This window comes from Canis lupus, chromosome 19 (assembly GCF_011100685.1).
Source record: "Canis lupus familiaris isolate Mischka breed German Shepherd chromosome 19, alternate assembly UU_Cfam_GSD_1.0, whole genome shotgun sequence".
Taxonomy (NCBI): Eukaryota; Metazoa; Chordata; class Mammalia; order Carnivora; family Canidae; genus Canis; species Canis lupus.
In genome coordinates, this window is record NC_049240.1 from 16,879,851 (window position 1) to 17,024,029 (window position 144,179).

A 144,179-nucleotide genomic window follows, 5' to 3' on the forward strand; every position below is an offset into this window, starting at 1 on the left:
ATAGATCATAAAGGAAAGCTGCCTCCCTGTTCCCAGACAATGAATGAGATGACTGCTGGGACTGCAGGCTCTGCAAGGATTTGTAAAGCAGGAGGGAGGGATATCTTTAATACGGCTCGACTCAGACTTCTGCCATCATCTTGGGCTATGAGCTATGAATCTGGGTAATTCTTTTTCCTCTTGCCCTCCCCAGCACTCAATTTCTAAAAAAAAAAAAAAAAAAAAATTGTTTTCATGGATATTTTCATTTGTTCATCCATTTATTCTTTCCTGTACATGTATTGAAAGGCCAATCTATACTAGGTAAAATACTAGCCCAAGGGGACAGAACAATCTGCCCTACAATTCAGGAAAGAAAACAAACATAAAAACACAATAAAAAAAAAAGTAGAGAAAATGCAATTACATTGTACTGACTCCAAACCCGATGTTCCCTAGAAACCCGAACTATACCCCTCAGCCTGTGTTTTACTTCTTTGTCAACAATGATTCAGAGTGAGGTGTTATGGCTCCAGGTTTAGGCAGTTTCTCTGGAACAGCCTATATTTTCCTGACCATTGCTTGAAAACATAGATATTTTGACAAGTTTTTTTCATTTTAATATTGAGAACTTTGTAAAAGAAGGTTGAAATATGTCATAATTATAAATACAAATGAAGAGATGCCTGGATGGCTCAGTGGTTCAGCATCTGACTATCGCTCAGGGCATGATTCTGGGATCCAGGAATTGAGGACCACATCGGGCTTCCCGCAGGAAACCTGCTTCTCCCTCTACCTATGTCTCTGCCTCTCTCTGTGGGTTTCTCATGAACAAATAAATAAAATGTTTATAAATAAATAAATACAAATCAACATACAAGATGATGGAGGACATCATTCCCCTAATTTTAGAGACATTCCTTGCTATAAGAACATCAGAGTCAGAGAAGGATGACATTTCCCATTAGAGAGGATAGGATAGTTATGAGTGAGGAGGAGATGGAAAGTCATGGAGGAGAGTGTGCATGGGAATTGTACATAGAAATTGGGTACAATCTTAGCTTCTAAGAAATTAAACTTTGCAGATGGAAGAAATGTCTCCAGATGAATTTTAAGAAGTCAGGCTGAATTAAGTGCCCTATAAATCCTTTAAACTTCTCCCAAAGAAAAACCCACAGTAAAGATATGTATGATCGTTCAAATTTGTTGTAGTGACATTTCCTTTATGTAAATCAGTACAGATATTAGGCTACAGGTCTGCTTAGCTGTGTAAAGTTACACAGACATTGATGACATTCTACTGCCTGGGAAGAACAATGGTTTGGAAGTTAGGCACCTGAGTCACACACCAAGTTCTGAGCAAGCTATTTCCTCTTTCTGGGTTTCTATTCTCATTAAAAGTAGGACTTTAAAATCTCTAAAGAAAAATTTCAGTTGTCGTAGATAAGAAGAAAGAATGATTGCTGAGGAACTTTGGTCAGGGCTTCTCTGGTGTGTGTGTGTTCTTAAATTTTAATCTTTTGAAATGTTCTCCTTATAAGCAGCTTATCTGCACGGGAAATACCCAAATAGAATCTTTGCCCATGTGCCCTGGAAGCTGGGAATGGCCAGCTGAATAGCTATCTGTCCATTACAAAATTCCAGGAGGAGGCCCTGATGGCAGGTGAGTAGAGGACAGTCTCTCTTCTAGGCATGTGAAAAGAACACATACAAGAGAAAGACTTGAACCTAGCCTGCTTTACTCTGACCTTATATTATTATTATTCCCATCAAATACATTTCCACAATAACAGTCACAACAGTATTCTTCATAGAAACTGTATTAAGCCAGCTTCATGTTGCCATGAAATCTGAAAGATTGAGGTTTTACAAGAGACTCATGTTCATTGAGAGCCCATCTTATGATGGACACCGTTTTAGCCATTTTTTTTCCTGTAAGATGCTTTACTTAACATATCATTTAATCCCGAAGACTACTTACTCCATGGCAAAGGAGACACGTATCCATATTTTGACAGATGAGGACAAAGCCTAAAGTCCCAGTGCTTAAAATGTCAGGAATGGTATATCTCATAACTCTCAAGCCTATGTTTGTTTTTTCCATTCCATTGCTTTTCACATAATAAAGTTGCCTTGTCAGTACCTGTGGTATCATTGAGACTATGAGCTAAATAAAGGAAAAGTTCACTGGGATGCTATAGGGATTAAAATTATTATGTACCTATCAGTCAGATATTATAATTTGTCTGATGAAATGGCACATTTTCTTTCTGGAACAATAAGGATAATCTATTGCTATGCAATCACATATAGGTACAAGGATAATCTATTGCTATGCAATCACATATAGGTACATATGCTTACTAAATAAAAAGTAAGATTTTCATGTTGGCCACAGGTAGTTATTTAAGAATTTATTTTTGAACTTATTCCAATTTATTAACTTAAATGAACCCACAGTTACTGTTTTAAAACCATACAATCCAATAAATAAGTATATAAAGTGGTTTCCTCCATCATCAGGCTTTGAGATGGAAGAGAGATGAATCTCTGTATGATTCATCTCTATGACCCTAAAGCTTAGCTCTGGAATCCTGGTGATAAATATCTTATTTTCTTAAAGGTAGAGTAAGGAGAAGAGTGCATATATTTTTATATCATTTTTTCTTAAATACATTGAGAACAATATGCTTGATGAACAACATCTCACATTAGGCAATCTATGTAACAGTTCTGAAAGTGTAGGCTTTGGTCACGCTGCCTGGGTTTAAAATACAGTTCTGCGATTAACCAGCTGCATGATCTTAGGAAAGTCTCAGTGTTTCTTACCTTTTGATATGGGTTGATAATTGAACCAATTTCTCAGTGTTTTTGTGAGAATAAAATGACTGAAAAAATCTACTCAGTTAAGTGACTAAAAAATAGTAGGTATCAATATTTAATATTCTTATTAAGTGAAAAAACTAGCTTTAGATTCACTAATAAGCAAAGAAATGTCTCATACTACACTATTAATAAAGACATACAGAAGAAATATTTTTAGCCTGATCCAAAAGATCATATTCTGCACTTATTTTCTGAATTGCATTTCTGAAAAAGATTCATGGCAAGAAGAAGAAAAAAGGATTAAAGCATATTTCAGGGAATCATATACTTTCTCATTATTATTCCATTCTCACTGCTTTCTAATTCAGCCTCTAAGTTGAACTGAAACCCCAAGCCTCCTCCAATCTTTTGATCAACTCAAAGTTTAATCCTTTCCATTTTAGCTGGATTTGCACTAAGAAGAGACTGTTGAATTATAGAAGACAACTCAATCTTCACTAGACATTAATGTCTTTGAGTTTTGGTTTTCTTTTTTTTTTTTTAATTTCAGGGGATCCTCATGTCAAAATATCTTTCTGGAATTTATGAAAGATAAAAAGTAATATCCAAAAGAAAGATTATTTTTGAAAAGTGAGGTAGAGGTCAGTAAAAGCTTCATGAACAAAAACAAACTAACCATGCTTTTGTGTTAGACGCAAAATACTGTCATTATCTTTTTTATAAGAACCTCACTTTTGACAATGAAGAAATAAAGTACCCAAGAAAACATTTTCCTGACTAGAGTCTTTTATATAAATAAATATATTGCCCCTTTCCTGTCCTTCTCCACCAGTGTTAAACAATGGCCACTTAGAAAGGAAATGATGTCAACACCCTACTGATAAAAATCAAACTGCACTGGAGAAAACACAGTGAAACACAACAGAAAAAAAAAAAAAAACCCGCAGTTTTCTAACTTCTGTAGTTTGTCAGGGTAACTCCATGAAGAGCAGTCAATTATTAAATTTAGAGGATACTACCACTACCTCCTTACCTGACTTGAGTTTATGGTGGGTGTACAGCTTTAAAATATGCATTTTTCAGCAAAAACAACTAAGAAATCCAAAGGGAAAGGTAAAAGTAAAAGGTCTTTGGCAAATAGAATGTATAGCCTTAAATGTATGCAACTTTTTAAAAATTAAATCTTAAAATTTGACTGGCGTCCCGACCCTTTTCATAGCTATCCATTCTGGAAAAGGCTTTCAGCAGAGTTGACAAAATGATTGTGCAAAATATCTTGAAGACTATTTATCAATTTAATGATACTGAATAAATGCTTGGCGGAACATTCAGACTATGGATAAAAGACAGTATAAAATATGTGAAGAATGATCCCATACCTGTAGCAAATTTGCAGTGTTAGAATTTAATGTGTTGCAAATCAACCTTCTTCTCAAAGAAGCGATTTCTCCCATGGATGTTCTAGTTCTTCCTGAATAAGCATATATCTGGATGACCTGATTTGCCAGCTTGAAGAACCAGGAAGGTCAAATATGTTTTTAGTCTTTTAAATTAATGTCTTGCTTCCTCTCCAAATTAATTGCTCTTGTTCAAACTATTTAGAAGAATAAACTATTATAATAGTAATAGGTTTGAGATATTTTGCCATCAGCATTTCGTAGTTGAATATTAGCCAGATGTGGTGATTATAGGAAGCCCTCAATTGTATCTGCATTTAAATATTTAAATATTTAAAACCTTTTGGGGCTCCTGGGTGGCTCAGTTGGTTAAGTGGATGCTTTTGGCTCAGGTCATGGTCACAGGGTCCTTGGGATTAAGCACCCCATCAGGCTCCATGTTCAGTGGGAAGCCAGCCTGCTCAGTGGGGAGCCTGCTTCTCCTTCTTCTGCCCTGTTCATGCTCTCTTTTTTGTGATATCTCTCTCTCTTGTGATCTCTCTCTCTCCCTTGTGATCTCTCTCTCAAAATAAGCAAAATCTTAAAAAATATTTAAAACCTTTTATGTAAGTGTCATAACAAAGCAAAGCTAATCTTGGTAATCATTGCTGTCTTTCAGACAAGACAATGATATCCTAAACTGTACCCCAGTGCTATAAAGAGAGGAGAAGGATATTGTTTAAAGTGGTTGGTGTGGGATCCCTGGGTGGCGCAGCGGTTTGGCACCTGCCTTTGGCCCAGGGCGCGATCCTGGAGACCTGGGATCGAATCCCACATCGGGCTCCCGGTGCATGGAGCCTGCTTCTCCCTCTGCCTGTGTCTCTGCCTATCTCTCTCTCTCTGTGACTATCATAAATAAATAAAAATTTTAAAAAAATTTAAAGAAATAAAATAAAATGGTTGGTGTCATTGGATCACCAGAAGCAAGATGCCACAACTCACGCCAAATCCAAAATATCCAAAAGAAATGTGAAATGCTTTCAGTGCCAGAACTCTCAGTTCTTCATTTCCCCTGATATCAAAGGTATTATTTTAATTAAAGACCAGGCAAGCATGGAAGACCCAGTCACCACCACAATTTGAGAACTCAAGGAAGCAGTAAGGCCAAAAAGATGACCCTCTAGGGAGCTCCAAGTGTTCCTTTTTTTTTTTTTTTAAAGATTTTATTTATTTTTTTCATGATAGACAGAGAGAGAGAGAGGCAGAGACACAGGCAGAGTGAGAAGCTCCATGCTGGAAGCCCGACGTGAGACTCGATCCCGGGACTCCAGGATCACACCCTGGGCGGAAGGCAGGCGCCAAACCGCCGAGCCACCCAGGGATCCCCCTCCAAGTGTTCCTTTCACAAAATCCTCTTCTTTCCAGTAGTCCCAGGTTGCACAGAGTCTGAAGTCACGAGTTCTCAAGGAGAACGTAGAGTGGAGTATTAGCCCTTGAAATGACCTTGGAGATTCCTCCATTGGCTTAATGCTCTCTATGGATAAAAAGACCAAGGTACAAAATAATAACAGTAACAAAAAAATAACAGTAACAATTACACACAATAATGACTTACTCTGTTGTCATATTCTAAGTAGATTCGGTCTATACAATGAGCAGACTAAGTAAAAAGAGAAAGAAAAAAAAGCTTAATCCACATCTCACTCTGAGACTGAACTCAGTATCTTTTCTAGTATATTGCTTTTTGTTTCTTGAAGAATTTGTTAAATCAACATTGTTTAATTATATATAACCTAATACTTAAAAAGAAAGTTAAAAAAGGTATAAATAATAGGTTTGTGCCTCAGTCATGGCTGTTTCAAATCAGGAAAACAAAATTTGAAGTGTATCTCAATAACAGAAAAATTGGAAGGAATTATGACAAGTTCAAAAGGACTCTGGGACAATTACTCAGGGAAATAAAAAGCTCATCTGCACTGCACCAGTTTTTATCTTCTGAGTATGCTTATTAACTTTATCAATTTTGAGGGTATTCATAAGGAGTTAGCTTGCATGCTACTATTGTGACAAGCCTACAACCTGAAATTCTTAGGACAAATTTATTGCATATGAATTTCCAGGAGACTTTTTAATTTATCTCTAGGGACTTTGAAATTAAGGAGTGGAATATTAAGGATGACTTTCAGTTTTGTTGTTGTTGTTTTTTTTCCAAAAACTATTTTGAAATACTCTTGGATTTTTAAAAAATATATATATTATAATAATCTTATAGCAACCTGAAACATATGTAAATGACATAATTTGATACTAACTGCTGAAGGAAGGAAGAAAGAAAATAATTATGAAGTGATAGAGCCAAATGATGGAGTCATATAATTTCATGATTTGAGATTCTACTTGAAATTGGAGTCTGATAAACCTATGCTGAATTACATCTCAATTACTGGCCAGCCCTACAATCTTAAACCTCATTCTGCATCTATGTCCATGGATTAGGCAAAAATCAATATCTTTGTTGTGAGGATTAATATAACATATTATATATTAATATACATATTATATATTATAGCCTCATATAGTGCTATATTGGCTAGATTATAGTATTCAAAAGATAATTTTATTTCATGTTGTAATGTTATTTTATTGATTTTATTATTTTTCTGCTATAGATATTCTGCAAGAGGACAAATATCATCTAACTACATGTGTGAACATAGACTGTGAAGACAAAGATGTAGAGCATCACTCTGAGAACTTGTTTCGCTGGTAATACTTGAAGGATTTTAGGAATTTACCAGGATTTTAGGAACTTACTGGTAGTTACATGAACTAAGGGAAACTGGCACTTCTTCCAAATCAAGCAAATGTTCTAATTTTGAAACAAAACATCATGGTCAATTCAGAGACAGAAAGAAAAGGGGGTAGGGTCTATGTAATGATACACAATAAACTGGTAAGTTTGCCTCTAGGAAGGAAGAATGGGGAACAAAAGCGGGAGAAGACATAATTTCCACTTTTTTCTCTGTTATAGATAGAATGTTTGTGTCCCTCCAAAATTTATTATATGTTGAAAGCCTATCACCTAATGTGATGACATTAACAGGTGGGACCTTTGTGAGGTAATTAGGATTAGATGAGGTCATGATGAAGCCCTCATGAATGGGGTTAGTGTCCTTTACAAGAGACACAAGAAAACTTGCTTTTCCCCTTTGTTCTCTGTCATGTGAGGATACAAAGAAAAGTCAGCAATCTACAACCCTGAAGAGAGTTCTCACCAGAATTGGACCATGTTGTCACCCTCCCTTGAGATTTTCAGTCTCTAGATATGTGAGGAACAATGTCTGTTGTCTGTAAGTCACTCAGTCTATAGTACTTTGTCATAGAAGCCCGAACGGATGAAGAAATTCCTTTTATATATTTGCATTTTTGGTATTGTGTGTGTACACATTTTTCTTACAATTACTTTGTTATTTTGAAATAAACAGAAATTGAAGACAAATGGCATTTAAATACATCAGCACAATGCATTACCAGCAATCAGCTCTTCTATTTTTTTGGGGGGGAGGGGGCGGGATTTCTACTCTTTATAGGGAATCAAATGAGAGTAGAAAATTTTGCTAAGAATATTCTTCATAAACATACCTTCATATGAGTCAAAATATTCCTTTTGTTGAGTCAAAATATTCCTAATGTATTCAAGTACTCTAATTTTTATTTACATGTAGAAAACTACCATCACAAGCAGCTATCAATGATAATTCAATTAAATAGCAAATATTTTTAAAATTCTATATGCAAACCTCTTTTCTAGGCCTTGGATGAGGTAGTAATGGGGAGAAGTCATAAAATCCTATAGCATGGGTAAGATACAGAGCTCTACGCATCCTAGATGATGATGCAGTAGAAAGGACAGAAACATATTTAAACAACCACATAAGGCATCTTGGAATAGATTTTATAAACACATAATATTTATAAATGCTATGTGATGTGGAAGAAGGAAAGATTTTTTTAAGTGTAGGACTATTTGAGAAGGTGTCTTTGGGGAAGGTGTTAGAAGAACTGATACCTGAAGGGTATCCATGGATTGAAAGGCTTTTCAGACAATAAAATTTCAGCACAAGTCAAGCAGCAGAGTTTGGAGAGATCAGGGTGTATTTAGACTTGGTCAGGTGCTAGGGTACCAAGACAAGGGCAGCACATTAGTAGAGAGACCCAGCAGGAAAGAGCCAAACCAGATTAAGATTGGGACATCACGTTAAGGACTTTGAACCCTTTCCTATGAGAAATTGAGAACATCTAAAGATCTTCCACCCAATGTCACATATTCAGATGGTAACTTTGTGGGGGTATAAAGGCTGGATTGGCATGAGGAGCAAGTCAGGACAATGAGACAGGAGGAGGCTGTTGGGAGGGTACATGAACATTAGCCTCCTTCATGTGAAGCATGGCTCTGACTGCTAGAATAGAAGTAATTAAAAGTGGGCTCGCCTGCAGGAAAAACTCCAAAGCAGACACATCCTCCTTTCACATATTTTGAATCCTGAATCTTTGTTAACAGCCTGAAAAGAAACACATCTGACATTATTCACGATTACTTAGTGTGGAGAGGTAATTCAAAAGCAATTGCCTGGCTCTGTTAACCAGAATTATACCAGAGGTCACGGCTATTTGAATCAGTTAAAAAAAAAAATACCAGTTGAGATGTTGTTCCTTTAAGAACTTCAGGCTAGACCATTTTCACTAATCACACGAAGATATTTTTTCCAATTAACAAGGATTTCCTTTGAAACTGGGTTTGTATACTACAAAATATTGTGCAGTAAGCTTCCAAGGATAATTTCCTAAGTCTAGGTTTCATTTATAGCTTTGGATTCTTCATATAAATAAGAGGTATTTTTCCAACCCAAGAAGCTAAGGGTTACTTCTGGAATTCTTTGGAAAAGTTATACCACCTAAGTACCTGGCTCACAGTCGAAGAAATGCCTTTGTAGCTTAAGGAAGCTTAAACAGAAGCCTTCACTGCTGATTTGCTGATGGTGTCAAACATCAGAGGACTTTTCCAATGGGACTTTAAGAGTTTAGCATTTGCTTTAATTAGGAAGATACCTGGGTATTTAATGGGAACTTTTCAAGCTATTGGAGCAGAACTAGAATAAATGACCTTATTTATTTGGAGAAATAAAGTTAACAGTGTCACAGGTGCTTCATAAAGCAACACATAACTGCAAATGGGAGGTAGGGAAAGTAACAGAGGAGAAATTTGCATCAAAGAAAATTATATCCATACATGTAACTGCCTTTCTCTGACCAAGAACTATCAAAACAGTACATGCTTATCAAGAAAGACAAAAGGAAACCCTATTTTCGTAACAGAATATCCCTAGAAATATTCATTTTATTGTGCTGTGAAGGAGTTGTATTACCAGTAGAATTTAAACACTTTCTAGCAATGTAATTTTTCTACTTATCAAGAAAATCTTGGTATTTGAGTTTTTGTTTAGACTAAGGGCTCTTTAGTTAAGAGAGGAAACTTCCATAAACCCTTCAAAACTCGAGTATGCTGTTCAATCATTTTTTAAAATAAAGGCTCTGATTAAAATCTAAGGTCCCTTTAAGACGTAAGTGCTAGAAGCTTCTGGGAGGAAAGCGTTATAAAAAGAAAAAAACTTGAAGAGCTTATAAAAGAAGGTAGTTTAGTGTGTATTTCGCTTTTATGCCAGTTAGTCAGCTTAAAGGACAGAATTTCTTAGAGATGTAGAGAAATTAGAAGAAACAGGAAGCAAACACCTTACCAGAAGGAAAATCCCTGAGAGGTTTGGGTAAATCTGGGCAGTATTGCCTTCTGAAAAGATTTATCTACCGAGGTGGATATTTCTTTTCTTCCTCAGGCCACGTGGAGCAGAAAGATGCAAAAATCTGGAAACCTTGGCCAAGTGAGCTAAGAACTTCTCAGGAGTCCTCAGGAGGCAATGGGATGCCTTGCCTCCCATCAGCTGGGAGTGGCCCTTAGAAACCTCCCAAGGAAGTTCAGAGTCAGTTTTCTATGAGGGCTATTTCTGTCAAAGTTGTTCCAAGGCACCAAAGTACCAGGAGTCCAGACTGTGTCTCCACAGGACTTTGAATTTAGGAAAATGCCTTGAATGAATCAGAACAGAATTTACATTTGCAATGGTTGGTGAGATTTAAAGCGTATTAAATTATTTTACGCCTTGACATTTGTTCTCAGTTTTGCCATTTTATGAGTAAATGTTTAAAATGTTAACCTCTGTCTTTTGTTCTTTTAACAAAGGTAGGAAAGGAAAGGAGGTAGGAAAGACACAGAAAAAACTAAAAATTTGAGTCTATGGCCAGTGGTGCATAAAAACATATTCAGTACCTCTTTTATCTGCTGGCAGCCACCGTGTTATGCCTGTAGCACTTATACAAAAAGTTGCTTAGCCTAAGAAGTTCTAATTTATGGAGAGAGGACAGAAAATAAGACATTATTCTGGACAAGTATAAGAAATGGTGGTTGTAGCTGTTCCATATCTCTGAAATACAATGTCGGAATTCCAACTTTGGTCATTTCAAGTATTTCATCAAGCTGTAACTTAACCTCAAGGGTTTATCTTTTTGCTTTTAAAGGATTATTCATGAAGCTACGGGACTGCAGCCATTCTGGAATAATCCCATTTGCTCAGGACACCTCACTCTTAGGGGCTACTTTTTTTCCAGGCCCTTTTATTGGTATTATATTACCAACCCTCTGAATTTCCCTGTGAAGCATGTATCACAGGTACCACATTATTTCTGCGATTAAACCACAAAGAGTTGAAGTCTGTCCTAAATTGAGATATATACTATATAGTTGTTATATATTATTTGTGATGAGTATTTGTCTCTTTTTTTTCTCACTTAGCAAAATGTATAACCAAGGAGACTAAAGGAAAGGGAGTAGATCATCTAATTCATTCTGTCACTTTATAGATGGCAAAACTGAGTCATTGCATATTTCTAAACCAATTGCTTGGATTTAGTTTGTCAGGCCACGAAGCAGCAGAACAGAAGTACCATGTAATGAACAACTATCTAAATGTCCTTCACCTTGGTAGAATCTAATGAAAATAAAAAGGAAAAATTTAAACAATCCTTTATTTTTGGTAACTGAATTTGACTTGGAATAAATATGTAAACTTCTTAGAAAAATAAGGTCAATTATTTTAGTTCCCTGTCCTACAGGGTTGAATCCAGGTTTTGTCAATATGGAAGGTTATACAATTGGAGATCCATCAAAAAATCATGGAAAGAATTGCAAAAATTCCAAATTTTTCCAACGTTATAAATACAGTAAGCATCAAAATGCCAGGAAAAGCATAATAGTTTTATTTATTGTCTTGCCTAATTTTTTCTGTGTATTTTTTTATATTATAATTTTGTACTATTTTCTAAAAAGAAAATAGGAAGAGAATTTAGTCTTTTAGTATTGTTAAACACGACTTCTTTCCCCCCAATAGTTTAGAAAGTCTCAGCTCTACATATCATCATTAATAATGTATACCGGGGGCAGCCCCGGTGGCATAGCGGTTTTTCACTGCCTTTAGCCAAGGGTGTGATCCTGGAGACCCGGGATCGAGTCCCACATCAGGCTCCCTGTGTGGAGCTTGCTTCTCCCTCTGCCTGTGTCTCTGCCTCTCTCTCTCTCTCTCTCTGTCTCTAATAAATAAATAAATAAAAATCTTAAAAAATGTATACAGGATTACTAATGTTATACAGCTGTCAAATACAGTAGTTCCCCAGTTTATCTATGGTTTTGCTTTCTGTGGTTTCAGTTATCTGTGGACAACTGGGTTTAGAGGCAGATGATTCTCCTTCTGACATGGCCTAATACTATGTCACAATGCCTACATCATTCACCTCACTTCATCTCATCATGTAGGCATTTTATCATCTTATATCATCCATCACAAGAGGAAGAAGAGTGAGTACAGTATATTAATATATTTTGAGAGAAAGAGACCACATTCACATTATTCTTGTTGGAGTACATTGTTATAATTGTTTTATTTTATTATTAGTTATTGTTATTAATCACTTACCGTGCCTAATTTATAAACTAGACTTTATGATAGGTAGTTATGTATGGGAAAAAACATAGTACTGTTGACTCTTCAACAATGTAGGGGTTAGAGGTATCAAACTTCCACACAGTCGAAAATCTGCATATAACGTTTGATTCCCCCAAAACTTAACTACTAAACAGTCTATTGTTGAGCAGAAATCTTACTGAAAACAGTTGATAACACATATTTTGCATGTTATATGTGCTATAAACTATATTCTTACAATAAAGTGAGCTAGAGAAAACAAATGTTAAGAAAATTATAAGGAAGAGAAAGAAAATACATTTACAGTACTATACTATAAAAAAAATCCATGTATAAGTGGACCTGTGCAGTTAAAACTGTTGTTGCTCAAGAGCCCATTGAATACATGGGGTTCAATTTTACCCAGTTTCAGGTATCTACTGAAGGTCTTTTTTTTTTAAGATTTTATTTTTTTTTTTTTTATCCATGAGAGACACAGAGAGAGAGAGAGAGGGGGGCAGAGAGAGAAGCAGGCTCCACGCAGGGAGCCCGTTGTGGGACTCGATCCTTGGTCTCCAGGCTCACACCCTGGGCCAAAGGTGGCACTAAAGCGCTGAGCCACCCGGGCTGCCCTACTGAAGGTCTTAGAACATATCCCCTGTAAATAAGGGGACAACTATATAGGGGGAAATCTCTACCACATGTCTATCATAGACAATCTTATAATTTCAGGGTATTTTAATTTTTGCTATGCATTGTAGTCGCCATGGTCTTTGGAATGATAACAATCAAATGACCTCTGACTCTGTCCTTTGAGTCAGAGGATTCCTTTCTTCCTTCCTTTTTTTTTTTTTTTTTGGCTATTGCTCATTAAAAGAACAGTAAATAAAATACTTAATTGCTCAATTTCTTAGTGATAATTTCCTTATTTTGGTGTACTCCTCTTAAAATCTCTCTCATTTTATCTCTGCACTACTTCAGACACTACACATCACAATATGAAGAGAATGAATAGCGTGCGGGCCATGCCAGCTTTGGGATCAAATAGAACAGGCCCTGAATTCACCATAATGTGACCAAGGGCAAGTTATCTCACCTTTTCAGTATTCCATTTCCCAGTAACTTCAACTCTACTTAAAAGGGGATAAAGTAAAAATGTACACATCCAACATAATACTTTCTATTTTTTACAGCAAGTGCCAACTGAATGAATGAATGGATTTATGTGACTTGGTTTTGTCTGTATGATAAAAAAAGTCATGCAAGACACATTGATCTACCCAGCTATGTCACTTTTTATAATTAAAATGAAGTTGATTCACTGTAGCTCTGCAGGTATTGTGCAATTTTTATCAAAAGTTCCTCCTACATAAACTCAATGCATTATAGTTTTGAGCAGATCAAAATACTGAAAGAGAACTCCCTCTCCCTATCCCCTCTTTCTGTTCATCTATCTTTCTATCTCTATCTAGGTGTCTATTTCTATTGCTTTTTCTCCTATTTCAAGAGGGAAGAAAGGAAGAAAGTTAATGAAGAAGGGAATGGGGACATAAAAGCTTTTTGGCAATTAAGAAGGCAGTTAGAAGGTTTTAATTTATTTTACTTGCCAAACTCTGAACTTATAATAAGGAAAAGAAGTGCTGCTCTCTTGGAGATTATTTCCCCCATTAGTTGCCAGGGGTAACATAATGTCAGAGACAAACAGGAAATTGGTGGGCCAAGGGCTTGCTGTCGTTGCCTGGCTCTTCTTTCCATGCCACATGTTTACAAACATGCTGTGTTCCCCTTGACAAAAGAAGACACAGACACACAGTGATTTCAAGGCTTTGCATTGTGCATGTGAAATGGTTTCATTTAAGAATTTCTGCTGTCAATTCTCAGATGATGCAGAGTTCGGGGAGCGAGTGTCAGCACCTGACTAAAAGCTAGTTTGGACAGAAGGCTCTACACATCTATATACACACATACACACACATATAAATGCACACACACACACGTATGTGTATGATGAATAGACACTCCAGATTGGAATTTGTTATGGAAAATTTGGCTTACATGGCTGCAACACAAACCAGGAAATACTGAACTTTAATGTTAGTATCTTTGTTTTTTAGAAGCTGCATAGTGGTGTAGGAGGGTGGATCTCATCCCGAGTCAGTATGGAAATAAAGGACTATTTTGTGAGTCCCTGCCAGTCCTGTGACTATTTACTGCTTTTACACAGCAATAGTAAAGGTTTCTCATATAGCACAGGAGGTCAACTGTATCAGATGTTTTAATATTTTCTTCTCTCTGGCTCCTCCAACTCAGAAATCAAGAGCCAGTGGCACAAAAATAAGCATTTAAATCAGATTTATCCCTGCCTTATGTTCTCTCTCTGTATACAATTATTTAAATATTTAGAAGACTTTATATCTGTGCTTCTAGGAGAAACAGAGAGCCGAGCCACTTTTCCTTTATCAATCACATGCACCCCCACAAAAATTTCTTCTGTGCTGCTTTAGGGCCTAATCCTCAGTAGTTGTGAGGCTAGGTGGGGTTGTGGCACTCATCTTCATTCTTTGTCAAAACTCACCTAATACACTGCCTTTCTAATATTCCCAGGAAGGTTTATCAGGTCTGTGTTTAGATTTAGGGTAGAGGTGAAGATTTATACCCTAATATGAGGATGGAGAAGTGAGGCAGGCAGCTGACAAGAAAGGACACTCACTACATGTGTGGCCCTATATAAAATTATACACAGCCTTGAAAGAAGTATTTCAGGGACAACAAAAAGACATTTCCCCTGATGCCCTGAGTTGCTCAATTTGCCAAAAGACTTTATTTTGAACGCATGTATTCATTCAACAAACATTTATTGAGCATGTATTAAATGCTAGTCATTGCCCTACACCCTGAAGATATAGCAGTGAGTAAAACAGACAAGGTCCCTGTTTTAAAGAAGTGTAATTCAAATCTAATGACTGAACAGTAAGGAATTTGGATTTTTCAGTCATATTTTACTAAGAATCTATGTATCAACTTTTTTCCTTACGGGAAGTTTTAGGCGTGGTAAAGGCGAGAAAATAATTAAGTTCTAAAATTATCTCTTGGTATATGAGGGGTGTAAATGTGTGTGTGCGTGCATGCCTGCATGTGTCTGTGTGTGTTTATGGCAAAAGGAGATTTGAAGTCGAGAGATAATCCCTTCCTTACTTGTCATTCTTATCTGACAAAAGCCAAGCACAATAGAAGAGATTGACTTTGGACTTGAGTGAGAATGAATAAAGCAGAACATTGAAGGTGGCAAAACTAAACAGATGTCTAATGTTTGCAGATATTTTCATAAGGAAATGTAAGACTCTTATTGAGAAATACAGCCAGAGACCAATTTGTTTCCCTGCTACCTCTCAAATCAATCTCTTAGTCATTCCTTTGTATGAGAAATCAGGAGACTAAATTACTGGCATGCCAAGGTGTGGTTAGAAAAAATAGATGATTTCCACCTCAGACTTGTCCTCTTGTGAAAAGTGAAAACCCAGCAGAAAGCCTTAATACTATAATATCACAGAATGAAGAAGAGTTCATTAAACCCTGCCTGGGTTTTCCCTTTTCACTCTTGCAAATTACATATACGTATGAAGTAGAGGGGGAAAAGTCCTTTTTGTTTTTCAATAGCTGTATAAAATGCTTTTTGTCTAATTACTTAATACTGAAAATTTTTCTCCAAAGAAGTTTCTAATTAAATATTTACTGAGGAAGCATTTTTGAGTAAAGATAACTAATGAATTATATAGAACATGTTTTACTAATTCTTCTTGAACATTAAAAAATGGAATTAAACCACTGAGGTTTTTTATTAGAACTAAAGAACATCAGTCTTCCTTTTATATTTATTTTCTGTATAGTGCACTTGGCATTTCATCATTGGGGTGTGATATTCATAAGGATATGAATTGTTTTTTTTGTTTGTTTCAAGATGTTTCCCGTGTCTTGATTGTTGAAAAACAAGTATCCGTTATTGTGTTTTTTAAGTTCCTTAAATCGACCTTGACTTCTATTTCCTTTGTAGTCCCCATAACTCTTGGTAGGGGGTAAGCACAAAGTCCACACTTGTTGAATGAATTAAAGTGAGTCAAATGGGATAACTTTGGTGAAACCTATCTTAAGACATGACAATCAACTAGTTCTAAGTTTCTTCTAAAACAAGACTCCCTGAGTCACATTTGTTAATCTCTGACATTTAGGCCAAGTATAATTACCTGAATCACATAAATATAGTCAGATATATCACATGGACCTTAAGAAATCCAATCAGTGTTTTATTAACCAATTCTTTAGAAAGGTAGGTGTATAAACTTTCCAGCAGCTTCCTTTTGGAATTGAAGGTTTAGGTGAGTAGGTGTAAAAGGAAATAAAACATCACTTTAGAACTTTAGACTTTGACAACTAACAAATAATTTATGAGAATAAAAAAAATAGAATACGAACCATCCTATTGTGTTCCAAAGAAAATGCCTTGGAGAGGTTATGAATAAAGAATACCCACTGAAGCAGAAAAATTCAAAAGAACGCAAGCTTCAAAATTTCAATAACAATGAACATGTTTTTATGTTGGCTTGCAACTTCTCTGCAGATGTTACTTTCAAAGTTTGGACTTTTGCTAGATCTTAGCATAAAACATGTATCTTTGGTCTAATCACTGAGCTGTGGTTAGGGAAGACCAGCTGGAAATAGCTTCTGGAGATAGATCTTTATGTTTTCCCAAGGTGAATATACTTTTTGTGTTTTGGTATAGAAAAGACCTTTTGTAAGCCAACCCTCTACAGTAAAATTATGGCATAAATCTTGTTAAGTGTTCTCTAGGGAAGCAGTAGAACAAGCAGAACTCGGTTGACATGCTGTTTCTTGTACCTGACACTTACTGATTTTAGCTTATATCTCATCAAATTGATATTTGGATTTAAGTAAATCTAAAGTCACAGAAAACTGGTCTCTGCACAAAATGAAATGGTTAATGCCTCTGTGTATGTGTATAAGATCGTTTCAGTGGAAGAAATTGTTACCGCAATCATTTCAATCTCTTGTAAGGTAATGGATATTAATTTAGAAAATGTACTAAGAACAAAAAAAAAGACAGGAAACATTTTCAGAGGGGAAAATACAAGTGCATGGTCTTACATTCTTGTGAGGAGTTCTGATCAAAGTACAATTACATTGAAGGTCTTGGTTACATTCACTGTCGTTGCTATTATGAACTTCACATCTAGTACTACCAGTATTATGAATAGAACAAAACAGAAACAACAAAAATAAAAACAGATGAGCAACCAAAGAAAAACAGACAAGGGGTGCCTGGGTGGCTCAGTGGTTGAGCATCTGCCTTTGGCTCAGGGTGTGGTCCCGGAGTCTCAGAATTGAGTCCCTCATGGGGCTTCCTGCATGGAGCCTGTTTCTCCTCCCTCTGCCTGTGTCTCTGCCTCTCTCTCTGTGTCTCTCATGAATAAATAAATAAAAATCTTTAAAAGAAAAAAAGAAAAACAGACAAGATTTCCACTCAAAATCATGGGCTTGAATCTCAGCCTTTTAATTTACTAACCATGTACTAGTGAGCAAGGGTTTTCATATCCATTTTCTCATTCTTAGAGAGAAAGCTGGGGTGCTAATAGTTACTCTTCATGGTGTAAAGGAAATTTTGTTTATGTCACTAACAAGAAATTTGTTTATGTCACTAATTGGTATACTTAATCTTTGAACAAGGAAAGGGTTAAGAGTGCTGATCCCTATGCAGTAAAAAAGACGTGTGTAACTTTTGACTCTCCAACTTAACTACTAATGGCCTACCGTGGACTGGAAGCCTTACTGATAACATAAAGACTCAACACATGTCCCTCATTTATGGTACCCTAAAATGAGTGAGTAATCTGATAAAACTATGATCAATGGAATACTTAGAGAGATGATGATCCTACTATTCATACATATTTTAGTCAATTCAGCACTTTAAAGGGCCAGTCTTGTATAGCAGATGAGTTTAATGCCTGTTTCTTAATAATATAAAAAAAAAATTCTTTCTAAATTCTACATCTAAAACTAATATAACACTGAATGTTAACTCACTGGAATTTAAATAAAAACTTGAAAAAATAAAAAAAAATCTTATAAATATGACAATAACTATCATTTATTGAGCACTACTAAGTATTAGATATTATATCAGGTTTCTAAATAGATGATTAAGTTTTGCTAATTTCCTACAAGATCATTATTATTGTATTATTTATAGTGCCAAGAAAGAACTCTATAAGATAAAAATAAATTTTGTTTTATCTTCATACGTGGGCTTACTATCTTCTATCTACAGGGGGAATAAATTCTAGAAGTAAGCAGAGCCATAGGGCCACTCAACAAATCAATAATCATTGGGCCAGAACTAGAACCAAGACATCTTGACTTCTAATGTAGAATTCTACAAACTGGTAGTTTTAAATTGTTCATCACTTAAAAATTACCTGGAAAGTTTGTTAAAAACATAAAAGACTGGAATCTTTTAGGGTAGGGCTCCAGAAGCTAAAATTTAATTGTTTCCCAGTAAGTTATTAAGAATTCTAAATCATTAAAACTGTAGTCTCATGGAAAACATATTAGTCACTTAGCTGGAACTGATGAAATAACCCTGGAGAAGAAAAATTTTAAAGGATATGAGAGGAAGAAGAAGGAGAAAAGGGAAAAACCTTCATTTGCTGCCTTAGTAACATTGAAGTATGAATTCTAACAATTTTCTAATATATATTTACTCACCGTTCTCAAATTTCCTTTTAAAAATCTGTCAGGGGTGCCTGAGTGGCTCAGTTTGTTAGGCACCTGACCTTTGATTTCAGCTCGCCACATGATTTCAGGGTCATGGGATCGAGCCCCACATCAGGCTCCACACTCACTCCACAGACTTGAGATTCCCTCTCTTCCTCTGCCTCTGCCCCTCTCCCTGCTTGCTTGCACAGGTCCTGCTCTTTCTCTCTTTTAATAAACTCTTTTTTAAAAATTGTGTCAAAACATAAAAATGTAAAAGCAACAAGAAATTACATTGTGTCACATTCATTGTCTAAACAGAGTTGCAGCTCAGGTAAGTATGTGGCTGAACACAATGAGGATTCCATTGTGGGAAACATGCAAGTTAATTTTAAGAACTCTTTCAGTAATGGATTCAAGAGAGTGTGTAAGCTACAGTTCATATTCCTCCTTGCTCTCCAAACTGTGCCGGTTGTGACAGTCTATGAGTTTGTCAAACTGGATCTGAAGCAGCAGATCCACTGCTTCCCACTCAAATTCCGCACTTCCAATACTCAGGCTTCAATTCTTCATCCCCGTGACTTTCCATCAGTTTGAAAACTGGGCACACACACAATATTGATGCTAGAATTCGAGCTGTTTTAGCAGGGTTTGTCATCATCGTCATTGTTATTGTTGTTGTTTTGATTACACAGTGGGAGGATTTTTGTAGATGTTCAGCTCTTAACTCACTTAGCTCCACTTCCTCCTGAAATCTCACCACTAATTCAACTGTGCATTGTTCTATTAACTTAAAATCACTTCAGTTTTCTTTTTTTTTTTTTTTTTTAATTTTTATTTATTTATGATAGTCGCAGAGGGAGAAGCAGGCTCCATGCACCGGGAGCCCGACGTGGGACTCGATCCCGGGTCTCCAGGATCACGCCCTGGGCCAAAGGCAGGCGCCAAACCGCTGCGCCACCCAGGGATCCCTCACTTCAATTTTCTAACAAAGAACATGCTTCAATGATTCTCCTCATCTTATTAACACTTTAGAGCTTTCACTTACTTTCCAAGTACATGTTTATGTAAAATACAGAGTAACGATCCTAGCTTGGTTTAGTTACTAATTAGTCAGGTAAGCAGATGGGTGCTCTTACTCAAACTCTTTCAGATTAATATGCCTTAATTTCTATAGCTGAAAAATAAGGTGCTTACAGTAAAGGGATATTACAGGTTTCTTCTGATGTTAAATATCCATAATAATTCAGATTGGGAACTAACAGTCATATTCTGGAACATTACATTTGACTCTTATAAATCATGTACTTCTGTATTATGTAAATTTAAGAAAGTATCAAAACTTTATAGAAAATAAGACAAGTTGATGGACTCATAAATGTGATAAAGCAAATATAGTAAAATGTTAATAATAGGTGGTAAATGGATGGTATTCACCTTAAGATTATTTCAATTTTTCTCTATTTGAAAAAAGTTGTAATAAATCATTGAAAAGTGGTATCATCAGAATGTATGATATATATATATATATATACACATATGTATAAAATTATATCTCCTAGACACTACAGCTACTCATATTTGGAATTTTCTAAAATAATTATATTCACATACTCTCTAAAATATGTCTTCCCTGATTTTGTCCAGCATGGCAGACTACAATTTTTATTCCTTAGGCTTTACTCTGTATTTCCAAAGGATTTGAAGCATTCCATGGTGATTCCAGAGCATGTCAAATTCACTGCAGCTGCAAAACAGCTGGTGCAGGCAATTCACAGTGGCACTCTGAAATGTAGTCTGAATTGATTAAAAGCTTTTGACCTGACGACAAACTTTATTTTCATGTTTTATGATGTTAAAAATAAATATGGGAAATAATAATATTATTATATTATTTAGTGATTCCCAGCATTAAAAAATTCAACATCCCATTTGATCTTGATTAATTTGTATGTCTCTTCCTTGATTTATTTTTATGACATATGTAAACCTTCTAAATTAAAGTGAACTAAATCAAACATTATTTTGTGATTTGCAGTATTTTGTTCTTTGAATGAGAAGACACACATAGGGGCATTTCTGTTACTCTTATATAGAACATGGTACAATTATCACTTGGAGGTTCTGCAAAAATCTTCTCTTGCCATCTTGCAAACAATATGATAGGTACTGATACCTTCCTTGTTTCAAGGCCTTCTAACAGGAATGGCAATGGCATAGCCTGAGGAGGCTAAACTCTGGATGTTGTGAAAGAGAGGTTATTCTGCGTAATAGAGGTAGAAATGCCAGAAAGAGAGGTTATTCTGCGTAATAGAGGTAGAAATGCCAGACAGGATTACTGGAGATACCAGCACAAGTGGAAGCAAAGCCCAGAAGATATAGTGTGACCCAACAGAAAGTGACCCTGTCTAGAGAGCAGGGAGAAAAATATCTCATGCTGTGGATTAGCTGAAATGAGTTTCAGTGAAACATTCCTGGGGACGTGTTTGAATACCTGGAACTTGTAAGAATGGGATGTCTAGCAATTATATGGGGCTAAGAACCAGTGATATACAGTATGTACATGTGCACACATACACAGGACCCTTACATACCTCTGTTTATATTTCTAACACTTTGAATTCATTTTTATTTTGAAGCTGATGTAATACATGGATCACTTGTGGATAGGTCCCTTTTGGATAAGGCCAAAATCCCTTCTTTCCTCTCCTTGATCTTGTTTCTCTTCCACCTCTTCCATAGTTTTCTATGTATCCTATGAATCCACACTTACACTTGTCTCCAGTGGTCCACAGGAGACTATGATTCCTTGTTTTGTATCTCTTGCAGTTAGTTCAACCCCTTCACATGTTCTCAAAGTTCAGGTGGACAGATACTATGCAAATGTTTTTCTTGCTCTTGCTGTTTGATTTCTATTTGCTATGGCCTAGATGTGCACCCTCCAAGAACTGCAGAAGATATGCTATCCTTGAATATCTTATTGTTCTGCTGTCAAAACCTGTTCATATATTTTTTTAAGATTTTATTTATTTATTCATGAGAGACACAGAAAGAGGCAGAGACACAGGCAGAGGGAGAAAGAGGCTCCCTGCAGGAAGCGTGATGTGGGACTCAATCCCAGGACCCTGGAATCCCAACCTGAGCCAAATGCAGATGCTCAATCACTGAGCCACCCAGACACCCCTTCAAAACCTGTTCATCTTATTAACATTTTCTATTCAGTGGGAAAAGGTTACTAATTGTCTTTGCCTTAAAATGTAAAAATAACTAGAACGCCTGAGTAGCTTAGCTCAGGGCGTGATCCTGGTTCAGCTTGCTTCTCCCTCTAGCAGATGTCTGTCTCTGCCTTTCTCTGTGTGTCTCTCATGAATAAATAAATAAAATCTTTTAAAAAATGTAAAAATAACTTATTTGGAGCTGTTTATTTTCTGATTCTTTCAAAACACCTTACATTCTTCCAAATATAATGACTATAGTTCAAAAGTGTCTACTTGCAACAAAATAGTATCACTATGGCTACCATGCACATATATTACATTGTATATTTTATCTGAGTTGGCCTGGGCAATATTCCTGTAAAGAAGGTAGGTGGGCACAGTAAGCGTTAATCGTTTCCATTTTACCTTTGGAGATCACAGAGCCCTGTGACTTTTCCAAGAGTACCTCAAAACAGTGACTTAGATTAAAAACGCCTTCAAGGGATATGAGTAGTTGGTTCTGATCAACTCCTTCCTGCTGCCAGGGAATGAAGGCTTAGAAGAGAATGACTACCATTTTGGCATTATTCATATAGTGAATGGTGACAGCCTGGACCTAGAGTCAAATATTTGGGATTGCTTTGAGAATTCTCCTATTGGTTGACCCAAGGCTTCTCATTAAAATTCATCAGAATGCTTGTCTTTCTAGGTTATTAATGACAACTCAGGAGGAGGTGGGTAGATATTGATGTGTAACCATCAGTTTTAATGCCAAAACAGATTGATCTTTCCCTGCCACAGTCCTCTCCCGTGTTACCCTCTGGGAATATGGCAACTCCATTCTTTTAATTGCTCAGGTCAGGATTCTTGAAGCTATTCTTGATTCTTCACTTTATGTTGCACTATATACCTAGTCTGTCAGCAAACCCTGAAAACATATTCAGAATCTGACCAATTTTACCACTTCCATAGCACATACTTCATCCAAGCCAATAATTATTGGAATGGCCGCTGCCTGATATCTTTGTCTTTCCTTGATCATCTTTAGTCTGTTCCCCACACTGTGACCAAAAGGATTATGTTAAAACAATGGTCAGATAATGTTTCTCCTCTGCACCAAATCATGCAATGACCTCACGTCTCACATAGAAGTCGAAATCCTCACAATGACTTGCAGTCTATGGATCATCCATCTCCCTCAATTTTCTTCTCCAAACTCATCTCCTGTTGCTCTCTCACTCACTCACTCTATCCAGCTACACTTGCCACCTCTCTTCCTCTTATGTGCAAATATATTTCTTTCTTGGAGCTTCTGTGCTTGCCGTTCCCTCTGCCTGTAACCCTATTGTGCCAGATAACCATGCAATCAGTTATGTGATGTTCTCTGCTCCTATCTGTCTCTGTGTTTCTTGTAGGGACACCAATCATACAGGATTAAGGGCCCTCTCCACTTAAGTCTGGCTACATCTTAATTAATTGCATCTGCATCAACCCTAGTTCAAATAAGGTCATACTCTGGGGACTAGGGTTTATGACTTTAACATATTTTGAGAGGGACACAATTCAACCTGTAATACTCACATTAAGAGCCTATAATATTAAAAGTAACTCTCTAACATATCCTTTATGTTTTTAAGATAAGTACACTTCATTTGTGCCAGAGTCCAAGTGTTCCTCAGTCTGATATGTAAGCACATCTGTGGGCATTTCTTATACCATCTTGGCTTATTCATTTAGTCACAACAGGCCTACAGAAGAATGCCGGCAGAATTTAGTAGAAGGACCATGCTTCCATTCGGTCAAAAGTTAAACTGGTAACTAATTTAGGATTTAGGATATGTGAGGAGGTAGCCTTAATCTATTTTTCTAAGCCATGTCTAGATTTAATAGATCATTCTACCTAATTGGTAATGTAGAAAATTCAAACTCCATGAAGGGCTCTGTATATGAAGTCCACTGCATCTTTGATCGGTAGACTTGAGGATATTCTGTGTACTTCTTAAAACTGTCTGAAGTGTGTGTGTGTTTGTGTGTGTGTGTGCGCGTGTGTGTATATGCATAAATGTACTTTCCTGGGATAGCATTCCTAACTTTCCTAGGAGTTAAGTGATTCATCATGCTTCCAAATAGGAGAACTACCGACCTAGGATAGATAAATCAAAATGGCTCCAGGAAAAATAGTGAATGTTGGCAAGGGCATCTCTCTATGACTCACTTGTCAATTTTCTATCTTTAACTCTTTCTCTTAGGGGTGCCCATATTACTTAAAACTTTTCATTTTAGTGCAAAACTAGAGCCTATTGTTTTTTTTCATCCTAAGCTTTGTAACTTTTCAACCAGTTTTCCTGTTTTACATCATGTCTGTCCCATTACTCATTTCCTCATAGCCACAAGCTCTCCTTTGCAAAAAAAATGGTTAGATTTCTGATAATCAAATCTATAATAAAATTTAATGATTGACACTGAGCCAGTATTATGTTTCATTCATCAAATATTTGGCTGGCCTTATTATGCTCTATTTAGGCATTGTACTAGGAAATAGAGATATAAAAGATAAATTTTTTAAAGATTATTTTTTTTCATTTCAAAGAGATCACAATTCACATAGCATTCTAAAAACTTTAACATACATATGAATCACCTGGGAATCACATTTAATTTGCAGATTCTGCATAGGTGAAGCAGAGGAATCCTGAGATTCTAGATTTCAGATAAGTTATCAGATGATGCTTATGCTGGGGAACTGCAGATGATATATCATATAGCAAGTGTTCTGTGTGGGCTTTTTCAATCAGATCTGGAAGAGAAGTATGTCCTCATGTTTTAATTATCCATTTTATGTGATAAATTATAATTCCACTTCAATATGTATAGAAAACACTAGTTATGTACCTCCCTTGAGAAAATTGAGAATTTCTTTTTTTTAAAGTCTTCCGTGGTCAAGTGGAAACTTGTATCAGTAGGATTAGATTCAGATTTAAGCAACCAAAAATCTGTTTAGGCACTTAGACAAAAAGGGTCATTTATTTCGGACAGAGAGTAGCCAGGGCTTCATAGTCCAGTGCTTCAAGGAACTTTCTCCTTTTTTTCTTCAGTTATTTTCGGCATGTACAGGTAGGTGCTTACAGATGTTGTCTCAAGGTTGTGAGATGGCTGTTGCATTAGCAAGTATACATCCGCTTCCCAGTAGAAGCAGGAAGAAATGGGTAAGGAAAAGCCAAAGGGTAGTTTATAAATGTCCCTTTTTAAGTTTTTCAGCAGGTAAGTAAGCACAGTGACTTCAAACTAATCTTTTTGTGTATTACTGGGTCACATGGTCATTCTTATCTGGCAGTGAGTGTAGGAACATGAATACTTGGAACTCCAACTATGGAGCTTCTATGGTAGTGGAACCTAAGAAAGAGAGATTGCAAATGGCTTTGGAGTAGTCAGGTCATATCATGTGCCACACTCATGGAATTGAAATGTCATTAAGCAAAATAAGAATTAGTCATGCTGACATTTAAAATAATGTAGAGCCAAAATTCTTTAAAAATGTCCAGGCTTTTAAGAACTTCAAAGTTACTACAACAGACACTCTCTGCTCTGATTCCACATAGATTTGGTTGTGCCTGTACCTTCCACTCAATGCAAGAAGTGCACTGGTGTTCTCTAAGTAAATTTCCTCAGTTTTACAAAGTCATTTGTAAATAGAAATAATACCTTGATGCACATATGAGCATATATGTTTCATTTTTTATCTATAAAATACCAAACTCTTACATAAAAACATTAAGTTCTGGGGGCACCCAGGTGGCACAGTTAAACAGCCAACTCTTGGTTTCGGCTCAGGTCATGATCTCAGGGTCCTGAGATCAAGCCCCAGTGGGGCTCCCTTTCTCCCTCTCCCTCTGCCCCCTCCCCCCTGCTCTTTCTCTCTCTAAAATAATTAAGTAAATCTTAAAAAAATACATGAAGTTGTGAACAATCAATATCCTACATTAGTTATAGGGAAACAAGTCATTTTGAATAGATTATTTAAACATAGCTTTCCTCTCCATTTTAAAATCAAATTCTAGTATGTATAGTTAGGTGTCTGATAAAAACACATAAAAAGATACAATGAAGAGTAGAGAATTAATAATAAAATATTGTTTACAATGTCTTAGGTACTTTGCATATTTTAATACCATTAACTCTCTTAGCAACCAATTGAGGTCTCTTTTTCTACTTTCCTAATGGGGAAACTGAAAAGAAGTAACTGCTGAAGATCACACAGCTATAAAATGTCGGAGCTGGATTTGAAGCCAAGTGTCTTTAAACTTTCCACTTCCTCTCTCTCAGAAGGCACGTGTGGAACTTATTATCTTAGTCTACTTATTATCTTAATGACATTTATGAGGTGTATGTAAAAATGGTCAGGGTTTATTATTTGCATATATTCTCCTATTTAGAACTGAATTTTATAATTAAAAATTCATCAAGTGAGAACTATTGGAAGTAAGAAATGCTTACATTTTATTTTAATGTGGTGATATTAATAATAAAAATTAAAGGAAGAAGAAAGAGCAGTGGCATTAGTAAGTGTAGAAAGATGTGGGTGTCCTATAGTCAAGTGTCTCTAATGGTTTATTTCCTTCTCTGATTTCATATTATTTTATTTTTCCCTCCTTTCCCACATGATCCTTTGTTTTGTTTCCTAAATACCGCAAATGAGTAAAATCATATGATAATTCTCTTTCTCTGACTGGCTGACTTCACTTAGCATAACAAACCGACAGTTGCTGGAGGGGAGGTGGGTGATCGACACTAAGGAGGGCCTGGGATATAATGAGCACTGGGTGTTATATGCAACTGTTGAATAAACCTCGGAAACTAAGGATACATTCTATGTTAATTAAGTGAATTTAAATAAAATTTAAAAAAATAAACAATAAAATGCTAGGTTGAAAAGAAAAAAAGAAAGATGTGAAGATGTGGATGAAATGCAAAGAAGAAAATTCAAATAATAAATTAATTGCCACTACTATGATATAATAAATTAATTGGCATTTTACTTACAAAGTAACCAAGATAATAGAACTTAATAAAAATGAGACATTAGCATTTCATGCATTTTAGAAAATAAATGAAATAAAATATTTAAATTTATATTTAAAACTATATTTATGGTATCAGGTATCATGGAGGCAATAATTCATATTACACCGATTTAAATTTTCTATATTTTAAGATTATATCTCTATAACACAAATTCCTCTAAAATTAAGAAAAAGTGTTTTTTTTTTAAAGAATGAGAAAAGTTCAGGCACCCGGGTGGCTCAGTGGTTGAGCATCTGTCTTCAGCTCAGGGGGTGATCCAGGGGTCCTGGGATCCAGTTCGACATCAGGCTCCCCATAGGAAGCCTGCTTCTCCCTCTGTGTATGTTTCTGCCTCTCTCTGTGCATCTCTCATGAATAAATAAATAAAATCTTGTAAAAAAAGAGATTTTTTTCATTTATAACACAATAAATTATCAAGCACCCACTATATTCTAGTCCCTGGGCCAGGCACTAAGCATGTATAACATATATAAGACCTTGGTCCTGCCCGCAGGACCCACTCTAGTGGGATAAGACGTGAGAAAAACAGCAACTCAAGCACAATGTGATATATAGCGGAGCAAACAGAATAAGAGTAATTTTAATCACTTTCAGCCTAATAAATTAGTAACTCATTTTTTAAAAGTCCATTCCAAATGAATAGAATAAAATACAAGGTTTAAATCTATAAGAAGGTAAAACCAAGGCTTTCTGAAAACTTTCCACTCAGAAATGAATCATGTTGGAAGAATACAGATACAAAGGCTAGCGCTAAATGAGTTAAAAGTTGTTACATTAAAAAGAACAACAACAACAAAAAGTAGTTAAGAGAGTTGAGTAATTAAGAGAAAGGATAATGGTTTTATGGTTTCAAAGCTTCTCAATTTTAGAAGAGACAGTATACATATTTACATAGAAAGTGTGTATATATTTATATACACACACACACAGAGAAAAAAATACAGACGTGTGTGTGTGTGTGTGTGTGTGGTACACATACACATAAACAGTTAAATGAGCAGGAAGTAAGGCGTTCAGAGTCAAAGAGGTGAGGAGTGTCCTGATTGCCTCTGGGAGTTGGCAGGAAGCACAGAGGCTGAGGATAGGAATTAGAAGTATTTGATAGCTCAGAGGAAAACATAGCACGGAGGGGGAAATAGTGTAAACAGAAAGGTCACGAAATCAAGGCAGGGCACTGGGTTCCCTGGTGGATGCAGACAGGAACAGAGGCTGTAATCCAATAACCAACAGGGTACAAAGTGCCTCCATCACAGAAGTAGCGACCTTGGCAGGAAGCACAGATCATACCATTATGTCCTCATTTTTCTCTTCTGTTGGGAACAGATTTTATGACTAAACTTCAGACAGAAGACATTGTAGAAAGAAAAATTAGGGGGCACAGGCTTTCAGAAAAGGAAGAAAGATTGCCTTGAGTCTTTCACCTAACAGCCTTTTCCTGTAGATCAAGTTTTTTTTTTTTTTTTAAGATTTTATTTATTTATTCATGAGAGACACAGAGAGAGAGAGAGAGAGAGAGAGAGAGAGGGAGAGAGAGAGGCAGAGACACAGGCAGAGGGAGAAGCAGGCTCCATTCAGGGAGCCTGATGTAGTACTTGATCCTAGGACTCCAGGATCATGCCCTGGGCAGAAAGCAGATGCTAAACCACCCAGGGATCCCCCTTTCAGATCAGGTTTTAAGGTTAATGAGGTGTATTCTATTTTGGGGGGATTGGAATATAAGATGTGAATTTTGATATCAATATCTAAAGAACTAGATTGAAGTTCTGATTTCTATTTTTTCATTCAAAACTGATTATCAGAGTTAGATATACCCTGAAGCTAATATTAACAGCTGAAACTTCAGGTTGACTCACTTTAATTGGTCCTTACAAAACACTGTACCTGATTTGGCATTTGTAATTTTGATTCCTTTTCAAATTGCACGGAGAATATAATTTATAATTTTTATAATAAAGACAGCAGATGACCACTGTGGTCACTTCATTGACAGATTTTGTAGGTGGCTCACTTTTTTGCCAGTTCTATGGAGGCCAAATTTCTACTTTCAATGTGAAGAGGGCATGACATTTCAACTAAATTTCTAAAAAACCGAAAAGGACATTTTAATGCATTTCATAAGGAAAACTGACCAATCAATTCTAAAATGCCACGAACTGAAATTCAAAAGTTTCTGAATATTTACTTCAGTTGCTTGGATTCTTGAGGAAAACCGCAATTGCAATTTGTCAGCCTCTGATTTGACACTACATTACCTGGATAGATTTAACTTAGTGTATGAACAAATACATGCAAAATAGATATTTTTGTAAATTTAAAATCTTTACTTTTGTTCTTATGCTACCTTTTATCTTTATCTAATGAAAATTTAATATTCCATTTGACTAGAAAATCGAATATGACACTTAGGGCTATAGGTTACAGGACACCCAAGTCAAAGTGGCATAAATCCTAAGGAAATTTATGATCTTATATTAACAGAATTCCGGATATGACAGAACGGCTCAGCAATGAAAGCTGATGCCATTATCATTTTTCCATCTCAATTCCGTGCTTGTCAACATCACCCTTTGTCATAATTTCAATCATGCTATAATCAACTATATTGCTGTGATAGTTCCATGAGGCACATGACCTCTCTAGTGAAGGAGGAAGACATGATCCCTTCTACGAGTCTCTGTTTTTGTTGCTAGGAAAAGCTTTTCCCAAAGGCTCTTCCAATCAGGACCCAGTTGGTCAGCATTGGTCACATGTCATACCATAGCTGTAAGTTTTCCTGGTGGTCCATGCCTGGCATTTTCAGCCTCTAAACGGGGAGATGGACTCTGCCAGGAGAGATGAAGAGAGTAAAGGGGATAGATCTACGGTGAGAAGTCAAGTTCTGTCACAATTAGCCTTCATTAGGAAGGAAAATTAGTTACCTATTTGCTAAATTAGTTACCTATTTGCTAAATCTTGGTTTGATGGAGTGAGATCTTTATTTCTTTTCATCTTTTGGGTATATATTTATGGTTACGAGCACATCTGTACTTTTACCATCTGTGTGTCGCATTTTTTTCTCACCCTCTAGCAACTTCACTTGCCACAAATCTTCCTCCAGAGTCTGAAAAACTTCAGACATTTTTATGTTGATGTAAGTTCCTTTGAGCTGAAGACTTTGGCCAAGTTATAACAAATCCACTAAAGTGTGGACATTTTATATCCCACTTAGGCCAAGTGAGTGGGCGTCTGGACTACATAGCACAGAATGCCAACCATTCTGCATCCAATTGCTTGGGCACAGGCCAGAACAATTGGTGGTTCCTGTCTCTAGTCCAAACTTTGAGCTGCTTCCTAGTAGAGGTCACAGGAGGTTAAAGAATGTTCCCTAAGGACTCTGCTGACCCCTAAGAACTTATTGGGAAATAGAAGACTAGCTCAGGCTTCAGATTTGGTATTTAGCTGGTATCTTTAAAGACTCACATTTATTCAAAATGTCTGGACACTGTTCTTGCACTACAGGTGAAGGTCTAGCTCCATTTCTTATTTCTCCAGAAAACTGTCCATCCACACAGCAGCCCTCACTTAGCTAACCTGAGATTATATAACTCTCTGTGTCACTATTACCCATTTGGTACTTAATCCTATACTGTTCTGCAACATATCTTCTTCAGTTATCTTATATCCAAAGACTTTTTGTGCTTTTTCCCAAACTACAAAATAAAATATTTGCAGCTCAAGGACCGTATTTTTCCATTTCTTTTTTTTTTTTTCATTTTCGCATTTCTTACCACACTTTTACTATCCATGTGCCAAAGAAATATATTAAATAAACAACCACACATAAAATGAAAAAAAAATTAAGTGGTTATAAGTGCTGTGATAGAAAAGATCACCAGCCATGTGATGTACAGGGGCACTTAACCTAATCTGCAGCTGAGGAATGTTTTCTCTGAGAAAGTAATATATGACCTGATACCTGCAGTATGAGTAGGAGAAAATCAAAGATAAATACCACGTTCATGTACAAATATAAAGTTGTGGCTGGAGTACAGAGTGCAAAGTGGATAATAGTAGAGAATGAAGCTGGGGAAAAGGTGAGCCAGAGAGTGCTACAATCTGTTCTCCTTTCCAGAATAACAGCATGGAGCTGCCAAACGGAAACTACATTTTTCAGCATCTTTTGCATTAAGTGTGGCCATATGATGCATTTTCCTCCCATGGAATGCAAGTAAAAGTGATGTCCCTGTCTCTCAAACAGGATTTTAAGTCGATGGGTGTCCTTCCTCCACATTTTCACCTCTCATTTTCTGTGCTCCAATGGTAAGGGCAGGATGACTTTGAAAGCTGTGTGACAAAGGTAGTCGCACCACTCTCAGTCCGGGACCCTGAATGAATGCTTGCAGAAGATCTTTTACCAACTGTGAGCCCCTGTCCTGGACTGTTCCATGGAGAAGGACAAACTTCATCTTTAAGTCATTGAAAGTTGGAGGGCTAAGATTTTTGCTAAGATTTTTAACCTGACCAATGCTGGGGAGTTTGGTCCTGATACCATAAGTAATGAGAAGTTATTTAAAGATTTTTAAACTGAGTGATATATGATCAGATCAAATCAGTATTTTGAAAAGGTTTCCATTTGCAAAGTTGGGGATATATTGGGTTGAGTGAGAAAGAATTAGGTGAGAAAAAAATTAAAACAAACAGAAAAGCTATAGCAGAAGTCCTAGTGAGTAAAAGGTTGAGGCTATGGAAACAGAAGTGGGTGGATTCAGGAGATCTAAAGTAATGTTGGTAAGATTTGTTAGGGTAGCAAATGTAAAAAGTTGAGAGAGAAGTATCTACAAAGATAGCTACTTCTCTAGCTTTGGGCACTGGGAATTGCAGGTGGGCTTCCTTCTGAAAAACAAACAAAAAACATAGAGGAAAGTCCTGAGTTCACATTCATTTGCACACATGTACAAGTAGATGTCCTCATCATATACAGAGGGCAATCACCTATTCCACAAAAATGAAAGGAGAGATGTGCTGTCTTAGGAAGGTACCCCTTTAAAGCAGTTGTGCTAATGGCTGAGGTACTGAAGCCTGAAGTCAGACCAGCTCCTTAATTAAATAGCTAGGATGGCTTTTCAGTTTTTATCTGCAAAATGGGGAAATAATAGTGCCTGTGACACAGGTTTATAACATGGAGAAAATGCAAGAATACATATAAAGCATGTAGAAGGATACTTACCTTGGTAAGAACTCATTCACTATGGCTTCTAAGGCAGCACAGTCACATACTCTTATACATTTTCCAGGGTGGGAAGTGTCATCAGCACATCATGTACTCTTTAGGTGGCAAAGTATATTCAGCTAAAGCACTGTTAATTTTAGAGTGCATGCTTTATCCAAATAAGTTAATTTTATGGGCCTGGCTGGGTCACTGAATTCCACAGACAAAGCTTAACACTAATGATCTAATTATTTTCTGCTCTAATTTTGGCAAGTTTGTTTTTAGCCCTGATTTATAGATACACTCAAACTCCTGATCCTTTCTTCCAGGGCTCCACATTTAACCGACATTACAACAGATAATGTTTTTCCATAGTTACCTAAATCTCAACTTACTTCCAGCAATTCTTAACTCAGTACTCCCTCCACAAATACTTTCTTTATCTAATTTCTCCACTCTTTCAACTTGGTTAAGTTTCATAAATCTTTAAGTATTTTTTCTTAAATGAATCCATAGCTGCTCTAATCTTCCTCTTGTGAGCAGCTTTATACTCAATATCAATCTTATTTCCTATCATTCTTGCCAAAATCCTTCCCATTATCTTTCTGTCTGGTGCTCACAGAATTAGTCTTATCTTGTATTTCTTTCAACGTAAGTAAGAAAGGTGTATGTGTGTCTATGTGTGAGAGAGAGAGAGAGCATGCACATGTGCACATGTGCATGTAGTGGGGGGTTGGGAGGAGGACTAAGGTTGAAAAAAAGATAACAGCAAAACACACAATTATAAATGTAGCTCCTTACATTTATATACACATTATACACCTAAATCCAAATATTTCAATGCTTCTTGGGGGAACTCTATAATATTGTTTCAGGACCTATTTATAAGAGACCCTTTGAGACCCCTTTCCTTGGAGAGAAGGAAAACCTTTTAGCCAGGATTCAATATTCTAACACAGATTCTACTTTTTTGATATATGCCACTCAGAATGTTGGCTAATTCTGTGCCAAAACGTCACCTTTCATTTACACTACCTTCTCATACTAAATCCATGTGAAGTTTTAAAGAAAAATATTCTTGGGATCCCTGGGTGACGCAGCGGTTTGGCGCTTGCCTTTGGCCCAGGGCGCAATCCTGGAGACCCGGGATCGAATCCCACGTCGGGCTCCCGGTGCATGGAGCCTGCTTCTCCCTCTGCCTATGTCTCTACCTCTCTCTCTCTCTCTCACTGTGTGCCTATCATGAATAAATAAAATAAAAAAAAGAAAAATATTCTTATAATTTCTATGTATATTCAAGTGAATTATACTAAAATTTCAGGGAGTTCCAAAAGATGACAGACAGGGCAGGACAGGGTCTGTGTAGCTCTGATCATCCAGCCAAATGTGCTCATAATATCAGAATAATATCACACCTTTATAGCACAGCAAAAGGTCCTGCCTCAAAAATAAATATTTGGGGATCCCTGGGTGGCGCAGCGGTTTAGCGCCTGCCTTTGGCCCAGGGCGCGATCCTGGAGACCCGGGATCGAATCCCACGTCAGGCTCCCGGTGCGTGGAGCCTGCTTCTCCCTCTGCCTGTGTCTCTGCCTCTCTCTCTCTCTCTCTCTCATGAATAAATAAATTAAAAATCTTTAAAAAAAAAAAATAAAATAAATAAATAAATAAATAAATAAATAAATAAATAAATAAATATTTGATTTTACTCTACAGAAATACTTCAAGGGCAGCTTTTCTTTTTTGAAGGAGATAATTGGCAGATTTCAAACATTGCCAAATTCACTTACTCCCTCACTCTTTCTATTCATTTATGCATGTATTCATTCTTACAGTAAGAACTTTTTGACAATTTTGTTAGAGGGGGGTTAGAAAGATGTGAGATATTTTCTATTTTGAGGACTTTAAAAATCTGCTAGGTAATTAGTAATTTAATTAAATATATTATAGCCAATTAATACATCAATAATAATATAATTTATATATATTAAGAGCCAACATCATGTTAAACCCTATAAAAAACAAGGCACTAAGACAAGTATTATCCTCCCCATTTCTCTGGTAAAACAAAGTGACACAGAAGTTAAGTAATTTATATACTCACCTAACTACTACTGAAGTAGCAGAGCCAAGATTTAAGTGAAGCCATATCCCCCTGATTCTACAGTAGTGTTCTGAATCACTATACATTGGTTTCTACTAAAAATTGTTTTTATCAAAATAAAAGGAAATGGTCATATTCACACAAGATACAAAAATCTAGAGTTTTTATAAAATTAATAACTTGATTTTTCAATCATGTTTTATCTAATCTTTTCTCAACATAGCTATGTTTATAGGCATATTTTCTAGTAGGTGATTCTAATTCATGTAATGATGTATTTTATAAGGGGACTTAGAATTTTTTTCTTTTGTGCCTTTTAAACTCCTATTCATCCTTCAGATTCTACCTCAAAAGTCATCCCCTCCAAAAAACTTTCCCTGAACCAACCCCCAGGCAGCAGAAATCCTTTCCTCATGACTGAACCTTCCTAGCATGAAGTACACAGGACTAAGAGTCATAGGGCTGCATCACACAAAGTCATATCTGTGTCTTTCTGTGTGCCTGTCTTTCTAGATTGAATATGAGCACAATAGGGCAAGTCATAGTACAGTTCCCTTTTCTCATAACACCTGATACATTGTTTTCCACATAGTTAGTCCTAAATGAATGCTGGACACTGCTGTTATTTAACTAAAGCAGTGTTCCAAACACAACTATACTCAGGTATGTGAATCCTGGCTACACATATAAGCCAAACTAAAATGTTGGATACAGGAAGGATTTTCTTTTTATCTTTCTATACTTACTTTTAAAAAGATTTAAATAAATAAGATAAAAATAAAAATATTTTATTTATTTATTCCTGAGAGACAGAGAGAGAAAGAGGCAGAGACACAGGCAGAGGGAGAAGCAGGCTTTCCACAGGAGCCCGACATCAGACTCGATCCAGGACCCCAGGATCACACCCTGAGCCAAAGGCAGAGGCTCAACTGCTGAGCCACCCAGGCATCCCACTTTCTATACTTTTCTTGATGTTAGAACAAGAGCACCAAGTAAATGTTATCTAATGGCTATATTTACTCCTGTGTATGGGTATTGAGCTAGTGACTAGAAGGATGTGTGTGCCTAAAACAATGCTTTATAAACGATTTAACTTATTAAATCCTCTAATACATGTAAGTATAAATAAAAGACTCTAAATAAACTAGGAAAAGTTGACTATAGGTATGGAAAATTCACTGGTTTATGCAAGGTATTATTAGACACTCGTTACTTAAGGTGAGGCCAATGTCCTTATTTTTAACACCTTAAGGTACTACACTATAACGCTCCATATGATACGCTCTGTAATCAAACTGCCTGAGCTGGAATCATGTTCTTCATCACTTACTGGCTTAGATATTTACTTCAGTTTTCCATATTATACCCACCTGTAAAATTGTTGTGACAAATAAAAACGCACACAAAGCCCTTGCTGGGTTCCTGGCATACAGAGAGTTCTCTGTACAAATTAGTAATTACTATTAGAAATAAAATCCAAAGTTTCAGGTTTTGTTTCAGGTTACTCAGTATGTTTACTGATGGACTACACAGGACCTAACAAAGCCTCATGAAGCTAATGGAAAACCTAAATTATAGAAGATGGTCAAAATGGTAAAAATTTTGGCAAATATTTCCCCTTTATGCTGCTGTGGCTCCATGTTCTTTTTAAGTTTTATTTTAAATTTGCAGCACATGATGTTTAAAACTTTCCACATTGTGCGGGGCCTAGTTATGGTGCCTCTTTAGGTTAGAAAATAAAAGATGAATGTTGAAGGATTGGAAGAAATATAATAGAGAGCCATATTTATGGGGAGTATATCAAACTGCCATCCCTAAGGGATCATTGTTCACTTATTCATTCAAATAAGCATTTTGCAACAAGCAGACTATTAGTGAGGCAAGATAAAGGAGTGATTGTACATGAGAACAATTTCCAAAGTTTCTGAAAGGAAGTAAACACTGAATACATCCATGAAGGATATGTACATTCTAGGCTTAGGTATAAGCCAGGCATCCATCTGTATGCTTGCATGGAGAAATCTTTACCTCAAATTGCAAAATAAAGTTAAGGAAGACCTATTCTGAGACAAAAGATCTATACTCAAGCTTTCTCCTAGACTATCTCTTTTCCATTCAAGAGGTGGTTCTGAAATAAATTCCCTATAATCATAATCAGAACAGCTAGAAACACTGATGAGATTTATAAGTAGACAAGAAAAAAATATATAATGAAGAAGCAAAGGAACACAACAACTGTGAGAGACATGGGAAATAGGAAAAAAAACAAGAGGAAATGCTTCATGAAATAGATTAAATTTTTGACTATACATTCTCTGTGAAATTAGAGAAACCTTTTCCTCTTCGAAATAAAAGCTCAAAGAGAAGTTAAAGATTCAACAACAAGCTGATATACATATAGTAAAAGAAAATAAGTATTGGATGGCAGATCTTGTAAGAAAAAATAATGATGCCCAGCAGAGATGGCAAAAGTAGTAACACTCAGGTGGTGACGACAAGCTCCCCCAGTGAAAAGTGATTTTTACAGAAGAAAAGGAAAGAAATAGTAGAAGCCACATGGCAGCTGACCAGACATGTTGGTGAGCATATATGAACCATTTCTGCCACCTTTCTTTTTTTTTTTTTTAATTTTTTATTTATTTATGATAGGCACACAGTGAGAGAGAGAGAGAGAGGCAGAGACACAGGCAGAGGGAGAAGCAGGCTCCATGCACCGGGAGCCTGACGTGGGATTCGATTCCGGGTCTCCAGGATCGCGCCCTGGGCCAAAGGCAGGCGCCAAACCGCTGCGCCACCCAGGGATCCCTCTGCCACCTTTCAAAATTAACTGTTAAGATTCTGAATTAGGCTGAAGTCCTGTGTTAGTACTGAGTGATAAGTAGTTAGATCACGTTTCCATGAAATAATTCCTGACAAATATAACTGTTTTGTTTGGAAGGGATATTCTAAAACAACAACAACAACCAAAAAACAAAAAACAAAAACCAAAAAACAAAACCTAAAACAAAACATAGAATGTTGTATATTCACATTAATATTTTATCATTTTAGTTTTTGTCTCCAAACACAGTCCCATCATCCCTGGAGCTAAATGTCCAAATGCAAAATACTGTCTGATTCAGGTAGGAAGTACACAGCTATATCAGAATCTTTTTTTTTTTTTTTAATATCAGATTCTTGATGAGATTTTGGTTACCACCTTAATATAGATAAAATGACCCTGGATACATAGTCAGGAAAGGGCTGCTTCCTACATGTCAGAGTGAAGCTTTAATTAGAAGTATTTACTGCTGGCTCCCTGCTTCCATACAGAGGAAATACAGTTATTGTGCAATATTCATATTTCTCGGAGAAAAGTGAAGATTAGAAGTTTCTCTTATTTCAATAGAAAAGATTATAAAGAGCCAAAGACAGTGACTGGCAGAAATTCAAATGAGTGGGAACGTTATGTTAAGAGATATGGTAAGAGGATGTTAAATTATGGAGAAGTGTTTGTTGTGTTTATTTTTTAACAACTGAGATAGTGTTTTAAGAGAATGAAACATTTCCAGTTATTTAAATGTCTTTGCTCCTCAGCCTCCTTCACCATAGGGGTTATAAACTCTAGCTTCTTTCAAGTTCAAATACGTTTGATCTCTTGGCTTCACTTTTTATTTAGTTGTGTCTTTGAGAAAAGATGAGAGAGTTTTGAAATTTCACAGGGATATCTAGGTGACATGGGTAAGTATCTACTCAGGTAGCAAGTTGGTTGCTGAAATTCAGGAAACCAGGCGCCAAGCATCTGGTATTTGCTATTGAATAGTTTCATACTGAAAGACTTAATGCCATACTGAAAGTTTCATACTGAAACCTTAAGTGGTGAGATTCAAACAAATGCATCCCAAAATCTGAATTTCAAAGTTCTGACCTTGGGTTAATAAGCTTGAATGTAGGCGAGGATGGTATTTTAAAAATGCATGCAGTTTTACAGGCCCAAGCAGTCTTCAACTTTTTGAGTAGCCCAGGGTTGCAGAATGCATCCCATATGAAAAGAGGGCCATGACTTTGAATTCCATGTCTCCAAGCCAAATTTTACAAAGGTCCCTCATTAGTCCATTGCTCTCTATAATACCCATAATCTCTCCCTGGAAATTTGTTACATTTCAGGAGAACTCCAAAGTCCACAGAGTCTGCTCAGTAAGTTTAAAGAAAAGAACATAATTTGAACAACATCAATATCTCACATCCATAAGATTTTGATTGATTGATTTTTTTTAAGATTTTATTTATTTATTCGTGAGAGAAGAGAGAGAGAGAGAGAGAAAGAGAGAGAGAGAGAGAGGCAGAGGCAGGCGGCTCCATGTAGGGAGCCCGACTTGGGACTCAATCCCGGGTCTCCAGGATCACACCCTGGGCCAAAGGTGGCACTAAACCCCTGAGCCACCCGGGCTGCTCAAGATTTTGATTTAATCTTGCAAAGTCTCTTTTCTCCCAAACAATTTAATTATTTTGTCTCTTTGTCTAAATATACCTTCTTCTTTATTTAGGACAAATATTGTGAAATGAAATTATCGGGTCAGAGAATACGCATTTTACATTGTGGTGTGCATTGTCAAATTTTCCTCCAAAAAGAGGAAACAGTTATACCTCAACCAGTTTTGCATGAATGTGTTCATTTCCTCACATTCTGTCTATCCCTAAATATTCCTAACAGCATTTATCCTTCTATGTCTTTGTTCTGCCTGTTTTTCTGTTAGGAGGACCCATATTTTTCTTAATATTTTATATAAGAAATATTTTATATAAGATTATATTTTTATATAATATTTAACATTTTATATTTTATATAAGATTTTATATTAATATTTTATATAAGATTTAATATTTTATATATTAATATATATTATATAAGATTGTTTAATCTTAATATTTTATATAAGATTGTTTTTCTGCTGTAAAAGTTGCAAGTATTTTCCTAGTTTGTTGCTTGTGTTTCTGTCTTTTTATAATTAATCTATTTCTATATAGATAGAAAATATTGTTTATGTAATCAGATCTATTACTTTTTTCTTAATCACTTTTCTTTCTGACTTTAATATTAGTTTAGAAAGTCTTTTTTTATACTAAAGAAGGTAAAAAAAAAACTTTCACTATATTCCCTTCTACTTATTTTATTATTTTTAAACTAGTGGTAGCATGGAGCAGTTGCTAAGAACACTGACTCCCACAAGTTTGGATTTGAATTCTGCTCTTTAATTTTAAACTATGTGAATTTCATCATACGACTTTATGCCTAATATGGGGAAGAGAATCTCTATCTCTTGTTATGAGAGTATTAAAGGAAAAAATAACTAGGAAGTACTTGGCATGGAATGTTGTGATGTGCCCCGCATATTATGATTGCTCTACAGATAGATATTTTTACTATTGTTATCTTTTACATTTAAATATTGGATTCAGGGGATCCCTGGGTGGCGCAGCAGTTTGGTGCCTGCCTTTGGCCCAGGGCGCGATCCTGGAGTCCCGGGATCGAATCCCACGTCAGGCTCCCGGTGCATGGAGCCTGCTTCTCCCTCTGCCTGTGTCTCTGCCTCTCTCTCTCTCTCTGTGACTATCATAAATAAAAAAAAAATAAAAAAAAAGAAAAATAAATAAATAAATAAATAAATATTGGATTCACTGAGAATATTTCCCTGAGAAGAGAGAAATATCCTTTTAAAGATTTTTCTCATCACAAATCTTTCTGATAGTCCCCTGTGTTCTTCCAAATAAAGTCTTGATTCCTTACCTTGTCACTAACAATCTTTACAACCTTACTTTGACATCGATGCTCAGCCAAAGTCTCCTATTGCTCCTTACTCCCATTCTATTCTCTCATTACACCAATTTATTTACTATTTCTGAATGGAACTTGTGCTCTGATACCTTTGTACTTTCCCCAAATTATTTTTTTTTTCTTCCTGGAGTCTATCCCCTTTTCTTTCCTGAACATATAAAATAATTATTTGAGGCCTAGGTCAAGAATGGCCTTCTTGATGAAACTTCCCATTGTTGCTCCTCCCTGTCAGAATTAATTGTTTTCTCTTTTAATTTCCAGGGGATGTTTACCCTTCTCTTAGCACCATAGTATGCATGGACATTGCTGTCCTCCACCAGCTTATGAATATCTTGTGGGGAATATCCTGTCATGCTTTTCAGAATTGCCTGCCCAGTGTTTGACACATGGAGTGGGAATGGAAAACATTTGTTGACTACAAAATACAATATATAGTTTCTGTCCTATTTATGCACACAAATCACAACACTTACTTGGATCTAATTCCTCATGTAAAACATATTGTGTGCATACATATATGTGTATACTTATATATGTACATATTTTTTCTATGCAAACATTTGCTTATTACATATAAAACCTTGATAGGTTACATTTATAAATTGTATCAACCATGAAATATATTTTTTGGCAATGTCCTCATATTTTTCAGGCTTCAAAATATTAAAAAGAGGCTGAACACTTTCAGAAACAGATACATTCTGTGCAAATTTAAGTTGGCAAAAGTTGTAAGATGTATAGAAAGTAAATGCTGACCTATAGTCATAGGACTTTAGAATGATTAGCCATGTGTTCATATTATTATATCATTTTCATTACTGAACATTGAGATCTAGGATGAACTATAACTGGTCTGCATAAAATCCAGTTAAATTAGCATTCATTGATCACAACTCTGTGCTCAGATACTATCATGCAAGTCACCATTTTTCAGACTGTACTCTCTGAAATATTTGTCCTAGAAGATGTTAAAAAATTATCTTCAAATAAATGAATTCCATGAAATAATAAGTTTGGGGGGTGCCTGGGTGGCTCAGTGGTTGAGCATCTGCCTTTGGCTCAGGTTATGGTCCCGGGGTCCTGGGATCGAGTCACACATCAAGCTCCTTGCAGAGAGCCTGCTTTTTCTTCTGCCTATGTCTCTGCCTCTCTCTCTCTATGTCTCTAACAAACAAAAAAATAAAATATTTTTAAAAAAACACAAAACCATAATTTTGGGGGGATAGCACATACTGATTTCTCCTCTAAGGTAAGAGAATCATTACCTCTTAAACTCCAATTTAACTTATTGTTCTTCAAACTTATTTGAAAACTGAACTTCTTTTCTAGTACATACATAGAAGCCAGATTGGAAAACCTGACAGGTATTATCTCCCTTAATCTTTACAGCAATTTTGTCAACAAGTCCTGTGCTGAAACTCCTGTTTTACAAATAAAGAAACAGAAGGTTTGCCAAATGTCATCAGCTGTGAGAGGACAGAACCCAGGTCTCCTTCTGACTACAGGACTCCTTCCTTATACCTCAGCCTCCTCCTGCAAATGCTTACAACATTGTGGCAATTTCCTTATCTAGGAAAATAGGGTATTGCTCTGGAAATTATAAAACGTATTTTTCTAGGGAAAAATATTTTTCTAGGCTTTGGAATACCCCACTACCACTCTAGCATTACCATCATTGTTTAATATTCTCATTCTTCCCAGACCATCCTACAGTCCTATCTTCTCCACAAGGTCTATTATGACAATTTCATCATATCCTTCTCATCCAAAATGTTGAGGAATTCTCTGAATTTTGCATTCTTTCAGCTGCTGGATATTGCTCATGTTGCTACATAACTATTTCATGTGTGCATGTCCTGTTTCTCTAACATTGGACAATTTATCTTAACCTCTTCATTTATCTAATATCTGTATTAAATCCTTTATATAGTACTTGCTGAATGAATGAATGCATGAGTGCATAAGTGAATGACAAAGTGGATGATGGAATTATGGACACATAGTATGGACAAAGTGCCTCACTATACACCAGTTTGATATCCCAACTCTTAAAACCTACATCTAATGGGGATAGAGTAGCAAACTGAGAGGGAACAGAGTTTTAACTAGTTCGCTGGATCTCAAACTTCAGTATGTATCAGAGTCACTTGGACAGCTCGTTAATCCACAGGTTTCTGAGCCCCAATCTCAGAGTTTCTGATTCAGCAATCTGGCATAGGCCCTGAGAATTTTCATTTCCAACAAGTTTCCAGGTGATGCCAATGCTGCTGGTCCAAAGTCCATACTTTAAGACACAGTAAGCAAGGATAAATTTGACAACTTAAGTCACTGGGTTTGCTATGTTCAACTGTGTGATGGAGCAAGGTTCTTAAAGACTTAGCCTCAGAGTCATTATTTTAAAAATGAACTTAATATACTTAAGTTTCAGAGTTATGGTGATATATTAAATATATATGTTATATGGTGATATAGTATATTAAAAAGAGCCAGACATAGAAAAAGTCATTATTACAGATTAGGTTGCTTCCTTTCCCCCATTCTGAGGAAGTGGCTGAGAGTGCTTCATTACTGCAGACTTCCTTTTCCTTGTCTCCATCAGTTTTAGAAATTTATACTATACTATTCTTTTGTAAGTGTGCCCAAGTCCAATAGCATATACCTTGGAACCAAGATATTGGATAACAGAAGCAATAATACAGACCTCAGGCACAGAATTCATTACTTACAGCCAAAGGCAGTTCTTAGTACAGACTATAGTCGGTTCTAGTTACAACAATTCCTTGCTCAAGTACAGGCTTCGGCTTCAAAACAACTCAGAGACACTGATTGCTTTCTATTTTATCTCCTCATGTAGCAGTGATAGTGCTTAAAGTCATCCCAGATCTGATGCCATTCTATCTCACTCTCTCAAAAGGCACAAAGAAGCCCTATCTTTGCTTTATTACGGCATCCTTTCAAGGGACCCTTTGCTTGAGAAAGAAAAGAGCTGAGCATGAAGCATATTGCCTCACTTAGGAACTTAACCATTAGCAAAATTAATTGTGAAAAGAGAGACTACTGTAGTTTAAAAATTCTCTGGTGAGAGATTTCTCCTAATTTTGAGTAGATGGATGGCAATGAATATGTGCCTCCCTTCAGGGTTGTATTATCAAAATGGTCTCCTTTAAAGTTTTCAAAAATATCTATTTTGGGGGCTATTTTACTGTCTCAGTTGTTATATGCATTTCATATTTTTTTTATTTTTTCATTCCTGATAATCAGAAACTATATTTGCCCAGTTGGGTTCCGAGTTTGAGCCTAAGATATGAGTCACAATGATGCATATTAAACCTTGGCACCTTTAAATTACATAAATCCTCCAAATGCTGGAGGTAGAAATGTCCCTAAGGATCAACTAGCATTGACTGGCATCAAGTCTTCCAGGCTCCTCCAGGAGGGGTTAGAAATGTGACAGAAAATACTTGGGGATCTTGTCATGCAATACAGAGAGTTTCTGAAGGTTGAGTATGACCTCCTACTGCTCTGGAGAGACATTTCACTCCATGTTTGGGAAAATGAATTACTCCCACTTGGTTTAACTTTCTGAGAACTTTTCTCCTCAGGTTTCTGGCAATTCTATCCCTACTCATCAGCACGACAACTGGGCTGAATAAGTCTGAAACACTGTCAGTGATAGATGAGTGGGCTTATGTTTTGGTGACTTTGCTTTCTTCACTTTGGCACACAGCTTCTTTTCATCAAAGAGGTACAACAAACCATGGAGAACATGAAGAGAAAAACCTTTTGTATCTCATTTGACACCAGATGGATCGCCCCAGTGCCTGCCAGTAGCAAGATTGGTCGAATATGAGAAAGGGGAATGAGGATCACCCAGACCTTTTTGTCTGCCCCCAGGCAGCCTATCCTTAGTAGAGGAAATCATAAAATTGTATATATCAGTCCATTCCAGATAAATACTCTCTAATTTCTGCTGATTCTTTTGGTAGGTGAGTAATCCTTTGATTCATCTTTCACTGAATCATAATCGCATTTGCCATTGTAGTTATTCCAAACGGTTTCTATTTCTCATGTTTAGAAGCTTAATCCAACACCTTCCAAATTAGTACATCATTCTCCCTCTAAGTTACCAAGAATATCAGAACAATTTGACAGCAGTTTCCTCAGCTTTCCCTCTCACCGCACCTGTTCTTTAGACTTACCATCCTCTTGTACCTGATACACTTCTGAGAAAGGGGGTCCATCTCCTTCCAAGGCTCTGTGTGTACACTCAATCTCACCCTCTCACACTTTCTTCTTTACTGATTAGCTATTTCTCCACTTTGTTTTCTCTTTCTTTTTGGTTCTAAAAATTCCTATTCCTCTACTTGTGACTATGTATGGCCATTAGTCTTAAAACAACTTTCTCATAACTTACCTCTCTCTTAAGCTCTTACCTAGTCTCTACTTCCTTTCACACTTAAGACTGGCTTACAATCTCATTTCTGCTCCAACTACTGTATTATAACTGCCATATTAAACAGTCTACATCCTCACACTCTGTGTTGAAATGAGCAACGTGAGCTCCTTGGTTTTTTGTTTGTTTGTTTGTTTTTTCTTCTCTAATACTTGTGATGTTCATTGCTGCTTCCACAATTTTCATCCCTCTTCTGTCTTCTTAATCGGTGTTCAATTTCCTAAGATTTTATGCTAAACCTTATTTTTGCTTTCTGTAATTTACTTTGATTAGTGGTTTTATCTTCACGGTTTGAACTACCTCCACTGAACAAATAAATAACAATCTATCTCCCTGGCCTTCCTCTTTTTCTCAACTCATATACACCAGCTCTTCAAACTCAAAATATTATAAATTAAATGAAATCCTCTTCTAAATCAACCTCTCCTTCTACTTTCCAGTTTTAATCATTCAACACTAATTTTCTGTTCCTGTTACCATCTCCCTCCTAAACAACAACTTCCCTGAGAACTAGTTTGTTCATCTCTCTCTCTTTGAACAACTAAAAAAAAATCCTGGCACATGATCATCATTATATAGATATGTGGCAAATCAATGAATGGAAAATGAATGGATGCATCCCGGTTATCTAGGTTTGAGAAATTCAGTCATTTTTAATTAATTCTTTCTTTCCATTGCCTCAATAATCAAAATGGTGACCAAATCTCTTGAGTACTTTTACAATATCCTTTCTCTTTACCCTCTCTATTCTGACTGCAATTTCTTTGGTGGTTTAAAACTTTCAATTCTTACTTGGCCTCTTGTTTTAGACTTCTTATTGATCTTCCCAATGGCCAGAAGCAGTTTCTCCCTCCTCTCAATTTCTTCCATACATTTGGGATATTTATTACTTGTACTAAGTAGCAAGGCTATAATGTACATTTTATAATGACTGTCTAAACTGTACTCATCGAAGCAGAAGGTTTATCATGTTATCACTTTTATCTTTCACAGCATTTAATGTGTATTTCCTTATTATTAAAATAATTGGTTAGTAAATAGATGTGAATGAGTAAACACCATGGCCAGAGTAAACTTCTCAAAGCACAACTCTTACCTAGTCACTTCCCTATCATTAAAACCTTTAATGACTCTTCACTGCATACTGAATGAAGTTTAAATTCCTCAATTACAAGTTTAACTTCTACCCTATCACTTACTTCCTACCTGTAGCATAGTCCTAAACCCATTGCCAAGGTTATATCTCCTTCCTTTCTTACACATTCTGTACTGTAACCATTGTAGGGAGGGGAAAACTTTATTGTCTTAGGTTCTTAGCTGACCTCCTTAACAAAAAAGGCAGATTAACAAGACAAAAACAGTTTATTAATGTGTGTGATGCAAGTCACACAGAGAAATCTTGAAAAAAGTAACTCAAAGTGGCATTTAGAACTCCGGCTTATATAACCATCTTCAACAAAGAATAATAAACATAGATAATAACAGCAGAAAATAAAGTTTCATGCTTCCAAGAGCAGCAAACTGTGGGAAGGTAAATATATGGTGGCAGGAGTAATGGAGTAAGATTTGTTTGCAGATTCTTCTGGTACCTCTGTGCTGCTGAAAGCAGTAAAAAAAGAATTTACCTTCTGCTGTCAGGCAGAAAGGGAGATGATAGAGATTTTCCCACATTTGCTGCTTCATAATTGTCTTCAGCTCAAAAATTTTTTGTGTCAGAGGCATAAATATAAACAGTATCATTTGCTCCCAAGTAGAAAGAGAAAAACCTAGGACATTCTCTAGGCATCACAGATATTGGTCTCATTGGATGTAATTTTTGCATCTACTGGAAGCCCTTTACTACATCGCTAAGGCTGTATCAAGCCAGTTGCACAGATGTGGCCCTTGTTGTTCAAATGCTTACAACCTGAAACTTTAATTCATAGTCCTATCTTAGGATCTGCTGAGATCAAAAGTTTTGCCTGCCTCTTCTCTACTCAGGAAACCATTAATTAACACCTCTTCACAAACAAAGCTTACTCTGACTTTCCTTCTGCTTCATTTTTTCTTTTGTCTTATGATCCTCCTGACATAAACAGGTAGGATCAAAAGCTGCACGAGTTAGTTATCTTCCATAACCACCCTTAAGTCTACTCTGGTATTTATGTCTCTGCCTACCAGACAAGAGTTTCCTTTCTACTTCACCCAAGAGTGTATTCTATTGTGTATTAGAGCTACAAGGATGCAAGCTGACACTCTGGATAGGATGCTAAACAATGTCAGGGAAACACTAAAAAGCATCCTATTGAGAAAATCATCTACTTACTAAAGATTAGAAGCACATATGCAAGCCAAACATGCCCAAATAGGAAGGAGATACATTAAAAAGGGAGGTCAGAGGGTATAGGGGTGAGTGACTAAAGGAAATAAATAAATAGAAATCAAGTGACTCAGAGCCAATGAATTACCTAAAGCCAATGAAAATAAAACAGCACACATGAAGTCTGGTGATTATGTAAAAGTTGGAAAGTTATGTGTAAGTCTAGAACTTCTTTAATTCAAATCCTATTCAGTTCTTCTGAAAATAATCTTTTATTTTCAAATCTTCGACTTTGAGCATAGTTGGCTCCTTTTCATTCACTTATAGAACAGACATTTATATGAACACTGTACTTTTCAATGATGACTAATCTAAGAAAAGTAAAAGGGGCCACTAGCTTAGCAGTGGCTGCCAGATGGCAGCTGGGACACAAACACCCCCAGGCATCACAAGGAAGTAAAAAGAATAGTTTATTGCAGGTGATAACACCACTTAAAGCAATGCAAATCATGACTAACAGATTTGAGAATAGTGTGGATGCTTGCTTAGCATTAACTGAGACCTAAATAAAATCAACTCTGAGTCATCAGGGGAAATTAATGACACTTAAATCTATTCTTCTAAAATGAAGAGACTAAGGCATTCCCAGATTGTAGCTAATGCTTTTGTGCCCCAGAAAAATTAGCTTGTAATCCTCTGAAAAGGCTATGAATAACTCAAATGAATATAGTCTTAGTTCAATTTAGAATTAAATTTCCATATACAGTTCTGCTGGCATCTGTGCTATGCTGGCCTTTAGACAGTGCCTTATTTAATTTACTCATCTATCTATCTATCTATCTATCTATCATCTATCATCTATCTCTATCATGTCTTTATTTAATGGATATAATAGCATGCTTCCATGTTTCTGGTTGTGGGTTAATTTCTACCAATGAGATGGTCTTATATGTAATTTGAAAGATAAAATATAGAACTCAATTTTCCTTTGCCAGAGTTGAAAGCCACAAAGGCCCTAGCAGATAGGATTTCTTACAAGGGCCATTCCCCTACCATTCACCCACATTGGGGGTGTGGTGGCAGATGAGACACCATTTTTTGCATTTTCCTGACCTCTAGTGGCAGCAACTTCATTACTTTCTGGATAACATTTGCATCTGTGACCAAAACCAGTAATAGGTACCTCACATTTGCTTCCGTGGTCCTTCCAACAGTACTGTATGCACCCAACTCCGTGTATTCAGTCAATTTCATTTGAAATAACTGGAAGGGTTCTATTCTAAATGAACCAGTCCCATACTCCACTCCTATGGTTAAAATCTTAGAACATTTTCTCACAATAGTATAAAACCACATTTTATTTACCCATCCATCAGCGGATAAGTATTTGAATTGTTTTAATTTTTTGGCTATTATGAATAACGGTTCTATAAACATTCATGTACAAGTATGGTTCTATAAACATTCATGGCATTTTTTCAGTTCTCTTGGATATATACCTCAGAGTGGAACTACTAAATCATATGGTAACTATACGCTTAATCATTTGAACAATTTCCAGACGATTTTCCAAGGCACCATTTTATATTGACACTACCGGTGAGCGACGGGTCCAGTATTTCCACATTCTTGTTAATGCTTCTTACTATCTGTATTTTTTACTATAGCACCCTAATGGATGTGAAAGTATATGATAACGGTATTCTGACTCGCATTCTTTTAATAGCTAATTATGTCGAGCTTCATTTTATGAATTTTTTAATCATTATATGTCTTTTGGCCCTTTTTAAATTTATCTTTCCTATTAGGAAAGGCTATTAGGCTATTTCTTTTTATTATTAGGTTGTAAGAATGCTTTGTATATTATAGACCCAAGTGCCTTATCAGATAGATAATTTGCAAAATTATCACAGCTAAGAAACTGCCTAATCTAAGGCTACAGAAATTTATGCCCATATTTTCCTCTAAGGATTTTGTACTTTTAGGTCTTACATTTAGGCTTTTCATCCATTTCAAAGTGATTTTTGTTTTGTTTTGTAGATGGTGTGAGCATTATTCCTTTAACAGTGGATACCGTTTGTTGAAAAGACGTTCTTGTTCCATTTATCTGTCTGGATACCTCTATACAAATTTAACTGACTGTAAGTGTATAGGTTGCCTTCTGGATTTTCAGAGGTTTGTGGTTTTTTTTTTTTTTTTTTCCTGTCGATCTATATGTCTATCTTAATTCTATTATCATACTGTCTAGATTATTGTAATTTCATTTGTAAGTTTTGAAATTGTGAACTGAGTTCTCCAAATTTGTTCTTTTTAAAGTTTTTTTTTCTATTCTCAGTCTCTTGAACCTGCATATGAATGTTAGAGTTAGCTTGTCAATTTCTATAAAGAAGTCAGATGAGATTTGATAGAGACTGTGTGGAATCTGTAGGTCAATTTGATGAGTATTGCCATCTTATTTTTCTTTTAAAATTTTATTCCTTTATTCATGAGAGACTCACACAAAGAGGCAAAGACATAAGCAGAGGGACATGTAGGCTCCCTGTGGGAAGCCCGATGCAGGACTCCATCCCAGGACCCTGGGATCACACCCTGGGCCAAAGGCAGACGCTCAACCATTGAGCCACCCAGGCATCCCAGGAGTATTTCCACCTTAGTATTAAGTGTTCAAATCCATGAATGTGGGGTGTCTTTTGATTTATTTAGGTTACTTTCACTATCATTTGATAGAAGTTTTTTTTGTTTGTTTTGTTTTAGATTTCAGAATATACATTTTGAACTTATTTTTCAAAATTTATTCCTAAACATTTTTGACAGTATTGGAAATAGAATTGCTTTCTTAACATTAACTTTGGTTTGTTTATTGTTACTGAGTAGAAATATAATTGATTTTGTACACTGACCATATATTCTGGTAACCTTTCTAATTTCATTATAAGTAATAGTTTTTTAAATGTATTTCTTAGAATTTTTTAAATGTACAAGATCATATCACTTGCAAATAAAGAAAGTTTTTCTTCTACTTTTCTAATCTGGGTGCCTTTTATTTCATTTTTTTGCTGAACTATCCTGACTAGAATCTCCATTACATTGTGCTATAGAAGTTGTGAGATAAACTTGTTCCTTGTCTTGGAGAACAAAACAATCTTTCACCATTTAGTTTGATATTACCTGTGGGTTTTAGTCAATTCGATTTATCAGGTGAGAAAGTTCCCTTATGGAATAACAATTTGTTAATTTTTTTTTTCATGAAGGGTGTTGAATTTTTCAAATGCTTTTTTTGGTGCCTATTGAGATAATTGTGTGATTTTTGTCTTTTATTCTATTATGTGGTATATTACATTAATTGGTTTTCAAGATATTCAGTTAACCAATAAAAACAAGACTCATTTGATCATAGTGTTATACCTATATATACTTATGTTTCTGCATTTTGTTGAGGATTTTTGTGTCAATATTTATAAGAGACAGTGGTCTGCAATTTTCTTTTCTTGGGATGCCATTATCTGGCTTTGGTATCAAGGTTAATACTGACCTCATGGAACTAATTTTTTCCTCTTCTTCTATTTTTGTAAGAGTTTGTAAAGATTGGTTAGATTGTTATTCTACAATTAAATTATTTTCTAGTAATTAACTTCTTTAATCAATTCAGAAGTTGGTTGGATAGAATGAGGCAGCAAAATAAACTGATTTTTTTTTTTACACTAACAGCTAATGAAGATTTTGTTTACACTAAAACCTAAGCAATTGGACCAGTATTTATGAAGTAATGATCTTAAATCACTAAATTGGAATATTATTCTTTAATAATACTAAATTTATAGATTAATCAATCAAAAATTGCTTAGCTAACCCTACTTTCTTTTTTGTCTAGATTGTCTAGGTTGTGGAGTCATTCCATGAAGAATCTTCATAGACTTCCTGGCTGCGATAGTAGTATTGTTGTAGAGGCAATGTCTGTGTAATATTGTGTTTCTCAATCTTATTTAGTATCTCAATCTTATTTAGCTATGTAATTAATATAATTCTATCTTATATCCTATTTCATGTCAACTCTAGGATTTTCTCAGTCTTTTATTCCTACATCTGCATCTTCACGGATAACACATTTGACATTTTTTTAAAATTTTTTATTTATTTATGATAGTCACAGAGAGAGAGAGAGAGAGGCAGAGACACAGGCAGAGGGAGAAGCAGGCTCCATGCACCGGGAGCCCGACGTGGGATTCGATCCCGGGTCTCCAGGATCGCTCCCTGGGCCAAAGGCAGGCGCCAAACCACTGCGCCACCCAGGGATCCCCACACATTTGACATTTATGGAGCAAACGATGAACAATACATTTGTCAAAACCCATAGAACTATACAACACAAAGAGTGAATTCTAATGTAAACTTTGGATGTCAGTAATAATATATCAATATTGGCTCATAGATTGTAACAAACATTCTATATTAATTGACTAAGATGTCACTAATACATTATAATGGAGGAAAGGGAGTATTTGAGACCTTTTTATACTTTCTGCTCAATTTTTCTGTAAACCCAAAACTTACTTTAAAAAACATGCATTGATTTTTAAATTAAAAAATTCCTACAGTTTGTCACCCAGGCATACATTTCATTAAGCTGTCCATTAGAAAAAACAGCTCAACTAAAAATGCATACTTACAAGTCAGAGGTCCTAGTTTTGTAACACTGAAGTAGAAATATATAATTTTTAAACTTTATTTTAATATAATTTAGGTTAACCAAAGAGTTATATTTGTATGGAATACAAATAGTTCTTAAATATCCTACACCTAGATCCCCTTCATATTGACATCTTACAATATGATGGCATGCTTATCAAAAGGAAGAGGTTATTGGTACAACACTATTAAATAAGCTATATATTTTATTTGGATTTCACTAGCTTTGTTTTCCTAATGTCCTTTTCTGGTCCAGGATACCATATTACATTTAGTTTCCATATTTCTTTGTCTACTCCAGTCTTGATAGTTTTACTATGCTTTGTTGGTTTCCATGACCTTGACACTTTTGAAGAATACTGTTTTAACATTTCATAAAATGTTTCTCACTTTAGGTTCATGTGGTAGCTTCTTATAATTAGAACGGGGTTATGTTCTTTTTGGTTTTGTTTGTTATAGGTTTTTTGTTTTGTTTTTGTTTTTGTTCTTGCAAAACTTCTAGAGAACAAGTGCCCCCCTGCTCACTCAATGATATCGAGGAGTACATGAAATTAACATGACTTATTACTGGTGATATTAATTTTGTTCATTTGGTTAAGGAGATATATTCAGGTTTCTCTACTATAAAATTATTTTCCACTTTCTGTGCTCTATTCATTAGAAATTAGCATTAGTCCAGCCCACATTCAAAAAGCAGATGAATTAAGTATAGAGTAAATTTTAAAACAATGTTTTAAACACCTGTTCTCTCTATAGCTTCTGAATGGTGTCTTACTTGACCGACCATGTATAGCATGCTCATTGTATATGAGTTTTGCCACTGAAGGGTGAGGCCTAGCTGTGAGGGGGTCACAGTATATCTCACATTTGCCTTGATAGTTAAAGTTTGGTGTCATTTCCACAGCCATTTTGCATGGTGTGATAATAGAGATAATGGGCAGAGAGTGAGCTTTTCTTACTTTTCTAGATAATAGTGTTGGTTCATTCTGGTCATTCTAATTTTTTTAATATTTTGGTATTCATCAAATTTTCTTCAATATGCATGAGTGACTTTCATAACAACAAATAGGGATATAATATAAAAATAAACAAGACAATGGGTTTATGCAAGTAATCTATACTAATGGATTTGAAGCCTGAAATAGAATAGACAAAAAGCATCAATCTTAAACATTTTTTCTATGACTAAAAATATGGACTGGTTTTGGTAGTGTTGTTTCTCTGATGCTCTTTGCTGAACGTTTTACATTCTGTCCAGTTGTCTAGGTTTGTTCTCACTGCTGCCACTTATAGGAGGGTGAAGGATTAGTGGATGCCAATTATAAAATAAAGAATACAAATTTCCAAAGGAAATGAAAACTTGTGAAGTGGATGGAACCTAGATTATGTTGCTTTTTACCTAATAAATGTGTCTTGAATTCAGCCTCTTTTCATCATCATGTTCTATGCCACAGAATTATTTCAAACCATTGTTGCCTGCCACTTTGCAATAGTCTAGTGGGTTCTGTCATTACTTACTGCTGAGTTAGGACACAATTACAAATTGTGGTGAGGTTTAACTCTAAATTCTAACATCTAATGTCACTTCCTATGGTGGGTTGAATGGTAGATCCTCCAAAAGATATGGCTATATACCAAGACCCATGAATGTAACATTATTTAGAAAAAAAGATCCTTTGCAAATGTAATTAAGGATCATGGGATGAGATAATCCTGGGCTATCCAGGTGGGCCCTAAAGCCAATGATACATATCCTTATAAGAGAAACATAGAATTGAGAATACAGAGAAGAAGAAAAGGCCATGCAAAGATGGAGGCAGAGATTGGAATTACACAGCTATGAGTAAAGAATGCTTGGAGCTACCACAACCTAGAAGAAGATAAAAAGGATTCTCTCTCAGACAGAGTCTTCAGAGGGAGTGTGCCCCTGAAAACATTTTGATTTCAGACTTCTGCCCTGTAGAATTGTGAAAAAATAAATTTCTGTTCTTGTAAACCACAAGTATAAGATAATTTGTTATAACAGTTGTAGGAAGTGGATATACTTTCAATTTATAAGTTCTTGTTAGATCCCTGTGATCTAAAACTGCTTTTCAAACTTGGAAACTCATAAGTTCTTAAGAATATTTCTATAGGCTCCTGAAGTCTAAGGACCCTATTTTGAGAAATGTTTCAAATTCTTGTCACCATTTGTTTTTGTATTCAATGAGTATTGCCTATGTACCAGACATTGTGTAGTCCTAGAGAGTACATCAGAAACAAGACTGATAGAATCTCTACTCTTTTCAAGTTTATATATTCATAAATGGAATGCATAAGATAATTGTAGATAGTCATAAAGACTAAAATTAAAGCATAAGCTGATCGGATGGGATAAAGTATAAACAGAGTTCCAGAAACTTCTACTTTCAAATGAGTGATCAAAAGTCATTGAGGAGGGGCACCTGGGCAGCTCAGTGGTTGAGCCCGGAGTCCTGGGATCCAGTCCGGCATCAGGCTCCCACAGGGACCCTGCTTCTCCCTCTACCTATGTCTTTGCCTCTCCATCTCTCATGAATAAATAAATAAAATCTTTTTTTTTTAAGTCATTGAGGAGATGAAATGGATAAAATTAAGCAGCCACGTAAGCAAAGTGAGAAGACAGCATTCTAGATAGAGAGTGGTGGGAGATTAGAAGAGAAAGGTATTTGGAGCCAGATTCTGGAAAGCCTTGTAGGCACTGTTGAAGTGTATAGACATGAGTCTAGGAACAAGGCACAATCATCAGTGAGTTTTAAGCTGGAGAGTAAAATGAGGTGATTTCCTTTATAAAAAAAAAAAAAAATCACTCAGCTACTCTACAGTAAATTGATGTGAACTCCTCAATCAGAGCATCAAGTCGGAAGCAGGAAAGTGAATTGGAATCTCAGAGTAGAGATGAGTGGAGGTGGAAAGAAGTGGAACAATGAGTGTCATATTTTGAAGGTACAATTAATAGAACCCTTCATTGGACTGGATGTAAAAAGTGGGGGAAAGAGAAATTGGCCTTACAAATCTGGATGAATAAGGTAGAAAAGAGATAGGGAAGAACGGATTTGAGATGGAAGAAATTAAGAGTTCTGGTTTGGACACAGTAAATTTGAAATACTTTAGACATTTAAGTAAAAATGATATGTTGACATTTGGATATCCAAATTAGTTGAAGTTCACTGGAGAGGTCAGGACTACTGGGAGTCATTAGCATAAAGATGATGGTTAAAAACATGAAATTGGATTAAATTAACTTCAGAAAAAAACAAACAAGAATAAACAAAGAGAAGGGAACAGAAGAGAGAAGGGGAGGGTAGAGAGAGGGGAGAGGAAAGTAGAAGAGACAAGATGATGAGCCCTAAGGAATACTCACATTTAAATATTTTATTTATTTATTATTTATTTATTTATTATAGCCACAGACCAAGAGAGAGGCAGAGACACACACAGAGAGAGAAGCAGGCTCCATGCACCAGGAGCCCGATGTGGGATTTGATCCCGGGTCTCCAGGATTGTGCCCTGGGCCAAAGGCAGGCGCCAAACCGCTGCGCCACCCAGGGATCCCAGAATACTCACATTTAAATTCTTGCAGATTAGGGGCAGCCCTGGTGGCTCAGCGGTTTAGCGCCACCTTCAGCCCAGGGCATGAACCTGGAGACCTTAGATCGAGTCCCAGGTCAGGCTCCCTGCATGGAGCCTGTTTCTCCCCCTGCCTGTGTCTCTGCCTGTCTCTCTCTCTGTGTCTTTCATGAAAATAAATAAAATTAAAAAATAAATTCTTGCAGATTAGGAGGCCCTTTAGTGTAAGAGAAATCCTGTATAATATAGTATCAGAAAACACAGAAACAAAGAGAAGGAAGTGTTTTGCTATGGAGTGAGTTTTCAACTCTACTGTATGCTGTTGGAAGTGTGTATAATGTGAAGAAAAAAAGAGTTGATTAGATAATGTAAAGGTAATCGTGATCTTCACAAAAGTAGTCATAGTAGAATCGTGAGTATGGGAAATCAACTGGAATGTATTTAGAATAGAATGACAAGTGATAAAATGGAGGCGGGAACTGGATATTATCATCAGAGTTGTGTGTGTGTGTGTGTGTGTGTGTGTGTGTTTTCCCCTGGAATGGAAACAGAGAGCAGGATATGTAGAGGGATATACAGGACCATGTGTGGGCTTTTATAAGATAAGAGACAACAAATCTTATTTGTGTACGGATAGAAATAAAATGAAAGGAAGAAATTGATGAATCCTGATTCTGGGAAAAAAGTGTTACTTGCAACAGGGAAGTCCGTGGGGAGCAAGACAGGATGATATTCCAGGCACACAAAAAGGATTTAGCCCATGATAATTGTAGGAAAATCTCCTCAATTCTATCAAAAGGGAAGGAAAAAGTTATAAGATAGAAATAGGCTGCTAGCAATTGTGTCAGCATTTTAAGTGGTCATTAAGTGAGCTAGAATATCTTGTATTAATTTTAGACAATCATCTAAGTGTAAAAATTTAAGTTTTTTTTTTTTTGAGATTTATTCATTTATTTGAGAGAGACAGAGAGAGAGTCAAAATGATTCTGTGATGAGCAATGGGGCTCCATCCCAGAACTTTGAGCTGAAACTGAGTTGGACACTCAACTGATTGAGCCACCAGGTGCCCCTAAAAAAATAATTTTTAAAAACCTCTTTACAATCATGAACACCTGAGAATGTATCAGCACAGTTAGTTTAATAAATACTAGTCTACAAAATGAGGCTCAGATTTATAATCTTAACTTTGAATACATGAGTCCAGTTTGCTAAATATGCATGTAACTCACTTTTTCTTTTGTCTTTAGAAGGAAAACCTCGCCTCAATTATAAAGCTTTTGTGAACATTGTAATATTTTTTAGCCAAAGTCTAAATTGGGACAGAGGTTACTTGAAGTACATACCTCTTTAATTTTCTTTGTCTTTTTGGACAGTGGGAATTAACAGTTCCGTACTACAGATTTTTTCTTCATTTATACAAACTAGCAGGTTGTTAGTAATTCAGTTTATTGCTTTATCATTCATAATTTTGAACTATCCTTTACTGACCTGGAAAGATTTAGTCTTCCCACACATGCTTGTAGAAATGTTTTGTCTACACGGAATGTCATGTTAGGCTCAGCTTTCTATTCTCATTCTTAGCACAGTAATTCATTTCATCAAATGTTGAAAGGTTGAGGGGAAATTGAAGATATATATATATAATATATATATATTATATATTATATATACATTAGAAGCCTATTTATATATAAGATATATATAAAGATACATATATATATTAGAAGTCTATTTATATAGAAGATATATATATATATATGAAGTCTATATATATTAGAAGTCTATTTTCAACTTTTCACACATAATGTGTTAATAATGCAATTTGGAAGAAAGAACATATTTTTAGCTTACAGGGGGTCTGAACCAAAGTTCACTGAAGAGGTAAAAATCCTACCTGACCATAATGATAAACAATGTCAACCATTTTCAGTTAAGAATAAAGTAAAGAACCAGCCAAAGAGAGAAACCAGTATGATTAAAAGAATATATGTCATCCCTGAGTTTGATGACAGTATAGCATTAATGAAAGAGTATAAAATTAATTTGTAAATGTAAATTCCTACCTAGTTAGAAAGTGATCTAGCTTCGAAAGATAGTTCAAAACTTGACAGTGTAAGTCTGAAATTAATAGATACTCACTTATATTTTTTAAGATGAGAGGTGGATGGTGTAACATGATTAGACAGACTCATGCTTTTTTAAGGCAGATGTGGCAGCTATGTGTCTGGAGACAAAGTTGAAAGGCTGTGAGCAGTAACTGCTGTCAAATTGCTCTGAAAGTGGAGGTTAAAGGAGGCACATATCCATAGCCAATGTCTATTATGTTTCCATTAGATTCCTTTTAAAGTTAAACAATTTAAACAAATTTAAAAAGTCCCAAATAAAACAAGTTCAGAAATTTTATTGACTCATTAAACATCCACTAAATGAGGAAAACAGTGACTTACTTTGTGTGGAGACTTTCCCAAAAGCTTGCCAAAGTGGAAATCTGCAAAATATTCTGATTATTTTTCAAAAGCCCCAAATTTGTTACAGCTAGGATAAGTCCTAATTACATCAGCTAAATATTTTATAGTGCCCAAAACATTGTTTTGAATACTTTCTAACCTATCTGACTTATTTTTATGGAAAAGATGATTATTTTATTTCTTTATTTATTAATGGATTAGGATACTTATCCACTTAAGTGTTTGTTGTGTTGTTGTCTTTTCTTCTAAATGACCTTAACTTATCACATGTCTATATTTATCTGCTTAAAATGAATATGGCAATATAGGGTAAAGTAAGATCTACTTACAAGATATGATGGTGTCAGATTTATTAAAATGTAGAATGTGACATTGTACATAACTCTACCTAACTTTCCTTAACCAGGAGATTCTTCATTCTCAGAGTAAAAGTCCAAATATGAAGATTTTAAAGTAAACATGAGCTTTTCTTCTTACTCTTTTAGGAGAGGGTATTGTTTGATTTCACACACATAATTTTAAAATGGCTTAAAGGGAAATAAAAATGGGACTTATGCTATGTTATTGATGATTTATAAATAATTTTTAAAATGACTAAAACATCTACATTTTTAATGCATCATGATTACAAATACTTAGAAATAATAAAGTATAATGAATGTAACTTTACTATAAAATTTTTACTAAATAGGGTTCAGCTTTAATCACAAGTGATAATCCCAGTATAATCCATGACACTGGTCGTTTATTGTTTTCTACTCTCAGGAGGAATGAAATAAAACTTTTTACATTCATGGTAACTAGCTCAGCTTTTTACTGAAGGTAGGAGAGAAAAGAAAGATAATATAACTCTTAGGATTTCAGGGAAAAAAAGATATGAAGGCAAAACACATTTTTAGGGTCACTACATAAATGATCAATGTTTAAATTCACCCAAAAGATGTAACAACTTTACTTGCACTTGTCTCTGATAAGCTAGCCTCAAATTACACAAATTACAAAGGGGATAGAACTTCTGGGAAGTTTAAGCAAATCTATTAATATAGCAGAAGAGTTCAGCATTCTTCTATTAATCACTGAAGAGACAAATAGCAACCCCCTTCCAAACTGAAGATATGAGTTGAATAGTAAAAATGAGACATTTATTCTAATGGAGACACACAGATTTCTGTGCTCTCAATTTACAGTATACACATTTACCTTGAGTGCAAAAGGTACATTCACAAAACCAATCATTTCACTAAGCCATGAATAAGGTAAAAATAAATATCAAAGTGTAGATATCATCTAGATCATGTTCTTTCAGGATGACACAATTCAGTTAAAAATGTAAAAGAACAACAATAACGCAAGACGAATAAATAAATCCCCAAATATTCGAAAGAATTTTAAAACCCATTTAAACATTTAATAGTGAAATAAGTTGGCATAATGTAAATTTAAAATAAATAACTTAAAACTAACTAAAAATAATTATATTGTACATCAAATCCTTGGGAAACTGCAGAAACAATTTTTTGAAAGAAATGTATAACCTTAAATCTTAAACTAGAAAAGAAAAACAATTGAAAAAGAATAAACTTATATAAACAGAACACTGAATAAATCTCAAATTAGAAGAAGCAATGGGAGCGGATCAAAGAATTAGAAACATTTGCACACATTTATCACATGTACCAAGGCAAGGCTGTCTATAATAACAACAGCTGAAAAAAGCACAAATGCTAATCAGTAAAAGAATATGCACATATACTATGTGGCAGTCACATTAGAATATTAAACAACAGCAAAAATGAATAAAGAAATCTACATTCAAGAAATTGTATATCTCTTGGTATTTAACTTGTCACAAAAGATGAGTTGGAAGGTGTCTGAAAGAAAGAAAAAAAAAAGTCCCAAAGACAATATATGGTAAACTACTATAAAATTTAAAAAGAAGCATTGTATTTTTTTTTTTTATTTTTTATTTTTTTTAAGCATTGTATTTTTAAATTAAACTTTTTATTTTGAGATAATTGTAGATTCACATACAAATGTAAGAAATAATACAAAGGAGTCTTGTGTACTCTTTATGCAGTTACTCCCATTAGCAACATCTTGCAGAACTGGTTTTGTGGTACAATATCACACCCAGGATTTTAACATTGACTCAAACTACCAATCTCATTCAGATTTTCCAAGATCACCTTGTATTTATTTTTCTGGGTATACTGAGTTCTATGCAATTCTATCACAAGTGTAGGTTTGTGGATCAAGAACTCAGCCCCATAGAGCAATTCCATCTTAAGGATCCCTCAGATTGCCTTTTAATAACCACGCTTCTCTAACCTTATCCCTAACCTCTGGTAACTATGGATCTGTTTTACATTTCTATAAATCTGTTATTTCAAGAATCTTACATAAAGGAAATATTACAGTATGTAATGTTTTGGGACTGAATTTTTCTCTCATTATATCTCACTGTTGATTGACTTATGTCGTTGCCTGTATCCATCATTTTTCCATTTTATTCCTGAGGACAATTGCATGGTATGGACGTACAACAGCCTGTTTCACCATTCACCCACGGAAGGCCATCTGGGCTGTTTTCAGATTTCAGCTATTATGAATAAAGCTGCTATTCGTCATGTACAGGGTTTTGTTTGTTTGTTTGAATGAATGAACGTAAGTTTCCATTTCCCTGGGATAAATGCCTGACTATTCAATAGCTGAGTTATATGTAATTAAGTGTTTAATGTTACAAGAAGATGTCAAACTGCTTTCCTAAGTCAGTATACAATTTTACATTCTCACCAGCTTCTTTGCATCCTTGTCAGTATTTGTTATTGTCATTATTTCTTATTGTAGCCAGATTGATAAATGGGTGAAGATATCTCATTGTGGTTTTAACTTGCATTTTCCTAATGGCTAATGATGTTGAAAATCTCTTCATATGCCAAATATTCTGTCCTATTTTTTCTAAAAGTTGTATAATTTTATTTATTATACTTAAGTCTATTACCCATTTTGAGCTCATTTTTTATAAAGTGTGAGGGTTAGGTCATGGGTTGTTTTCATTTGTTTGTTGATGGATATACAAGTGTTTCTGCATCATTTGTTGGAAAAGCCCAAGGATAATGTCAAAGATTGGGTCTCTGGAAAACAGAATCTGAGGAGGAGATTTCTGGATAGAAAGTGAAGGAAGAAGAGAGACTGTATTGGAGTAAAATACACTTTTAAAGCCACCACCAACAACAAAGGCCTCAGCAGCCCCCATAGAGAAGACTGGTATTGGAATGGTCCCATAGGGTTGTCCTACATTAAAGCAAATAGGCTGGACCTATACTCCCCCGCCCCCCCCCCCCCGAAACCCACACACTGACTGGACACATGCTGCCTCTGAGAAAGGACGTGACCTTGAAAGAGAAAGTTCTCAATCCCAAGACGGAGACTAAAGAAGACTTTGTCAATCACCAACACTCCCAGCACTTGGCTGAATAAGCTCTTTATTCTTGAATAGATGATCTAGGCAGCAAACCTCAGCATTTACTACAAAAAATTCAAAATTCAGAATAATGTTTACTTCTGTGAATGGGGAAGATAGAAAAATGGTACAGTGAAAGGAGCCCTTAAAATTAAGCTATTTGTAAGGCTCTAGTGCTTGGTTTGGATAGTAGATTCATAGGGATATGTTATATTATTAAATAAGTAACTAAAATATGAATAAATAAAAAAATAATAAGGCTTAGAACACCTGGGTGGCTCAGTGGTTGTCTGCCTTTGGCTCAGGTTGTGATCGAGGGGACCTGGGATGGAGTCCCACATCAGGTTCCCCTCAGGGAGCCTGCTTCTCCCTCAGCCTATGTCTCTGCCTTTCTCTCTCTGTATCTCTCATGAATAAATAAATACAATCTTGAAAAAAATAAGATTCTTATATTGAAGCAGTGATGAGAGTTTGACATATATGAAAAATCAATACACAAAATGAACTGTAACTTAGAAAATGAACTTGTGATTCTTCCTTAAAGACAAATGATAGCTTCAGAAGTTGAATTATCCCATTACCCAGCTGAATAGCTTTTCCAATACACCTGCCCTTGGGGTATGCTTTCTACACCTCATGTTTCCTCTTACCTTAATATCAAATGAAATTATTTTAACCCATTCCAAAGATCTATACACAGTCTTTGCTATTTACTAACTTGCTGTTCTTATCCTTTGAGAAGCAATGAAGAAACAGACAATGTAATCAAATCTGTGGCTCCTGGAAATTAACCAAACAAAACAATGTAGAATTCGAAAGCCCTGAATTTTAAGATTACTTTCTTACTTCTTTAAGAGAGAAATTATGGTTTGACATTATTGTTTCTTAAACATGAACTCTGGGAAAACTTACATGGGGAAATCATGGAAAATTTAAATAACTGAGACTCCTGCAGGCAATTTCCATTTCCAGTCTGATTCGGTGATTTCCATTTGCAGTCAGCTTCACTAGAGCGGAAGCCTGTGAACTGTCATGTGTTTGCTAACAGCGATTCTCTCTGGGAAAAAATCATTTGTTCTCTCTGAATTGTGACTCTTTAGGCAGTGGATTCTGTGAGTGTTTATTCTGTGGTATTTTAATTTTCCTCTTAGCTTGAATTTTCCTTTACTCAAACATGAGGGTAGGATGCTGGTTTCTGTGCAGGAAGAATTTTGACAAAGAACTTGAATCAGTTATTTCCAATTCTACACCTAGACTTGTCTAGAAACCCACATGCTATGTGCTCAAATTTCCGACTTTTCATTCTTTGAAGTCCTTTTATGATTCACAGACATGCTGAGAGTGATTTGAATGTAAAAGAGCATTCAGAGTTATTGTTTCTGCAGTTGCTTTGTTAGTCTGTAAAGTGAATCTCCCTGAACTTTGACTGTAGTGCCAGTCAGGTTCTCCCCATGCATATGTGTGGCACTGCTTGCCCTTCTGCTATATGACATCTGATGGCAACAACCAGAATTTGTACAAGACCTCCATCTTTGAAGTTACCCTGTGCAAAAAATATTGCAGTTTTAAGATTTACATAAATGTTAAATTTATGAAAGTATAGGTTTACAATATTTCCTCAAAGATGAAATTTCTAAATGTTGCTACATATCTTTTTATATACAAATAGTTTGTCACAATTTTTTCCAGTGGTTTGGAGCTTAGAAGAGAAAATGAGATTTTTTTTTAGATTTTATTTATTCGAGAGAAAGAGAGAGAGAGAGAGTCAGAGACACAGGCAGAGGGAGAAGCAGGTTCCATACAGGGAGCCTGATGTGGGACTGGATCCCGGGACTCTAGGATCACGCCCTGGGCTGAAGGCAGGCGCTAAACCACTGAGCCACCTAGGGATCCCCCAGAAAATGAGATTTTTAAATAGGAAATCTGGCATTTCTTATTAAATTCTCATTACAGTACTAGGCAATAGGTGTGATTATTGTCATTGTACAAATGATGACAGGCCGTGAGATGCTAGGTTATTTGAAGGATAAAAGAGACTGATAAGGTTGCTAGTTTAGAACTAATTTCCTAACCATTGCACCTAAATTTTGCCCATTTTTTTCCTGCATGACTCAGATTTTAACAGGCATATCAAACAAACAAACAAACAAATCCCTTACAGTTTGGTTGCATGATAAAATGTTTAGAAAATCTAGGTTAATATATGTTGCTCAAATTTATTTATGGCAATATAGCTCAAAAATTTTAATTGTATAATACAATATGATGTAACCCACCCACCCCCAAAAGATGTAGGATTTCCATTTGTAACTTATAAACATCTCAAGGGAAATATCATTACAAGTTTCAAAATTTTAGAAAGGTGTTGCCTCTAAAGTATATATACTTCTTAATGAAGTGGTCTTTGAAAAGAATCTAGCTCATTTTCAGAAGCAGAGAGTCACAAAATGATTTTTTCCACAAGATATAAAGAAACATTTACTTTGGAGTGACTGCAAGTATGTACTGAGGGTTGAATGTATTTTGTTCTCAATATTTTCTTAAAACCACAGGAAGGGATTAGGTTTTATATATTCTCTCATAACCTCACATCTTTAAAGGAAGACAAAAGTATCAGGGTGTGCTGTGATTTATTCTCAAAGGAATTTCTATTTGCATTTTATAAGTATTTTTATTTTGATATATAGTATTTTCTAGAATATACCAAGAACCCTAGGAAAGACTTCAGAATATGGCAGGGTCTTTGATAAAAGAAAGGCAAATTGTCCCCCATTGTGCTTTCTGCCCTACTGGCCAAAATATATATAATTGGACTTTGCCAGTCACATCTTGTTTTGTTTTGTTTTGTTTTTTTAAACCCTCCAGTCTCTCTATCCTTTACCCTATGCCTGCACACAAACATACATGTATGCATATACTCACAGATGATTCTAATATGCAGACCAGAAGAAATAAAATGTGAATTATGATAATATAGGTAGAATGCTTCAAAATCTCTAGTCTTGGGCATTTGAAAGTAAGCTTCTACATATTTATCATTCTGATATACTTCCTTTGATTAAATCATATTCATCAAACTTCTATTATGTTTCAGAATTTATAATAAAGATAAGGAGGTCAGGTATGGACAAGATAGATAAAGTTCCAATAGATATGGGGTTTAGAGTCAAGTATGGACACTGGCCTGAAAAGTGAAGTGTGAAGTATTAAGGAAGAAGAGGTTCGGTGTACAAAGTCATTAGATTAAAACATGAGGAATTAAACTTGTCAAGTGATGAGGAAGTCTTCCCTAAAGATCTAAGACTTAAACTAACATAAAAGAATAAGTAGGAATAGGGTGAGGATGAAGGAGTGAAAGCAAACCATACAAATACATTCCCCTGCAAAAAAACCAGAACCAATAAATTCTGTAAATAATGCTTGAAATCCAAACGCAAGTCAGAAGATAATACAGCATAAAAATCAAAGATAAAGTGACATGACATAAGACTGAACCTATAGGAACCATAGTGTGGGTAGTTTTGTAGGGATTTTAGATATTTTACGACAATATAAAGCTACTCCATGGTGTTAAGAATGGCAATTATAAGGTTAGATTTCTATTTTCACAAAAATTCCTCTAGTTTCTGGGCCAAGAATGAATCGGAAAGGACAAGAATACACATGGAATGAATGATCAGAAACCTTTACAGTAGTAAGCCTTCGAACTTCACTGATGATGGCATAAGAAGGGATATTAATATTCCAAACATATTTCTCAAGTAGGAAGAACAATTTGATGAATGATTAAACATGGACTATGAGGAAGAATGAAAAATCAAGGATTATTTCCAGGTGTCAAGTTTGACTAGCTGGGAGATGGTGGTCCCTTTTGCAGTGAAAAGGAATACTGGAAAAGAAATATGCCTTCTTGAGATGATGAGTTTGGTTGGTTAATATGTTGAATTTTAAGTAATGACCTATGTCTAATTTAACCAATGCTTATAGGACTAATGAGAAAGTATAGAGGAGACTGGGGCTCCCTCATCTCTCCCAGTGATACTGTGTCTCAGCCCCTCATTCTATAGGGATTATTCAATTTAAGACTATAGTGTCCATCACAGTCTGATCTTTGAAGCATTGTTAATTTTGAACTGGGTTCTATTATTGAGTGTGATGCACAAGCATACATTTGCTTTTCATTCATGAGTGCTGACATTCCCCCCAAAAGTGTCAAAACCTGGTATAACTAAGCAATCCTTCAAGAAAACCCATCATTCCATTTCTCTCAACCCAATATTACTGGCAAACTTGATATCCTAAGCTTAAAACAATCAGACTGAGAATCTTTTTTCTCTTTCACATTTTACTTTTGTCCTTCCTTTTTTTTTTTTTTAAACTGCAGGTAGTTTTATTTTCTTTCTGAAAATATCAGATAACTTAGCATCCATATGTACAGATTTAACTTCAACTGAAGCTCTAAGGTCACCAATCAGAATAGTGATGAATAGCTATAGACTGCTTCGAATAACTTGGGGTCCCTCGTTGTCATTTACAAATTCAAACTGAAATGTATGGAATATAAGCAGATTTGTTAAATTTGTCCAGTTTAATCTCATGAAATGCCTCAAGATTAGATTTTAGTTCTTAATAGTTTACCAACTATTTCCTTTAGAGGTAGAAAGCAGTTACTCCTAAAACAAGACTGGAATTAGTGTGCAGTTCTTGGAACAGAAAATTGCAATCCCATCTTTGAAGGATATCTAGTTCCTTATGTCAACCTCTTTAGTTCTTTATGTCAGAGCTTTCTAACCTCATATCTAGAACTTCTGTGGTTAGGGAACAGTAGTTCTTTATGCAAGGTTAATGAAACTCTGATTTTGAAGTTGCAGAGACTCACAGCAAGAAACTTAAGAAGAGAGTAAACAAAATGAATGGTAAGAATTACTAGAGATTGATTAGCTCTTATCTTTGATCTTTTCTTTCCAAAGCTAAGGTATCTTTGACTTTCTTTATCAAATAAAAGATAGCAGGAGAAAAACTAAGGGGAATTTAATGTTAGAGTAAAGGCTTTGGGACAAAAGAAGAGAAAAAGAAAAAGAAACCTTTTAAATAAATCCTATGGTTTTACTGCCATACTGTTATGTTCCAGTCCATAAAGTGCATGTCATGTTTGAAAAAATAGTGTCAACCTTTGGAGCATTTAATACACAATGTAAACTTGGCTTCACTCTGTCCTGGAACAGACTGAACTCATGTGAAGCCAAATTTCAGATCCAAGTTCAACTGGAAAATTAGAACTTCAGTCTTTTAGCAAAGGCATATCATGAAGTCAGTTTAATTGCCTGCCATCGTTGCTGTTTCTGTAACCATGTCAACAAAATATAAACAATAGTAAATGTCATTATTTAGGGTGCTTAACTCATCAAGATACCAAAATTGTATGGAAAGGAAGTACTTTGGTAAAGGAAATCAGAGTGGAAGAAGAATTTCAGAGACAACAGGTCTTTTGTGGCAGAGGCTGACCATCCAGGTTAGATTTCTCACTCAGAAGGACCTTTGGAGATCTACCATCCACTGACATCATCTGCATGCAGCATTTGATGTAGACCTGGACCTTGGACAGTAGAGTACTTTATAACTGTTGCCCATTGCAAAGTAAGTATCTTAAGAAAAATCACTCCCTTGTATGTGTCTCTTGTAAATTTTTCAGGCTATTGACTATTTATTTACCAAACAGATCCATCAACATTAGTGGGGTTTTACAGAATAAAAATAAAGTAGAAACCTGAAAAGTTTTATTCATTATTTTTTTAAGTATCAGGAATTAGTACACAAATTTTCCTAATGTACCAAAGGCTGATAGCAGAGTGCAGTCACTAACCCTATGTCTTTTTTTTTTTTTTAATTTTTTTATTTATTTTATGATAGTCACAGAGAGAGAGGCGCAGAGACACAGGCAGAGGGAGAAGCAGGCTCCATGCACCGGGAGCCTGATGTGGGATTCGATCCCGGGTCTCCAGGATCGCGCCCTGGGCCAAAGGCAGGCACCAAACCGCTGCGCCACCCAGGGATCCCTAACCCTATGTCTTTCCATCACTCAGACAACTTCTCCAGAGACATTTTTTCCACATTTTTTTCCACATTTCTAACCAAAATATGCTTACATTATTATTAGTGATTAGCAATTTAGCATTTATCTATTGACTTTGGTTAGGCCAGATGGAGATAGATCTCTTTCTTCAAACTGTCTTTCCTTATCCTCAAGTAATTATGTAACTACTGACTTATTGAATTAAATAGCTAGTGTTTACATCATCATAACTATATGCTATTGTTGACTATAGCACCAAGCATTGTACTGTAATTGCATTTTTAGTTGTACAAACTTATTTTCCTTAAATCAAGAATTCCCTCCTTTTCTCTTATCTTTTTCCCCACCCCCTTCCCTCTTTTCTCTTTCTCTCTGGATGTAATCACCACCAAATCAAAAACAATAATCACCAACAAATCACTTCTCCTATTATTTATTTACTAAGTCTCTTATTTTCCTGAAGCTTGTTCTCCCTCCCTAAGATTATTTTAAAAATCTACCTGATTCCCAGTCACCCTAAAGTTTCTCTTCCCCTTTCTCTTGGGTTAGATCCACCCATTCCTGTATCTATGTCTTTCTCTATCTTGGTTTACATTACTACTTCAGTATTACTACATTACTATATTACTACTACAGTATTAGTTAATACTTCAATTATTCATTAAAAAAGGAGTGCATAGGGACAATATTTTGGGGGCCTTCACATATCTGAAATATGTCTCTATGTATTGTATATACTTGAGTCAAGTATCCAGCTATACACCTGCATTTTTCAGAATTGTTATAGTAGTTTTTTTTGAAGTATGTATCATTCACTTATTTCTTAAAATAATTTTACCACCTGGGGCATCTGGGCAGCTCAGTCAGTTAAGCATCCAACTCTTAGTTTCAGCTCAGGTCACGATTTCAGGGTTATGAGACCAAGCCCCGCATCAGGATCTGCCCTCAGCACAGAGTCTGCTTGAGAGTCTCTTTCTCTCCCTCCCTTGCCTCTCCCCCAACTTGCATGTGTTCTCTCTCTCTCTAAAATAAAATATTTTAAAAAGATAAATAAATGATCTAATATGTATGTATATATCTAATATGTATGTATGCATCTCTAAATAATCTATTGTTAAGTTTTGCCATTTTTGAATTTTAAAAAGCAGAATTATGAGAATTATTTTGCAGCTAACTATTTACTTTCAGTCCTGTTTTTAAGGTCCATTCATATTGGTGCACATAACTTAGAGTTTTACATTTTTTCATTGACATATAATAATTCTAGTATTGAATCCCTACTGGCATTCAAAAATTGAATGGATTTTTTTTCCCATCATAAACCATACTACTATGTCTACAATTTTCAACAGTGTTGAAAATATATATTGTTGTGTTTCAAGAATATATAAAGGAATGGAATCCTGGGACCATATGATGAGTACATGTTCAACTTTACTAGGTAATGTGATACTATTTCCAAAGTGGTGGTAAAATATATACTCCCATGTTTTGTTCATGTTAATCCTTCTAATTGCAGATACTTGTTTTTGCCTGGCTTTAAAATTTTTCCCAATCAATCCTACAGGAAATGATACCTTATTTTGGTTTTAGTTTGTAGTTGCCCAATTGCTAATGCAATTGGGCATCTTTTCATATTCCTACACATTTTGCATGCCCTATTCTGAGAAAGACATCCATGTATTTTACTCATTTTACTGTTAATTTGTCTATTCTTATTTATAATGAGTTCTTTATTGTAGATATGAAACTTTTTTTAATTTAAATTCAATTTGCCAACATATAGTATAATACCCAGTGCTCATCTCATCATGTGCCTTCCTTATGAAACTTTTATCAATTAAATGTACTGCAAATTTCTTCCCTCAGGTGTGATTTGTCTTCTCATTCTATGCTGTTGTTTGATAAACAAAATTCTTTAATGTAACTTAATTACATTTAATGTAGTTAACACATTTAATTTAATCAATATGTTTCTTTTTTGTTTGCGTTTATTTTTTTCAAGAACTCCTTCCTCATTCAAAGATTAAAATGAGGATAAAGTATTTTTAAAAGGGCTTAATTTTTTTCTGTCACAATTATATTTGTAATTCATTTAGAACTGACTTTCTTAATAATATGAGATCATCTAAATTACTTTTGTAGGAAGAATAATATATTTTCTACTTCTCTTTCAACCAACATTGTTTGTTAGATACATTTTCTTTATTGCAGCATTAACGTGCATTTTCTTTACTGTATAGCATTCAATATTCTATTGAATGTAACAATATTTATTTATCCCTGTGGGGGATACTTTAGTAGTTTTCAGCTATTAAGTATAGTGCTTCTATTAGGATTGTAAGACATATCTATTTCTGAATATTTGTATTCATTCTGGAGGATGTATACAGTGGAGAAGAATTGTTGTGTTACAGGAAATATATGTGTTATCTATGTAATAGCCAATTTTTCTACAGCGATGATACAAAATTATCTTTCTACTTAAAATGTATGATAGTTTTGCTTTACATGCTCACAGACACTTGATATTTTCAGCTTATTTCATTCTAGCAACTCTGGTAGATGGGTAGTATTATCTCAGATTTATTTGAATTTGTATGTCCTAATAAACAATGATGAACACCTTTTCATATTTATAAACATTTGGATATCCTCTTGTGAAATGTCTTTGGACCATATTTCTATTTTATAGTATCTTTTTCATATTCATTTAAGAGTTTATTCAATATTCTAAATCTAAATTCTTTGTTAGATATATGTATTATATTTCTCTTTTGCTGTGGCTTTCCTTTTCAGTTTCTTACTGGTGTCTTTTGATTAATAGAACTTTGAAAACTAATAAAATTCAATTTACAATTTATTTTTGATAAGCACATTTTTTTGTTCTTTTTAAGAAACCTTTATCATTCCCACCTGATGAAATGTTCTCTTATTCTTTCCTCTATAATTTGCATTATTTTATCATTTATTTTTAAGTCCTCAAATCAACTAGGACTGATATTTTTTCATAAATGATGTGACATAGAGATTTAAATACTTTCATTATATGAATAGTTAATTGAGCACCATTTATTGAAAAGATCAAGTTAACCACTGACAATAGTATTTCAGTATTGTTTTTGTATTTTCTGTTTCTAAACTGTTCTATTCCATTGCTGTTTTTCTACTCTTGGTCCAATACCATGCTGTCATCACATCTGGTATTAGTAAACTTTCCATGTTTTCTCTCCTTCAAAACTGCCTTTATTATGCTTGATTCTTTGGATTTTCATATAAATTTTAGATGATTTTGTCAATATCTGCCACAGAAAAAGTTGACATTTTCACTAGACTTTAGGTCAATATATAGATTGATTTGATGGAGCATTGCTGTATTACAATATTTTCTTCCAACCCATGAATATTGTCTATCTCTCCATTTATACACATTTAAAAAATTTCCTTTAATAATGCTTCATAGATTTAAGCATAGCATCTTATGCATCTTGTGATATATTTATTTCTAGATTATTTGATATTTTTATACAATGTAAATAACATTTTCATTTTTGTTTCCTTTTAATTTTTAATGGTACATAAGAATTAGATATTGTATTTTGACTGTGAAGATAAGACAAAAAATTAAATTTGCTAATTAATTCTAATAGTTAATTCTAGTCACTACTATTAGATTTTCTAGGTTCACAATAAGATAGTCTTCAAATAATGACAATGTATTTCTAATCTTTATGGTTAATTTCTTATCTTTGGTTTATAGTACTAGCTAGGATCTCCTATATAATGACAATTAGAAATTGTGACAGTAGCCAGTTGTGAATTGTCTTTCATTTTTCCGAGCTCAGGATGAATATTTTTAGTATTTCTCATTGAGTAGTCTAAATTAAATTTATTCACATAAAGTTGTTTATATTTTCCTGTTATATCTTAGCTATCTGTAGAATCTATGTTCTTGATATTGGTAACCTTTTCTTCTCTGCTTATATTTTGATCAGTCTTGATTAGTTACAGTTTTGTTAATTTTATTTGAGGTATATAGCATAATGACTCAATATTTCTATATATTGCAAAATGATCACCACAGTGTCTAGTTAATATCTGTCACCATACATAGTAACATTTTTTATGTGTGATGAGGAAACTAAAGATCTTTTAAATATGCAATATATTTATTAGCCATATATTACATCCCGATGAGTTTTTTTTTTTAAGATTTTATTTATTTATTTATTCATGAGAGAAACAGAGAGAGAGGCAGATGCATAGGCAGAGGGAAAAGCAGGCTCCTCGCAGGAAGCCCAATGTGGGACTTGATCCTGGGACTCCAGGATCATGTCCTGAGCCAAAGGAAGACCGCTCAACTGCTGAGTCACCCAGGTGTCCCTGAGCCACCCAGGTGTCCCCGCATGAGTTATTTAATAACTGGAAGTTTGTACATTTTGACCTCCTCCATTCATTTTGCCCACCCCCATTACCCCCATCTTTGGCAATCAGCAATCTGTTCTCCGTATCTACAATTTCTTTTAATTCCACATGTAAGTGAGATTATATGCTATTTGTCTTTCTTTGATGACTTATTTCATATAGCATAATGCCCTTAAGGTCCATTCATGCTGTTGCAAATTAATTATTTTGCTTTGTTTTGTTTTGTTTTTTACTAGTATCTTAAGATAGAATTTTGAGTTACTGATTTTTAATCATTCTCTTTTTAACATATTTATTTAAAGCTATACATTTGTGAAATTTTCCAAATTTCAGGAAATTAGTGGTTTTCTATTATCTTATTTTTATTATTTTCTAATTAATTCCATTGTTATCATTGATTAAGGCTTTGTCAATGGCCTCAAACATTGTGGGTCTATTGTATATGTACTTGAAAACATGTATATTGCATGTGCACTTGAAAAAGTATATATGAATTATGTTGCTGTTGTATATAATATTCTTGATAAACCCATTTGGCCAAGTTTTCAAAAGTTTTTGTTTAGATTTTGTATATTCTTGTGAATATTTTTTCTATATGTTCCACTAACTATTGAGAGGTGTATTGTAATCTTTCTCTATATTTACTGGTTTATCTGTTTGTTTGTTTTTTAGTTCTGTCAATTTCCAATAGTTTAGTAATACTTTGTGTGATTCAGATTTAAGATTGTATTATCTTTCAGTTGTATTGATCCTTTTTTGTAGAGCTCTATTTTGCTCAAAGTCTATTTTGTCTAATATTTCTAGAGCTTCATCAGCTTTATTTTTGTTAGTATTTGCATTGTATGTGTTCAGTCCTTTTGTATTAAACCTTTTAATGTCCCTATATTTAAAGAGTGACTTTTTAAAGCATCATAGAGTTGGGTTTTGTTTTATTTTAATCCCACAATCTTTACTACTAAGAGTAGTAATTACTGACATACATGTATTTATATTTATCTTCTTACTATTGTTTTTAATTTGGTTTATCTATTTTTGTGTTACCCCTTCCCCTGTTTTTGGCTTTATTTTTGATTAATCAAGAACTTTATTACTTCCTTTTACTTCCATCAATTTTTAATCTTTGTTCCTTTAGGGATTATCTTAGAAATGATAACATACATTCTTGTTCTGAAGGCTTGTAATATATCCTTCTATCCTTTTAGAGGTTCCTAGCATCTGTTTTTCAATAAGAATGTAAAATCAAAAATATTTCACATAAATTTGTTTTTTCCTTCATTAACATGTGGATGTATTAAATGCAAGCCTCACGTTTAAATTTACTTTGAGTCAGATCTTGCCATAGTACATAAATGTCACATTTATAATTTCATATAAACTTGTTTTCTTATACTTAAAGCCCATTAATAAAACAATAGGTAGACTTCTGTTTTGTAATATGGTTTCTTTTCATCATTTAAATAATAACCTGTAGAACTACAATCATTGTATAAATTTTATATACTCTTTCTTATTTGTGCAGGAAAATTAAAGTTTTCCACTCTAATCCTGTCTGATTAGAAATAGTAAAATAAAATGGTGAGTCAGCATTTATGATTTATGTTAAACAGAACCAATATTTCTTTCATAATTTTTATTTAATTCTATAAACTCACACATTTCCAACAAAATAAATATTTCTCACCATCAAGTAGTCCTAATGACACAGAATGTTTCAAAATCTTAGAAAAATAGCCTAACAATACAGCAAGAGTAAGGGGCCATAAATAAGCAAAATAAAAATTTAAATGATATAAATTATTTCTTTAACTTATCTAGCACAATAAAAGTTAAAAACCCTGGTGAGGCTTAGCACACTTAAATATCTTTAGATATTTGAAAGTAGATTCTATATTTTAATGATCATTCAAGTGTTCTTTAGATGCCTGATAATATGACAATATAGATTCTTAATTTAAGAAATATTATAAAACTAGTTTATATTTAATATTTTTATTTTAATGATTTACACCTCAAAAAAATCATGGTTTTGAAATGTCATGTAATTACTCAAGATCAATTATATTGACCAGTTGCATACATGGAAAGATATGGAGCTGTTTGCTTATCATTTCCAACTTTAAGAGTAATAGTCTTGACCTCTTTGATTCAAATATTTTGTCTGAAAATTGAGATTTGTATCATTGTAGTCTTTTATTTCCTGTTCTTTTTCTGAGAGATATATCTAAATAGAGATGTAACAGGAGCCTCTGGTATTTTTAGCTTTGCCTAAGGCTACAAGTAGAAGTAAATATAATATGGTATGAGTTAAACTGTTAAGCTGTGTCACCACAGAACACAATGGAAAGTAAGTTTTATTAGTCCTATGTTAAATCTCCTCCCCCCACAACCACACATCAAACATACAAACAACTCCATAAGGTAGAAACAATATGATATTTGGACATCCCTGCCCCCAGACTATTTTCTGGATGCTATAGAGCCATTTTTTAAAAGGGGAAATATTAAAACTGAAAATAGCTTAGAAAATTATTAGTGTTGGTAAGTTTTCTTAGAACTTAGAAATCAAATTTATGGGCTCATATGGCATTTCAAAAAGTAACCAAATTTTTTTTGTTTCCCTTTTTTGAAAGATAGACTATAGTTAAAAGTTTGAAGAAGTACAATTTTTTTTAAGATTTTATTTATTTATTCATGAGAGACACAGAGAGAGAGGCAGAGACACAGGCAGAGGGAGATGCAGGCTCCATGCAGGGAGCCCGATGTGGGACTTGATCCCGGGACTCCAGGATCAAGCCCTGGGCTGAAGGCAGGTGTTAAATCACTGAGCCACCCAGGGATCCCGGAAGCACAAATATTTTAACACTACTGTTAACATACAATTTGTGAACAATGAAAGTCCATTGAAGAAATGAAAAGTACACCTTGCTGAAACATATGTACTAATGATATAAAGATGGACAATGCATAAAATTGGCAGTATCCATAAAGTTATGATATATACTTTAATCTATTAAAAATGGTAAACAAAGAAATGTCTGGAGGTAGTGCCTCTAGGCACCACTGACATTTACCCTTCAGATTTAGGTTTCTACTCTCAGAATTAAAAAAAAAAAAGAAATCACTATTTTATTGTCAAACTCATTAGTGCTTGTGGAGTCTCATTTCTTCATCTCTCTGTATGTTTCAGTTTATTGAATACTTATTTTATGTCCTCTGCCTTTAACATTTGATGATTCTTCTTATTTTCTTGTCTTTATAGCTGTTCTCTCTTTGCCTCTTTTTCAAGTTCCTTATCTGGGTTCCAGAATATTGAGAAGACACTAAAATTGTGCCTTTGGCCATATTCCCTTGTTTCTTTAAGTCTGTTCTTCTTAAGAACCACCTAAGGTCCTCAGGATCAATTCTTCTCTGTTCTTTGTGTTCTCTCTTAGCTCTCACCAAGAATCTCTACGTGGATATTCTTTAAGAATCCCAATTCAACCATTATAAATTTAATTCATCTGCCACTCCTGAATTGTAAAAACATTCTTGCTCTTCCTTTTCCTGCTGACACACCTGTCATCTGAACTCTGGAAACTCAAATTCACCATGGGTACTTTCCCAATGGCTGACAATAGTAATCCCCAATTTCTGTCAATTTAGTATTGCAAAATTTCACTCAACATCAGTCATTCCTTTTCACTCACATTTCTCCATATTTGTTTAAGTCCTTGTGATAATTTGTCTGAAACACTACAATTGTCTACTAGCTGCTCTTAAGGGTTCTAATCTCTATACTTCAAAATTAACTCTATATAATGACAAGAAATTTTTTAATAATGTAATTTCTTCTTCAAAAACACTTTATAAGCAGGTGCATATTGAGTAAGTATATATGATCATTTATTCCTTGTGGGTCTGGCAGTCAGAATCAACATTATGAAAACTGGTATGAACATACTAGTAAAGTGCATTTTTAAAAAAATCTAATAACATCTAATTGAGGGTAAACCAGTTAACAAAAGGCTTTTAAGGAATTTTTACATTAAAATAAATTGTGAATCATCCATTTTTAAAGTGAAGAACTCTGCTTTTTGAACATAACTTGCCTTTGAACATAAAGGATTTATAGTTATAGTGTCTTTTTATCACCCAATGTGATAAGATTTATATGAACTATATTGTATTTACTTTGCAGTGATCACTGAATTTCCTTTATTGCCTTAATTTCTAAGTATGATTATTGCAATCATTTCCAATTCATACTCATGACATAAAAAGTATGAACATTTACTATTTCTTACATTTTTTCGAGAAATTTAATAGATATTATTTTAGCATTTCTAATAACCTGTGTGATAAGGAAACTAAAATGATAATTACAATCAAATGACTTGCATTTTATTTTTTATTTTTTTTAAATGACTTGCATTTTAACAAAGAAGTTCTTTATACAGATCATTAAAAGCATGTGACATTTTTAAGAGAGCTAGGGATAGAAAGACCAGAGAGCTGTCACTATGTGTCATAGTACCATAGTCACTATCCAGAGATCAGGTACACGGGAGAAAGGAACTGCTACCAACTTAATGGCTGCCACTATCCAGAAAGTTAGTAATGAGGGAAATGAAATGTAGAGTACAACCTCCCCAAAAAACACTGGCAAAAGGAAAGGGAATGGCTTTTACCTTCCTTCTGCCTTCCAAAAAAATCACATGGTTGCCATCTCATTGGCAGACTTCAATCACACTCTCGTGATGGAGTCTGGCAAATTTACTTCTCAGTCTTTTAATATATGGAATATAAAAGAAATAGTAGAATAATGGATATTGATTCTGGCTGCCAATAGGCAATGTCTATCACATGGGGTAGACTTGATGAATTTGTGTTCTGTGTCTAACATTCCTTCCTTATGAGCAGCCAATAATAGCTGTGCCAGCTGTGTTCTGCACATTCATACACTACAACCCAGGCTTCACTCAGTTCTTTTATATTATATATGGAATTAGCATTAGGGAAGTCAAGTAACAATATAAAGAAAATCTGTAACCATGATAGCTTTATACCAGGATTTTCCAGTAGAACTAAAATGTAAGCTGTATATGTACTTTCTTAGTAGCCAACGTAGAAAAAATTAAAAGAAACAGATAAAATTAATATCAACAATATATTTTATTTATCCTAGTATATACCCAATGATTTTAAAATATAATTAATATAACATTATAATGAAATATTTTACTTTTTTCATATTGTCTTTGTAATAAAGCATATATCTTATGCTTCTACTATACCTCTTCTAGGTGCTAAATTTTCAATAAAGATATTGAGTTGTATGTATTTAGATATCATAAAATTTATAACTGAAGTAATAAATTCACATACTCAAGTTGTTCCAAAAATACTGGCATGTTTTCAAATACTGACCCAACCCTCCTACCACAAACAAATATTTGTATGGGATTGATAAAGCTGTTTTATTCTTCTTGCATGGATTGATTTGCCTTTAAAATGAGTATATCAGTATATAGACAGAGGATGCCCCCATCCCAAGATGCCTACATCTTAAACTTTGGAATCTCTGAATATGCTATTATATAGCAAAGGAGAATTAGTATTGCAGATAGAATAAATGTTGCTAATCACCTGACTTTAAAATAAATAATCCTGGATTATCCTGGTAGGTCCAGTGTAATCACAAGTATCCTTAAAAGTAGAAAGGAAAATCAGATGAAAAGATGGAAGCTTAACAAAGTCTCTATTCAATGCTGCTTAGCTTTAAATATGGAAAAATGAGGCCAAGGAAGGCCTCAAAAATTTATGAGGCAAGGAAAGCAGGTGGTTTACTAGTGGGAACTAGTATTGAAGTAGGAAAACTTAAAGTGTAATTGAGGAGTTTCTGGAGACTAACTGTGAACAAGTCTGAGAATTAAAAGCTCCAAGGAAACCCAGTACTACGAGGGACATAGTAACTTGTAGTTTACCTCCAGAAGCTATGATGTTCTCATAGTGAATATCAGAGGAAAATCTCCTCGTGCTTCCTGAAGTGGTGGTGGGATATAATTCCATTTTAAAATATGCCAGAGCATTTGGTTCTTCTTAACCAGGCCTGCCCTCAAAGAAGCTGTTTCACCAGAGCCTAACTAACCTGGGTAAAGGGAACCAACTCTAATCCCTTAACATTCTCCTGCCCCATCCAAGTGGGGGGAAAACCCGATAAGCATTTGCAAAATTCACAGTACAGGGACACAGGCTCACTAAAAGACTGAGGTATAATCACAGACTATAGAACACTCTCCTCACTTCATATTTGCAGCACATCACTGAGGATCTATTCACTAGAGTTCCATTTACCTACTATACTATACAGCTTTCAACAAAAAATTATGAAACATATTAAAAGACAAAAAATACAATTTGAAGAGACTGTGAGAGCATCAGAACCAGATACAGATAGAGCAGATATGAAGGAGAAATAAAGACTTTCTCATATAGAAAGACTTTCTCTCCTTTTTTTCTTAATAATAAATTTATTTTTTATTGGTGTTCAATTTGCCAACATACAGAATAACACCCAGTGCTCATCCCGTCAAGTGCCCCTCTCAGTGCCTGCCACCCAGTCACCTCCCGCCCTCCTCCCCTTCCACCACCCCTAGTTCGTTTCCCAGAGTTAGGAGTCTTCATGTTCTGTCTCCCTTTCTGATATTTCCCACACATTTCTTCTCCCTTCCCTTCTATTCCCTTTCACTATTATTTATATTCCCCAAATGAATGAGACCATATAAAGTTTGTCCTTCTCCGATTAACTTATTTCACTCAGCATAATACCCTCCAGTTCCATCCATGTTGAATCAAATGGTGGGTATTTGTCATTTCTAATGGCTGAGCAATATTCTTTCTCTCCTTGAAAAAAAAAGTCAAAAGAAGTTCTTCAGAAAAAAGGAAAATGATATAGGTCAGTAATTTGGATCTACATCAAGAAGGAAGAACATTGGAGAAAGAGTAAGCTTCCACCTTAAGAAACTAGAAAAACAAAGCCAATTAAGTCCAAGATGAGTAGAAGAAAAGAAATGGTAATTATTAGAGCAGAAATCAGTGGAACTGGGGAAAAACAGGAAAGCAATAGAGAAGATTACAATAAAGCCAAAAGCTAATTATTTGAAAGATTAAAAAAAAGATAAGTATTTGGCCAGGCTAAGAATAAAAGAGAAGACATAAATTACTAATACCAAAAATGAAATAGAGGACATCATTAAATTTTGCATAAACATTAAAATGGTAATGAAGGAATATTATGAGAAACTTTATGCCCATAAATTGTATAACCTAAACAAAAGGGATAATTCCTTTGAAGAAACAATCATCCAAAATTCATATAAGAAACAGATAATCTGAATAAGACTATATCTATTAAATTTAATTGAAATTAATAACCTTCCAAAAAAGAAATCACCAGGTCCAGACAGGTTCACCCATGAATTCTATCAAACATTTAAGGAAGAAATTTATGAATCTCTACAATCTCTTCCAGAATACAGAAGTAAAGAAGTACTTCCTAACTTATTTTCTGAGGCCAGCATTCCTCTAACACCAAAATCAGACAAAGACATCACAAGAAAATTACAAACCAATATCTCCCATGAACATAAATGCAAAAATCCTCATGAAAATATTAGAAAGTTGAATCCAACATTATATAAAAATAATCATATACCACAATCAAGTGGGATTAACCCACATATGCAAGGCTGACTCAATATCTGGAAATCAATCAATGTAATCTATTATACCAACAGACTGAAGAAGAAAAAACACATGGTCACATCAATAAATGTAGAAAAAGCATTTGATAAAAGCCAATACCTACCTGTGATAAAACTATGTAGTAACCTAGAAATAGAGGGAAACTTTCTCAACTTGATGAAGAATACCTACCACATTACTAGTTAGCATAATTTTTAATGATGAGAAACTTAAAACTTTCCCACTAAGATCAGAAACAAGGCAAGGATGTCTTCTCTCTCTACCCCTTTTCAACATCATACTGAAAGTCCTGGCTAAATCCAATAAGACAAGGAAAGGAAATGAAAGATTAGAAAGGAAGACATAAATTGTCTTTGTTCAGAGATGACATGATCATTTATGTAGAAAATCCAAAAGAACCAACAAAAACTCTAGGAACTAATAAATTGTTATAGCAAGGTTGCACGATACAAGGTTAATATAGAAAAGCCAACCACTTTCCTATCTATACAATGAACAAGTGGAATTTGCAGTTTACATTAGGCATTAGTTTACAGTTTACATTACATTGCAGTTTACATTACATTATTACTTAAGTATAAATCTAACAAAGTTGTATAAGATCTATATGAAAATAACTACAAAACATTGATGAAAGAAATCAAAGAATAATTAAAATAAATGGAGATATGGTCCATGTTCGTCGATATGAGGACTCAGCATCAAGATGTCAGTTCTTCCCAACTTGATCTATAGGTTCAATGAAATTCAAATCCAGCAAGTTATTTTGTGGATATCAACAAACTAATTCTAAAGTGTATATGGATAGGCAAAAGACCCAGACCCAGAATACTCCACACAATATTGAAGAAGAAGAATAGAGTCTAAGGACTGGCACTACCTGATTTTAAGACTTACCATAGAGCTAAAGTAATCAAGACAGCTTGACATTGGTGGGGGGTGGGGGGTGGGGGGAGATCAATGAAACAGAATAGAGCACTCAGGAATACTCAAATACTCACATAATATATTCAATTGATCTTTGAAAAGGGACAAAAGGCAGTACAATGGAGAAAAAATGCCTTTTAAACAGTGTTGGAACAATTGAATATACACATGCAAAAAAACAATCTAGACACAAATTGTATATCTTTCACAAAAATTAAAATAGAGCTAAATGTAAATGCACAATTTTGTCATGATGGAAACTAATCTTTCCATATTAGGCTAAAATTCTTCTTTGACATTAAGAGGCAACTTAAAAACCTACACTATAAATTTGATATTTTAAGAGTTGGATTGACATTTCTTTCTAAATCTGGAAGTCTTTTAGCACAAAATGCACCCAAAATACTCAGTGAGTAGTGCCTCTTATATCAAATGACTAATTTAAGGCTAGAAACAAATTATTGCAAATTTCTGAACTTTGAATCAAATAATCTTTAATATTGTTAGAAAGATTTCTTTTGGATCATGGTTTAATTAAGATCTTTTGCTTTTTGTAAGACAGTTTTTAATTATATATGTTGTAGTTTCATTGCAAAATATCCATAACTAAAATAATAGGTTTTTAAACCATCTTTCTCTCTAAAAGATGTTTCCTTTGAGTCTACAAGAATCTAAGCCATTTTAAAGCTGTCCAAAGTTATACTCTCAGGTTCTGTTAAATGTTTAAAAATTTTTGTTGGACATTAATCCTAATTCCATGTGACTAATTTTGTTGTTTTTTATTTAATTATTGAGGGGAAACTTCAAGTAAGGTCACTATGTATTTACTGATGTAGTAATTGCACATTTTATTCTCTTCAATTGACTTTAACATCACAATAATATAGTTTTTTATTTTGTTTTGCTCTACTGCAGCAAATTGCAATGAATGGCCAATTCATCATGAAATTTATGACATGCCTTTTATTGGCTTCTTTTTTCTCTACCATTCTGAATATAGTACTATCATCTTTATTTCTGTTCAATTCTGCATTAATGATATCTTTAAGTGAAGTTTAAAATTTGTCCATACTTTTTTTAAAGTAGAAAAACAATTTAATTATATTTTAGTTAAGATATTAGGCATTTCAATATATTGACAATATATGATTCCTTTACAAGAAATAGCCTACATTCTATCAAATTTATCAGTTTTAAATTTTCTAACACATTAAGTAATTTTCATTATATACAAATATATTTACTTAAATAAATATGATTACCTAAATTTGTCCCTAAATTTCTCTTGAATAAAATTATTATATCTATGTCTTTTATTGTAAATTCAAAATGGCAGTTTGGCTTCATGGAACAAATACCATAAACACAAGTCAGACAGAACCACTCTTTATTGGCCAAATACATGAACTAAGCTGCAGTTTCTACAACTAGAATGTGGACAATAACATGTATGTTTGAGGATTATTGTGAGGGCTAATTCAAAGGGCACAGACCAAGCGCCAGCTCCTAGAGATCTAAGAATGAATATGATATGATTCTTTACCCAGTGCTCATAGTGTTGCAGAAAAATCAGATATGGGGGGGCACAACTACACTGTGACATAAGTTATCTCAGGAATGTATAAAACAAGTAAAATAATAATTTTCAGGAAGGGATAAGAGAATATTTAAATTTCAACTAATCCCAGGGATGCCTGGGTGGCTCAGTGGTTGAGCATCTGCCTTTGGCTCAGGGTGTGATCCCAGAGTCCCAGGATCGAGTCCCACATCAGGTTCCTTGCATGGAGCCCGCTTCTCCCTCTGCCTATGTCTCTGCTTCTCTCTCTCTCTCTCTCTCTCTCTCTGTATCTCTCATAAGTAAATAAACAAAATCTTTAAAAAAATAAAATAAATTTTAACTAATCTGCAGAATATGTAGGAGTTGTGGTTTTGCTGGAGTAGATATTGGTGTACAGGAAGAAGAGAAAGATGGAGATACATAAAGAAAATAGATGAGAATTTCAGAAAGGGAAGAAGGTAACTGAAGAAACCTGTGAACTTTCAAGGACCATGTGAAAATACATTAAAAATAAAACTGAGACAAATTTGTGAAGATTCTTATTTTTCAAGTCTTACTAAAGCCCAAACCTGACAAGTACAATGACTGGGTGAAACAGAACCTGTCAGGAAGAGTGAGGGGGACAGTGGAGAACAGCTAGTGCATGCCCCCATCTAATGGTGAGTGACTAACTCAACAGGAGACAACTGATCTGTGAGGACTCAAGCACAGTATTGTTAGACCTTCTGATTTTTTTTCAGAAAAACTGGCAATTCCAATTTTTATGGGCAGTTTGTCAAGAGTTATCAACAAATTCTAATATTTTGAAAACATCATAAGTATTAAACATTTTTGTTGACTAAATCCAGTTTGGAGGCAACAGTTTTCAAACTCTACATAGACAATAAAGTGATTAAGGCTTGTAGGCAGGTATTGAAATGATAGCATGTTTGCATACGGCATATGAATGATAGAAAAATGCCCTAAACTGCATGAAAGATAGAATTAATTGATACTCAAAGCAAGAGGCTTATGTCATAATTGATGTAAGAGCAGTATAGCATTATAAGTGACAGAAGAACTGTGTTTGGAAGTGTAAACCACAAAACATCCAAAATAGAAACAGAATAGAGGGAATAGGTGAGAAGAAGACAGAAAGGCTTAACATTCCTAAGATTTGACTAACTGAGGTTATGGTGATGCAATCAACCAACGAATGAAGCAAGGAAGAGAAGAAAAGTTGAGAACTTGGAAAAAAATATACCGCGTTCTACTATTTAATGTATTACAATCAACATGGAACTATGAAGGCAAAGATACTCAATAAACAGTAATAAATGTTTGAATTTCAAGAGCAAAATGAAGTATGAAAATATTGATGTTTTAATTAATTTTAATTGAGATATAATTAGAGTAAAATATATAGTTCTAAGAAGAGAGTTCAAGAGTGTTGACAATGGGGCACCTGGGTGACTTAGTGGTTGAGTATCTGCCTTTGGCTCAGATCGTGATCCCAAGGTCCTGGAATTGAGTCCTGCATCAGGCTTCCCATAGGAAGCCTGCTTCTCCCTCTGCCTATGTCTCTGCCTCTCTCTGTGTGTCTCTCATGAATAAATAAATAAAATCTTTTTTTAAAAAAAGTGTTGAAAATTTATACAACTGTCTTACCAATATCCCAATTGAGATGCAGAACATTTATTACCTAAAAAGTCCAATTACCCCTTCAAGAAAATAACTTTCCTTCCAGGGTTATAGCTATTTTAATTTCTATCTCCATGAATTAGCTTGCCTGTTTTTGAGCTTCACATGAATGGAATCATATAAACTTTGGGGGTCTAGCTTCTTTCACTCAACATGGTATTTTTGACATTTAAAGCATGTGCATTAGAAGCTCATTCTTTAAAGTAGTGTATTGCTGAATAATATTCCATTCTGTTATTCTATAATACATGACTTCTCTTGATGGATATTTAGGTTGTTCCCAATATTTTGCTATTATAAATAAAACTGCAGTGAATATTTTTACACAAGTTTTGGGGATAGAAAATGTTCTTTCTTTTTCTGGAGATGTCTAACATGGAATTACTGGATCATAATGTAGGAGCATGCTCAGCTCTATAGTGACTGCCAACATATTTTCCAAATAGGATTGCACCCTATCACACTCAGAAAAACAAGGTTCAGCTGCTCTGCATACTCTTCACCATACATACTTACTGTTTGTTCATCTTCTAAATTTTAGCCACTCTACTGAGTGTGTAGCAATAGCTTATTGTGATTTTAATTTGCATTTCTGATGACTAATGATGTTGATCATTTTTTTCAGTTGCTTATTGGCCATTCTTATATCTTGCTTTTTGAAATAATTAGTCTTTTAACCATTTTTATTGCTTTTTAAGCTATTGATTTGTAGGAATCCTTTGTTCAATGTATGTATTCAGAATTTTCCTCATAGTCTGTAGACTTTTCCATTTTCTTAATGATATGTTCTGATAAGCAGATGTTTTTAATTGTTATGAAATCCAGTTACTTTTCTCTTTTATGTTTAGTAATTTTGAATTTTGTATAAATAATCATTTGCTTGTTCCATTTATGTTTAAAATCTATTTCAAGTTAATAGCTTGTTCTGATGAAGAAATCAAGGCTAATGCTTTTTTTCATGTAATTATTCAGTTGATTCAGCATTATTTCTTAAAAAGATTGCCCACTGTGCTTTTGTCAAAAACTATTTGACCTTATATTGGTAAATCTATTTATGTACTCTCTGTTCTGTTCCATTGATCGATTTGTCTATCTTGCATCAATTCCACACTAGCTTTATCAATATAGTTTTTAAAATGCAGACTTCTTGATGTATAGATAAGCTAATACACATATATTCTTCATATGTGTTAAGAGCAAACCACTCTGGGAAGAAATAAAACTAGGAAAAGAAAGGACATTGTAGTTCACCAAACCTTATGAAGCGAGTAGAAGAAAAGTTACCAAAGAAAATAAAGGGTACTCAAAAAGGTAAGAAAATGAGAAAAGTTATGAACATGGAAATCAAAAAATGAAAGAGTTGTGAGAAAAAAAGTTTCCAGAAGGGTCTCATGCTGCAGAAAGCCATATAGATGGTAATAAATAAACAAACAAACAAACAAACAAACAATAAATAAATAAATAAATAATCATTTTGACAATTACATGAAGCCATTGATTACCTAAATGAAGACAGTTTCAGGATGGTGATGGCATATATTTATTCAATGGATATTTAGTGATTGCCTAGCCATTTTGCAAAGTGTTTGAACAAGATATACTGTCAGCCTTTCTGAAGTTTATGGTCCTGCAAACACACAGAAGTTATGTTCCTATTAAGGAAAGAAAGAATGGATAATGTGGAAAATAAAAATCCAAAGCACAAAGCATCTTTATAGGATGGCAGTAAAAGAAAGAAGCAACATTTGGTGGTTTTATGAGAAGATGTTGAGAAAGGGATTTTGTTTGTTTTAGTTTCAAGGCAGGGAATGTTTCCATCAGTTTTTAGGCAAAGTGGAAGGTAAGAGTAGAAAGAGAAAAACTGAAAAACAATCTAGGGAAATTGGAGTAATGATGGAATCCACATAAAGAAAATAAAATGACATTCCCTCAAAAAAGCAAAGGTAAAAATTAAGTTTTAAAAAGAAAGAGGGGTATTTATTTCTCAAAAATGCTAATGGAAAGTAGTGAGGGATGAGCAGAAACAAAAGTAAAGGTGGGAAGAGTATATAACATCATTCCTGAGCTCTCTGTTCTTGGAGATGGAGTCTGCTGAAAGAATAGAACTAAAGCAATAGACCTAAAATGAGTGAAGAAAGGTTCTAAGAGCTATTTTGAGGAGCAATAGGAGGAACTAATTGAAGTAACTAAAAAAGCATAATACTCTTTTAAAAGACTCACCAAAATTCAGAGATCGTGCATTAAGATACAATCTTAAGGTACAGATGCACAATTTTCTCCAAACCCTTTACAGCTAGGAAAAAGAAGTGGGAAAAACGAAAAAAAAAAAAAAAAAAAAAAAGACTTGGTTGATCCTGGGTTAGTTTTGATGGGTGTGTATAGTACAATGGGAAGGGCTGGAGAATTTGATTCTTTGGGGAGTTGTGTTTGAAGTGACGGCCAATAAGCTTTCAGAAATTGTTTGATGTTTAGTAATTGATATAATCAGTTTAATATTGAAAACATTTTAATAATATTTAGGAATTATCTTGTCTGCCCACAGGCCTAGTAGTTAAATACAAAAGTAGTTATTAAATAATAAACTAATAAGAATTTAAAATCTAAGCATTAGAGTCATAAGATTCTCTTTCTTTCGGTTATATTACTTTCTGAAAAGAAGTTTCCTCCAATGTTCTGTCTCCTATTAAAATATAATTTATTGAATAATAAGAGAAAATGATTTGGAAATTACTCACAGACCAGATTTGCTTGTAGAAAGAGAAATAGACACATTATTTTTCCAAGTATAATTTAGAGTATTAACAAAAACAATGAGGAAATAATAAATAAGCCCTAGCATATCTTAAACATAAACTAGCTAAAGAAGAGTTCACATACATCCCCACATGAATTATACTTCTTGGAGAACAGCTGAAACACCTGGCAAATTAACTTGAAAAGGAACACTAATATAGGAAATGCTGTTTGGAATTTGATCTCAAGAAATCTTGAGAAAATGTACTTGGGAAGGCTTTGTATACTTTCAACTATCTTGTGAAACTTATGTAAGTAAAAACTCATTCAACAAAATATCTAATATAATTATCCAACATCCATTTGGACTTCTCACTGTCTTCCTGAAGGCCTCAGTCCCTGAACCAAATGTTCTTAATATTTTCAATATACCAAGTACAAACATATGTGTATCATTAGAAAAAAAATAAACTACACTTATTCAGGACCCACTTCAAAATACTGAAACAAAACCCACAAAATATATCCCCTAACTCTCTTACATTTAATAAAAGAATGTGTTTTTACACCCTTTCCCTCATATATTACTCTTTTCTCTCTTCTCTTCAGGGAATATGAATTCTCAAGCAAAGACAGAAGAGAAACCTTCAATCTTCTCCTTCTGAGCCAAGCTTATGCTCAGGACGACAAGCAATGAATTGTTGCTCCAGGAAATGTTCGATGGCTCCCAGTTCTGAACTTTTATTTGTAAACTGAAAGGCCTAGAAATCTCTAGGCCACTCTAGGCCTAGAAATCTCCTAGTAAGATTTAATGACTGCTTAAACAGCCTTAAAACTTGGTAACAGTGGGCAGTTTGGAGTAGAGGTAGGAAAGAAAAAAAATACAAAAGTGCTTGAATTTTTGCCCATCCCTATACCCAACTGTTTTTGCGTTTCTATCCTGTTGCTCACTGGCCAAGAACCCCAATTCCTGAACTTTTTAAGCTTAGCCTGGAGCTGAGAAGTCTTTCCTTCAGCAGTGGAGATGTCAGATCCCAACACAAAGGTATAAGACAATTCACCAGACTGCAACGTGCCATATAGTTGAATGCTCTCCACCTTGACTACACAAGGAAGGTGTACACAGTAAGTTCCTCAGGGACCTGGGGTCTGCAGATTGTATTAAAAATCATGTGGAACTTGAAGTTCTCTGCCACTCACTAAATATGTGATCATGGAGAAGTTCATTTAGTCTCTGTGCTTCATCCAAATGGTATGAGTTTGCATAGTTGAAAATGACTATTGCCTATTCATTTCTATGTCCTGAAACATAAATCTGGATGTATTTTTGTGCATATAAGTGAACATTCATGTGTGTTCAGTTGCCCTGGATGCTCTTTACTCTGGTTTTCTTTTTACAAAGTAATCTTTTGATTATATCATCTAAGATTCACTGCTTGTAAGGTCTCAAACTGACCCTTACACTACTATTCATGTTAACCTAATCATTCTTTCATGGCAATAATTAACACAAGGGATGGTTTGATTAGTAGGACATTACAAATGTTTTTTCTTCTTAGAGATTCTAAATTGAGGATAGAAAACAACATCAATATTATCAGGCATAACCATTTTCACTACTTTTTTTTTTTTAAATAGCACAGATCCATAATCTGGAATAGGCAAGGAAAGTTGGTTGTGTGGACTAGGGAATTTATCCAGGTATCTTAAACTGGGGATACACCTTTGCCTCAATTACCTGTATGATTAAATGACATGCATTTTAACCTAAATTTCTCAGAGATTTACATTTATAAAGCAATTAATGCATTAATGTGGAAATCATTCCACTTTCTCTCTGACTCTTGAATGAATTATTCCTTTATTTAACAAAGCTTTAAGAGGGCTATGACATTATTCTATTCACTAGGGATTCTGTGATGAAGAAGATAGAAATATTTTTGCCCTCATGACCCAAATTCTACTTGTCTGGAGAGTTATCCTTGATCCTCAAATACAGGTACTGACTACATATTCAGAATACTTCCAGCACTTTGCATCTATCTCTATTAATTATTGAAATGCACAATCCATGAATCTCCATGCTAAACAGACTTCTTATTATATGATAAGTACATAATACATATTTACAATAGGAAGAATCAATGAGTGACTAAATCAAAGCTCTTAAGAATTCAGATTTATTGAGTCCCTATTTAGGATTTATTCCAAATGTTACAAAGCAAGAAAATATGTAAACAAAATATAAGGATGTGCTACTACTTGGTTAGTGGGTGGAAACATAGCAGTGAACATTAGTACAATCTCTGTCTTCACAGAACAAGCAGCTCAGCACGGAAAAGAGACAAATCAGACAATGGAAATACAGCACTATGAAACATGGAGAAGGGCACTTTAGAAGGGCACTGAACTCAGAATTTGGTAATCCGGAAAGACTTCTTGGAGGAAACATTATCTAAGCTGAGATCTGCAAGATTAGTTAGTAGGAGTTAGCCAGAAAAGGAGGTGAGAGGAAGAGAAAAAAAACTGGAGCAGAAGCCTTCAGGTAATCCTATCCTGGCCAAAGATTTCAAAATAATTCAATATAGCTGGAGGTAGTCAGTAGTAGTAGAAAGTAATGAGGCCTTTTCAAGAGAGGGAGAGACACATACATAATGGTAGCAGAGTAGAAACAGAATGTAAATACTGAACAAGCGCACTAGTAGGTCTAGTTCTGGATGTATTTATATCTGCTACCATTTGTAGGATTTCCTGTTACTTGCAAGGAGATGAGAAATTTGAAATTCATTAAAAAATTGTATTTAAACATGGAAAAATTATTCAATTATAGACATTAAATAACTGAGTGAAAACTCCATATATGTCTGTCTTGCTTAAATGTATTTTACTTAGAATTTTGCAGATGTAGTGCTCATAAATTGTTAGGATCTAAGGATTTGATAGTACTTTGATGATCATTTAATACAACTGTAGCCCTAATCTAGAATATGATGATATATTTTGAAACAAATTATGTAATTCCTTGGGTAAATTTAAAATTTTTTAAAGAATAAAAGTTTTTTTGGTTATTGTTTTTGTTTCTTGTTTCAATTTTTTTGGTCCTCTATCATTTATTTGAATTACTTAAAACACTATAGAATTTTCTTCCCAATTACAAATAAATATGCAAATTTCTAGACATGCACAGTAATGTTTAGGGATAAGAGAAACATACATGCTATTAATTGCTGTATTGATTAAAACAAACCCTCTAATCTCTCAAAGAAGAAGAATACAAACACATTTTTCAGTATATCCAGTTAACATATTGTCTTTCTTAACAAATAAAACTTCAAAATTTTTGAAGTTTAATGAGTGTGTATAATTTCTATAAAGAACTTGGGAAGTAATAATTCAAAATATACTATGTCATCCATAGCACTACAACCGCTTTTACTAAATCTTTATATATTTCACCAAAATCAGTGAGAAAAAAACAAGTGATCATCTAGTAATCAAGAAGAAAATAATGTATTTTCCATTATTTTTTAAAAACCAGAGCCAATGTCTACTGAAATTATAGTCCATCTTATGTTGAAATGACCTATTTGTAATTTGAATTCAACATGTAAATTTTGATTGAGTGCATTTTAAATTTAATATGAATTTAGAAGCTCTAGGGACATGTGGGTGGCTTCAGCAGTTGAGCATCTGCCTTCAGCTCAGGGCGTGATCCTGGAGTCCTGGGATTGAGTTCTAGATCAGGCTTCTTGGAGGAAGCCTGCTTCTCCCTCTGCCTATGTCTCTGCCTTTCCCTCTGTGTGTCTCTTATGAATAAATAAGTTAAAAAAAAAAAAAAGAAGCTCTAAAGTTCCCCTATTGTGTCTCCTTATAATACCTTTTATTTAAGCAAAAAGTGGCTTTAAAAAAAAATCAGTGAGACGCCTGGGTGGCTCAGCTGTTTAGCACCTGCCTTAGGCTCAGGGCATGATCCTGGAGTCCTGGGATCGGGTCCCACATCAGGCTCCCTGCAAGGAGCCTGCTTCTCCCTCTGCCTATGTCTCTGCCACTCTCCCACAGTGTCTCTCATGAATAAATAAATAAAATATTTTTAAAAATCAGTAATTGACAATAGAAATGAACATCTATTTTCTTTCTCATTCTGCTGGGAGAGATCATCAGCAAGACATGATCACTAGCTGACCCCATGGAGCTGGACCTGGCAGTCGAAGTTCTTCACCTTTCCCGTGTCCTTGGAACGTACATTCTGCTTACGTTCCCCACTCCCAACGTTGCCCTAAGGACACAGCCTTTAGACAGTGATATGGTGACGAGATCACCTAGATGGTCTATGTGACTAAACCCCACTAGGGCCTCTACCTAAGTTTTCCAGGTTTTGGCGGGCCATTGTGCCACCTACAGATCTGGAATGGCCTTCCTTTTTCTTTGGTTTCTTCCCGCCCTCCATGAACAGACTTCAGTTATAGATTAAAGCTAGGAAGCACCTGAGGTTTCAAACTAATGCATCTTACTCAATATATGAAAATAATGATCAGTTGTTTGAGTTAGAGAACACTAAAGGAAGAGTATGGCAAATTTAAAGTGTGAAGTGAAAATTGCAATGGAATATTTTTGAATACACTTTTGAAATTTCTTCATTTAGTTTGCTGCCTGATGTGAATACAAATATAGCATTTGGCTGTCTACACCCTCATTAAAGAAGTATCAGAGATCAGGGATCCCTGGGTGGCTCAGTGGTTTAGTACCTGCCTTCAGCCCAGGGTGTAATCCTGGAGTCCTGGGATCAAGTTCCACATTGGGCTCCCCGCTTGGAGCCTGTTTTTCCCTCTACCTGTGTCTCTGCCTCTCTCTTTTTCTCTCTCTCTCTCTGTGCTCATGAATAAATAAATAAAATCTTTAAAAAAAAGTATCAGAGATCAATTGAATTATTCACTCATGCATTCATTTAATTTGTTAATTTAATTTACTCGACAATCACATGAGTACATACATGTGCAAGCACAATACAAAGCACTGAGAAAACAAAATAGACAACTAGTTTCTGCTATCAGTAAAGGCAGATAAATACCGGAAACAGAATATCACATGGTAAATGTCAATGTTATTTTTGTAGGAGAATGAGGCAAACCAAAAGCCATGTGAGAACCTCTCTCTTCAAATTAATGTTAAATAACAAAGCACACTTAGTACAAGTATTTATATCATTTTGCTAGATAACATACAGAATAACATTTTTCCAATGCCCTTCTTAAGACATCGTAAACCCTACCATCTCCTCGTTTTGAAGTTAAGTCATTCTACTCCACAGATAATAACACAGGATAAAGGCTGAAGAAGGGAAAGGAGGGGTGCTGGAATTGGTTTTTATTGGTTTGTAATGTGATATATACAAGGGTGGCTGGATCAAGCAGTTCTGCCTAAACTTCTCTGCAGCTGCTGATAGGGGGAAAAACTGGTGGAAAGGGGAACAGAGCCAAAAACCATTTCAGCAGTTTTCGTCCTGCAGTTTGTTGCAGTCTATTCCCCCCACCAAAAACACAATGAAACCCCAAAATGAAAAACAAACAAAAATTAATGATGTCATACTATCAGGGTACTGTGTTTTTTTTTTTTTTTAATGATTTACTCATTTATTTTAGGAAAAGATTGAGAGCACGTGTGGTGGGAAGGGCACCAGGAGAGAGAGCAAGAGAATCTTCAGGCAGACTCTTCGCTGAGCTCAGAGCCCAGCACCACTGGATCCCAGGACTCTGAGAGCAGGACCCATGCAAAAACCAAGAGTTGGCAGCTTAACCAACTGAGCTACCCAGGGAGCCCCCTATCATGCTACTGTTTACACTATCTTTTTCTTTTTTTAAAGATTTTATTTATTTGTTGAGAGAGAGAGAGCACAAGCATGGGGAGAGGTGGAGGGAGAGGGAGAAGCAGACTCTCTGCTGAGCAGGGAGCCAGACATGGGGCTCGATCCCAGGACCCCGGGATCATGACCTGAGCCAAAGGCAGACGCTCAACCAACTGAGCTACTCAGGTGCCCCTGTTTAAGCTATCTTTTTGTTTTGTTGTTTCATTTAAAATACGGTAACAGCGTTAACATGTAATTCCTTATATATTTTGAACTCTCATTTACATGTATTAAAGCATTTAAATGTTAATAAGGCATCATGTTTTATAATCAAACATCAAAGTTCTACATATTATAGTCTAATAACTAAGTCCAATTTATGGAGTAGGATTAAAAATAATTCAGTCCAGAAAACATTTTATCAGAAAAATTTATAAATAAGGGTAAAATACAAAGGCCCAAGAATTCTAGAAGCCAGAGGAAGGTCATTTAAACTTTTCTTGGAGCTTCAGGGTGAGCTTTTTTTTAAAGGTCACTGCATAAAATAAGTCTTGTAAAATCCATAGTAATCAGCTAGGCATGGTGGTAATACAGTGACCATGGTGGAAGTGTGAATGATGAGACGAGGGTATTCCAGGCAGGTTGACAGAATGAGGAAAGGCACATACATGAGAAAAACCATAGAGTGTGAGCAGCTTTCATTTCCAGTAGATGTAAGAGCAGCCCATGTGAGCCTGGAAAAGGAGGCTGGAGGCTAGAACACAGAGGAAACTTTATGCTATAGAGCCACTGTCAGGCTTTTGCATTGGAGAGCTCTCACTAGCAGCTGGGAGGCAGATGGATTCACAGGTCAGGTAAACTGGCAGAGAGCCCGGTTAGGTGGCCAGGAACACTGGCCACTTGAGGAATGACAGAAACTTTTTGAGGACGGTAATATGAAGAAGAGGGCTCAACATTAAAAAATACTTAGTAGTCAGAAGGGCAGGGTTTAGAAAGGGCGATTGGATAGGGGGCAGGGACAGAGAGAGGAAAAAGGAAGCTATAAGGAAAATGCCTGGATCTTTAGCTTGAGGAACTAGGTGAGGGATGATCCTTCCTGTAAAAGAATACAGACTATAGGCAAAGCAAGTTTTAGAGAGATTGACGCCCATGTAGGGGCTTGAACTCAATTTTCTGGAGCTAATGAATTCCATCTAAGAAACATATATTTTCTAGAGGTAAGGAACTATGCATAAACTTTCTGAATATTGAAAGATGATGCCCGTATTTGCTAAGAGTTCAATCCAAGATCATTACTTCACTTTTAGGTGCTCAAACATTAGTAGCCTAAAAAAACCCAAAAACCCAAAAACAAAAACTGGAGAAGGATATTTAAAACAATGCAAAAGTAGCCAAATAAGTATTTTATATAATAATCAATTTTCCAAATGCTTGACCTGTATAGGATGCTTGACATACATAGGGTGAGCATACTTTACTCACTAATAATCAGAAATCTTATATAGTTTTTGTTATGGGCTGAGTTCTAAGTATTTACTCATTTCATCGTCATACAACCCTGTGTGGTAAGCATTGTTTTTACTCATATTTTATAAAAGAGGAAACTGAGGCCAAGAGTCACACACTTGAAGGGACAGGACTGAAATTCAGTTCTTGATAATCTGACTCCCTAGTCTGTGTTCTCTAATCCCAGACTAAGTTGCCTTTCTCACAATACAGAAAGGTCCTAATCTGGTTGTTGACCTTATCCTAATATCATCTTAAAATGGAATTCATTTGCAGTTGCAAAAATAATGTAGTAATGTTGGGTTATTTTATATTTTAAATACTGTAGGACATGGGATGTAGATGGCCTAGGAGCTTCAGTCAGGAAGGTAGGCTGTGACCCCTCAGCAGGTGAGGCGTGTGCTCCACTCACACCCCCTTGCTTGGAGCCTAAAGTCCCAGCCTCCCCTTTTCATCCAGAATTAACCTTTTGTGACCACAGACCATGAGGTTTCCTGGCCAAACTGCTTGTAATTCTTGTCTATTCCTGGGCGATGGAGACTTTTCATCTGTTTTGGGTATTTTTAATTCATATATTTAATTATTAAATATTAATATTATATTTAATTATATATATTATTCATATATATAATTATTTAATTATCTGTGTTAAAACTTATACAAATACTTTTACCTAGCAATCCAATAGGTTTGAAACTAAAAGGAATTATTACCCACGGGCATATTCTGCTTTTGAAAAAAAGTATCTAACATCTTTCTAACCAAAGTAACACATTGTCACACATTAAAATAAATCTTAAATTAAACAGACTTAAATGTAGTTCATTTTAACACACATAATCTTCATAATTCAGAAGATTAGCAAAGACCATATTTAACAAACTCATCACAATGGATCAGGAAACACTTGACACAAAAACCATAAAAAAAAATCACAGAACATCTTTGAGCATTTAAGAAAATGTTTTAATCATTGGGAATCTAGAGATGTATAAAAAAGATCTAACTCTATTTGAATGGTTGTACAGGACTGGTCTTTAAAGGAATCCATAAATAAGAAAGCAAGTAAGGGAGCACTTGGGGTGGCTCAGTCAGCTGAGTATCCTACTTTTGATTTCATGCTCAGGTCATGATCTCAGGGTCATGAGATCGAGCCCTGCATGGAGCTCTGCACTTAACAAGGAGTCTTCTTGATATTCTCTTTCCCTCTCTTCAGCATCCTCTGCCACCACTAGCACTCTCTCTCTCAAATGAATAAACAAACAAACAAATAAATAAATAAAGCAATGTTTCTAAATATGTTTCTCCACATACAGTTTTGTTCTTTACAATATAAATTTACTTACCACTATCTTATATATATTTGGAAACCTCTAAAAATAATATAAACTAATATTTGTTGAGTACTTACTGTATGACTAGTACCCTTCTAAGTACTTTATATGTTTTAGCTTTCTTAATCCTCAGAAAATGCATATAAAAGCATTATTCCCATTTTACAGATGCCAACATAAACAAGTAGTTTATATAAGATCATAGAATGGGTAAGTAAAGGGAGTACTTTAAAAATATTTAACTGACACCTTCTTCCTTACAATGTACTTTCATTAATTTTAAAACACAAAGCTATTTTTCCCCAAAAGATAATAAAGTGAAACTTAAACTGTCGCCAGCATAACTTACTTGAATAAAAACCATGATATGCTACAAGTATGATGGGGTCTCTTGTTACTGGAAAAGTTAATACGCTGGAGAAGTTTTATGACAAATATTTCTGCTGGAAATACAGTGATTGAATTTTCTTCAATAAAGAACAGGAACACATGGCCTAGATTTAAGATAGGACATTGAAATAGAAACTGCTCTAATTATTTTGAGACATATATTCATCATAAATCTGAAGTGAAAAAATTATGAGGCTATATAAGCAGCTGACAATTCTAGGGTGTTTCATCACATTCCTATTTTGGTGAAATAAAAATCCTATTTGTTCTTTTCTTTTTCCCATAAATTGTCCAATGGCATTTAAGTTATTAATATAGTCAAGTATTTTAAAGGTAGTGATGATGGATTTATTTCTGTCCCTCCACATTACAGAGACAAATTCAATATTGTTGTACAGGATAATACAGTATTAAACAGAAAGAAAAGCAAAATGTCTTTTGTTTCCTAATTTAAATTAAGTAACCAATGATATCCATTGCTTTTATTAATATCCATAAAATAGAGATTTGTACTTAATTATACATGAAAAAAGAATAAATTGTATAGTCATTTTAGACAAAAGTTCAGGAATGTCATAAACAGTTGGATACTTATGTTTGCCCATGCCTATGCATGAATGTTTCCCTCAGCCAAGAGAAAGAAAATCTATGTCTGTACAAAATTAGTGCATGAATGATCATAGAAGCTCTATTTGCAATAACTCTAAACTGGGGAAAAAAACCCAAAAGCCCAAATGTCCATCAACAGATGCATTGATAAACATATTGTAAAATATCCAAACCTGGGAATATCACTTAGCAATAAAAACAAATGAACTACTGACACATGCAACAATGTGGATGAATCTCAAAATAATTATTCCAAGTGAAAGAAGTCAGACCACCACACCCCAAAAAGTGTTCATATTGTATAAATCCATATAGAATATGTAAACTGACTTATAGTGACAGAAAATAGATTCTTGGTGACCGGGGGGGGCGGGGGAAACAAGGAGGGGAGGGAGGAAGGGATGACAAGGAAGTACAGGAAACTTTCAAAGAAGATAAATATGTTCACAACTTTTGTTGTGATGATTGTGTGTATATAAGTGTGTGTGTGAAAATATATCAAGTTATATAATTTAATAATATCAATTATATAATTTATAATATACGGTTTATGTCAATTATACCTCAATACACCTCTAATTTTCTATAGATAAATTAAAAAAGAATGACTGTTAAGTCAGTAATTTAAACTTACTTTTAATAGGTTTGACCATGTATCAACAGTATGGAAAGTTATCCACTTGTCATCTTAGAACAGCTACTAGAGTCTAACTGTATTGCATTTACATTTTTTGCCCTGACTGCACTTAACAGATTGTAATTGCTTGATGAAGGCAATCTAAATGTTTTCAAATGGGTTTCTTTTATTTGCCATTTGACTAATACACTGAAAAGTGTATTCTTGTTATAATTTTCACATAGTAAACTTTTTAAAGTGGACATTGCATGCCCACTAATAAGAAAAAAAAACGCATTTTAATAAATACATCTCATAGCTAATTTTCTTTGCTATTAGATTATCAAAGTATTCACTATTATTTTCCAGATAGTCAGTGTAAATTACCGTTAATTTCCAGAAATGTGTGAAATGTACTTAAATTCTCTTATGTCCTTGGACAGAACAATGGACGACCCTGGTCTCAAATTCCTCCATTTCTTAATTGTAGTAGTCAGAGGATTGTCCAATATGCCAGCCTGCTGAGTGTCCCTAACGCCACTATCGTTCTATAGCTGGACAACATTTATCCTAAGACTGCTGGAAACTTACCTTAAATCTTAGAAACCATGGGCTCCACCTAGTGGCCTCTCCCCCCGTTGGTATTATTGTTTTAAATACAGCATTTAGCTTTTAATTTACAGCATTATTGTCTTTAAATTGCTTTGATAAAATTATAAAATAACAACTATATTCTGTTTAAAGAACAGATAGACTTGTTTCTATCATTTTTTCTAATTATTTAACCTTACTACTATGGTGTTTAATATCATGCTTTTATTTGATTTATGCTAAATGGAAAGGAAATTGAATCATTTGTTTAATGTTAAGGAAGTGGAGAGATGTATGTGATTGCATTTTCTAAAAAGGGAATCCATTAACCACTGTGCATAATCTCTAATATTACGTCGAAGGAAATGAATTTAATGACTCCATAATATAAATTATACAAAGCAATGAGCTCACAATCATGGCTATAAGTTTTCCTTGGCTTTTTATTTGCAAACAGTTGCTCTTTGAGACATCTAATTTCACCAGAATATCTTATTTTTTTTATTTGAAAAATTGTAATTACATTGGATCATATTTAGATTACATAGGAACTTATTAAAGGCCAATTAGGATTCCTGAAATGATCATACATTTGCTCAGCAAATAAAAAACACTTCGGGATTCAGATTGAGCAGCCTATGAAAACGCACATTCCATTTCCACTGGGTCAGACAAGTGGGAAAATGTGGGTACTCAATATGTCAGGGAGAGCTTCTAAACATAACAAAACTTCTGAGAAGCATATCTTGAGCCAGGAGCTGGAAATTCATCCTCCATTCCTTTTATCTGTACTTCAACTTGCTTGACTTCCCTATCTGATATTCCCTCCACGCGTTCACCAACCCACATGTATGTGCCTATAAATGCACAGGGACACAAGCACACGTGCACGTGCACATGCAACCACCCACCTGCCCCCCCACACACACACATACACACACAGCTTTCCTAGCTTTTGTGATTACAACCAAAATATGCTCAGCCTTTTAACTCATACCAGTGATGGATTGATGGAAAGAACATTCTAGGGCAACCAAAGGGTGGAGGCTAGGGATTGGTGGAAGATATCACACTTTTTGAGAGCATTCCTTATTCATTTTTAGAACTGGGTTGAGGCCCTCTGCCTACTAAAGCTTCCAGGTGGCAGGAGTCAGCAGGCTGTTGCCAAGAGGTTCTGGGAAGGCAGAAGGTACTACTGTGCAAGTTGCACAGTGGCAGTGGCTGCTTGCTGACCCACCAAACAGAGCAATGATACTGCAACATCAGAGAAAGCCTGGACAATGATAGAATGAAAATAGAGTAGGGACAAATTGTTTTTTTCTGCATGTCCTCTATATAGATAAATGTAATCCCTGGCATATCTCAGATAATCAGTGAAGACTGCAGTTAAAAAAAAAAAAAAAAAGGACACAGCTCTTAGCCACTGCTTTACCATCAAATTGCTGTGTAACACTGTGCCATTTTCATTTTGAGTTAAAACATAAAATTAACATTTATATATCTTCTAAACACATATATGTAATATATATATATATATATTTTTTCCTTGCATTAGCCTGTGTGTGTTTAAAAAATACGTAAAAATGTTGATGACCAGTATCTTAGGGAGACTTGCATTTTTCAGAATCAATTCAGGAGCATATTGACTGTCTTTATGGAGATGAGGGCCTCCTCCATACCTTTTAGAAAAACCTCTATGGTTTCAATTGGTCCACCCAATTGAATGCATTCATGATCTAGAAAGGAGACAGCAGTACCTCCTTTCTTCTCTTCCTCCTTTTTTTGCTCAGGATTACAACTAGGAAATCAAATGTAAACAATTCTTATATGAACTAAAACCAGAGTTCACAATACAGAACATTTATGTGATGAAGATGCTAAGAGTCATATATAAAATGTAATCATATGCACATGTTTGGTGGGACACACAGGAGCCATGTGGTTCTTATGGTTAGTGGTGATGTCAAATCAGAGTCTAGAAGCACATGGCTTTGAATATGGTTGCCATAGAGACAAATAAGCAATTTATAGAATCTCAGACCTAGAGGATTAATTCTAATAACTTCCATCAAGAAGCAATATAGCATCTTAGTTGATAGCATAGGCTCTGGTGCCAGGTTGCCAGGGTGCAAGCCCTCATTTCATAACAGATTATATGTATGTCTCTGAGCAAGTTAATTAATTTCCCTCTACCTTAATGTTATTATCTGTGACTCTATAAAACATATTAAGAATATAAACATGGTTGGTGGGCACATGACTTAAGTGAATCCATATATATATGGATCTTGCACAAGTGAATGCACAATGCACATTACCTATTAATCCAAGTAGTTATTAAGACTTGTAACTCTTGAGCATCTGTTCTGCAGAAAGCATTTGTTGTCTGAAAGATATATCTTATCAACAAGCTTGATCTCTCTTAAAGGAAGACTGTTTCTTTGTCCCTTCCTCATTGAGCTGGCTCAAATACTCTATTATGCTTTTCCCTTCCATGTAGGCTCTGAGTTGCAAAGGACAAGATGCCTGAAGCTATTTTGGTTGTGACATACCTCACATAATGAAAGCTTATTGTAAGACTACATAGAGAAGTGAGAAACAAATCTCACTCTTTTATCAACAGGAATTTTAGCAATCTGTCATTGATAGGGCTCTATTAACTTTTGGTCTCTCCTTCTATTTAAGTGTCTTCTCTGCTTCTTTTAGCTAAGCTGGTTAAGCTGGTTAATTTCTTCCAGCTTTCTCATTCTAATTCAGGAAGGTTTTGTTTGATTTTGTTTTGTTTTGTTTTGTTTGAGAGAGAAGGAGCAAGAGAGAGCACACACACCTGCAAGAAAGGAGGGGGGAGGGGGAGAGAGAGGATCTTAAGCAGACTGTATGCCCAACGCAGAGCCAATGTCAGGCTCAGTCTCACAACCCTGACATCATGACCTGAGCCAAAACCAAGAGTCAGACGCTCGCTGACTGAGCCATTCAGGCGCCCCTAATTCAGGAAGTTATTATTTTGCTCTTTAGAATTACCTCTGGGACAAGCCTGGCAATTCTATTTTCCTCTGGCCAGTGTTTAGATTGACTTTGCCTGGTCAGAGGCCAGCTCCTAGTGTAGGGGTTCTCAAACTTTGCTGTGCATCAGGGTCACCTGGGGGGCTGATTCAAACATAGATTGCTAGGCCCCCCTCCAAACAGTTTCCAGGCACTAGGTCTGTGGGTGGGGCCTGAGTATTTGCTTTTATAATGGGTCCCTAGGTGATGCTTTTGCCATTGTTCCAGGGATTATATTTAGAAAATCTGCCCCAAAGCAAACAAGTGATCATCTTTTATCAAAGAAATAATTTGGGTTCCATTCCTCTGTATTGGATACAAAAGAGAAGGTTTTTTTGGAAGTAGAAGTCAGAATAACAAAGCAGCAAGCAAATTATACCTCAGTAAAGTTGATCAAAAATTAAATGTTAGAATAAAGAATTCTCCTCCAGCCCAGATATCTGCTGAGAGTTGCCTGCAATCAGAATCATAATCTCTTTGAATGCATGCCTTGAACTGTTTGCAACCTATAATTTCCTAATCTTTTACTGGAAAAATGGCTCCATATTTTCTATACTCCATACTTGTGTTTACTTATTAGCTCTCTTAGGCATACCTAGAAAACTCTACTTCACTATTCCAGAATCCTGTATATTCATCCTAAAAACATAGATAGGAAAGTAATACCCTTTTAAGTCATCTGTCAGTAAACACTAGAGAAAAAGAAACAAAATCATTTTAAATATAAGTGGTGGTACACAGTTTACTAGACCAAGACTTGATGTTACTTTTACCTATAACTTTCTAGTTTTATCACTAATTAGCTTCATCAGAGTTAAATTTATGGTATATTAGTCTATAAATATGTTTTTTAAGTAGTCAATGCCATTTTCCTAAGTTATAATTTGAAGTGAACCCAAAAAACAGAATTGTTCTGCTTAAAATGAGCACAGGGAACCAAACTCTATTCAGACACCCTTCCTTCCCCACATTGTCCCCACAAGGTGACTCCCAAGGCACCTCCTCATGGCCCTGAACTCAATAGAACTCAATTTGGAAACCTCTGGCCAAGTAGAAACAGAATGAATGCTGAGACAAAAAGATCGGTGTTTTGTTTCCACCTTTTACTTAGCAGTGTGAAGGTAAATATCCCTTGAGAATCAGTCTCCTTACTAAAAAACTGTTAGAAATCCTTGCTCAATATATTATTGTAATAAACTCGAATATACAAAAATCCTTGGAATACAGTTTCATAAATGTCAATTCCCTTCTCTATAGTCTGAGTTTGAATTGAAAGACTGTGGCATACAGAAGCATTAAAATTCACATTTTATTCTTTCATAGACACACAAAGTCCAAGATAAAGCAATGTAAACATAATATCTACAGCTAGAATTATCAGAAATAGGTTTTAAATCAAGGGATTTTTTTTACACCTCCACAGTATCAAAGTATGAAAACCATTAAATAAATGGGAATAAAGTTCCCTCTTGTTTGCCTGGTCACATCAAAGATAATCAGAATATATGCTTTACAGGCTGTATCAACCACACTATTTAATATTTGTGAAGATCCATCATAGATTTAAAGTAGCTTAAATTTCTAAAATTGCATTTTAAAAAATCTCAGAGGGAAAACTCAAAATTGAACATTTATTTTTATCAGGTTGATATTGCACAGTTTTTAAGGAAATCCTTCTTTCAGAGCTACCCCCTCACTCTTCAGGCCAATACTACTCTTAGCATGGAAAATAAACACACTGATTTCCCTATTTTGGATAATCAGATCAAAGTCACAGAAGACATCTGGAAGTGGGCAAACATTTCAATAAATTCAAAAATATATTAGTTTTGTATTGGCTCTTGTGTGCGGTCATTTGCACAGCTAAGTAGCTATATTAAGGTTCTTATTATGGATAAGAGACATGTTCTTTTCTATGAACAGGGCTGCCCAATACAATGATAAGGACTCACTTGTTAGGGAAGCTAACATGTAAACACTGAAGGTAGACCTTGGCTTTTGAAGGGCAAGGTTGTGTATTTTTCCTGTTAGTGCAAGAACACTCTGTGTGAAACTTCCAGCCTCAGCATGGTTGGAGTTTCTGCATTATGTTTGGAAACACAGCCTGGGGAAAAGTCAATTTGGGAAGTAAGCAAGCATTTTCTCTGGCCTATATCAGCTACTTTGGCATGTCTACTCTTTTGCATTTGAAAGTCATTTTTGAAGAGAGGAAAGCATGTATCCAAGCTCAATATTCTGCTCTCCAGATGGAAAACGCAGCAAACAACATGGCTTTGCCAGTGGGAGAATAAGCCAACTTCATCAAGAGTGTTCTAATCACATGGCTCCAACTTCCTACTGTACATCTCCCCTTTGGAAGCCCCTTAACACCTGCACTCTACCTTCACTCAACTTATCCTCTTCTCAATTAGCCCTTCCCACGTCTGCTTCCAGGAATTGGCACTGCCAGTGCCTAGCAGCTCATCTGGAGGTTGTCCTTGGCAACTCCCTCTTCTTCACATTTCCATCTAATGTATCATCACTTCCATCTCCTATATACTTCATTAGAGCGAATTCATCTTTCCTCATCTTCGGGACCACTGCCTTTGAAAAGCTGCTTAACTGCTCTCTTTCATTCACTCTGAAACCAGAGCAACTGCTTGTAACACAAATTGAGTAGTTTTCAATACCTTACCATTGACTTGACAATAGAGTCCAATTTTTTTTAGGACCCACCATATTATTAATTCTGGAAGTATCTTACCTTATCCTTTTTCATTCTTTCCTTATTTTTCTCTCCTGTCAATATGAAAATCTTTCATGTGTTTGAAAGCACACATTCTCTCTTTTCTCTGGTCTTTTTTACTTGGCTAAACCCTTTAACTAGGAGAAACTAAATCAATTCATTGGGGTAGTCTCCCTCAAGCTTCAAATTCCAGCAAGATATTATTTCCTTTGGGATGCCTGATGGCACACCCTCCATCAATCACCATTACACATCCCCTTCCAGGCCACTCTCCTGAAATGAAGACCAGGCCATAGGCTTCCAGGAGAACCCCATACAGATTAGTACTAGAGCTCCTCTATGCAACTGATCACTCCAAAGTATGTGGGAAGAATTGAAGGTCCTAGAGAGTAAGTTCTTCAAGGGGAGAAACAGAGACCAGGACAAAAGTGCCCATCTTGAACTGTATTGCAGGTTCATGCTGGTCTCAAGCAATGGAAGCAGATCTAAAATATAGGTCAGGTTCCTGAGGCCATGGTCAGATTAAAGTCCCAATTGCCTAAAGTCTAAAGAACTAATAATAAGCCCAACTTTTCAAATTTCCTTTTACTGGCTCAAATGGCCGAATTTGGACAGTGTGAGGGCAAAATCACCATATTATGAATCTCTGTGCAAATAACAGATATTCATGGAGGCTTCCTTAAGTCAAAAGGGTATATATTATAAGGACGGAGAGGTATCTAACCGAACCTCAAGGGCAGAAATATGGCTGGCCATAGAAAGAAACTAGAAATGATAATTAAAAACTTTTCAGACATTTCTTTCAATATTCCTCATCTCTGCTTCTCACTTTGCATTCATTTCCCTTTGCTTCTCCATCTACTAGATTGTTCTGCCCCTTTACCCACAAACAAACCACCACCACAGTCCTCCTGTTTATAGGCTAAAGGTCTAGCTTCTTATAGCCTCAGGTCCAAGTTGGAAGTGGTCCCAATTTAAGTTTTGAAAGAAAGAATCTGATGGGTTCAATGTTGCTCAGCTATCTTCTCCTGACCCAGTGTGTTATATCCAAAGAGAAGAGATCACACAGCAGAAACATAACACTCAGGACCACATTACTATAACACAATGGAAGGTTGCCACGGAGAAGTTTCTAGGTTTCCTCCGTACTCACCCACCTCAGGCTTACTCCACCAGGGCACCTGCATTTGTAGTTCCCAGGTAGCTAGAAATTTCCTACCTTGCCCAATACATCTAGGTCCCCACCGCCATCTTAAGAATGCATCATACTCCTGTAGGCCCAAAATCCATGTGCTTCTGTAAAATTCTTCCATCTTGTCTGCTTCATGAAATATATTTTTTCTCCTTTCAAAAGACCATAAATTGGAGAAGGAGATGCTGGGAGGTATCTTTTTCCTGCTAGTAGAATGCCATCCCTATTAGATCTCAGAAAATGTCCTCTGCACTTCATAAAGCAATGCCAGAAGTCCCAATGTTATTGTATTCCCTATTTATCATCTCTTTGTTTAAGACTTTGGCACCATTCCAAATGAATTGGGTCAGAACCCAATCTGTCCTTGTCACTAGCCAGAGCAGGAATCCTGTCACAAACCAAGGCTCCTTGTCTTACCACTCTTCCTCTTGCTACAGGGGAATTCCTTTCCTATCTGATATACTGCAAATTGTTCTAATGTGCTGAGAATTATTAGTACAATGGACTTGACCACCACAAGTTTTAAAATTTCCACCTGTTGTTTTTCTTTTCCTCTTCATTTATTCATGATAGTATAGCCCTATCAGGCCCATCAAAAATAACCTGACAGGCCTCGCAATGACTGAGTTGGCTGAAACTCTGAGAGTGACTCTCCATGTAGTACGACCTGACAGTCTTTTGTGATATTATTTCATTTTAACTAGGTAAAACAAAGGGTTAATATCCAGTATATTGAAAGGTCTCCTTTCATTGTACTTTTCCCTCCTGGTTTCCCTCCCACTACAACCCAGTAACTTTCAGGCGAAGTAAAGGAAGACGGCCATCAAGCAAGCACTGCTCTCACCGGGCTACAGGCTGCAGAACTCCTCATACATGCTGTACTTTCTTTCAGCAGCTGTTCTTCATCTGCCCTTTTCTCCCTCTCTCCAGACATTGGAACTTCTTCCAAAAGACATTTTCCCTCTTTGCCAAACTTTCCATACGTTAGACTAAAGAATTATTCCTTGAACCCTGGGGACTCTGGTTTTAGGCTTTCAAAATTTGCAACACAATGCTTCTTTTTTACTCATCCCCCCCTTCAAACAATTCAATAAAAAGATCATTTTCTCTCTCCTTCCTTTCTCTCACTCTTTCATGCTCTCCCTTTGTGATATGCCACATATGAAAACATTATCCAGTACTGTACCCTATTCAGTTTCTTCTACCCTGGAATCCCTAAATCCCATTTTCTCTAAACTAGTTTCCAAAAATTATCTTATCCCATCCATACATAAATCCTCACAATGGCTGCCAAAAGTAGTAAAAAGAGCAGGTGCTACTTTGCTGAATAAAAAATCAGCATTTTAGTGAAATTTAAAGAACTCTATTTGAAACAATAAAAGCAGAACTTTTCCATTTCTTAATGTGTCCACTAGATGGCAGAGCAGTCCTCCATTTTTACTTCTATGAAAAAAAGCCCCTTATGGCTAAGAGTTTCTTTCAAGTAGAGCATATTGTGTTGCTCCATTTATCTTCAAATTCTAGACTTCTGATGAACTATAGAGTTACTAAAAATAAAGACGGCAAAAGTTATCATCTAGTGAATACATGCAATGTAGCTTGTTATGATTCGCTTTAAGACTGTAAGCACATATACACAAATAAGTTATGATAAAATGAATAATACTTGTTAACAATGGTGATAAGGTCAATAAGAAATAAAATACTATTCCACTAGGTATTCTTACTTTCAAAACTTAAAAAGAAGCTTTAGTAAACTTAAATAATTTTAACTGACTTAAGTTTCAGGAAAGGCTACAATACCTTCATTTCTGTTTCTACTCAAAGATAAAAGAATGTGCCAAACCAATATATGGAAAGGATAATGCTATCCTCTGGGTCATATTACCATTCAGCAAACATTCTGTTCCCCTTACTGGCTAAAGGAATTATCTGGATTTTTAGAAATACAGCTTTTTAAAAGGTTAAGTAGTATAAATAAAATACCTTGATTATATCCAAAGCAATGAATGGTAAGGTGAGTAATGGTTTGGATTTTCTGGTAAATGGTACTTAATTTTTTCTTATTTCCAAAGCAAAAAACATGTTCTTATGAATAAATCCTTGGCATTTTTTTAAAAAAAATATATAACACTAGATACTGAACCAAAGAAATATATGCAACTCTTCAAAAGAAATTTCACCCACATGAATTAATTCTCTATTCCAATGGATTTAAAACTGTGCCCTACAAAATGCTGCAGGTTCTATGGGGATCTGTGTGTGGCCTTTGTCCAGACAGTAGGAAAAAGGTCTGACTCTATTCATTTTCCTATTTCAAGCAGAGTGTAGAGACATTCATCCTTTCCCCACACTAGGCAATCCCTTTAATTTTAACAAAAAAAAAAAAATTTTACTGCTAAAAAATACATTAGATGTCTGTTATTAAGTATAGGTTGAATGAAAATAATTTGGTATAAATGAAAGTTAGGATTCTATTTTCACCAATGGCAAAAAGTGACTTAATCTGATTAATTTGGTAAAAAAAAAAAACAACAACAACAAACTCAAAACCTCATAAATTTGTGTCAAAAAATCAAAACTCGATTGCAGTTATCATATGAAAGAGCAAACTTGTTATATTGGATTTGTTATTTCAATCATTCTGTTGTCATAACCTGACTTAATGAAATATACTTATAGCAGAAAATGAAGGAAAGCAAGAGATTTAATAAGCAAACAGAGTGCTCACAGGCCTGACACTGGGCCTGATTCTGTTACAGAGGTTTCAGGGAAGGAGTTACACAAATACCTATGCATGTAGAGATGTGTTGGTAAGAACCTGTCCTATGTAATGGGAAAGACAACACATGAGCTAGGCGGAATACAAGACATTGTCTTAAAGTAGATAATTCTTTAAGCCATAAGTTTTAGTCTTTAAGTCCTTATGCTCTGTTTCTCTTGTATACATATCATATTAATCTTAAATTAGTACAGAGATACAAGATGTCATTTGAAGGAAATAAAATCTGATTTGTTAATGAATTAATGTATGTTATATCTCAGAGGACAGTCAATTAATGGGAAAAATTGAAAAAAAAATATTGTGTAAAAAACATTATTCATTAATGTAGTTTAGCCTCTGAAACAAATAAAACTCCAAGTTTCACAGGGTGAGCATAATAGGGACTTATTCCAGTCATGTGACCACCTAGTGAACATATCTGTTAGGCTCTTTCCATCTTGTGACTTCACCAATCCCCTAGGGTCTTGGTATCTAGTGAACTCTCTGGTGGCAGAAGGGAAAAGTCAGAGCTTGCCCTGGAAATGGTATTTATCACATGGTCACACAAACAGCAAAGTGTCCTGGATGGCCCTTCAAAGGCCAAGGACAGGCCCCCCTAGATGGGCCACTTAGGCATAAGCATTATTTTGAGTTAAAAGCAACCAAAACCCAGCAGATTCAGGAAAAGCTCTTTACCTTTCTTCAACTTCTGGCAGATATCTGGAAGAGTGTTATTATCAGAGATTTCTCTTTACCTAAAAAACACATCTACATAACAGAGCAACCTTTGTTTTCTAAACAAAACCTTTGTTTTCCTCTCACCTTCCTGCTAATGACCTTTCTCCCCCTTGATTCCTCAGACTCTACCCTTCTCTTTAGATCATATTAGCTTCATATTGCCCCACTGTCTTTGGAATTTCAGGTCTGTGTGAATTCCCCATATACTATTAAATTTGATTTTTTCCCATTAATCTGTCTCATGTCAATTTGATTCTTTTTTAAAAAATATTTTATTTATTCATGAGAGACACACAGAGAGAGAGAGAGAGAGAGAGGCAGAGACACAGGTGGAGGGAGAAGCCCACTCCCTGCAGGAAGCCCAATGTGGGACTCGATCCCGGAACTCTGGGATTATGCCGAGCCAAAGGCAGCGGCTCAATGGCTGAGCCACCCAGGCATCCCATCAATTTGGTTCTTATTCCAGAGATAAGGACTCTGAAGAGCAAATTCTTCCTCCCCAACAGCCCTTTGCCAACAACTCTATGCTATCCCTTATAATGGAAATTTAGCCATAGTAATAAAAATGTTAAAACATAAAATAATTTATTTGATTAAGTAAAGAATACAAAATGCCAGGTAAAGTGATTGGATGAACTTTGTAAAAAGGTTAAACAAATATTTGGTCCAGAAGATGTAAGAGCCTTATTATAGCTTTCCTTAAGTAAAACTGCTAGATTCTATTTTGATTTACATTTAGTTTAATGCTATTCAACAAATAGTTGTCGTTTTTCTTCTGTAGAAAGACATTTCAAAAGGCGCACATGTAAATACACAGATTCCAACTACCAACAGCGTAAAATCAAACCATAAGACAAATAAAAACACTATTCTTGCACTAAATAGAGTGGAGTAACAAGAAATGTACAAATAACATGCACTAGAGTATGGGTTGGCATAACTTGGGCAAAGGAACAGAGAGCAACAGAAAGCAAATATTTAGGATCTGTGCGACTTCCGTACAGATTTTCCGTACAGTGAAAATAATCATACACAATATACAAACAAATGGGTATGGCTGTGTTCCCATATACACAAAATTTTGTTTTTATTTACAAAAACAGTTTGAAATTAGACCTTAAGCTATAGTTTGCTGGTCCCCAGATCTAAAGAATCAATTAACAAAGGTCAAACCTAGTTGCAGGAGACAGTCTTAATAAGCCCGACAAGGCTGAAGTACAAGTAAGAATACAAGTTGCAGGGATCCCTGGGTGGCGCAGTGGTTTGGCGCCTGCCTTTGGCCCAGGGCGCGATCCTGGAGATCCGGGATCGAATCTCACGTCGGGCTCCCGGTGCTTGGAGCCTGCTTCTCCCTCTGCCTGTGTCTCTGCCTCTCTCTTTCTCTCTCTTTGTGACTATCATAAATAAATAAAAACTTAAGAAAAAAAATTAAAAAAAAAAAAGAATACAAGTTGCAGTGTAGCCATATAGCCTACATTATAAGACAACTAACATTATCATAACAAGAAGAGTAGACAAGTACTAACAGGAGGTCTCTTTCTCAGCAATCTTCTAACCTTGACTCCCCATAGACTTCAAATTTGCCTTTTTTTTTTTTTTTTTTTTTTTTTTTTGCATTTGGCTTAGGCATTGTCAAGTTTTGTGTTTTGAGTTTCTATTCCAGGGCTTAAATTATAATCATTTTTTTAACTTTTAATTTTAATTCCAGTTACTTAACATACAGCATTATATTGGTTTCAAGTGTACGATATAGTGATTCAACATTCCACACAACACCCGGTGCTCATCATGACAGGTACACTCCTTAATTCCCATCACCTATATAACCCATCTCCCCCCACCCTCCCTCCCTCCTGGTAACCATCAGTTTGTTCTCTAAAGTTAAGAGTCTGCTTCTTGGTTTCCCTCTCTCCCTTCCTTTCCCCCTTCCACCTTTGCTCATATCTTTTGTTTCTTAAATTCCACATATGAGTAAGATCATATGGTATTTGTCTTTTTCTTACTGACTTGTGTCACCAGCATTATACTTTCTAGCTCCATTCATGTCATTGTAAATGGAAATATTTCATTCTTTTATATGGCTGAGTAATATTCCATTGTGTGTGTGTGTGTGTGTGTGTGTGTGTGTGTGTGGAGAGAGAGAGAGAGATAACACCTCTTCTTTATCCATTCATCAATTGTGGACACTGGCTGTTTCTATATTTTGGCTATTGTAAATAATGTTGCTATAAAGACAGAGATGCATGTATCCCTTTGACTTACTGTTTTTGTATTATTTGGATAAATATCCAATAACTCAATTGTAGGTCATAGAGTATTTCTATTTCAGCTTTCTGAGGAACCTCCATACTGCTTTCCAGAATGGCTGCAACAGTTTGCATTCCCACCAACAGAGCAAGAGGGTTCCCCTTTCTCCACATCCTCACCAATGCCTGTTGTTCCTTATGCTTTGTATTTTAGCCATTCTGATGTGAGGTGACATCTCATTGTAATTTTGCATTTCTCTATTGATAAGTGATGAAGAGCATTTTTTCATGTATCTGTTGACCATCCAGATGTCTTCTTTGGAGAAATGTCTATTCATGTCTTCTGCCCATTTTTAATCACATTATTTGGTTTTCAGGTGTTGAATTTTATAGGTTCTTTATATATTTTGCATACTAACCCTTTAATAGATATGTCATTTGCAAATATCTCTCCCATTCCACAGGTTGCCTTTCAGTTTTGTTGATTGTTTCCTTCCTTCACTGTGCAGAAACTTTTTATTGTGATGTAGTCACAATGGTTTATTTTTGTTTTTGTCTCCCTTACCTCAGGGAATCTATCTAGAAAAAAGTTACTACAGTGTCAGAAACATTACTGACTGTGTTCTCTTCCAGAATTTTTTATGGTTTCAGATCTCATATTTAGGTATTTAATACATTTTTAGTTTACTTTCGTGTGTGGTGTAAGAAAGTGGTCTGGTTTCATTTTTTTGCATGTTGCTATCCAGTTTTCCCAGCACTATTTGTTGATGAGATGGTCTTTTTCTCATTGCATATTCATTTCTGCTTTGTCCAACACTAATTGACCATATAGTTGTGGATTTCTGGATTTTCTATTCTGTTCTATTATCTATTTGTCTACTTTTGTGCCTATACCATTCTGTTTTCATAACTACAGCTTTGTAATATAACTTGAAGTCTGGAATTGTGATGCCTCCAGCTTTGCTTTGCTTTTCCAAGACTGCTTGGCTATTCAAGGTCTTTTGTGGTTCTATGCACATTTTGGGACTGTTTGTTCTACCAAAACGCTGTTGGTATTTTGATAGGGATTGCACTGAACTGCACTGAATGCACTGCATGTGTAGATTGCTTTGGGTAGTACAGACATTTTAACCATATTTGTTCTTCTAATCCATAAGCATGGAATGTTTTTCCATGTCTTTGTGTCATCTTCAATTTCTTTCATCAGACATCATAGTACATCAGACCTCAGAGTACAGGTCTTTCATCTATTTGGTTAGATTTATGCCTACATATTTTATTATTTTTGATGCAATTGTAAATTGGATCTATCCCTTAATTTCTCTTTCTGCTGCTTCATTATTGGTGTATAAAAATGAAACAGATTTTTGTACATTGATTTTGTATCCTGCTACTTGACTGAATGCATGTATCAGTTCTAGCAGTTTTCTGATGGCATTTTTTGAGTTTTCTATACATATAGTATCATGTCATCTGAAAATAGTGAAAGTTTTCATTCCTTACCAATTTGTTTTTTTTTTAAGATTTTATTTAGTTATTCATGAGACACACACACACACACACACACACACACACACAGATGCAGAGGCACAGGCAGAGGGAGAAGCAGGCTCCATGCAGGGAGCTCGACGTGGGACGTGGTACTCCTCTCCTGCATCACGCCCCAGGCTGAAGGTGGTGCTAAACCGCTGAGCCACCAGGGCTGCCCATCTTCCTTACCAATTTGAATGCCTTTTATTTCTTTTGTTATCTGATTGTTTTGGCTAGGATTTCCACTCCTATGTTGAAGAAAAATGATGAGAGTGGATATTCTTTTTTTTTTTTTTTTTTTTTTTTTTTTTTTTTTTTTTTTTTTGAGAGTGGATATTCTTGTCTTGTTTCTGACCTTAAAGGAAAATATCTGTTTTTTTCTCATTAAGGATGATGTTAGCTGTTGATTTTTAATTTATGGTCTTTATTACGTTGAGGTATGTTCCCTCTAAACCTACTCTGTTGAAGGTTTTTATCATGAATGGATGTTGTACTTTGTCAAATGTTTTTTCTGTGTCTATTGAAATGATCATATGGTTCTCATCCTGTCTTTTATTAATGTGGTGTATCATACTGATTGATTTACGAATTTTGAACCACCCTTCCAGCCTAGGAATAAATCCCACTTGATTGTGGTGAATGATTCTTTTAATGTACTGTTGGACTCTGTTTGCTAGGATTTTGTTGAAGATTTTTGCACATATGTTTATCAGAGAAATTGGGTTCTTTTTTTAGGTGTCTTTATTTGGTTTTGGTATCAAGATAATGCTGGCCTCATAAAATGAATTTGGAAGTTTTCCTTCCTTCTCTATTTTTTGGAAAAAATTTTGAGAAAAATAGGTATTAATTCTTCTTTAAATGTTTGGTAGACTTCATTTGTGAAGCTGTCTGGTCCTGGAATTTTTTTTTTTTTTTTAATTACTGAGTCGATTTCTTTGCTGGTAATCAATCTGTTCTGACTTTTTATTTCTTCCTGTTTTAGTTTTGGCAGGTTATATGTTTCTGGCAATTTATCCATTTTTTCCATGTTGTTCAACGTGTTGCCATGTAGTTTTTCACAGTATTCTCTTATAACTGTATTTCTGTAGTATTGGTTATTATTTCTCCTCTCTCATTTGTGATTTTATTTATTTGAGTCCTTTCTCTTTTCTTCTTGATAAGTCTGGCTAAAGATTTATCAAACCAGCCCTTAGTTTCTTTGATTCGTTCTATTGTTTTGTTTTGTTTGTTTTTAGTTTCTATATCATTTATTTCTGCTTTAATCTTAATTATTTTCTTCCTTCTACTGGCTACAGGTTTTGTTTGTTGTTCTTTTTCTACTTCCTTTAGGTGTAAGTTTAGGTTGTTTGAGATTTTTCTTGCTTCTTGCTTCTTTGACTTGTTATGTCTCAAAGGTTTTGAGCTGTTGTGTTTTCATTTTCATTTGTTTCCATATATTTTTAAATTTCTTCTTTGATTTCCTGACTGACACTTTCATTTTTTAGTAGTATGTCATTTAACCTCCATGTATTTGTGGTCTTTCCAGATTTTTTTCTTGTGGTTGACTTCTTGTTTCATAGTGTTGTGATCAGAAAATATACATAGTATAACTTTGATCTTTTTGAATTGTTGAGACCTGTTTCTTGGCCTAAATGAGATCTGTTTTAGAGAGTGTTCCATATGTACTTAAAAAGAATGTGTATTCTGCTCTTTTAGGATGGAATGTTCTGAATATATCTGTTAAATCCATCTAGTCCAGTGTGTCATTCAAAGCTATTGTTAGCTTGTTGATTTTCTGTTTAGATTGCCTTTCCATTAATGTATGTGGGTGTTAAAATCCCTTACTATGATTGTGTTATTATTGATCAGATCTTTTATATTTGTTATTAGCTGTTTTATGTATTTGGATGCTCCCAGGTTGGTTGCATAAATATTTATAATTGTTATATCTTCTTATTGGATTGTCCCCTTTATTACTATATAGTGTGTTTCTTTGTCTCATTACAGTCTTTGTTTTACATTTCATTTTGTCCAATATTAAGTATTGCCACTCTAGCTTGGTTCTGACATCCATGTGCATGATAGATGTTTCTCCACCTCCTTACTTTTAATCTGCAGGTGTCCTTAGGTCTAAAGTGAGTCTCTTGTAGGCAGCATATAGATGGGTCCTGTTTTGTTTTGTTTTGTTTTTTACCCATTTTGTCACCCACTGCCTTTTGATTGTAGCATTTAGTCCATTTACATTCAAGGAAATTAGTGATAGATATGTATTTATTGCCTTTTTATTACTTGTGGTTGTTTCTAAAGATTTTCTCTGGTCCTTTCTTGTCTTTCTCCCTGTCATGGTTTGCTGGTTTCCTTTAGTGATATATTTGGATTTCTTTCTCTTTATAACTTGCATATTTATTAGCGGATTTTGATTTGTGGTTATCATTAGGTTTGTATATGCCATCTTCACATATAGCAGACTATATTAAGTTGATAGTTGTTTAAGTTTAAACCCATTCTTTACTTCTCTCTCTCCCCATGTTAGGAATATGGTGTCATATTTTACAACCTTTCGTTTTGTAAGTTCCTTGATTTTTTTTTTAAAGAAATATTCATTTTTACTGATTTGTGTTTCCTACATTCATACTGTCATTTTTAGTCTTTCCTTTCTAAAGAGTCCCCTTTAATATTTCTTGCGGGGCTGGTTAGTGGTCATGAACACTTTAAATTTTGTTTGTCTGGGAAACTGTCTCTTCTATTCTGAACGATAGGCCTACTGGATATAGAGTATTCTTGGCTGCAGATTTTTTTCTCCCATTCAGCACTTTGAATATACCATGCCACTCTTTTCTGGCTTCAAAAGTTTCTGCTGAAAAATCTACTGATAGCTTTATGGAGTTTCCCCGTATGTAACTATCTTATTTTGTATTGCTGCTTTTTTAAAGATTTTATTATTTATTCATTAAAGACACACACACACACACAGAGGCAGAAACATAGGCAGAGGAATAAGCAGGCTCCCTTCAGAGGGCCTGATGTGGGACTCAATCCCAGGACCCTGGGATCATAACCTGAGCCAAAGGCAGATGCTCAACCTCTGAGCCATCCAGAGTTGCTTGTCTTGCTGCTTTTAATATTTTTATTACCATATTTTTTCATTTTAATTTTGTCTTGGTGTAGATCTGTTTTTTATTTCATTGGGGGCCTCTTTGTGCCTCTTGGATCTAGATAAGTGTTTCCTTCCCCAGATCATTGGGGTTTTCAGCTATTATTTCTTCAAATAAATCCTTTCCGCCTTTTCTCTCTTCTTCTTCTTCTGAGACTTCTATAATATAAATGTTATTACATTCACAGGAGTCCCTGAGATTTCTAAGTCTATTCTCATTATGCATAATTATTTTTTCTCTCTTTTGTTCAGCTTGATCATTTTCTATTAACTCTGTCTTTAGGCTGTTAATTAATTCCTCTACTTTTTCCAGCCTGCTGTTCATTCTGTCAAGCAGTCTTCTCATTTTGTTTATTGAGCCCTTTATCTTGTCTACGTTATTCCTTATCCTTCTGTTTAATGGTCTCACTGATGTCTTCCACCTTTCTCAAGTCCAGTCAGTTTCTTTATGAAAATCACTTTACACCTCTATCAGGCATGTTATTTATATCTGTTTCACTTAGATTTTTGGCCAAGAGCTCATTATGTTCTTTTTTTAGGACAAATTCCTGTTTTCTCACTTTGTTTTTGCTTCTCCATGTTAGAAAAGTTAGCTACATCTCCCATTCTTGAGGGTAATGGCCTTATGAAGGAAAGGCCCTGTAGTGCCCTGCAGTGTAGTGTCCCCTATTCTCCAGGGCTTGGTGCTGTAGGGAGCGTCTCCAATGTGTGCTCCATACACTCTGATTCATCCTTCAGGCCAGTTATTTGCAGAGGTTCTCTTTACTGTTGTGGGGAGTGATTGGTCCCTGACCTGAATGAGGCAACTTTTAACTAGATGTGTTCTGGTCTGCTTGTGAAATGAAACCTGTAGGCACTGCTGCCAAAACCAAGATACTGCAAAACTCCAAGGATGGGAGTCATGGTGTTGGCATAAGGGTTTGGGCTGGTCTTCTGGGTGAGGGGGACTGAAGGAAGTGTTACTGGGAAGGCCAATTTCACTAGAGTAGGGGCAGGACTTGGTTACATGACCAAGCTAACAGTGAGTATCCATGCTGCACTGGTCCCCACAGGTGGCCCTGTGCTTATACTGAGGGGCTGGGTAGGGAAATGATGCCTACTAGTTTCTCTGTTACCAGAGGGGTCTCTCCATGAATGCTGCCTCTCTGGGACAGGCTCCAAGATGAGCAAATAACCTTCCCACTGTGTATATCCCAGGTGCTCTTCAGATCCCTGTTTCCATGGTGTGTGCCAGCAGGCTGTTTGCCCTGCCTTCTCTCCAAGAGCAGCCCCAATGCCTCTGGGTTCTCCCTGAGCCAAGCCTGCTGACCTTAATACTCCAGGCTTCAAGTCCCACTGGTTGCAAGAACTTATGAAATTTGGCCCCTTTTGCTTTCTAAGCCAATTATTATGGGGATTCATTCTCTCCTTGTGCTAGTTTTTCTCACCCTTCTCCATGACCATAGCTCCTTCCTCACCACAGAGGCCAAAATCTATTTCCCAAACTCTGTCTCTGTACTTCCCACCTTCTTCAATATGGCCTCTTCTCTACCTTTAGTGGTGGAGTTTGTTCTGATAGTCTTCAGGTCGATTTCTGGGGTTTTTAAGATGATTTGATAGTTATCTACTGTATTCATGGCATGAAGGCTGCCTAGGGCCCTCCTACTCCACTGCCATCTTCCCCTCGTATTCTTTCATTGTAATTTTTTATAAGAATGAATCAATAATCTTATTACTTAACAAATTAATTTCTCTCTCTTTTTTTTTAATTTATTTACGACAGTCACACACACAGAGAGAGAGAGAGAGAGAGGCAAAGACATAGGCAGAGGGAGAAGCAGGCTCCATGCACCAGGAGCCCGACGTGGGATTCGATCCCGGGTCTCCAGGATCGTGCCCTGGGCCAAAGGCAGGCGCTAAACCGCTGTGCCACCCAGGGATCCCAATTTCTCTCTTTCTTTAAGGATGGTCTCTGTATCTGGTTGTAGGCTGATTTGTCTAAGGAAGATTGCACTTCACCAAATAGAGTCCTCTAGGCAAAGCTGACTGTTTTCTAATGTTAGATTTCCACTCTTATTATATATAAGCATAAAAAGGACAAATACAGTGTGTGAAGAAGCAGATGTATATTTATCTAAGCAAAGATATCTAAGAACCAGGAAATAGTTATAATATTCTTAACCTAGGAACTGAAAATATTTAAAAATTCTATTTTATTTTTCTACAATATTTCTCTATTTCATGAGCACATTGTGACATATGTTAAATTTTTATCTTACTTAATGGGGCCATGGGCCCTATAAATTTTGATGTACCATAAAGCAAGTTATGTTTTGAAGTCTTGCCACTTCCTCCAGGTTACATGGTATAGATGCATTACTATGAGTAATAATCACACAAAACTCAGCTAGTAACAAAATAAAAATATGTTTGTTCCTGTCTCATATTACAATCCTTTGTATATTGAGAGCCTCTATTCCACACAGTCATTCATGGATATGAATTCCTTCCATTTATTGGAGGCCTCTATTGGAAACTTAACTACTAAGTTTCTAAGGTGGGGGGAAGGAAGAGGTTAGCAGGAAGGACACTGGCTGTCAGTTTCTCAGTGAGAAGGTCAGAAAATGATATGTACCACTTCTACTCGTATTCTATTGGTGAGAATTAATCATATAATTGCCACTGACATAAAAGGGAGTTAGAAATACAGTCTTGAATTGTGCCCTAGTAGAAACAACTAGTCTGATGACCATGTATCATTGTCTCTGTCAAAACAGATCCACTTCACTTTCAAATTCCCTAAGCCTATCATGGAAATTTGACATGTTAACCTTACCACTGGGGTCTTTGCTGGGAAGGGAGCAAATATAAGCCACAACTGTACATTCATATATCCTCTCCAAGTCCCACTGACCAAAACCGGGGAATCTTAGCTAGTCATCTGTCAAGAAACTGGCTCTGACTCAACCATCTTAGCTTCCAGAGTCTTCTGACTGTGCCTATAATTCATACACCAGATATTGAATGAGGAGTCTATTCTATGCTTTAGACTCAGGATACATCGGTGAGGGAAGGAAAATGGGAATGAGCATCTTTGCCCTTGTGGAACTCTAGAAATGAAAAACCAAAATAATAGACTATTATTTTGTATGTTAGAGGGTGATATATACCATAGAAAATGTAGGGTATGGGGCATCGGGGTGGTAGGAGAATGGATAGTCAAAATTTTTAAAAAGGTGTCCAGGATGACTTATTGAGAATATGGCAATTAAATGAAGGTTTGAAGGAGGTAGGAGAGTTAGACATGCACAAATGGGAGGAGAAATCCTTCCATCCAAAATTTCTGAGGAAGGAACACTACTGAGATGTTTGAGGAAGGACAAGGAAGTCACCATGGCTGGAGTAGAGTGAGTAAGAGAGAGAGAGAAAATGTCTGAAGTCAAGAGAGATAAGAAGGCCTCAAGCATGTGGGGCCTGGCAGTTTCTAATTATCCTCTCTGGGCTATGAGAAAATAGACAATTCCTCGCCTCCTCATTTCTAATGTTAGATTGCACTGTGACCTCCTGCTGTTGCTTTTAATCTTTTCCTTCTCCTTACTTTCTAGGAATCGCCCTCTGAGAAACCAGCATTCTACAACACTCCACGTTGCCCTGGCACCTCATTTCTCTGTTTGGGGTTTCTTCCTTCTTTTTGCAACTTAACAATTACTCTCCCTTCACAATATTATATATGAAAGATTTTAATACTCATAAGAATAATAGAGAATCTTCACTCTCTGATACTGAGGTCCTCACTAATTCTTATCACAGTGAGGAATCTTATTTGCATGGGACATACTGATAACCACAGGATTACTGTTGCAAAGTATTTTACCTAAGATGTTCTCTCTGTCTCTAGCTCATTCTGTCTCTTTCTCTCTTTAAATACACACAACCCTCTGTCTTTCTTTCCCCTCTATTTCCTTGCAAATACTGGTTTTACTTGTGAGCTGAAGACTGTCTTGGGAAAAGAACTAGGACCAAATCCCAAGTGGAGCTGAGACATATGTAAATTGTGTCTGAAGACTTTAATGTGTAAAGTAACAACTACAAAGGGCATGTGTTGGCATCTGAGAGGATCTACCAAGGGGAAAGGAATCTGGAATTCTGAGATGGATCCAGAGAGAGGATACAAGATGGAAAGGATGGCATGTTTTTGTTAACAGCACAGTAGTGGTTAGCTGATTATAATGAAGCAAAAATAATAATCTGATTGAAATGGATAGCATGATGGAGACAAATAATACAGAAGTGAGGAAATTATACTTTATCTTTCAGAGAAGACAGTTGTCCCTGGGGCCAAAACATCCCCAGGTAACTTTTGTCAAAGGGAATGCTTCTCAGAGGAGACAGGTAAAGGGAGCATCTTGAGCCTTGGGGCACCCTTGGGTAGTACATGAACAGATGTAAGATGCCCTTGAATATTAGATTCCTGAATCACTCACAATAAGATCTTACATTCCCAGTGAGCAAATAAAAGCCTAGAAGTAATTTCAACATATCCCCATGACTCTAGGATGAAGATTCCACAGTGCTTTCTGCAGGGTGAGCAGGATAGGTTGGAGTGTGTTTTCAGAAAGCAGCTATGATGCCACAGACAATTTATCTCTGACCAGAGGAGGTGATGGTCATAGGGCCATCAAAGCAAGGCCATATAAAGCAGGCAGACAATGGCAGTGTAATCAGTCTTTAAGAATGACAATGACCATCTCTGGTCACCTCAGACATATTTGTAGGGCACTTATCTAAAGTCACTTAGGAATCCAATAAAGCAATTTCCTACAATGAGATGCATTCTCATTTCAAATATCAAAAACAGAAAACTGTTAGGTACTTGTGGATGTATGCACTTGTGTGAATGTGTGAAACAATGTGATTATCATAAACACATTATGCTCAAACAGGTTCAAGTGGCCATGACCGTGTTCTTGAAGAATCCTGTACACTAGTTATCACAGTAACTGTCTCACTTTATCATGACTAATTTTAACATTTTTGTCTCTCCAACCTAAAGTACATGAAAACAAGAACCACATCTTCTTCACCAAGCAATCCTAAGCATTTAATAAGGCATATAGCTCTGCCTAGTAAGTCCTTATCGAGTGAATGAATAAATTGAGTGAATGAGTACAGCAGCTATACAATCTCTATGATACCTAGTAAAAGTCTCAGCCATAGGTATTATATAAATCTAACCAGCTAGCATCAGCCGTAGGTATATAGTACACATACACATACACTCTCAAAGCTGCTTTTTCCTTTTTTTATTTGTTGCTTTCTTCACTCTCAGTAATCAAAAACTTAGCTCTGTCATATACTAGCCATGTGACTTAAGAAAGATTTTTTTATGTTTCTCCGAGATTCAGTTTACTCTGCGCAAAATGTTTATAAAAATGGTTTCATACAGTGTAACTATGAGGACTAAGCAATAGAATTATGCTAAAAACCTAGTTATGTGTTCATAACTTCATCACCATAAAATAAAGGATGAAAAAATAAGGAGAGTATCAGGAGTGTTTTCCGTATCAGGAGTGTTTTCCTTTCTTATTTACCAACTATTAAGTAAGGTTTATACAATATATAGGGGCACCAGCCTTATGGCTTTCTTTTATACTTAGAAGAAGCTCTTTTTTAAAGTTGGTAGTAATACAACAAAATATTTTAATTCCATACTTAACAGGTTAGTAGTTTATGAGAGCAAGAGGTTCCCTGGAGGAAAGTTTCTTGATTATTTTTGAGTATAAATTGCTTGAAAGGAACAGCTGACTACAAACCATATAACTGCAGACCTGCCACCTTACAAGTGACTTTAGTGTCAGAATTAATTCAAACCGCATAATGTGATCATAAGATTAATATTCTAGACCTAGATAAAGGCATTTTCACCAGATTGCTGATTAAGTTTTTAAGGTAAGAATTCAGGATCTGACTGACTTCTGAGGTTCAAAACTACTTTGATTGTCATCTAATCTGAACTACTCTTATGACATATCATTTGCAAACTTTTGTAAACTGTGGTTAATCAAGCTGTTCAAGGTTGAATATAAATTAGCTATTTGTAAACAGATAAAAAACATAATTTTCCAACCACCATTTGACTTAGGTATTAAACGAGCCACACATGGTATGTGTGTGTGTGTGTGTGTGTGTGTGTGTGTGTAGGGTATATACATTGTTCATCCTCTGCATCCAGATATTAATGAGTAGTTGACATTTACCTGACTTTGGATTATGTAGTCTAAAGATTTCCTAACTGTGGTACTAATCTGGTCTCCTTGGAAACCCTAAGAATGGTCATGATGCCACTGATGAAGGAGAGAAGCTACGTAGGAAGGGATATGGGCTGCCCAGTGCTTCCTCAATAGTTACTGCATTTTACACCAGCTTTCATTTGTAAAGAGAAATCAGCTGCCAGAAAACTTTGAAAATCACTGCTTTAGATAACCACAGCCTCAATTTACAGATGAGAACCTAACCTCAGTTTACTCTGGTTTGCCTTGAAAGGGCAGAAATTTGTTCTTTTTAGTCATTCTTGAACTAGAAAAAAAAATTAGTCATCCTTGAAAAAAATAACACTTCATTATTTTTAAAGATTTAGTTATTTTAGAGAGAAGAGAAAGAGCACAAGTAGGAGGAGGGGCAGAGGGAGAGACTCTCAAACTCCCCACTGAGCACAGAGCCCAATCTCAGGACCTATGTGATCATGACCCAAGCTGAAATCATGTGTCAGTCCCTTAACCAACTGAGCCATCCAGGAAACCCCCCAAAAGAACACTTTAATAATAAGTAGTCTCAAATATCTAATTTTAACTTAATGGCAAAGTAACTAAATGAATTAATCCTACTATCATAGATTAGAAAATTTTGAAGTGTTCTTACTAGCAGCATCTTTAAAGTCCGGATTTCTATTAACAGTCTGTTGGAGGACATTTAAGCTTTCTCTACCATGGTTCTCAAATATTTTTTCAGCATCCACCCCTTGTCTGGTTCCAAAACAACTCCCAAAACTTTTTTGCTTTAGTTGGTTCCGGTAGCGTCACAGTTCCATGTACTAAAATTTTTTTGTTACTTATTGCTGCATAACAATATTCCCACAAATTTAACAGCTTAAGTCATACATATCTATCTATTATCTCACAGTTTCTGTGTATTAGAAGCCTGGACATGCCTTAGCTGGGTCCAAATCACAATGTAATGCATCAGTCACAATGCCTAAGTTGCAGTCGAAGTGTTGGCAGGGGCTGGGATCTACCTGAGGTTCTACTGGGAAAGAATTTGATTCCAAGTTCACTCAGGTTGTTGGCATACTTCATTTCTTTTTGGAGGTAAGACTAAAGGTCTCGATTTCCTGCTAGCTGTTGGCTGGAGAACGACCTCAGCTGCTAGAGGCCATGCCTCATGAAATATTCCCTTCTCAAAGCTAGCAAGAAAGACACAGACTCTATTCTGAAAGGTGCTAATATCTTACATCACAAAACCACATCATCACGTGCATGTAATCACACATTTTCCATCACTTTTGCCTCATTTTGTTGATCAGAAGCAAGCCACAAGTCCATCTATACTCCAGTGGGAGGGATCACACATGGGCATGAATATATCAATATGTACATTTATATTTATATCCATATATACCTATGTACAAAGGCATATAAACATGTATATATACATGTATATCTATCCATATATAAAATATTTATGTATATTTTAATAAATATATATTTGTAATGATATTCTGACAATATGCTTTATACTTTTTTAAACTAACAAATGACAGACTAAGGGATTAGTTGGTTGGTTTATTGGTTTCACTGGTAAAAATTATTTAATCTAACATATTTAATTATTTAATTATTAATAATTATTTAATCTAACATATATAGCTATAAAAGAATGATAATGGACTTGGAGTATGATAGAATTCACTAATTTATAATCTTGACTACTGGGAAACAACTGGAGATAAATGATCCAATATAGGGGTAAAAATTTATTTGGCCGGTATTAGATATTTTAATATCCTAATTAGATAGTCTAAAGTAAAAAAGTTGCATGATTGAACTTACTAAAATTAGTGCCAAGAAAACCAGTCTCCGTTTTTGAAAGTATGAAAAGAGGTTGAGTCAGGAACTCAGAAACAATGTTTACTAATTGGATGAGCAAATAACTGGCACTTGTGTTTTCTTCTATTTTTTCACTTCCTCTTTGGTCCAAAAATTTCAAACACAGAATGTGTGATTGTTGTGCTGCCAATAACTATCCTGAAAATATTTATCTCTCCAATAAACTGGAAGCTAATTAGGTATGGTTTATTATTTATACTATGCATTCAAGGCACTCATTACTAGTTTGTGAGTTCACTTTTAATATTTAATAGGGAGGGTAGGTATTCAAATAATCTTTGTCCTGTGATCCATCATCTATGACTGGACCTGGACATTTTAAGTATATTAGATCATGAATGCAGCCATATTTCGATCTTAGTTAAGTCTAATCATACTCACAGACACACAAAAAAAACTACAATTAACAAGAGTCAAGATAAGTATATTTGAGAAATTTGTGTATGATCATAATTCCTAAAGTGACTTGTATATAGTAGATGCTATAGTCTGAATTTGCATCCTTACAAAATTCATTTGTTGAAAACCTAATCCTGTGGTGGTGGTGGTGGTATATGGGGGTGGACTTTTGGGATGTAATTAGGTCAGAAATTTGGATACTCATGAATGAGATTAGCACTCTTATGAGACACCACAGAGCTCCCCAGAGCCTATGTACTAAGTGAGGATACAATGAAAAGTCTGCAATTGGAAAGGGCCCTTGCCAGACCATGCTAACACTCTGATCTTGGATTTCCAGCTTCCAAAACTGTGAGAAATAAATTTCTGTGGTTTATGAGCCACTCAGTGTGTGGTATTTTGTCATAAGAGCCTGAATGGACTAAGTGCATAACAATAAATATTAGTTGAATTAATAAATATAGTGTGTTAATCTAGAAATATCCTTTAACCTTTCTTGTTACTAATATTAATTGAAGTTATGCCACTATAATCAAGACTTCTCAAGCACACATGCAATATTAAAAACAAATAAATGAACCAACAAAAAAACTTATATAAATGTATGGATCATTCACTTGGGTCTTTTTACTGGCCAACTATATATAAAAAATAGATTCAAAAATTTTTGTTATCAATAATTAAGAAGGTGTATGCCAGCAGTCAAACAATTTGATTATGCTGAGCATTTGATAGAATACATAAATACAGAGTTTTGAGTTCATAAAAATTGTAGTTAATCATACATTTTATATTGATGTTACAATATACTTTTTATACTTTTATTGTGATATAATTTATATATCATAAGATTCTTTCATTGGAGGTCTAATTCAATGAATTTTTAACAAATTTTTAGAATTGTGTAAACATTTCAAAATTCCAATGTTAGAACTTTTCCTCATGCTAAAAAATTTTCCTTAAGCATCTTTGAAGTCAATCTCACTTTCCCCTCCCAGCCCCAAGCAATCACTGTCTGCTTTCTGTCTTTATAAATTCACTTTTTCTGAATATTTCACATAAATGAAATCATATAATATGCAATCTTCTGCACCTGGCTTCTTTCATTTATCATAACACTTTTGAAATTTATGTTGCATCATATATTCATATCATTTCACTTTATTTCAGGATAATATACCAGCATAAGAATATACATAACATACCATTTTTATTCATTCAGCAGTTGATGAGCTTTTGGATCATTTCCAAGTTAAGTCTATCACAAGTAATGATGTTATGAATATTCAACTGCAAGTCTGTGTAGACATACAATTTCATTTCTTTTGGGTAGATTCCTAGGAATAGAATTGCTGGATAAAATGATAAGTTTATATTTAACTATTTAAGAAATTGTCCAACTGTTTTCCAAAATGACTGTGTCATTCTTACCTACAGTGTAGGAGAGAGCAGTTTTTCTTTATCTTTGCCAACAATGGGTATTGTCTGACTTTTTGATTAGGACCATTCTAATGTATATGTAGCGGTGTGCTGGTGACTTTATTTTGCATTTCTCTAGTGACTACTGAGTTGACAACTTTTCATATGCTTATTAATATTCCATATATCTTCACTGCTGAATGTTTACTAAAGCTTTGCCCATTATTAAATTAGTTGTTTGTCCTCTTATCATTAATGGAGTTGTAAGAATTCTTTATATATTCTGAATATAAGTTGTTTTTTCAGATACATGATTTGCAAATAATTTATCTCAATCTGTACCATGTCTTTATTTTAATTGTGTTTTTCAAAGCACAAGCATTGTTAGTTTTAATAAAATATAATTTATCACAATTTGGGGGGGACTTTCATGGTTCTTAGTTTGGATATTGTATCTAAGAACTATTTACCTAACTACAAGGTTGTTTTTTTTTTTTAATTTTATTTATTTATTCATGAGAGACACACAGAGACAGGCAGAGACATAGGCAGAGGGAGAAGTAGGCTCCCTGAGGGGAGCCTGATGCAGGATTCACTTCCAGAACCCTGGGATCATGCCCTAAAGCAAAAGGCAGGTGCTCAACCACTGAGCCACCCATACGTTCCCCTAACTACAAAGTCTTGACAATTTTCTTTAATGTTTTCATCTGGGAGTGTTATCATTTTAGCTTTTAGATTTAGGTCATGATCCATGTGAGTTAGGGACAAACAGGGCTAGGCAGGGCTAGGTAGGGGGCCACAGAAATCCCCAAAATGCTGAGGTGTAAGGAAACCAGAGATGAGGGACCAAGCCAGACCACCCTGCCTTAGGTATGGGCAGGGAGGGTATCTTTTTATGACAGTCATCCATGACCAACAAAGAATAACCAGATCCCAAAGAAGAAGTAAGTCATTAAAGATGTTATATCAGCAGTCTTAAATCAAACCAAGACAGCACAAGAATCTCAAAACCACAAGCTTCCTAGTCAGTTCTCAATAAAAGACTGCCACTACAAGCCCTCAGTGGCAACCCTGTCAAGACCCCTCTGACTTCGGAGAGCTTTCTCTATATCTTTGCTTAACAAACTTCTATTGCTTTACTCAGTCTCTGTTGTCTGCGAGATTCATTCTTCGACTCCACGAGGCAAGAACTTAGCTCTCCCACATCACATGCTGATTTAAATTTTCTGTATAGTGTGAGAAAAAGTCAGTTCATCTTTTTTGGATAAAGATATATAACTGATTTACCTTGTGATATATTTCTATACTTTCATTTGTATATATTTTAGTCCAATGCACCTGTAATACACTTAATCTGAGAGAATTATACTAGGATGAATGGAGAATTATAGAATTATACTCAGTATGAACTGAGAAATAGTTCTCTCGGCCCTGTGCCATATCTTATCTTTCTAACTAATCCATAGAAAGAAAGAGATCTGTCAGCTTGCTACCAGGCAATACCAAAACAGAACTTCCCACTTCCACATCCTCTTAAAGAAGTAGAAGGTTTTATTTCAGTGGAGTTCCCTGAGGATAACAGTTTATAATTCTGAGTATCTACAGGAATATTTAGAAGACCTACTATCAAAATAATTGTAGGAAGAAGAAAAAAAAAAAAACAGGAAGAAGGATCTAGAGTAACCCATGTAATTGTTAATTAAAATGTGTTGAAAATACATACAGTGCTTATAATCTAATGTAAAGCTGTTCTAGATATTGTGTGACATATAGTGAGATTTTTTTTTTTCCCCTTTGCTGGTAAGTGGAATAATACTGGGAAATTTCAGGGTTTTTTTTTTTTTTTTTTTTTTCAAATAAGACCTGCTTATTGCTTCTCTACATACAGCTCTCTTTTCTCAATGTTTTCCTCTTTATATACAAAAATCAGTGTTGTCACAATCAGTCTGAAGAGTCAACCGTCCCACCATACACAGCAGGAAAGAGTGATTAGTAGATGATTTAATCATGGTTATGTTTACCTTTATAATATTAAAGCTATCCCTTTGGGGCTACTATGAATAATGTTGTTATTGTTCATAACTAAAAGTAAACTATTTGAATACTAATAGTATCTTAGATTCACAGTAGTAAAAAAATGGTAATAAGCCTCAGCCAATATTTTCATTGTTACCACTCATAAAATAAAATTCCTTTAAACTTAAAGAAAGCTTTGAGTATGTATTTATAATCACAATTTTAGCTCATGAATTTTTGCATTCTTATTCCCAAATGTTAGCTTGAGTTCAATTTTTATTTAAGAAGGACATGTAATAATAAGTCCTATTACCTCTTGAAATTATGAATAGTACAAAGATATATTTCCTAAAGACCATGAACTCTTATTCAATATAGCTTTTGGCTGAAAAATTTTCCATTCATACCATCTATAGTTATTGAAAAACAGTGTGTCCCTTTGAGTTCTTCATTACTAAATCCAAAGACATCAATAAAAGCAAGCTTTGAAGATGCAGTTCAGTCTTCTGTTAAGGCAATTGTTCTCAAAATGTGTCCCCAAACAAGCAGCGTCAGTGCCATCACTAAATAAGATCGGAAACAATTGGGATAGCACCCAGCAATCTGTGTTTTAACAAGCCCTCTAGAGGATTCTGATGCATGCTAAAGTTTTGATAACCACCAAGTTAATAATTACTGATAAATTCTTATTAGGCAGACTCTTGTTCTGTGAGTTGATCTTTGTTCTCTTCTTTTAAATTATCTGACCTCTATTTCCCTCAGAAGCAACTGCATGTGAATCAACACATCCTCCCTGGGGACTGATGTGGAATAGCTCAGGGGTTCAGGGGGGTAGGAAAGAGTACCAAGACTCAGCTAAGGTAAAATTCTATAATGTAGAAAGGATGGTCAGTTCTAAAAGGATGACCCCGTGGACATATTCATGTTGAGCAGCCTAACTCTAAGGCTGCAAGGTAATACATTTCAGAAACAGGAACTAGATGGAAAGAAACTGGTGCTAAAGTAAGAGAAGTGTCTAAGTAAATTAGGCCATTGTGCATTTTTCTCAAGGCCAGATAGAATGCTTCCCCAAACGGTGACCTAATTAATTGTAAGTCTTCACTACCAAGGCCTTCTCTCACACAATATACCTCATACTTAGAAGGGAAATATGTGAGACCTTTAACTTCCAATCTCTCTCTTCTAGATATCTCTAAACTTTTCTAGTCTACCAAGCATATGCTGCCTTTGTTTATGTTCTAAATGCTTTTAAAGAATTTAAGTTATGTCATGTCACTGTCTAAATGTTTGCAGGGCTTCCGTTTTCTCTGTATCTATGTACATTTCTGCCAAGTTGACATTTAGGTCCTCTAAGGTGAATTTCAATCACTCTTCTATTCTTATCTTTAACTATTTCTCAATATGCATACCATTTCTATCAAGTTGAACTATTTTTCCTGAATATGCCTAATGTCCTCTGCAATGTTACCGTACATTATTCTGTTCCTCCAACTCTCTAGTGATACCTGCTGCATAAAATGTTTGGTAGGATGTGATCTCACCCTCTCACTTGGGACTTTATAATTCCTGTATTTTTCCTATAACATTCTGCTATAAATTGTACTTATTTGCATATAATGTGGTAAATATGGTAGGGTAAGAATTCAACCTCAGTTTCCTTAACACATAAAATTAGAATTGTAATATAGGCTTTTTGAATATTTTTAAATAAGAAAATGATTGAGTGTCCTTTAGTTATATTTATTAACCTTGAATAATATTCACTTAAATAGAAGAACAGCGAAGAAGAACATTATTAAAATATTAATTACAAAAATATTTATCAACTACTTACTATATGCCAAGACCTAGTCCAAGTACTAAAATGTTACTGCCATCATGACAGGTAAATAGAAAAGTCTAACTGGAAGAAACATAAAAGAACAAATTTATACAATAATTTTAGAGAATGAAGTTCAGTGAAGAAAATAAAAAAGAGGGGAGATACTTAACACTGATTTTTCAGGCAAGGTCTCTCTTGTGATTTATTCATTTTTTTAATTATTCATTTTCTACATGTTAATTTTTCATGAGTACACAGGACAGAATAAGTTGCTACTTTTGTAGAATATTCACTAAAGATGAAGAAACAGACAATAATAAGCAAACCCATAAAAGGAAAAATAATATAATGTTTATAGTAATGTTACAGTAATAAGCATTACACAAAAAATAAACCAGGGCAAGAGATAAAGAGTGACTGGTGGGGGTGGGCGTTGTTATTTTCGATAAAGAGATTAAGAGACATCCTTCAGGAAGTCATTCATTTTAGATAAGACCTTAATGACAAGCAAGAGTCAACTCTCTGATTATCTGGTAAAAGATACTGCAGTGAGTAGACATTAAAAAGTAAAGAAAATTCCCACAAAAATCAGGAAATCTTCTAAGGAAGTCTGCTTAACTAATGTTCCTGCCCAGCTGGGCAAGCTTTTAGATATTTTTGGCTCAGTGTCCAAAGTACTGAAAGGCTTAAGCTAACCAACGCTCTCAGATCTGGGGTTTTGCTTGCTATGTGTTGAAGGTCAGCAGATGTGAATGTGGGAAATCTTCTCTCCTGAGTAAGAACATTTTGAGTGGTATCTGATGAATTCCTCTTCTGCTGTGAGCAAATGCTTCCTTTATTTTGTGTTCTTTAAAGTGATGCCAGAGTCATCAAACTGTGTCTGTTTCTATTTTTTTCTCCATTTTCCTTGTCTGAAAAATGTGAGCATATTCATATACCTCATAGTACTAAACAAACAGGTAATACAGTAACCTGTTCTCACTCCTTTGTTCCTGTGGCTGGACAATTTCTTACTTGAGTTTCCTGACATATTTCTCATTAACACATTATGCATTCCTTATAAAAGGAAGTGTTTTATGTGTTCCTTATAAAAGGGGTTTTAATGTTTTACTCCTATAAATTTAATTAAAATAAGAATCAGTCCTGCACTTTGTTTTACATTGTTTATGAGTAAGATCAATAAATTGACATTTTACAAATAAATCTAATCAATTAAAATGTGACTGAATCATGTAACTCTTTTGCTATTTTAAATATATTGTTGGATACCAACTTTTAATATGTTAAAAGAAAAAAGCAAAAGAGGAACAAGAAATTCAATCCTAGTCAACATGTAAATGCAATGCAGAAGCAAATCATATCTCAAAATATTTATATAATAAATGTCTGTGCCCCAAAATGTTAACACATCCCTCCTTTGTTCTCAATTTACTTGTATATCAATGAAATTGCTAAATAAATTGCCTCTGCTAATCCTGGTTCTCCACTGGGCTCTGCTGTCAAAACGTTTGTGTTGTACTTTAAAAATCAATGAAGATGTAGCTAAGAGGAATAGCCTGTAAAATACTCAATAAATACCAGCCAAAATCATGATCACCTGACCAAAGCATTAACATTGGACATTGGGCCTATCTGCCTTTCCTCCAAACCTGTGACAATGCACAAATCTCTGAGTAAAAGTCTTTTCCTGGCATAAACCTAGATAAGCCTCATCATATAAGTCTGGGAAAGGGGATTTTCAACTTGCCTCTGCTCCTACAATTTGTGTGGTCCTAGATATACTCAACCATTTTAAACTCCACTTTTATGGTTTGTGACATAATGGTTTGATCTACATGACATCCAGGGTTCTTTGTGGGTTTACATTTCTGGCCCTAAGGTTTCTGCTGGTCTGTTTGCTTCTAGTCAGCTAGTCTAAGTCCTCTCTCCTGGGGAGGCTGATTTATGAATGAGATTCACTGCTTCTCTTTTTCTGGGATTTCTAAATACAGAGGAATGAGCCTGGAGGTTGGAACAAGAGACCAGAGGAGGAGGGAGATAACACACCTTTCACCACCACACTTAAGGACAAATTATTCGCCTTTCCATTTGGGAATGACTCTTAGGCAGGAAAGAATCTTGGGCTAAGTATTTAAAGAGGAACTGGTGAGCCTCTCCTCTCTTGTAAGATTTCTTCAGGCTTGTCTTCTTAGTCAAAAACATGTGTTAAAACAGTGAAGGCATTTCCTTTTGTGGTAGAACAATATCGAATTTGAGAGGTCCAGTACAGACATCTATGGCAGTGTAAATGTCTTTCTTTGGTAATATAGAAGCACAGTACAGGCCAGTATTTTGAAGATTTCACATTCACATTTAGAGTATTGGAGATGAGCCTATAGATCCATGTGTGAATATGAATCACTGGCTACAGAACTGATTGATATGCAGTATTTTTTTTTTTCACTGAGTGCAACTAGTGATGGTGGGAGACCTCCCACCATCGGAAGTTTGGTAGGTATTAGCTCTAATTAAGATCAGAATAGACAGTTCACGATCTACAGTATTTAATAAAGTGAATTAGGTTGAATTGAGACATTGGAGAACTTGAGGTTTCAAAAAGTTTGGGCATATATTCTTTGTACATATCAAACATGTTCTCCATATGAAAAATATATTTGCATATATATTTTAGAAATTTGGTACTTATAATAAAATATCTGTTATAGACTGAGTTTGTGTCACCCCAAAATTCATATGTTGAAACTCTAATCTCCCAATATGATGGTATTTGAAGATGGGGCCTCTGGGAGGCAATTAAATCATGATGGTGGAGCCCCATGATGGGATTACTGTCCTTACCAGAAGAGAAAGAGACTAGAGCTCGTCAGCCCTGGAAAGATACCATGAGAAGATGGTCATCTGCAAACAGGAAAGAACTCTCCTTAAAAAACAAATTTACCTGGACCTTGATCTTGGACTTCTCAGACTCCCAACTGTGAAAAATAAATGTGTGTTGTTTAAGCTATCCACTGTATGGTAATTTGTTATAGAATCCAGAAGACTGACTGTGTGTTTCACATATTTGATCTTTTTCATGGTAATCTTTGTTTACTTCTGAGAGAAGATGACAGTTTGAGAAAAATAATTCTAATCATGTGCATCATCTGCTATAAAGTGCCTCCGTCTTTTTAGGAAATTATTGTTTTGGTTAATGGACATTTTGATATTTTAAATAACAAGGCTGCCTATTTGAAAAATCAAACTGGAAGATAAAATACCTGCTTCTGAAAAGGGATGAAGTGGTCTGTATCACATGGTTAAACAGATCTTTTAAGTTTTCAAATGTTACTGGTTTAAAAGCCAACTACATGGGACCTTAGCCTGAGAAATCATATTATGATATTTTACTTATAACTAATAGGTATTTTCCTGCTTTGCCTATATATTCTCAATTGAAAAATGTTCCTACTCATTGAGCATCTGGTACCTAAAACATGGAGCTGAGTTATAGGTATAACTAGAGTAGTCCAATGCAGCACACTCGCGGGCCTGCTTCTGGTTAAGTGATCCACATCAGAAGTCAGGTGTGACATTTGTCACCTAGAGTTCCATCTAATAACTATTACAAATGGAGCAAAATGCCTACTTTCCCATCACATGTCACCACCTTTATACTTTTTTGGAGCATCTGTCCTTATTCCTTACTTTGAACCTACATGGGAATAATCAACACAGCCATATTGGAGCTTTCAGAATCTTCATCCTCTGCCACAAAAGCAAAACACAGCACTGGTGGTACTGCAGTACTGTTATTAAATACAGTCTTTGGCAGGACATTTTGGCTGGGAATGTCAGATACCAAACACCCAATTTATGATTTTACTGCTACCAACCCCTGAAGGTATTGTTGAGGTAACCATAGTGAAGTAACTATAGTAAAGTAACCTGTTTTTCTTATACTCATTCATTTTTTAATTAAGATTAAAAGCACAGCTCTTCATGCTTCATGAAAGGTTGGTTTCACAACTCTGATTTTATAAGAAACTCAATTCTTTTGGCACAGCAATGTATTAAATATAAGTTAATTTTTGCAATAATCTTTTCAGGGGGTCTACTTAAATCTATTCTGAATCTCAATATGGATCTATCTTCCCATTAGGCATAAATTTGTAAAGCAAATAAAAAGCTTTTGTCTTTCATTGCAGTTACATTTAATGAAATCTTGTGACAATAGGCATCTCTTGTTTCCAGACAAAACCTCAGGAACTCTCTGAGCTCTTGATTTTCTAATTCTAGTTTTATAATGGAATTTGTAATGTAAAACCATAAAATCCAATATAAAACAGGAAAATTGGTAAATCCTCCCTTGACTTCATTTTCTATTAAAGAAAAACTAGATCACAGGTATGGAGCCAGATATACAAAAAAAAAAAAAAAAGATACTAAAAATACACTATTGACACCAGCATGCATGCTTATTAAAGTCTCCTTTTATGGGTGTATCCATTGGATGTGAAGTCTAGAACTGTAAGACACCTTCCATTTTATTTTATTGTTTTTCTGATGTAAGCTTCATACCAACACCCTCCTTCCAACATCACACTGAGAAGCCCACACCAGACCCCAGTTCCAGGAAATACATGAATTTTTTGGTCAAGGGAAAGTTAGAAATGATATTGTTTGACCTCTTCATTTTATACATAAAAAGAGAACACTAGGAGAAGTGAAATGAATTGCTTTTCATCACTCAAGTAATTCAATGATTTAACATACATTTTATTGAGTAGATAGTATGTGTAAGGCCCTGTGCCAGGAAGTTAAGTTGGAAAGATAAATAAGACTATACACCAAAGTAGAAACCTCTAAACTGAGTGTTAGAGTCAATGAGGTAAGAGAAAGACAATAATAACTTCCAGAATAGAGGAAGGATATCTAACCCATCTTAAAACAATCAAGAAAGACTGAGCAGTTTAAGGTAGGATTCACGTATGGGCAGATACAAGATTGGTAAGTGCAGGAGAAAAGGCATTCCACTGCACAGAATGCTGCAGCAATGGCACGGTGGTTAGAAACAGCCTCTTCCCAGGATTGTGAAGCATTAAATAGGACTTAGGTAGCTGTAAGAGATGAGGCTGCAAGAAGAACCATTCTGTGTTCAAGAGAAATATTCTCAGCTATTATGAAAGAGGCCATACATTTTCTGATTTTAGTGAAGATTTTTTTTTCCTTTTTTTCTAATAACTTGTAAAGTGTTTTCAGAGAGCCACTTACCTTTACTAATTATGTTAGTCCTTCCACTCCCCATTCTTCTGGTGAGACAAAATTAACTTCTAATCCACTCTTAGCTTTCTTTCCTCTCCTTCACTTCCCCACTTCACAGAAACTAGAAACAGCTTTTTAAAAACACTTCACATCCATTATTTCTGCTTGAAAGTTTATAAGTAGTTGAAAGTGCTTATGTCAGCCCAATAATCATATCTGAACAATGTCAGCACTCCTGAATTTAGAACATGTAACAACAGAGTACAGCATTACTTTGCCTCATTCCAGTCAGACCAGAGGAGCTACTTACTTCCCTAAAAAGACTAATTGTTGAGTGATGGCTACATGTGAATGGGAGCTGGACATATGCAGAGAGAACAGTTTTCATCATAAATGATTCTTGCTGTTAATGTATCTGAGATAAGATTTTTGAGCAAAAGCCCATGGAAAGTTTCCTTCCCATGGCCCTCCCCTAGATTTCAAGATTTCCCAGGTGTGTGGTTTCATTATGACCTGGATTTTAGTGTTGAAAGAAAGTCTTTAGGACCTAGTTAGTAGGAAACGCTGAAGCTGCTACTTAGGGGCAAAGTCACTTAGCCATTTGTGACATTAGATAGTGAAAAATGAAGGATTAAACACATGTAGCTTCTATGAGACAAACCTCTGTGATTGTTTCCAAGATACCATACAGCCCATCTTGAGGAGCCATTATACTTGGTTGAGTTGGAAATCCATCAGCCTTCTATTCTTTTTTCAAACAAGTCTTGGAAATAAGATTATATTTAAAAACAGGGCATCTATATACTTCTTTATAGATCCACACTATAGTCTATAAGAGACTACAGCAAAGAGATTAAGAGCTTTGAAATCAGAAAAACTTGATAATGAATCCTTCCTTAATTAAGCTCTAGGTAACAATGTTTTTTTTTTTTTTTTTAATTTTTTTTTTTTTTTTTTTTTTTTTTTTTTTTTATGATAGTCACACAGAGAGATAGAGAGAGACAGATACAGGCAGAGAGGATCCGATCCCGGGTCTCCAGGATCGCGCCCTGGGCCAAAGGCAGGCGCTAAACCGCTGCACCACCCAGGGATCCCAACAATGTTTAAATTAATTATATCATGTCAGGTTTGGTATCTAGGTTATGCTAAACATATATAATTTTCTGGAAAACTGTGAAATTGTCAATTTTTCTTTCTTAAAGATTTAGTAGGGCTCACTTGGAAAATTACTTAGGTTCAAGATTTCTTATGGGAAAGTCCTGATTACAAATTTAGTATCTTAGTAGTTATAAGACTATTTAGACTTTTTACTACTATCTATGCTAGACAAATGAGTGGTAATATGAAGTGCTTTCTAGGAACTTTGTCATTCCATCTAAATTTTCAAATTCATTGCATTAATTGTTCATAATATCATCTTATATTTTATTATCATAAGGATTTATAGAGCTGTCCCTCTTAAAAATTTGTGATATCAGTAATTTGTATCCACTCTTATTTCTTCATCAATGCCACTAGGAATTTAGCAATTTTATTTTATTTTATTTTTAAGATTTTATTTATTTATTCATGAGAGACACAGAGAGAGAGAGAGAGAGAGGCAGAGACACAGGCAGAGGGAGAAGCAAGCTCCATGCAAGGAGCCCGACGTGGGATTCCATCCCAGTCTCCAGGATCACACTCTGGGCCTAAGGCAGGCGCTGAACCACTGAGCCACCCGGGCTGCCCTGGAATTTACCATTTTTATAGTTTATTCAAAGAAAACATTTGTTTCACTTATCTTTATTGCTCATGTATTTGTGTATTGTTTCAACGTATTTTTTTCTGATTTTATCTTTATTATTTTCTTCATTCTACATTCTCTTAGTTCAAGATACTATTATCTTTCTAAGTCCTTGAGATAAATGTTTAGATCATTAATTATCTATCAGCCTTTCTTCTTTTCTAATATATACATTTAAGAATATACACTTTCATTAAAAATCTGACTTTGGCTGTATCCTACAAATACTGAAATAGAATGTTTAAATATCACTTAGTTCAAATTAGTTTCTAATTTCCTTTGCGACTTCTTTTTTGATACACGGTTATTTCAAAGAGTATTTCTTACTTATTGTGACGAGCACTGAGTAATGGACAGAATTGCTGAATCACTATGTTGTATACCTGAAACTAACATAACACTATATGTTAATCATAAAAAATCTAATATAAAACATTAGTACAAACTTTTAAAGAATAAATAAGTAATGTACTTCTTAATGTAAAAAAAAGTTGAGATTTCTATTTAACTTCCTGTTATTGTTTTCTGGCATAATATGATTGTCATCAGAGAATGTAATTTACATGATTTCAACTTTAAAAATGTACTAAAATGTGCTTTATGATCCCATCTATGGTCAATTTTCAATGTTTCCTATGCACCTAAAAAAAATATGTATTCTGTAGTCAAAAGTATATATTTATCACATGCATTAGTCCAAATTTGTTAGCTGTATCGCACAGATCTATATCCTCCACTATACTTTGTCTGATTGTTTCATCAGTTACTAAGAAACTTTTATTAAAATAGTCAACCCTGATTTAGGATAATCTAATCTTCTGTATCTATCAAACTTTATATTTTGAGAAACAAACAAAATTAGAATAGTTATAGCTAATCACTAAATTCAATTTATTTGCACCATACAAGGATGCTCTTTTCTTATAATAGTGCCTCAACCTTGAAATTCATTATGTCTGATATTAATATAACTACTATGATTTTCTTCTTTTAGTGTTTGCATAAGTGTTTTTAACCCTTTTATTTTTAACTTTTCTGTGTCCTATGTTTTACTCATTGTACATATTTTATATTCCTGTGCCAGAGCGTAAGACCACCACCACCTATCTATATCTATATCTCATTAAGACTTTTCAATTTGACTGGGTACTTTTTATCTTTTGCCTATAGTAATCAGTTCATTTTAATTTATTTGGTGATATATTTTAGAATTAGGGCCACCTTTTTACTACGTACTTTCTATGTTCCCTGGTTTCCACTGTTCCTGAATTGAGAGAATATTTGTATCTTTCCATTTTCTATGGAAGTTTTATACTATATATCAATTGTTATAGTGATTACTCTAGAAATGACTATTGGATATTAATTGAAATTGTTATCCTTTTCTTTTTGAAACTTGAAACAGTTTTAGAACAATAACTCCAAACACACGTGCTATTATTATATATTTAAATTGCATGTAGAAATATTTTTTAAATCTTCCAAGATATTGTTGGATATATTGGGATTATATTATTGCAATGAAGATAACATCTGTTTACATAAATTTTGAACTTTGAAAAACAAGTATTTTTTTCTTCACTTTTTAAGATTTTTGTTGTAATTTTTTTCGTCTCAGTGCAGGAATTTTTTTTTTTTTTTTTTTTTTTTTTTATGATAGTCACACAGAGAGAGAGAGAGAGAGAGGCAGAGACATAGGCAGAGGGAGAAGAGGGCTCCATGCACCGGGAGCCCGATGTGGGATTCGATCCCGAGTCTCCAGGATCGTGCCCTGGGCCAAAGGCAGGGGCCAAACCGCTGCACCACCCAAGAATCCCAGAATTTTTTGTTTTGTTTTTGTTTTCTTGAGCATTTTCATTCTTTCTGCTTGGGGCCATAGGACTTACTGAATATGTGGCTTAATATTTTTCATATATTTTTTAAGATTTTATTTATTTATTCATGAGTAACACAGACAGAGAGACAGAGACATGGGCAGAGGGAGACGCAGGCTCCCTGCAGGGAGCCTGATGAGGAACTCAATCTCAGGACCTGGGGATTATGACCTGAGCCAAAGGCAGAGGCTCAACCACTGAGTCACTCAGGTGGCCAAAATTTTTCATAATTTTTAAAAAATTCTCATCCATAGTATCTTTCAACATTGCTCCTGTCCCTTCTTTACTCTTCTCCTTTCAGAAAATAATACAAGTACATATACAAGCTTTAATATATTAGCTCTATATTTTACACTTTTTTGATTGTTATTTTCTACTTTTTCTTAGTGCTAGATTTCTTTTTTTCATCTACTATTTAGGTCATTAATTCATCTTTGCTCAAAAAGGAGCAACTGATCTGTTGTTACACTTCTCCTTGTATTTTAAATATGGTTATTTTAGTTTTAGAATTTATACTTGGTTCAATTTCAATCTGTTATATTGAACATTTAGAGTTTTCAAATATCTGTTGAAATTTTCAAGCTTAAAAACAATTTTCAAGCTTGAATGTTATTTCTCTGAACATATAAAATATAGTTCTCACATACTGTGTTCTGATAGTGCCATTATCTATAGTCTCTAAGGGTCTGTATTAAAAAAAGTAGACCTTAGTTTACCCCACAAATATTGCCTCTGAAAAACTCTGATACTTCTCATTCTTCTGGCTCTTGCTCACTTTTTCTGTTTCCTCTTATGCCTGGTTATCTGTGTACTGGATATTATATTTAAGAAATTATTAGAGGAACTCTCTTCTAAAAACTATAAAACATTTCTGAGATAAAATAAATTAGTCCTAAATAACTGGAGAGATACACCATGTTTGTGGACTGAAACACTGAATACTATTACAAAGACAATTCTCCCCCAAGTTGGCCTACAGACTTAACACAATTCTAATAAAAATCCCAACAGTCCTTATATTTTTGTAGACATTGCTAGAAAATTGTAAATTTTTATGGAAATACAAAGAAACTAGAAAAACAAAAGTTTAAAAGAACAAAGTTAAAGAAGTTTGTATACCTGATTTCAAGGCTTATGATACAGCTGCAGTTATCAAAAAAGTTTGCTATCAGTGAAATGATAGAAACACAGATCCATATGACAGAACAGGAAATCCATAAGTAGACCCACATCCTTACTTCATATTACATACTAAAATTAACTCAAAACAGATACAGATCTAAATGTAAGAAACTAAAACTATAAACCTTTTTGAAGAAAATACAGGAGGAAATCTTTGAGGCTATGGTGGAGATAATCTCTTAAATAGACTACAAAATCACTAACAACCAAAATATAAAAAATTAGACTTTTCAAAATAAAAAAAAATTGCTCTTTCAAAGACATCATTAAGAAAATAAAATGTAAGCCACTACTGGGAAGATAATGCTCATAGCACATATATCTGATAGAGCAATATCTAGATATTGATTGCAACACAATAGTAATGATAGCCTAATTTTAATGAATAAACATGCAAAATGGATTATAGAAAATGAGATTAAAAATTAAAAAGGATAAATATTTGATAGAAAAATAAATAAATAAATAAATAATAAATAAATCAAAAAGGAGCTGGGCGCAGTGGCACGCGCACCTGTAGTCCCAGCTACTTGTGAGGCTGAGGCAGAAGGATCACTTGAGCCCAAAGAGTTCTGGACTGTAGTGAGCTATGCCCATCGAATGTCCGCACTAAGTTAGTCATCAATATGGTGACCTCCCAGGAGCAGGTTGCCTAAGGAGGGGTGAACCAGCCCAGGTCAGAAACGGAGCAGGTCAAGAATTAAAAAGGATAATAGTAACTTTAATAGCCCAATAATAAATAATAATTTTTTGAATTGGGTAGTTATCAAGAAATACTTAGAAATAAAAAAGCATAATATTTACTTTAGTAAAGAACCACCCTTCCTATATTCTGATTTTAAGAATTGGACACAGAACCAAAGAACAGAAAGGCAATATGTTTAGATAGAACAACCGAAAAAAAAAAAAAAAAAAAAAAGCAATGAAAAAAGAGAGAAAAAGATATGACTTTTGCAAACAGTAGACTTTAGGTATCTAATAATCCCATATTTAATGGATCTGCCCATTAAGCTGTGTAGCTGGTAACAACTTGAAGGAGGTTTTCAGAGAAACTAGAGAAAAAACCTGAGAAGATGGTGTCATAAAGTCAAGAAAGAATGAAGTGATACATTGAGTAGTAATGCAATAATATTGAAGACCTTAAACAAAAATGAAGAAAGGACCACATATTTGGCAATTAGGCTCTGGCTATTCTAGTGGGATGAATTATGGTGGAGTGGAGGAGACAGAAATAAAATTGTAGAGGGTTGTGTGAAGAAGATACGAAGAAATGGAAGGAAGAGTCGAACACAGACCATTCCTTCAGCAAAACTGATTATAAGTGAGTTACAGAATGAATAAAAAGAGATCTCTCTAGTAAGAGGTTATGGAGAAGATATTACAAGAAAAGGCATGAGTATAAAATGTGTTATTGAGATTGATAGTTTGGGGGATAGGGTTACATAAAGAGAAGAGAGCTAATTATATTATTCTAAAGTGAGCTTAAATCTGAAGATGCTCTTAGTGGGATTTGTCTCATAGGTATACATTAACAATGAAAGAGTATGGAAACAGATGTTTAAAGTCCACCAGGAATTTTCAGGCTATGGTTTCAGACCCTCTTTTCTTTGCTTTAGGGTGAACTCTAGATGAAAAGGAGAACTGAGCTAAAGAGCTTTAAAGTGACAACTGGGATTTATTTTTAAAACACTTGAGTATTAAATTTAAATAACTTGTTCAGGTTTTGCTGCCTCCTGGGAATTTTCATGTTAACTATCCATCTCTGTAACTTAATCACATGAATAACAATGATAATTATTTGAAACAGATACTTTATTTTAATTTTATTTTAACTGTAGGAATAATATTCATACTTCCATAGGTTTTAAATCTCATTGACATTTAGTTAGAATGGATTTAGTTAGAAATGGAATGGCTTATGTTTCAAGTAATAAGACTTTATGTCATTTATAGGTGATATGGAAAATTTGCAATTATATACTATTTTAGTTTTTTTAAGATATTTTTTAAAATGTATTTTAGAAAGAGGGCATGTGAGTGGGGAGAAACAGACAGGGGAGAGGGAGAAGAATCAAAAGCAGACTCCACACTCAGTGTGAGCCTGAAGCAGGAGCTCAATCCCATGACCCACGAGATGATGACTTGAGCCTAAACAAAGAGCCAGAGGCTTTACCAATAGGACTGAGTCACAGGTGCCCCTATACTATTTTAGTTCTAAACTTTGGCAGATATCCTTATTATTCTTATTCTCCATGCACTAGGATAAGGACCTATCACATTTAATTTAAAAAGTATATTTCCTGTGATTAGAGAATTAAAAAAGAAAAGAATCCCCCAAATTTAGTAATATCATGTAATACTTTCACAGATTTGAAACAGACCATTAATTCATTATTTATTTTACATGTAATGAACTGAAGGGCAAAAAAAAAGTGCAACAAACTGAAAGTCTCCACAGCCAATTATGAGAATGTCAGATGAGAAATTAAAATACAGATCTTCAAAACTTCATCCTATTTTCTTCTCAAACATTAGATAACTCTAATTTATGTTTAATTATAGGTATTACCAAGGACAAGATTATGATTCTAAACCCTATTCAGTAAATAGCATGAACTCTCTGGATCTCACTACACTGAGGCAAGAATGCTAGAAGATCACTTGAAGAGAGGAGGTATATACAGATTTCTTCAAAATTGTTCAGCTAACTTTTACTCAATTTGTTGATATTTAAACTGTGATGCCATTGACATCTCCTTGATACTAAAGGTGAGAATGATAAAGATTTCTAAAATTACTCCTTTTAAAATGTACTGATAACTTTACAAACATCGAGGCAAAAATTCACAAAATGTAATTATTTAGGGAGAGGTCCTTAACATCCGCCAAAATCTCTTTAGTGGATGGAAAAGAAATTAGAAAAGAAGAGAAAAGTTAAAAAAAAAAAAAAAAAGGAAGCAAAGAAAAAAATAAACCTGTCATGAGTAAAGTTTCAGTCTGCACATTTAGATGTGAAAGAAATGTAGCTTTGTTTTTTCAAATACTCAAGTAAATTTCTTTAAATCCACACTTAGCCTTATTACGAAAATAAATGTCATTCTGAAGTTTCGGAAATTTTATTCCTTTCATTTTAAAGTCTCCTTTACTCCATATAAATTCTAGAACCCTTTTGAATAGGACACCAAGTCCAAAGGGGAGGTCTTCTGATTTCAGTCTAAGGTTTCTGTCACTTCTGAATTCATTTTTAAGCCATGAAATTCATATTGAAATTCACAGAATTCAGGGAAGTCTTCCCCAAAATATGCCGCTTTGGGATATTGATTACTTTGAATTAAAGTTACTTAAACAATCAGTGTAAGAAGAACACTCTGACCCTCCTTTTGGTCTCCCTGAAAGGAAGAAATAAATCTCCCATGTGAAAGTCACCCTCACTGTACCAGAAAAGGTATTGAGACATCATCACCAGAGATAGGAAATTCAGAGCTGAGAAGGCTATATAAACAAACTCTTAATTTACTACCCAGGCCCAAACTTCTTTATCTTGTCAATTCATCACAAATGTATTGTTTCTTTGTTTAAAAGGTATAAAAGCTGTCTGCTTTGGTCATTCCTTGGAGTCTCATATACTTATGAGCTCCCATACATAGGAAATTAAATTTGTTTTTCTTCTGTTAATCCATCTTATGTCAATTTAAGAATTAGGCCAGCCAAAGAACCTAGAAGGTATGAAGGGAAATGTTTTCCTCCCTTACAAAATCAACATGTGGTTTTCATTGAATTTCCTCCACACAATCCAAGAAAAAAAAAAGAAATTCACATTTCAGAACATTGAATTGAGTCCACAGTCCAAATATATCATACTGAAGCAAATGTTTTTAGGCTTTGGGAGGGTAAATTAAGTTTGCCCTGTCCTGATTCTTTCAAAGGGGGAGAAACAAATTGGATTTTATTTATTTGGTAAATGTAAAATAATTTCTTATAACAAATGAACAAAACAACAAAGAAAATCCCATTAAGAGTGATGGAGCATAACCTCATATCCTAGAAGAAAGGAATCCTCAAGTTTGAACCAGGGCCCGGCACACACAGCTCATTCACAATCTCACACACAAACTCTACCCACTGACTCAGATAAGCTGCCATGCAGTGACACTCAGGATGATGATCTCAGACTCTCCCTTCTTTTGGAGGGAGAAACATCCAAAATGTTTGATATATTGTGTCATTCCTAGTGTTATCTCAACATACAATGATCACTTATTGAAAATCATAGAACAAAATTTTCATGTAATTCAGAATGTGTAACTAAGGAAATTAATCAAAATGCCATAAGATAAAATATATCTATTAGTTAGATATTACCATCTAGGTTCATTCTTAAATATTTTCTTCTTTTCTCTCTAACTCCCCTCCTCATTACTTAAAGTTTCTCTTTTTTACTTAAATACCTCATTTACCACTTTAAAATTTATACTCATAAAATTTCTTTCAGGTAGGAATAGAAAGTAAAGGGTATGGAAAGTATAAATTCATAAATTAATTGCTCACAATGAACCTACATATTTTATTCAGTCACAATTTTTCTATCCGATTTTGTTGTAGATAGATACTAATTAAAATATAAAGTCAGAACCAAAATAAAAATTACTATTGACAGCATCATAAAGTAAAAATATAGGTTATAATAATGATGTCAATTGGTCTAAAGTATTTTCTTGTTGCCTATTATGTGCTAGGCATCATATTTAGCATATTGTGCGCATAATTCAGCCAACAAAATTTTTTTATAAATTTATTTTTTATTGGTGTTCAATTTGCCAACATACAGAATAACACCCAGTGCTCATCCCATCAAATGCCCCCCTCAGTGCCCGTCACTCAGTCACCCCCACCCCCCACCCACCTCCCCTTTCACCACCCCTAGTTCGTTTCCCAGAGTTAGGAGTCTCTCATGTTCTGTCTCCCTTTCTGATATTTCCCACTCATTTTTTTCTCCTTTCCCCTTTATTCCCTTTCACTATTTTTTATATTTCCCAAATGAATGAGACCATATAATGTTTGTCATTCTCCAACTGATTGACTTATTTCATTCAGCATAATACCCTCCAGGTCCATCCACGTCGAAGCAAATGGTGGGTATTTGTCGTTTCTAATGGCTGAGTAATATTCCATTGTATACATAAACCACATCTTCTTTATCCATTCATCTTTCTATGGACACCGAGGCTCCTTCCACAGTTTGGCTATTGTGGACATTGCTGCTATAAACATCGGGGTGCAGGTGTCCTGTCAGCCAACAAAATTAATAGAGATATGTTTAGAGCCTGAACTGGTTCATTTTCAAATATTAGTTGAATTCGTTTCAAATAATTATATTCATTTCAAATATTAATCATAAAACATTTGAATATTTACATAAGCATACATATAAGATCTCAAATAAAAATATTACATAATATTGATTTCAGAAATATTTGAATATTATTTCATAAAGTAGCATTTAATAAAATAATAATAACTAAAATTGCCTAATTAATAAAATGTTTGAAG

The 144,179-nt window shown here is 35.0% G+C and overlaps 1 long non-coding RNA gene across 3 annotated transcripts; it reads left to right on the forward strand.

Moving 5' to 3' along the window:
* Nucleotides 1–7,340: 7,340 nt before the first annotated feature.
* LOC111091114 lies at nt 7,341–89,567 on the forward strand. 3 transcript variants are annotated; one of them, XR_005373762.1, is made up of 6 exons: nt 7,341–7,531; nt 11,993–12,141; nt 49,191–49,291; nt 87,104–87,619; nt 88,404–88,493; nt 88,813–89,567. It is a non-coding gene; the product is annotated as an uncharacterized LOC111091114 (long non-coding RNA). The 3 variants fall into 3 exon arrangements; XR_005373763.1 differs by lacking the exon at nt 88,404–88,493; XR_005373761.1 differs by having other exon boundaries at nt 87,104–89,567.
* Nucleotides 89,568–144,179: the final 54,612 nt, after the last annotated feature.